General features: G+C 39.8%; 1 protein-coding gene across 3 annotated transcripts; it reads left to right on the forward strand.

Annotated features, from left to right (window-relative positions):
- The first annotated feature begins 11,942 nt into the window (after positions 1–11,942).
- On the forward strand, positions 11,943–95,840 carry TTC39B (tetratricopeptide repeat domain 39B). 3 transcript variants are annotated; one of them, XM_074931578.1, is made up of 20 exons: positions 22,049–22,092; positions 22,412–22,521; positions 39,208–39,242; positions 67,703–67,807; positions 70,373–70,504; positions 72,419–72,495; positions 76,839–76,906; positions 78,862–78,926; positions 79,095–79,200; positions 80,603–80,668; positions 82,319–82,427; positions 83,315–83,382; positions 83,470–83,529; positions 83,846–84,007; positions 85,078–85,169; positions 85,503–85,623; positions 87,713–87,824; positions 90,727–90,844; positions 94,081–94,197; positions 95,236–95,840. In XM_074931578.1, the coding sequence occupies exons 4-20, from the start codon at positions 67,713–67,715 to the stop codon at positions 95,330–95,332; spliced, it is 1,665 nt and encodes a 554-aa protein (XP_074787679.1). In that variant the 5' UTR covers positions 22,049–22,092; positions 22,412–22,521; positions 39,208–39,242; positions 67,703–67,712; the 3' UTR covers positions 95,333–95,840. The 3 variants fall into 3 exon arrangements, with proteins under 3 accessions (XP_074787677.1, XP_074787679.1, XP_074787678.1); XM_074931576.1 differs by lacking the exons at positions 22,049–22,092; positions 22,412–22,521 and adding an exon at positions 11,943–12,034; XM_074931577.1 differs by lacking the exons at positions 22,049–22,092; positions 22,412–22,521; positions 39,208–39,242 and adding an exon at positions 55,317–55,582.
- Positions 95,841–144,179: the final 48,339 nt, after the last annotated feature.

Raw genomic sequence — 144,179 nt, forward strand, 5'->3', positions numbered from 1 at the left:
TATATGTATATTCTAGATAATTATATGGTCTCACAGGGTTATTCAAATACCTATGAGACTACCAATCCTAATGACACCCTGCTGATGCAAGCCAGACTTGTTATCCCATATTATAGGACTGTGGCATGGAAGGACTAGGTAGGCAGCACAGGGTCATCCAATCAGTATGTACCAGGGCAGGCAGTAGAACTAGTTACTCAAGCTTCAGACTAGTTTTCTAACTTCTGTTTTGTCCTTCCTATACATCTATATCTTTGTATGTGGCTGTACCCCAGCACTCTATCTTATTTTCCATGATTGGTTACCTTGCACACTAGCTCAATCAGGCATAAAATCTTGTGAACACATGTGCCATGACATTTAATTTTTTATTCCATCTTTGTAAGAAAATTTTGAAACCTAAATCTGCAGCCCTTATTTGCACTCAGTAATGAAAACATGATCAGATACACCATTCTTAAGCCTCAACTTGATGCATCTACAACTTAATTTTATTCAGAACTGTCTAATCCAACAGATTTTATTTTAAGGACTACAAGTATATGCCTTTCTGCTGAGTAATCGTTGCTTCAGTGGGAAATAGGAAGTCCGCAAATATATGCTTGGCTTTTCAGCATGACCTACTGTGGCTCACAGCCATCTGTGTTTACAGTAAGAGATCGCCCACATGCATTAGTCTGTAAACAGTATCAAAACCCAAGGCTTTTCTTTTTTCTTTTTCACTCTCCATCTATTGCAGTCTCAGAGTGTCTTCATCTAGGTGTAAGTGTCTGCACAGATTTTTTTTTTTTTGAGGTCTAAGCAATCTAGCACTTCTCTGAGCTAGTGCTTGGAAGATGCCTTGCCTTACTTGTAGTTGAAAATATTACTATATTATTGTTTTCAGTAGTAAGGGAGTATTTATTAGCTGCCTCAAACCCTTCCTTGTCCCCTAACAGTGACTGCGTATTCAGATAACCAGTGCATGTTCAATAACCAGTCAAAATGTAAATTAGAAAAAAGGCAAACCCATGAATTTCCCCAATGTGTCGGGGGTGTTGGGGGCACCTCAGTTTGGCATTTTGGAGTTCTCCATTTCTCCATGTTAGCTGACTCTGTAATTGGCACTGGTGAGGCCGCACCTTGAACTGTGTTCAGTTTTGGGCCCCTCACTACAAGACAGACATTGAGGCACTGGAGTGTTACTAAAGCAGAACAACAAAGCTTGGTGCAGGGTCTAGAGCACAAGTCCCGTGAGGAGCAGCTGAGGGAACTGGAGTTGTTTAGTCTGGAGAAAAGGAGGCTCAGGGGAGACCTTATTTCTCTCTACAACTACCTGGAAGGAGGCTGTAGTGAGGTGGGTGTCAGTCTCTTCTCCCAAGTAACAAGAGATAGGACAAGAAGAAGTGGCCTCAAGTTGTGTCAGGGAGGTTTAGACTGGATATTAGGAAAAATTTCTTCACCAAAAGGGTTGTCAAGCATTGGAACAGGCTGCGCAGGAAAGTGGTTGAGTGACCATCCTGGAGGTATTTAAAAGACGTGTAGGTGTGGCACTTAGGGACATGGCTTAGTTGTGGACTTTGCAGTGTTAGGTTAATGGTTGGACTTGATTTTAAAGGTCTTTTCCAACCTATGTGATTCTATGACTTCAGACTGTGAGCAAACTGTCTTTCTGACCAGTGCTGGAGCCAGGAATAGCCACAAAATTTATTTTGCAACACAATTATGTTTCTGCTAGACTACATATGTATTTGTGAATGTGATTATGCAAAAATACTTGAAATCCAAGGTTTCCCACAGATGTCATCAGTCAGATCAAATTAGGACTTGATATTTTTAACAATATGTTATTAAAGAGCGCACTCACATTTCAGGTAACAAACAGGAACACATTTGTGGAACACGTAAAGCACAGCTGTTCTTACCACTTTATGATTTCCAGAACAACGAAATCCTCATGTGCATATCTCTGTTCATAAAATACATGGTGCCCGCATCTAACAAATGTAAACTGGCTCAGTGTGGAAGGAAGTTCCATGGTTGTTGCAAAGATGAAAAAATCCCATCATATCCTTGCACCATAGAATTGAAGGCTGCTTGAAGCTTGAAGCAGTCTTGGGGTTTTCCTGCACTGCTAGTCACTGCACAACCACTCCCACTGCCAGAAGGGTGAGAATGTGAATTGCTGCTGCCATAGAAGAAGCCAAGCCATTTTGTGCTGAGGAGCCTGAGTGAAACAAGCTCTGTAACCAGTGTTTGGAAAGGTTTGTTATGCATGCTAGCATGGACAGCACCACCAATTGCAGTCAACCTGTCTTTTTTTGAGATGTCTTTCATGACCTCCAAGCACTGACTGATCTGGTTCGCAAGATCAAGGATATGGACAGCAGTTGTAGTCTGTTGCTTGCTTTGCCATATGCTTCCTTGTGTGGCTTCCTTAAACTGATACATACAGTGTAATTACTCTGCTTAAAGCTTAACTGTTTTTTGTCCCCTACATGTATTGAAAATAAATATTTATGAACCTTATGAAATATGAGAAATGCTTAGAAAATGCCTGAAGTGCTTGGTTAAATAAAGCAAATATACCATAAATTTTGGCCGAATACAAGGACTCAGGATAGATAGATGGATAGACAGACAGACAGACAGGATAGATAGAGGGACATGTCAGACACACTCATGTAAGCAAAATTACAGTAAAGAAACCTATGACAATTTACAATATTTTAGGTAACAATAACTTGTGTAATAAAGAAAGAGAAGTTGCTTATCTTACTGGCCTTCACAAGAAAACTGTCTTGCAGCTTTCACAAGTGAGAGTATTCAGATCAGTAGTCCTGTATTGGTTGCTAACTCACTGTGCAATCACCTCTCATAGTATCTTGTTCATGCACCCACATTCTGAGAATGGAGTCAACACTTCACATGCTGGAGCTGAAAAGGCCCAACCTGGTTTAGTTTCATGATGCTGAAGTGTTTTTCTGAGTAAGCACACTGGCAATGTACTGATTTTTAAAAATCCTAAAGAAAAATTGGGTCTTTTAAAAGTGGGAAATAAGATAGCTCATACAAAACTGGAAAATATTCTAAACTTGACCTTCTTAAAATTTTTGAGAGCAGAAAGGGAAATAAAAAGTGAAATTGTTTTTTTTTATTAATGGTTATTATGTTCTTCAGTAAAAAATAATTTTGGAAGCATTTTTAGCTCATCGATACAGAAGCTAGAAACAGACAAAATATTACTGTCTATTCACTAGTAACACTGCTGCATCACAGAAAAACAAATGTAATCTGTTCTCTTAGAAAACTTCATTGTTCGATTAAAATAGTTCTGTCTATTTTTATGGAAATTGTAAATATTATGAAAATTCTGAGCTGCCTCTTGAACAATACGAGCCTTAATGTTCTTACAAAGGACATATTCACTGCATAACTGATAGGAATACCAAATCACTTGGTCCCCCAAAGGATCTTATATCCTGTATGACTTGGACAAAGACATAGTCATCAGTTTTTTTGTCAGAATACCTGTGTGCTTCAGCCTGTCTATTTCTCAGATGAAAGCTTCTCCTTGGATCTTTCTGCAGATCAAAGAGCATTCAGAAAACATTTTCTTCATAGCTTGTATACAGTCTAGTAGTCCCTGACTACATGCTCTTCAACTTGTTTGGTATTTTGCTTGTTCACGAACAGAAATTCTCTTTTGGTTCTATGTGGCCAGTAAGAGAAATGATTACTTGGGAAATATCTACCCTTTATTTCATGTTTTAACATCTCCTGAACTTGCACCACACAGTGCTGAGAATATTGATCAAGTCAGAATTACTTAAGAGAATTTATCTTCATTGCAAATAGAAACATCCATCTGAATTCCTTCCACCCAGGAGAATTTTTACTGGTTTTATGACTGGATCAAATTAAAGCAAATGCACACCCTGAGTACACTCAGCATAGCTACAGGGTACGCAGAGCATAGCTACAGGAGAGATTTCTACAGGATGTATTAGCTCATTTCTGTAGGAAGCCCAAAATTAATTACAAAAAGACTAAATTCACCAGATGCCTTTTCTGCAAAGTCCCCCACAAATCCACTCATCCTCAGATCCCTTTTTGAAGTAGTTATTTTTGTTTCTCAGTTCTTTCATGTAGTCTGCCAAATCATTGACCAAGTGAGCTGCCACAAAGTACTACGTGAAAATTTTGATAAAGAACGCATACTTTCAACTCGAATCGAGGAACATTTGAAAACTGCTGCACACTAATCTGGCATGGAAGGATACTGGTTTGGGCACAGCATCATACTAGCATGCCTACTGGGCTTTTGATTAAGAGCTAGATCAGATAAAACCAGAGTAAAGTGTGGACAAGGCAAGCTTGGGTTTATCTGTAACTGTCCATGCTCTGTTTATTAAATTTTAGCTGATAAAGGAAATAAAAGCATTTTAAAGAAACTGGTTATCTAAAAGTCATGCAGTTTTAGGGCTTCTTAAATAACAAGTGGCTTGAATTAAACCAATTAAATCACCAATACAGTTAAAATTCAAAGTAAACTCTAGAAATAGAGTATTTGAAACCCACAGTACTTAAGTTATTAATGAATACTATTCACTCTAATAAATATTAGTAGGAGAGTAAACATCTTATATTATTCTTAACACTTGTCATTCTCTCCATTGGCTAATGTGGAATTTTGGAGCCAGAAGAGTTATACTCAAACTTCAAGAGCCCTTATTAATATACTGGCCAAATGCCATGATGCACTGAACAAGGTTTATATCCTCAGATAAGACATCTTAGCCTTTTCTCAGCTAAATGTATATGCATTTATCTGCAAAGCACAGAGACAGTCCTTACCCAATCTGCAGCAGAATCTTTTCACTGGGTCAAGGGGGACCTAGTCTTGACATTACAGTAGGAGCTTCTGAATATGGCAGCCTACATGACAAGAGGAAAGAAGCATGTGTCTGTTTTGCAGTTCTTTGCTTTTTAGAAAAAGTACCTGTAATGTGGATATTACATCAGTTAAGAGGAGTTAAAATACAAGTAAATAAAATAAATAAATATATCTGTTTTCCTGCAGTGTGAAGGGAAGGCCTTTGGGTACAATTTAGCAATTATAAATTGCTGTCCAATCATTAAGTCATAGGATCCTCACTCAGATACAATTCCTCTTTCCTGTGAGAACAAGAACATTGTTATGTATATGTGACATTTTGGGTTTGGTTTGGGGGATTTTTTTTATGGGGAGGAGTAAGGGGTTGCATTCAGGCATTTTCATTCCCTGATGACTTGGATACATAACAACCATCTGTTCAGATGGTTCAATCCAGAACATGTTGTTTTCAGAGCAATAAAAGAATAACAAATGAATAGACAAAAGATGTAACATATTTTTCTGGCAAATTTAACTTTTAAAACTTTTGTTAGTGAGGCAAAGAACATTTCTGTAAGGTGAAGTTAGACATTTTTCCTTTGCTTTTTCTGGTACAAATAGTACAGTATGTGAAAAAAAGACATGGAAAGAATTCAGCTACATAAATAATATAATTTCAAAGGTGCCATTGGCTCTAGCTGTTAGAGGATTTACAGGTAAACTGCTCCATTTCTTGAAGCTAATAAAAGTACAACATGACAAAACACAGTTTAGACTGTTAGTAAGACCAAAGGTTTCACAGGGAAAAAAAGAGTCAGTTAAAAATTAACCCTATTAAATGGCAGCAATGAACCAACATCCTTAAGGGTTTATTTAACAAGACATTCTGCAAGAAGAGGTGATCATTCACAATATACCATGCAAACATCAAGCATCATGCTAGTATCAGGGGGAGCGATGACACATTAATGTATTTTCTAAACAAATACCGTAATTTAGTGTGGCATTTTATATCTTTAAAAAAATGGACAGTTGGATGAGAACAGTTGCAGAGGTTATTTCTGATCTTTAATACTCTATAATTCTCTGAAACATGCACTTTCACAAGAGGCTGGGAGAAGGAAAATTGAAATACTTCCAGTGAAAATAAATAAGATGAAATGTAACGATAAACAGGAAGAAGCTTAGAGATAGGGCTGGGAGAAGGACAGAGAATATCTTGCTGAAAGAGCAGGAAACTGCTTAGCTGTAAAGGAGAGGCGAGAAGGGAAGAAAACCGCAAAGAGATGAGACATATCATACCAAGATAAATGTACCATCTGCTGTAGAGCAGGAAAGGGTTAATCGTCTGGCCTAAAGGAAGGAGTTATAGCTGGGGCCCCTTAAGCACCTGCTAGAAAATGTTCTTCCTTGGATGAATGAGCAGAGAAGGGAACAAACAGGAAAAAGCTAAGATAACTTTTCCCTTTTTTTTTTTTTTTTTTTTTTTTTTAGGGGGAAATGGAATGGAATGTCAGAGAGTGGGATGGGATGGGATGGGATATCTATGTTGAGAAGAGACAATGCTGATCAGTAAATATATCTTGAAGAGAAGTTGTATAGGTGATAGGATGCTTATCTGTGCTTCCAAATGTAGAGAAGTATCAGGTCTCTGTTGTCTAGAATCATAGAAAATGGGGTGACTTTAAACCTCCCAAGAGATACTAAAAGCTGTAGTGTTTTGTGGTTGGGTTTTTTTGTTTGCTTTGTTTATTGCTATTTATTACTCTGCATGGCTTACCAATTTCCTGATGTATCATCCTACTAAGTCTGACTAAATACTCTGATATTTTGCTTGGAGGTCCATATTTATGTGCTGTATTAGGTGTTCTCTGTTAAGGCACTTGTATAATGCAGTATAAGCAACCTGCTCTGACCTTGAGCCTGGCTGTACTTTCAGCAGTGGGTGGATCAGGTGACTACCTGAGGTCACTTCAAACCTGAAGCATTCCCTGACTTACCTTATTACACCGCTGTGAAAGTTGTTCACTGGCTGTGGATAGATCCAATTTAAATCGTGTCAGCCTAAGAATATCTTGACTTCACCTGAATGACATTTTTTAGGGTTCTTCTTTAAGAAGGTGACAAAAGGAGGCACAAAATAATCCAAATATAGCCTACAAATTAGAGGTGGCACCTGCAGAAGTGATCCTAGAAACCAGTATGCAAATGAACTCTGTGTAGATACACTGGTAAAAGCACTAGAGGCTGAATGAAAAGGCTATTTTATTGCATTATGCTTTCACTAGGGATCACTAATACAACCTGTCTTAGATACACAGAGCTAAGTCACATGGTAACTGAGGAAAACCACTGTCCAAAGATCATTACTGTTCTTTCCCTGGCTTTGGGAAAGAGGCAGGGCTTCCCTAAGTAAAGGAAGCTTACTTGTGGACATCATTCAGGATCCTGTTTATGTGGAAATGTCTGACAACTGCTTGATCAACCCTCTTCTGGTTTTGGGCACATAAACTAGCAGTTTTGTATGTCTTTTCACCACTACAATATTTGCTACATGCTAGTATGGTGAGGGAAAGGAAATATGGCTGACTGACCGAAGGAAATGGTGGCTCTACTTCAAGATGGCTACAACTTTTAAGTATGGAAACATGGTCTAGGAGTTTGAAACCACTGTGGCTCTCTAAAAGTGTCTAATAGAAGGTGAAAGTCTAAGTAATTAAATAAAAATACTGCATCAATATATTTGTCAAAGAAACAATCCCTAGGTTCTTCACTTCCAAATAAAGTTCTTGAGAGGTCTAACAAGCAGAGTTTAGATCAAGCAGCTTATGGAGGGTAGAAAAGATTCACTCCTAACAGCAACAGCCCAGTACTTTAAATTTTACTTCATGTCTGTATCTGTAGTCTCTGCAGTACATGAATACTCTGCATCATAGTACTACTTCCATGCATGCCAAGAGGTGTCTTGGAGAAACTGCTTTCTGTTATGTCTTTCATAAAAAGTGTATGTTGCTGTGCTTGGTTCAGTTCCTTATAAACTTTTGTTGGGGCCTGAGACTGGAGAACCTATTTTGAGGACACTGACTTTCCTTTTTTTTAGTAACTTTAACTGTTACATTTACTGAAAAGGTGAGCGGCTCTGTGGTTTGCTAACCTCTCCTTACAGTTGGGTGCGGGAAAACAGGTGCTGGGACGCAGAGTTAATACACCTTCTACAGACTAAGGTAAAACTTAAGACTGGCTGTTGCAGGGCTGGATAGTGGCAAAGAACCGTGTGTGTGTGCAGGAAGGGGCCAGTTGTCAAGAAAATAATCTTGAAATCAACTTAGCCTTCTCATACAGCTACATGTACGCATCAATGCACTCTCATGTGTTTTGACTCTAAAGGCGTTACTGCAGTTGCTATAGTAATCTCTGAAATACTATTTGCGAGCCACAGACTGGCTCAGCTTGTGTGAAGAAACAATATTTTGATACCGGTCCCTGTCAAGAAGAGGCATTGCTTCATCTTAATTGGCAAAATTAGTGCTGGCTAAAAAAAAAAATAATTGCCTAGAGGTTACGACATGGCTGTTATAATCCATAAGGAAATACGCCCTCATGATTTTTTCTCTCTTGGCTGTTATGTCTTGCTTTTTTAATAGGGTTTTTGTGAATTAGTTATCTCTGCTAAGTTATTGCATTTTAAATTTTTTTTTTTTTTTTTTTTTTTGCTTAGCGGGCGTCTAACTCAGTGCAGCAGTAAGAAATTTCAGTCTCTTGCTCTTGAAAGGTATTCCTCAACTGTAGGTGATTCTTACTCTCTCAGCAAATCTTTCACAGCATATTTATGTGGGTAGTTTCACACACAGCTTGTACTGGTCAGGGTACTCATTGTTCTAATAGGTACTTTTGTGAAACAATACTTCTGGAACTAGGTGGGACTTGGTTTCTGTCTTGCTCATTTGCCCTACCTCCATCAGGGAATCTGCTAATTGTTTAATGATTGTTATCTAGTGTTCTTCTGTTTGGGTGAGTCTGAGACAGTGTAACTCTACTTGAAAGTATCTGCAGGAGTGCCAAGGCAACTTCCTCAGCTTCTTTTACAGTGAGCCTGTTCTCAAAGACTATTTTCTAGTCCTCAAGAAACTAGATCCATACCAAGTGTTTATACTGAAGTTGATTGTATTCTTCTATATTATCTGATCATGAGGGGCAGAATAGGACTTTCATCCTTGTTAGGTCTGTATTTGATTACAGAAGCTGAAAAAAGTCTATCTTTGTCCCCACTGTCCCATAAACTCTTATGAGGCAAATTCCCAGCGAATAGCTGTACTGCAGAAGGAAACACTAGCAGAGCTATCAAATATCCGGGTAGTGTTAACACAGCAGCATGCAGATGATGTCTCTGCAGACAGGGGAAAATGTAGGTGAGCTTTTACTAGGTGGGATATCTATAGAGCTGTGCCAGCCAGAGGGGAATGGACTCTCAAGGTCTTGCCTCCCCTGCCAGATCTCAGCAAAATCCTTTCAACATGTCCACTGGAATGCTCTCTGAATGCTCTCTGAAAGATTAGTAATCAGCTCATAGTCTTCCTAATTCTTGCAGCAAAGATACCTACAGTCAAATGGACAGAAACTAGAGCTGGCTGGGAACTGCAGCAGGCTTCTCTTCCCAGAGGGTTAAGACCTATTAATTCTTATCCGTATTCCTTCAGAAGTTGTGGTTTTAAATTTTTTTACAAATGGAAAACTGTAAGAAGAAGAGGAATTTGCAAGGCTTTTCTTTAATACTTACATTCTAAGGGAGAAGGGGAAGAATTATTAAACTGATTAAAGCCATCAGGGGAGGGGCGTTAAGACGCTCTTTTGACTATTGTTACAATGACTTAAATGGGAGCATGCCCTGGCAGCCTGTCAAAGACCAAGCAGAACTCAGTAGTGACTCTGCCATTCACAGAGCTTGTACTCAGACATCAGCAGCAATTTTCATGTCTTAGCTACCTGGGTCAGGAATGATATGATGTTTTTATCTCTACTATGATTATTTCAGTACGCATCTTTGTTCTGACCAGAGAAAGGTCACTGATAGATATAGCCTTAAATCTGCCAAAGGAGAATAAATGAGCTAAATGACTTGGTGAGGAGGGAAGAATACAACAATATAAATGAAACCTATCAAGGGCTAATCACGACAAAGCAGTGTTGAATTAGACCTTGGTCTTTAACTTGCTGAGTATATTAACTGAACCTCTGACTCATGCAGTTATGTCTCCCATGCATAGAATAACTACTCATGACTGCAAACTCTGCACATTGGTGTGATTTTCCCAGCCTAACTCTAAAAGCACTGGTGCTATAGTCCATTAACAGTTTCTACAAGAATGTAAGAGATCAGACTAAGTTTTTATTCTCTGTAGCTAGAACTGGCAGTGCATAACCGCCTAGGTGTGTGGGATGATATAACTGGTTTTCATCTTTAAAGACTGTGTTTCTAGAACTTGGAGACCTTATGTGTTAGCTATCCTACTCATATACTATGTATCGCATAGTATTCTGTGGTAGAATAACACTGGTTAAACATTGTTTTTGAAATCGAGGTAGTCTGCCATTCTAAGGAAAAGGACATCTCAAAGGGGTTGCCTTTGGAACAGAAAAATAGAAAGGGACTCATGCCTTCAACATAGAGTGATAACTTGTATAATTCTTGTGAACAGTATAAAGTTCTGATGCAAATGTAACATAAGTTTCAGGTGGAGCTGTGTGGGCAGACATGACTGTTGGTGTGAGTCAAATCCAAAGCATGCAGGGGCCTGTCTACTGCATTTGCACTACTGGTATGTTTCATGTGCTCCAGATCAGTCCTGGAGGAGTATGTTAATATAACTAGAGTATCTTCCAACAGGTTGCCAGTGAAGAAATATAAGCAAGTGCAATAGGATTATGGGAGAACAGTGTCTCTGTGACACCTTAAATGAAAAGAGTGCAACCTTGCAAGACAGATGAACAAATTCAAGTCAGGTTCCCCTCCCCCTTTTACTTAGCTTGGCTGGGTGAAGATAGTAGAGTGGGTACAGCAGTACAGTCTGCCTAAGACTAATGGGGACACTTAAGCTACTACCCTACATTGAAAGCCTGTACTTCTGCCTCTTCTTAATCTGAAGGACCTTGCTCACCTCTAGACTTTAATCTCAAAACTTGCAAAAAGCCCTTAGACTCCATCTACCTCCTGGGTAGCCAAACCTCTTTTCCTTCTCTCTTCATCTTTCTCTGGTTCTAATCAAAGCTAGTGGATCAAAATTACGTGTGTGTTTTAGCAGGTGCTGCGACAGCACAGTGACCTGTAGGAAGTGGAGACGGGCATCATACCACCTACTTTTTAGAAGAACTTGACCTCAGCTCGCAGGAGAGGGAAAAGTGGAAACCGGTAGAGTTTTAGCAAAGAGCATTATGATAATGAGAACTAACAACAGGATAAGGCAGGCTGGGGGAAGCTAACAGTCCTTCTCAGGGAGCCAGCGGCTTTGCGAACTTCCTTCCCAAGTAAGCAGTCAGCATGGTGGGGCAGCTCTTCTACAGGGCCCGAGGGCAAGAGAGGCTGCAGTCCGGCACGGCGGGTCGGGGGTAGCGGGCACCGCTCAGGTGACGGAGGGGACTGCAGGCCCGCCTGAAGGGGCCGCAAGCCGCGGGGCGGCCGGGCAGGAAGGAGCGCGGCCTCACCGGGGGAGACGGCCGCGGCGTGACTTCGGGACGACGCTCCAAAGGCCGAGCCGGCCAGCCGCGTCCTCTGCCCGACCCAAGGGCTCGGGACGGCGCCGCGGGGACCCCCGCCGCCGCGGTCGGGAGGCGGCTCCGGAGCCCGGCCAGGGCGGGCGGCGCAGGGCCGAGGGGCAGCCGGGGCGCCGCGCGAGCGACGGGGCACGACCGGCGCGGGCGGGGCCTGCGATGCAAATGAGGGGGCGCGGCCACCGGAGTTGTGGGGCGGCGGCGAGCGCGGTCCCGCGCGGACGGCCGGGGCTGGGGGCCGGGCCGAGGCGAGCGGGGGCGGCCGGGAAGCGCGGCGGGGCGGGGACCGGGGACCGCCGCCGGGTGGTGGGGAGCGGGACGGGGCGCGGCGGGCGCAGTCATCGCGGCGGGCAGCGGAGCGGGAACATGGCGAGCGTAGGAAACGGCCCGGAGGAGAGCGGCGGCGGCGAGGAGGTAACAGGAGGGACGCGGCGAGAGCGCTTCGGCGTGCGGGCAGCGGCCGGTCGTCCCTGCCGGCGTGGCGGCGGGGGAGGCGCGGGCGGGGGCCCGGCGCCGCCGGCATCCCGAGCGCCCACCTGCGCGGCGCGGGGGCCGGGCGGGCGGCAAGGGGGGCAGCCGCCCTCTCGCGGGGCGGGCCAGGGCAGGGCAGGCTAGGCCCGGCCCGGCCGCCGGCAGTTGGGGGAAGTTATACCGGCGGCGGGGCCACGGGCGGTCCTCTCCCCCGCCACCCGCCTTTGGTTTTGTTTTCCTTCTTCTTCGTCTTTTTCTTTTTTTTCCTTCCTTGTCTTCTAGTTTTTTGGTTTGTTTTTTTTTTTTTTTTTCTTTAACCGCAGGTCCGCGTCGGCGCCGCGCTCCTCCGCCGCTCCGGGCGAGTTGGCCGCGCCGCCTCTCTGACGCGGGCGCTTGCCGGTGGCGGGCGGCGCGGCCCCCGCGCATCTCCCGCGCATCGCGCTGCCGGCGGGGCGAGTGTGCGGGCAGCAGCGCTGCCTGCGGCGCGCCCGAAAGTTTGGCGTAGCTGCGCCGCCGGGTTCTCTTGGGCGGCAGAGACGGGCCCCACGGAAAACGTTACTGCCCTGTGTGCGTGGGGTCTGCCACGGGCGGTTTGGGCGGGTTTTGTGTCCGGGAAGTGAAATCGGGCAGAACGGTAGTTGAGAAAAGATGCTTTATAGGCTGGAGTTTATAATTTTCCGGTTGCTTTTGTTAAAGGTCCTTTAAACAGCCCAAACACAAATACCGTCAAACGATCACCTGAACTTTCAGATTTTCTTTGTATCCTCTCAGTCCAAAAAACGCCACTAGCAGCATTCGTTTGACAGCACGTCTCAGAAAGCTGGTGATAGTAAGGGATCTCCTAGACTAGCTTTTGAGAAGGGTACTGCAAAACCGAGGCAGTTTTAACTGGAGGGTGCTCTTAAACAGAGCAGATCGCAGTCCTGGCATGCATGTGTGGGTACATTGACTTGATTTCTGACTGTACAGTCTAAAATGAGCGATTTTAGCGTTGTGTGCATTCAGAACCTTCTTCAAAAAGATTTGTAAGGCATGCCTCCGGCCAAACTTTGCTGAAGAAAACTTACGAATTCTATGATTACATAATAGTTTTGTGGGTTTTTTGTTTGTTTGGGGTTTGTATTAAAAAAACCCCCTTGTTAGGATGAATTTTGAAAACAGGCATGTAACCAGCGCCTGGTTTCTGAGGTGAGACAGTGTTCCATACAACAGGGCAACTGACAAACACGTATGTAGGATTTAGTGTGCTGTGTGGTTCCCTTGCATCATGTTTTGTATTTGGCAGTTGCAGAAGCTGCTCTTGGAAGAGATGATAAAAACCCACTTATTCTTTTTCTCAGTTGAAAGGTGGGGTGTATGCTAGTCTGTATTTCAGAGCATGCTATAAAAGTTAATACTTCCTAAGGTTATAGTGCGGAGGCATAATGTGAAGAGGATGTGAAATACTTAAATCTCATTGTATGCTGGGGTGAGTGAATCACAGCAGAATCATAGAGTGATTTTTACGGAGCTGAGATCTGTTTCTGATATAAGGAGTAGTACCAGTGAGAAGAAGACATTAACAAACTCATGCTGCTCCTCAGGAAGCAAGTAGTTGGACATCACAATTGTTAAAACAGGTATTTAGCAACTTAGTTGTAGCCCAGCTACACTGTACAAACAATAGGGAAGAATATTCTTCACGGAGTTCGCTGTTAAGTATCAATGATTTGTTTGAAGAAAATAAACTGCCATGCAAACAGATGGAAAGGTAGGCATAAAAGCACCTGGAAGAGGTTTTATTTGAGCAGTAGTCTGCAAAAAGTGCAAAGCTTTCTCCAGATGGGCTTGAAAGACCTCAAGGTCTTTGCAGAGACTTGAGCTTGATTCTCTGGAGTCTGAAACAGACCAGAGTTGATAATGGAGCGAGTGCTTGGATTTTTCCTGGCAAGATCCCAGAGTTCAGAAAGGGAGGATAGATGTAGGCTTGATCTTGGGGAAGGTCACTGCTTCTGTAACAGAAGTTGACTAGACCAGGGGTTCTCAAACCTTCCTTCACCATTGACCCCCTTTAAATACCTTTTGTGGCCATGGACCACCAAGACTTAATTAAAGATTTGAAGCACTAGACTGCATCAAGTATTTACTTCAGTTTTCTCATGAAGGGTCTTCAAAATTGGAGAGAAGGGGAAATAAGTTAATCTGTTAATGCACACACTCCTTTTATCTTTATTGCAGTGATTCCATATAAATTTAAAATAATAGCATCAGCACTCTTCCACCCCTGCTTTAAGCCTTCGCAGACCACCTGTGACAGTATTGTGGCACCACAGGTTGAGAACCACTGGTCTAGTAGACCACTGTAGGGCTGCCTTTGCCTACAGGTTCACAACAATCTCTTTGCTAATAAGTGCTATTTCAGCGCTTCATGCAAGCGAGAGTTGGTTTTAAGTGTGTGTTTTTTTTTTAAAGTGTTTGCAATGGTTATGATGTTGGGGAATGTTACTGTTAGCTTTGTTCTGAAGAGCTGCATGCATCTAAATAATGTTGTTTACATGGAACATGGCAGATGGGAGCTCTGCTTCCTGATTTAAGTATACATGCTTAGCATTATATGGACATAGTTTTTAGCATAGAATTTTGCTTTGCAGGGACTTGTGAATATTTCTTCATGCCTGAAATTTTGAAGAAGGATATGTTAAGCTAAACCTTGAAGTTGTTTCCTACTGAACAGGATGCTAACCATCAAGAACTGTGCTTCTAAAGTCCAAGCTTAAGGTAGCAGATAGCTGCCCCCTGCTGTAGTCACTGATGAATAAAATTTGTAGTTTCCCTTATGCTTCCTGCAGTTCAAGGAAACACCAGCTATCGTGTTTATCCTAATTTAATTTTTTTGCTGATTTATACCTCGTGGTTCTGCAGCTGTGGCTTTCTACTGGGCATGGAGAGGAAGTGGTATGAAGTGTAAACAAGTCTTGTGGGTTATTTTTTCCCAGCTAATGCAAATACAGTAGCCCAGTGTTGGGTTTTTTGTTTTTTTTTTTTTTACAAAAAAAATACCAACAGAAATTTGAGACCTAAGCCTAAGAGGCTGTATTAATGACATAGTGTTATGCATATGCTGATCTGGGAAAACAGATGGTTATTAAATTCAGGATTTTCCTGTGTTTCCCAGTGTTGTTTCCCATGTGGTCACCCTCTACTCTGAAGCAGTTTCCTGGATGCTGCATGATCAGAGTGAAAGTGCCTGCCTGTGGTGTGCCCAGTTGTGAACTCAGATTGTGATATACCATCAGCACTTAAACCACTATATGACCCTAAATTCACCAACCAGAAGTACTCATACTAGTATTTTTTTAGAACAGGTTGCAAATCTAGGACAGATACGCTTAACTTTAAGAGCAAAATAGCTCTCCCAGCCACTACAGAGTCTTTAAGCAAAACGTTAAGCCTTCTTCCTGCCCCCCCCCTCCCCCCCCACTGTCTAAAGATTACTTAAAATAGTGGGTCAGATCTTCTTCCCATTAAGTTCAGTTTATGCTGCCTTGATTTTTCAAAGTCTTAAAGCCAGCTTAATTGGTTACTTGGGGATTCCCCATCCATTAATAAAAAAAAAAAAACAAAACACCAAAAACCAAAAACTAAGCCCAGCCTTGGCCTTTGTGCGTCTAAGTAAGGGTTGTGGCCAGACAGAAAGGATCATGATCAAGAAGTATCTAGTTGCTAAAAAAATGCCTTGTTTGGCTACAGTCAGCCAGACTAAGGATTATACAGAGACTGAAAGTGATTTGGTGCCCTTGCTGTGGTTAACTCTAAGGCTTGTATTAAGGATAGCTTGGCCAATTCAGCTCTAAACTAAACTATTAAGGACAACTTAGGTAATGAAGGTCTGATGATGCATGCTGTACTTTATTGAACTGCTCAAGCAGGGACAGACACTATATAGGCTGACTTTATCAGCCTGGACAGTTTATCTTCAGAGCTAATTTCAAAATGAAACCAGCATTATCATTAACTCAAAAGCTGGATAGTACTGGTTAATACTCTGTTTAAGTACTCAAGCTTTTCATCCAGTAGCTGCTGCACTTACGATCAAAGAACTTGATAGTGCTGTGCTACTTTCCACCAGTGGCTTAATATTATAATGTACTTAAGAATAAATCGTAGAACTATGCAGCACTGGCTGTTGTCTCATGTTTACCTTGAGGATTCTTTACCCGTTTTGTTTGGTAATTTCAGCCTGAGAGGTGAGAAATGGTGGTAGCTGTACTCTGCTGGAGACTGAGAAGCTGGTAACAGGCCACTATGGTGCCTTTTTCATCTTAAAAAGTGAATGTGTTTGGAATATGGAGTTAGGAAGGGGTCATGAGGGCAGTTCCTCTCATGAAAGATGATTGTTTTTGAAACATGCTAATCTGATTTGTGTGAGTTTGTCTCTTTGATAAGTAGATGTTGTGCAACTGAGGAATGTGAAATTTGAACTCCTTTTGTCAGCTTATTGCAAAAGGCATGTGCTTGGCACATAGCTCATCTGTTTCTCCTGTTCTTGTTTTGGGCTCTCCTACTGTCAGAGCACACTTATATCTAAGATGAGGGACAAGCTCTTCCAGCAGCACAGATGAGAACAGGACGAGGGGAAAACTAAGCATGACTAGTAATTTCTTCTTTACTAAATAAAATTAGTTTATTGTCTCCATTCTGAGGTTCCTTATTTCAAATAAATCTGTTTTACCTGTGGGCATACCTCTTGAGAGGTATTATTCTTCTGTGTGACCACCCATTCAATTTAAGGATGTGTACTCCAATGTTGTATTACCAGTGTTGTTCTGAGATGGCTACTTTTTTTTTTTTTTTCACATTTTTCCATTTATTTGGCTTCCTAGTGCTCGCTTCAGTTCATCAATTTGAGCCCTGTCATTGACTGTGACCAGTTTTGAAAGTCGGGCAGATTAAAAAGAAGTGTGGCTTAAGTCTTTATTGGTTTCCTAGAGGAGAAAAGGAAGTGTATGTAACATGTTCCAATTAAACTTCCTTGTTTAATGTTCACTTTGGATTATCAGTGTGCTGTTCTCCTCAGTAAGGGATAAAAGATACACGGGATATGGGAAAAGGTGGGGTTACTGTGAAAAGAACCAGATGCTTCTTAGGGAGGCAGAACTGACAGATAAAACTTCTGGGAGACTTAAGTATTTATGAAGTGAATTTGTCTGTTACAATTTGCCTTCTGTGTGTTTTTGGGGGTGGGTGAGAGGTGGTGATACTTGTTTTGTATATAGATGGAAAAAAGTAGAGCAAAAAGGAAGAGTCAGGTTTTTTTTCTTAAAGTTTTGGGGTTTCTTTGGCTATTTAACTGCTGCTATTCTGTTGTGGAAAGCAATATCTAATATCTTTTAATGAAGCCTTTACTCTGAGCAGTGGAAGTTACTGTCCCTAGGGGTACAGCCGTCTTGGTAATTGTAGCTAAAAGGTTGCCATCCACTGTATGGAAAGGTAAGTTCTTTTACTTAAAGGGGGATAGATTGCTTCTTGTAGTTCCAGTAAATCTGTGTTGTGATTTAAGACTTTGTGGAAGCATGTTTGTTTCTGCAAATGTGTGTTCTTCTATTTTGCTGGTGTTTTGGAGCCAATATGCTTGGAAAAACCTCTAGACCTGATGGGCTTGTTCAGATTGCTAGAGGTCAGTGACACAGCTTGGGTAGATTCTTGTTGAGCCCCTCTCTTGGCAAAGAGGTTGAATGTTGAAAGAGAAAAGGAACTTAATTGCTTCTTGGCAGATGCATTTTACATAGCAGCATGGGTTAGGATGATTCAACGTATGAGTAGGTGATAAGCATGTATGATTTTATGCCTCCTGTCTTGTTAAGTAAGTCTCTGATAATTTACCTAACATAAAGGACTTGCAATAGCAAAGAAGGTTTCAGATAACTAATAGGGCTTTTTCTTCTTGTGTGGCACCAGCACAGAAGGTGGAGATAAGAACATAGCTGCTGGTGACAGGCTGGCAAGAATACAGCCTGACAGATCACGTCCATCTGGTGGGCAGTGATTTTCAAACATGCTGTTTCTTCTGGGTTAATAGAAATAATATTATACTTGATGGAGCAGAAATAGTGGATCATTTTGAAAAGAGAGCAAAACTGTGCAACTGAAGACCTGAGAATTGGCTTTCAGAGGTTGTTGTGTGCTGCTGTTGATGTGTGTTCTGTCTTGAGCCTGGACCCTGGAGTCCAGGGCCTTTGTGGTATTGGTGGTCAGGTGTGACTGCTTAGATAGTCAGAAATATGTGAATTTGTATGAGTGCTGAAAATTTCTTCTTCTGCTTTTCTAAGCCCTCTGAGGTTCAAAAAACATTTCAGCTAAGTCAATAGTAAGTATCACGGGCCTGTGGATTTATGCCCAAACACCAGGTGCTAAACGAAAGATTTTCTTATCGAGAAGATTTAACTGTCATCTTATTCTGGAGTAAGGAACCAGTGCTGTTACTATATAGTAAGGCAAGATATTCTAATACTTGAGACCTTAGTAGCAGTGATATTTTTTGTTATAATGCAGTGAGTGTATCATGTTTTTATTCCACTTCTCTTATGCATTCACTGTGCAACAGAATAGTAAATAAACTTTGCAAGCCAGTGTCTGAGTGTGCAGGACTGAGTTGATACCTTCTCATCCCCCGGAGCCAGCATCACATGCACTCTTGCTTTTCAGAAATCCTCTTATGGAGGATGTACAAGGACAGTCTGTCATCAAAACAGAGAGGAGGTTTGGAGGAAACCTGTTTCTGAAGACAGTAATTTCTGTGTCTGGCACCTATTTGCAGTACTATTTTTTCTAAGAAGCACAGTGTTTAGTAGGTGGCTGTAAATAGTAGTAGATGGGCAGATTAAACGAGAAATACTCCTATTAGCTTTAGTTGAGGGAAGTGTGATTATAAAGGTAGAAAATGTCACACTGGCTTTTATTTTTACCAAGAAATAATGGACTAGGAAGATGTTTAATCTGGGTTCTCTCAGGACTGTTGATAGCAAATCTAGTGGGGCAGCTAGCTAAACTTGCACTCTATGTCATGGTTTGGTTGGTTTTGGTGTTTTTTTTTTTCTTTTCTGCAAACTTAGTAAGCTTCCAGGGCTGGAGAAAGTTACTTTTTTCCTTTAATCTTTTAATTTTTAAAAGAAGTATGAGTAGTAATTCAGTATTAAAGGGCTACTCTAAGATCCTGTGACAAAATCTGAGCTTGCTGCTGAAAATTCTGTGAAGATGTAGAATTACCAGTTCTGGCTTTGTAAAGAGTCTTTTTAGATGAGGCAAGTTTACACAGATCTTTAGCGTTCTTGTAGCTTGCCTGGCTAGAAGGTGCTGAAGAAACATATCAAAAACTGAAGTATTCCACATTCTCTATAAAACTTTACCACTGTAATTTGGGGAGACAATAATTTGTCATGAAAAGAGTTTACAAATAATGACTTTGAAAATAGTCATAGTGCATGATGTGAAGCCTCAGTGCTTTTTGACTTATTTTTTTAATAAAATGTAGTATGATCAATACTTCATAAAGTATAGTTTGCTAGGGCCTTCCCAGCAAGAAAAATATTTTGAAAAGTAATCCTATTAACTTCATGAAGGGAGAACATGAGGGGAGGAATGTTTCAGCCTCTTTAATTTAATTATTATATCTGTACAGCTTTATCATGTATTGATCACTGTTAGTTATTATGTTCTTCATCAAGGGAAGTGTGAAAAGCATAGGAACTACACTGTGAGTACAAAGCAGTTTAGTTAAATTCAAGTGTGTGACTTAGACCAGAGGAAGAACTTTAAGGTAAGACTCTTTAAATGCAGTGTTAAAGAATATCTAAATCTGTGCCGTGTCCAGATGGAGAATCTTAGCATGCAATATATGTGCGACTCTGGAAAATCCAGTTAAACAGATCTGCCTGTGTACTGTTACTTGACACCACTGAACGGGCTGGCTCTGTTAAGCTGCGTTCTACTGAGCTTAAGCAAAACCTCTCTAAAACCTCGGGAAAGAGAGGTTCAGCAGCAGCTCAGTGTCTGTGTCTTTTAATGTAATTTGGATTAAAGAGCTATATATGGCTATAGCTCCCTCTATCAGTGGAAAATACAGGGCAGCTTGTGGCCAGTCAATTCTAGAAGGTGGAATGGTTTGTTTCACTCTTTGCTGGAGTGCTGCAGCTTCTGGTAAATGTGAACTATGTAAATTCAAGTCATGCTGAGTATAAGGGATGGCACAGGTTGTGTTGATAAGTTTCAGAGTGAACATATATCTTAGTAAGTGAACACAAAAGGAGCATTATCCAAGTTTAAAAAAAATATGGTGGGCTGTTTGGAAGTTCATTTCGTTTATTACAATGGTAGGATTTTTATCTTCTCTTTAAGTCAGTTAAGTGGTATGTTTGTAGTGGAAGTGCAAAGTAAATGCAAGTTGTCCCAACTTTGTACTTTTTTGTGAACTGGAAACAGAAGTATGGAGGCAGTCAGTGTCACAAATCAGGTCCCAGGTAGGAGGATCCTCCTGGAAGTCATGCTCTGTATTTATTCTCTTCTTTTGTAGGTCAGAGTTCTGCCATGGAGGTCACTCCTCACTGCTTTCTGAATTGGCTCTTGTGAGTTTGTACATTGGAGTAGTTAAAAAGTGAGCTTGCAGCTTTAAGTAGTGATGTGCCTGAGTGAAGAGGATGATGTTTGTGTCACTAAGCGAAAGTAGGCAAGTAGTTTTGGGAGACACAGCTCTGTGTCCATGGTGCCTTGCTTTTGGGGTTTCATGCTAAGTGGTTCAGCTTGTGTCATCAAAGGTAACTGCACTAGCACAACTGAAAAAGTAGTAAAAAGAGAGTGTGGGATAAGGACTAGAGATTGGGTAAGTAGGAAGGGGCTTTCCCTGAATAGTTTAAGTGTTGCAACAGTGTGATGTATTTTATGGTCCACTTCATGTAGTTTGTCTACAAAAAAAAGCCCCCCCTTGGCCAGTGGGGTTTGTGCAGTTGACTTGAACTGCTGTCAGTGTTTGTGTGTGCGTATCCCTCCTGTGAAGCAGAGAAGGGAACTCACTTGACACCCCTGAAAGAGCTGACTCTTTCACTGTTGTTAATGTTTTTGCTTTTTTTTTGCTTTTTTTTTTTTTTTAATGCACATAACTTTCCTTCTGTGTGTTGCTTTGTGTTTGTAGAAGTCCTCTGCTGTTACAAGGGCAGATGGAGTGCAAGAAGGAGAAGCTGCGGTTAAATCTTTTGATGGCAACCCAGGATACAGGCTTGCCTTCTCAGTTTTCTCTGGAGCATGTGCTCCTCTTGTCCTTGACTGAAGTCAAACACAAGTTTTGTGCTTGGTCTTTCATGTTTGTTGTAGCTTTGTTCTGTGCTGTAGGGGCAATAGAGCATGTGGTTTTATGCAGGGAAGGTAAACTTAATACACATTTTGTGGTTTGTATCTGTGTAGATCATACCTTACAGTAACAGTTGGTCTCTTTAGAATATGTAGATGAGTTCTGGAAACTACTGAATTTACATTTTAATTGTTGCAGAAATTGGCCTAAATTGTATCTTTCCTACTTTGAAATCTCACCCTTTTGTGTTTTTTGCAATGTCTTAAGAAGTAATTAAAAAGTCATATGAGATTTCAAAAAAACTTTGCAACAGCCTCCACAAGTTAATAAAAAACTTTCTAGTATATACTGACCGTGGGCTATAGTGAAAATGGATATGGATACCAGCAACGGGCAGAGATCAGCTGTCAAGCAAGGCAGCCTGGAATAATTGTGTGGCTGATACTTCCGCTTCCATCGTTAAGAGAAGCACGCTGTGCCTTGTGTAACAGGTTCGGCTTCTCTGGTTTTGTGTCTCTGGGTGCTGACAGGAGGAAGTGGTGTGTGGAGATTCAGTGCTTTAGATTGGGTCGTGTGGTCATGTGGGATTTCCTTTTTCAGAGCGTCAGTCATGACAGCCAGTTCACCTTCACTGGACACTTGACTTGGGCTTGATGTGAAGGAACTAATTCTCTGATTGCCCGTGAGTACTCGATGCAAAGTGCCAGAAGGTGACTACAGCCCTGTCAGGAGAAGGAGGGAGGGTGTGTGCATGAGCAATTGCCTAGGGGCGTTGACATACTGTGACCTTACATTTGTGGTAAAGTGACCCTTTGGGCAGAAGTGAGGCATCTGGTAATAACTGTGTATGTACTCTGTCGTTACTGCACTTGAACTAGAAATTCTAAAGGCTATAAAGTCCTCATGACATCAGTAAGCTGTATGGGGAATGAACTACACTTTTCTGATAAGCTTAAATAAACGTTACAGCTTCTTTAAGGGGAAATGCATGCTGCTTTCAGTGCACCTGTGCAAGTCTATTTGGGGTGTCTCTTGCGGATCCTGCCGCTGTCCTGAGGAAATAAATACCATGCTCCACTTGGGGATAGACTGGATGAAGAATTAGAGAAAGGTGAGTCTTGCCTTGACACCTTAACAAAACCTAAGGGGAACATTAATAGATTAACTCTTACTTCATGTTAATTAAATTTGAAGGCACATGTTACTTAGGAATTATTTTTTTTTAGTAAGGGTTATCCTCATAACTTCAGGTGACAGTGTGTTCTGTTTGTGCTTGCCTGTGTAGCCTAGGAAGAAGTAACCCTTTAGCTTACTGCCTAGTTAAGTCAAGATCTGATTCTGCTTAGTGTAATTTAATGTAACACTTGGTCTGGATGTTAGGTGCTTGTCTTTCTTTCTGGTGGAAAGACAACAAACTCCATGGAACACATGTATAAATCAGCTAATAATTAGTTAATTTTAAACTAGTAATTAAGTTAAATTGCTGTGTCCTTAAGAGGATGCTTTTCTGTTAATGAAAAAGATCTGATTGTTTCTAGGAGAGGTGGAAGGTGGTCTGTGTCTGTCTTGCACTGGGGGAACAGGCTGTGCTCTGGACAAAAGACATTGCTTTAATCCTGTATTACAGACACTTCTAACTGTGTAATGCTGGCTTCTAAAGCTCTGCTGTTTCATTTTACAGTTAGTACTGCTGGTGGATCAGAAGATATCCACAGAGACTTTCAGGTTCTATAACGGGAACAACCTTATTGTAAATAGGCTTGTTGGTATTACAGTTATTGCAGCAACACCTTCTTTTAAAGGAAATGAATCAGGAAAAAATCACTTAAATTGCTTTTCACTGTAAAATAGAACTTTGTGGTGCTAAATATGCAGCAAGTGCTGTTGCATTCTGTACGAATGAGTAACCACCTTTGTAGTCAAGAGGATATTTAACCTGAGGGAGACAGAGAGAAGTTAATACCCAAGATGCTCGTATTAATGTCCCTTTCATACCTTTTTTTTTTATTAGTTATACGCAAAGCTGGCACGGAATCATCTCTTTAATATGAGGTAAACATGTTTGGCTCCCCAGCTTGGGGTCATCTCTGAAAAGGATTAGTATCAGCAGTTCCAAGGTGGTATGTCTGTAATGAGACTTATTTAGGATTGTTGATTACATTGTAATTAGTAAGCATTCTCAAACGCTGTCACAGTATCCCGCTAGGGGAATTGTAATTTATAAGAGGTGATGCTTTTGTCTGGATAAGTTTAGTTAAGTGCATGGTGAAGCTGTTGCCTAACTAGGATTTTTCTTCGTAGATGTAGAAAGCTATGGAGGCAGTGAGCATTGAGCATCTTTATTTGAAATTGCCTAGTAAAGTTCAGAACAAAACAATGTGCTCTTCATTTTATTCTACCCTTTTTCCTTTACTGGGAAGTGGTCTCCACTGTGTCTGCTTCTTCCTTATGCTGAGTCATGACTGACTCTCAGTTTGTAATTGCAGCTTGATTTACACTATGTCTTTCTGTTCAATCCATTCATATATGTGTGAGATTCTTTTTTTGAAAAATACCAAATTATGTGAATTTGTTTTGCTTGGTGCTTTTTTTTTTTTTTTAAATTTTGTCTTCAACATACTGCATGACAAAGCTACGTTGTGTGGTGAGGATAGAGTGCTGGAGCTGGAGTTTTGCTGCTTCCTGCTGAAAGCTACACATGCTTGACATTAACTTGATTGTGGAATTAGAGACCTCATCAGAGCTTGGAAACTGTTGTATGCTAACAAGAGATCTTTGCTGGAGTAGGGCTTGAAAATTTAGTAAATACATTTAAATTTTTAAAAACCCCTCTTCTTAGAATAGTTTTTCTCTAAAAAAACCCCACCAAAACAGTGACAAATTTCTTATGCCCAGGGCTAACAGAACTTGATGCTAACTCTTGTATTATTAGCTGTATAATGATATTGGTAATATTAACTGTAATATTATTGGTAATTCTGATACATTTTAAAAATTTTATCTAATGACTGATGGAAAGCACTGATACTCCTCTTGCTTGCACTTTCCTAAGATGACTTTCCTCTTCATGGAAAACTACAGTTGATGTTATACTTCAGAGACTTCACATTCTGTTCAGATGTGCTGTTGGTGTGTCATTACACAAGATAAAACTGGAAGTTTATTATTATTATTATTATTATTTAAAAATAAATTGAGTCCTGTTTTTAAACTGCTTCCAGTTGTATGAAATACCAAGCAACAATAATAGAACCTGTCTCTGAAGTATGTGAATGCTTTAACAGCACTCTTATGCTGATGATGCAGTCCTTTTTTATAGTGGATTGCAGTATAGCTATGACAGAAGCAGTTCTTATTTTCCTAGTTGGCCTGATCTGTGCTTTTTTTTTTTTTTTTTTTAAACCTATGAAGCACATTGTTGTGTGAATGAGATGAGGAAGTGAGGAAGTCAGTGGAAGTGTGACAAATGCTATGAAAAAGCTATGAAATTCTTTGTGGTAGGTAAGACACCAGTTGTCCTTTAAAAAAAATTATACTAGAAGAGTTCCAAAGCCTACAGCTATGGCATCAAGCTTTATGCCATCAAAGCACAGCTGATACCCTTACATCTAGTGAAAGTGATGGCATTTGTTTCTCTTTTGAGCTTTTTTTTTTTTGGACACAGTTTGTAGTGTCTTTTTGACTTTCCATACTCTTTTTATTATGAGATTCAACCTTATCTGTCAAGTAATACGCACATTTTCACATTGCTTGAAGGGTAGAGCTATTCTTACTTCTAACACATGTTTTGACTGGTGGCTTAAGACCTTTGAAATTGTCTTGATTTATACTTCATTTCAGCATTAGATATTTGTGTTTAGTACTTTCTCCATGCTTTTTGTTTTAACCCCTAGTTCTTTAGCCCTCTGTTCTTGAGTACTGGTTGATTGAGGTTTTTTGCTGTCTCTAATGTCGGTCAGCTGGGTCAACAGCTCAGTTCACTTGCAGCTAACAGGACTCCCACTGAAAAGAATGCATTTGATTGGAGAAGGTGTAATTGGTTATGAATAAACCTGTTATTGATATCTAAGGATTTCAGGTTTTTGAAATGTTGGTTTAGTAACAAATGCTTACATTTATAAACAAAGAAGTTTAGCAGAGCAAAAATAGAAGTTGTAGCATTCAAATAATGAAAGAAACAGCAATGGAAAATATTTTTACTTGCTGTACAGTAATAGCTTTTGCCAGATGATTCAATCAGTAGTCATGATGGCAACATATCTAATGCGGAAGCAGGAAGTGGGTAAAGTTAACTGTATACTGTTCTTTCCTATCAAAGGCTGTTTGTATTGAACAAGTGATTTGAGGAACTTGTTTTCTTTCTTATTCACTCCTTGCCTCTCTTCCAGCTGATGGAGAAACATTTTCAGTTGGCAAACTGAAAATCTTTCAATACTGAATTAGAGATCTTCCTACACTGGCTGTCCACTTTCAATTCTACTAAGTTGGGGGGTTTTATTTTATTTTGAGTGTCCCACTGTGACATAGTGCGTAAGGCAGCCTAGATGAAAACTGTCAGTTTACCTCATCATCCACATCAGGAACAGTGAAATGTGAGGATGAAGGTGGCAACATTAGGTGAGGCTGCTGAACAGATCTACCCTCATGAGGGGAAGAATCAGGATTCTTCAGCTCCAAAAAGAGCACAGATATACTGTCTGGCATTTGTCAAATCGATCTTCCAACTGTGTTTTTCTTTCTTCTTCATGGTAACTTTTATGTGGTAGGTTGTGTTGACTCAAATCAGTGCAAGCTGGCATCTTACCTCCTTATGCACTAGAATTGTATCTTTTGAAGTTATACTGTTTTCTTAGCGGCAAACTGTCTAGTGGTCCTTTGTCTAGACTGAATTGAAGTTTCTGTGAAGGTTAGCCAGTTATGGAAAGTTAAACTTGAGATGTGGCCATTAGAATGGGTGAAATGTCACTAGCTGTGAAATACTAACTTTGCCAGAATTTGTTAAGACCAAGCTTTTTGATTTGAGTCGCAGGGAGACTAGTGACTTTCCAGTTGCTCATGCCTTAGCAGTATACAAGACAGTTAAGAGAGTAAACACTTGTCTGTTTCTGATGCTCTAGCTAATGTCTTACTTTCAGTTAGTGTCCGTACCCTCTATCTCTGAAACCTCTCACTGTGTCTTTACCTCTTCTACTGAATGGGGGGGAAAAAAATGAACTGAATAGTCTTTGGAAGCTGGTAGAAGTTTGCTAAATGTTTATTGCTAATCCAGACTGGAAGTAGCAAAGTCTTTACCAGCTTTGACTTTCATCAGTGGTATCTCATCCATGCTGTGTCCAGTGTCCTGGAAAATAACAGACATACCTCGTACTTGTTATGGTTAAGAAGAATTAGGTCTAGAAACATGTAACAAGGGTCTTAGCACTTCTTAGACATAATAAACAATACATTAAAGTTCCTTTTGATTTTAATGGGGTTTTATGTAATTTCTGTGAAATGTTTGAATGATGACACCAAAGTTGTTGTTAATGAGCTTGACAAGTTCTTACAAGATTCAGAGGCATGTCTGCTACAAGAAGAATTAATTTGAAAAAATCTTATGGCTAGAGAGGACAAGCTTACATTGTCTCCCTTCTGTAAAGTCTGTTTTGAGAAGAATGGTTGTGTGTTATCTCTACCTTCTCAGTCTCCTTAGTTGCCTTCACATTCTTCTCAAATCACTTTTCCTACAGTATGGAAAGGAAGATGTATCCAGCCAAGGTGCATGTTTATATTTGCCTTTCAGTTTAGAATTGCTTGGCAATCAGTTTTGTCCAATGAATTTAAGAACAGTGACATACACAATCTCTGCAGAGATTTTTTTCAGTGAGGAGTGTACTTTGATGCATTTGTACTGGACTTGGAATTTCTGATTGAATGTGTGGTTTTCTTGTTTTATTGTGTGTTTTGGTGGTTTTTGTGTGGTGTGTTTTTGTTTTTTTTTTCTTCTCTGGTGCCACTCACAAACAAATACAAAACTCCATGACACTCCTTTGGACTCAGGGCTGTCCAAGGGTGTGTGTGTGCAATGAGCAGGGAAGACGGTCAACTAATTTAAAAATGGAGAAAAAAGCTTTTTATTGCAGCAATGAAGTTCTCTTTAGCTACCCTGTTCCTCTGCCTCTTAGAAGTGCTCTTTGTGCAAAAACAACTGCAGGTCAAATAGCAGGAAGGTGCCAGTGTAAACAGTAAGGGAAGCCAACTTGGTATTTAGCCAACTTTAACTGAAACTGTACTCTTGCTTTTATGTGCAAAATGTTGGATATGAATCTGAACATGAATAACTGTTGACAGCAGCCATTTGCATGTCAATTAAAGTGAAGTATATTATGATCCTTTACTTGCTGAGTGTGTAACTGAATCTGCTTATTTCCAGTTTTCAGTCAGGAGGGAGAGGTGTCATTTAAAACAGCACAAGCTCAGCCAATTATGTTCAGAACAAGCAAGACTGATGTCAGTTCACTAAAGTGTGACTGCTTTGTGCCCTGCCTTTGGGAGTAGGTTCAGAAAAACCTTAATCTTGTTGCTCCCTTTGGTATGTATCCAGTCCAACCCACAGCAGCTGACATTGCTGCATATAATCCCCTCAGTTGATGTTCATTCTCAGTCCTGCCCTGGTTTATACAGGGTGGCTGGTATGCTGTTTAAGAATTTTCTGGACTGCATGCAGCTGAAGGCAAAGTAGGAATTGTCCACTTCTAAAAACATGTTGGTTAGTTGCATTTAATTATGGCAGGTACGTCAATGACAAACATCTGTTCTCAGTAAAAAACAGAAGGTGGATTTTTTAAGACTAGATTTTCATATGTCTCCTGGAAATTTTGGGGTGACCAGCTGCATTAAAAGGCCACTGCTTTCCAGACTAACGGAGAAACCTTAGTTCTTGTGGGTACTGGCATCTAATTTCTGAGCTAAATGACACTGAGTTTGGATTGCTAACTGTTCAGCAACTCTTTAGTCAACCAAATTTCCAGTAAAGCTGGGTTCTACATTACCAACTCCTGTTTTGTTTTTTGGAGTGTGCTTGTTTTGATGTTTTTTTTTTTTTTGTTAAAGCATGGCCCCAGACCAAGTCACCCACATTAGTAAAGGTCTTGCATGTGGCATACTGTTCTACATAGATTAAATTTGAATAAGTCGGTCAAACTTCTGGGCTTGATCTTTGGCATCTGACAGCTGAGATTCTTTATCTGCAGTGAAAAACATCTAGCAAAACACAGGTCCTCCCAAACAGCCACCAATCAGTTTACTCAGCTCTTTAGAAAAACACTGATATTTTATGCAACTATCCTTGAGAAGCATTTTTATAAAACAGATGGGTTATATTTATAGTTCAAAGCGGTAAGTTTGAAATAATATGTAAGCACGAAAATACGTGCTTTTTTTTTTCCTTTAGATAAGTTAATTTCGTTTTTTAGTTTTCATGTAAAAATTGGTTGTACTGAGTAGGACAGAACTTGTGCATTTCAATGCAGTTCTTGCTGCCTGAAGGCTATTTCTGTCTCTGGGAAGGGGAAATAGTTTTCCTCTTTTGTAACAGCTACATCGTCTCCTTCCCCTTTGAACTGAGTGTTTTTCATGTGTTTCTGTTCCTTGGCTACGAGTCGTTAATACCAGGATCCGGTGTCACAGTGGCAAATAAAGCATGTGTAGATGGGAATATCTTCTGTTGTCCCAAAAAACCAGGGTTATCTGGCATGCATGGAGTCGAGATACTTGTAATTCCGTGTCTGCGTAGGGATGGGTATTAGTTGGTAACTCTACAAATCTAGCCCTCGGCACACAGGCAAGGGACGTATTTATACACTCCAAACTACAACATGTTTTCTGTTAGTGACCATTGGTTAGTTTCTTACCACGTTGTTCCTCATTGGTTAACATGCCTCGTCTTGATTTAAAGTCACAGTATCCTCTTTTTTTAACTGCGCAGGTTCAATGAGGAAGGGGCTTTTCTTGTCGGGGGCTTTTTCCTACTCGAGGGGGGGGGGTTTACTGTGTTAATGAGGAGCGCTCACTCGTAGTTCGGGTAGTTCTCTCGTTGCTTCAATTAGCAGCTTTTGTTCCTGTGCACTTATCTTTGTATTTCCATGCTTGATGGTTTTATGGTGTTATACCTCGCTTTTATCTCAGTTTCTCCTGTTTAATTGCAGTGTTGCTTCTTCAGGGTCACTGTCAGCTTTACCAGTTCCTTCATCAATTCCTCCCATTCTTTCGCAACCCTCCTTCCGTTGTTTTATTAAGATGTAACACTCCCTTTGCTCCCCTGATTTGTTTCTCTGCCAGGGCAGCATCGAAACACCTTTTCTCTCATATGTTTGGGGTTTTTTTGACAGTAAACATTAAGATGTAGTTTAATTACCAGGTTACTTTTCTGCTAGTTTGTGGACTGCCTTTTTCTGTAAGAAATTACTATGTCAAGTCATATGAAGTGTAGCTAAAAAGTTGAAATTTTAAAGATCTTTATAGTCCAAAGTATTCTCAGTTCTGAATAAGTATTAGGATGTGAAAAGTATATTTTTGAAATGAAATCTCAATGTTACTTGGCTCATAAAAATGCTAATTATTTACATCAATGCTTTATGAATTATCTCAAGATAACTGTCACATTAGTTTCTGAATCCTGCTGTAGTGCTGGGATTACTTTCTCTTAACATCTGGAAGAATATGTAGCCCTAGGTAATGTTTTATCATGCATTGCCTATTTAAGCAACAGTTACATTTTGACCTTATGTGACACAATCATCCAATTGTTAGCACACAGGAAAGGGGTCCTTAACAGATTATGTTTCATAGATCAAGTTCTCTGAATTACTTTTTCTTTTTTTAGTTTGTACATGTTCTATCTGAAGTCTGTAGGTGTGTGTAGATATATTACCACACTTCTCTTGCTGCAGATGAATCAAAAAAACATTTTCCTTACTGAAAGTACTTATTTCTAACTAAGCAGTATTACAAGCTGAGCTTTCACAACTTTAGACCAGTGAGCTTGCAGTGTTGTTCATCTCTATCATTCTTTTTGTGAAGTAGTCATTTCTGATACTTGATGCTTCAGTGGAATGGTTTGGGGAGAGGGCAGGTGTGTGTTAAAGAAACAAGAACAAATCCATGTAACCTCTGGAAAAGAGACCTTATAGGGAGAATGAGCATGCTTCTGAATACTGCTTTGGGAAAGAACAGTATTCAGAAACTACTTGAAAAGGAGTCTATGCCTGCATTATTGTTTTGATTCTGTGAAAGGAATTCTGACAGTAGGTTTGGTAGTGTAAAAGCATCTTTGATTCAAGTCATAGCCTGTAAGTTGATTCAAACACATTCTTAACTACAGGTAATTGCTCCTTGTGTAACAAAAGCTGTCAGTTTCTTGAAACTTGGCTGGTGTCAAACCCCTAGTCCTTTGTGTTTAGCTGAACTGTAATGTGTGCTTTTCAGACTCTTAATTTGGTCCCATGAAGGACAGTGTCTGTGGTTTTTCTCTCTGGTGTGCTCTAGTAGTTAGCAGTCTGTCTGCAAAATGTGAATTTGACACAGCAGAAAAAAAGGCATGATAAAAGCTAATGTTAACAAGAAACCGAAGAGGTTTTGCCTGGTACTGATTTTGTTTCTGTGAGTTGTTTATATGAGCCAGAGGTAGTAAGTACTTTGCTGTCCTTCATTTGGTGAATTAAAAAGATTCATTTTTTAAGTAGCTATTACAGTGTCATGTGTTCTACTTATTGAACTCTTTTCATGGGATTTTTTTTATATCTTACATATTTATCAACATTCAAGATGGCTGAACTCTAGGAAAGTACAAAATCTTGCAGTTTTTATTGTCTGGGTGTTGGATGCTAAAACTTTCTGTCTTCTACTGTTGCTGATTGAGGATCACATTAACAACAGGAATTCATACAGAATTTCTTGTCAGAATGACCTTTCAGTCTTTCTTAGGATTGTTGCTTTCCATTATACAACCTCAAACTAGATGTATGATTTCTTTCATTTTTTTTACATCATTTTGTGCATCTCCACATTTGAGACTGACTTACTCACTGATCCCAGTCACTTAAAGGGAGTGTATTTTTGTTATTCTTGATTTGTATTCCACTAATTCTTTATGGCTGAATATTTCATTAGCATTATGTTATTTTCGAGAGTATTGATTAAAATTTGTATTGAACAGAAAGAAGCCTTGGAGAAATTCTGTTAGAAACAATTTAATTACAATCTTCCACCAGCAACTGTTTTTCCTCCTGTTTACTCAGCTAATTCTCAATAAAATGCATGTTTTATCAGATACCTTTTAAAAACTAGATCAGGGTAGCATGTAAAAGAAGGGCTTGTGAAGTCCAAAGTATTTGTTGTTACAGCCCCTTCAACCAAACCAACCAAACCAGGCTTTTAATTTTCTCAAACCATCCCTTTTTTCAAACCATGTCAACTCTGCTCTAATTCTTTTATTAGTTAAATATAATTTTTGCAGGTTGTTTTTGTTTTAGCCTTTTTATTTTTTTTTTTCTGTGATGGTTGGTGAGGGTTTTTTGTTTGTTGTTGTTTGTTGGTTTTTTGGGGTTTTTTCCCCCCTAGGATTGATGTCACGTTAACCAGTTTACAATAACCAAAATCTTTCAGTTGTTTGTTGCTTGCTGTGGTGGTAGCTCTGGGCTCTTCTAGAAATTCTTTGGCTAAAGTTTCAGGGTTGACTTGAAAGACTAAGAAAATCTCAGTATTTCTGTAATGCAGATGCAAAATGCTTGAGTAGAGAACTGACAGTGGACCTAGCATCAGCCATGCTCCCATGTAGCTACGCATTTGAGAGTTTTGCTAATTTCATTGCTGTTTGCTCAGGAGACTTTCCAGCCTGTGTTAGCAGTTCCCAGTTCAGTCAAGTCAACTAAGGGGGGAGATGGTATGCTGTCCTTCCATATCTTTGGGTAATATTCTTAGGAGCTTGCTTGTTGCTGTAATGTGCAGTAAGTTTTAAACGCACAGTGATTTTAACTTGTCACTGCCCTGGTCCTGGAGTTTAAAATTTTTACCTACCAGTTTCTCTGAATTATTTTTAGTGTAGTCTTGGCTAAGGCTAAGGAGAAATGCATATTTACGAAGTTGAATAATAGAAAAGGAAAACAAAAAAGTGTATGTACTTAGATTTTGTTCATATTTTTATTTTTTAAAATATTCTGACCCATTTGATAATAAAACTGTGTGGTGACTACTGATTTACAGAAACTATCTGGAAACTGGTTCTGTTGTAGAAACAAAAATTGTATGGAAATCCTCTTTCATATTCTTAGTTCATACTATGTGTGTTGAAGGTCAGTTTCTTCTTATACCTCACCCATTCTTTTTCCATAGTCATGGGTTTTTTTCTGTATTCAGCATTAACAAGGAAAAAGAGATTTAGTCCATACCCCAACATGCAATGGATATGCCATTGCCCTTTCAACTGGCTCTGGACAGTTTTAGCCAGAGGGAATAGGATGCATCTCCCCTGACTTTAGAAAGTTGCTTCTGACCTTGTCAGTAACTAAGTTTTGTTTAAACTCTCTGAACTCCTGTGAGATGAATCCTTATACAGAATAATTTTCATGTGAATGTAGTGCAAGATGTGTTATTGTTCCCATTGGGTTGAGAAATTTAGACCTCTTAGTGAAGCCTCTTTTCTCTACGTAGAATCTAGCCACTGACTTCCATACTGATGACAGGGCTTCCCACAGGCAGATGCAGGGCAGCATGGCTGTTGACAGAGACTGGGTTTGCTGTGTTTTGTTTTCACCTAGCATTGTTTTTTGTTGCGTGGTTTGGGTTTTTTGTTTTTTGTTTTTTTTTTTTAGGATAGGGATGTTATGGGGCTGAATTACAGAAGACAAGAGGATAAAAATAGATGTACCCATACTAGAATAGAAAATTGGACAAAAACATCAGGACTAAAAGCATCTCAATGTATGTGCTTGTGAAATATATAACTGTCTTCATAGATTCCCATGCTTTGTAGTATCTTAATATGTGGGCTTTCCAGGGAGGGAAGGTACTGTTAAGTTCATATTCTTTAAATCTTCCCTTAAAACTGTGCTTTATTTAGTACCTACAAAATAAAGCTGTGACTAGACAGGTAAATGTATTGTAGCAACAGTATTTAATTCTGACTAGTATTATTGGACCATTATTTTCTGTGGTCTCACTTGTCTGTGGAATTGGTGTGCAGCCTTATTGATGTTATGTTGATATTTTTGAGATAAGGTTCCCCACCCCCATATAGAATGGATTCCAGATCATGGCTAGTGTTCCTAGATACTATTGGACTTGGTTTTCTAAAGCTATGTTGCTGTCAGAGGACAGAATCTAGATGGTTAATACCTTATATGGTAATCATATCTTGTCATAAATCTGTATTTTAAAGAAATAGTTTAGATTGGCCAAGTTTGTTTACTTCACTTTGGAAAAAAAGCAAATGTTTAAACGTTTAGTGTGACCAAAAAAATTAGCAAACTTAAGACAATTTACAGAGAGTCACAGGATGCTGTCTAAAAAATTGCTTGAAGTTAAATGACTTCCGACAGAAGGGAGAGTTCACTTTTGATGCTAGGATTTCTGTAATAATCAAGGCAAGCAGTTACTTCCACTTGTTACCAGTGTACTAGAACAACAGTACAGTCACTGGTAAACATTCTATAGTAAGTGTCTTGCACACTGTTTTTGATGAGGCTTTGAAGGTGAATTGTGGTCTGCTGTGTATGGTTTCTCCTCTCATTGCTAAATAGTACAGGAAGTCTGGTCAGTTTTTCTGCAGTAATACACTGTATCCTTCCATGTCTCTGATGTTGACTTCCTTGGATTTGCAAAACCTGAGTATCTCTAAGTTGTGTAAAATTAATTCTTTTCAAACATGCTCACATCTTGAAACTGATGCATCAAAAAGATGTGAAATAGTACAATAATCAACCAGGAAAAAAATGAAGATCATAAAATTCAAGAAAAATAATTTTGAGACAGCTTTATTTTGTCAAATCTTGTGCCAAACTTTTTCTCACATTTGTAGAAAAGTCTGAATCCGTTTTTGTCACGCCATCTAGTGGCGGTTTTACTTGCATTCGTGTGTTTAAATTCTTGGATTGTCGTGTTCTCTGAAGAAGGTGCAATAAAAATCAGTGGATTGTAGCATTAGCCAGCATCATGCACTGAGAAACATGGTTGTTAAGCTGTTTCTCTGCGTACCGACTTAAATGTTAATATATTTATTTTTCTGAGTAGAATATCTGGAAAAAAAAAAAAAAGCTATTATTGCCCTTTTTGTGGGGATTTAACTGCAGTTTGTATTTCCTGAATGTTTCTGCTGAATGTGTGTGTGTGGCTGTTACAACAAGGACATCCTGGAGCAGTGCCTTTGGGATTTGCTGCAGGATGGACCCGGGTCAGGTGAAGGAAATGAATAAAGGACTGCATTAACCTCAGTCTCTGTCAAGTCTGTCCAGCCATGTAAATAAAGGAAATTGTATTCCTATGCTAACACCATTAATGTGTAGAGCTCACAAATATGTCTGATTTAGTTGCAGACAACTTTAGGCTTGAAGGAACTTGTACACAGCATGTCATCAGTGCTAAGTAAAACTGTTTAGCTTGAATTAAGTAATCTGTTTTGCTGTAGATGAAAATGAACAGGTACCTCTGGAAATTGATTATGGCATTTCAGCTGTGTCAGCTGGACATTACAGTGTTGGCATGAAGCAGTTGAAGATGGGAACCTTACTTAGGCTTTAACCAAATGTGTAAAAACGTGTCTGTCCATGTTTTTGGGCTGCTTCTGTACTCTGAGGTATGGATAAACTTCTATCAGTCGCCTGATTATTCTTTTCTTAATTGACATAATATATATTATATGCATACCTATATGTGTGTATTGTGTATATTATATACAGTCTGAAGTTGACAAGATGCTCTGTATTTTATGCAATACTTCAGTCTTAATTTTTTTCTTTTCTTGAAGAGACTTCAAGAAAAAGTAAAGTAAAATTTAACAGACTACTGGAGAAAAGTGAATATGCTCTGAGTACTTCTGAAACCTTTTATATCTTGTGAGGGACATGATGAATACCAGAAACTAATCCGGGAGGAGCTGTTCTGGGTACTTCAATTGCAGTCTTTTCCCTTAGACTGTAGGATGATTTTTTGCTGTAATAGGTATGGAATGGAGTAGAAGAGTCTCTTTTAGTGCATCTAACTTTCTTCTATACGTAGGGAATCCAAGAGAGTGTGTAGAGCCAACTACAAACATGTGTGAGATAATTAAGGAAACAAGAACAAGATGTCAAATTCAATACCTGTTTTACATGCAGGAGGAATGAGAAGGCATGGAGAACTTCAGAAAAACTATGTTTTTTTTTTTTTAAAAAAATCAGCATAGAAGTAGCCACCTTCAGCAATGTTTGTTTTTAGCTCCCTTGAGGAGTCTCTTGAGAGTCTGTGATTACTCCCTATGCTTTGGTATACAGGAAAAAATGCCAGGGTTGTACTTAATCTTCTAAATGTTTAGACATGTATTTGAGCAGTGTGAATAACAGGGAGAAAAATTCAGTGGGAGCCAGATAGAGCAGGCCCATACTTAGACAGAGTGTGAATTATCTCCTCCCTTTCTTGTATGTAGCTACTGCTCTCAGGTTTGAAAGAGCAGGCAAGAGGTTGATGTCACAGGTGTTCTTACTTGGTGTAAACGTTTGATTGTTACTGTTCTTTATAAATACCTGACAGTTGAAAGTACCTTGGCTTTTGCTTGTCAAGTTTGTTCTCTTAGGAAAAGTGGAGATGTACTTAAAAAGATAATCAGTGCGTTTTGTTATTTATTTTGCTGAATTTCCCCTCTTGTGTCTAGAAGTCATTCAGGGAAGCAAACAGTGTTAAGAGATGTGCTTCATTAGATTGATGGCTTCTATCAGTGTCTGGGGTAATACATGGGTAACAGAAAGGGGTTCTGTTCAAGATGTTTGGTTTCTATTATCTTCTGTTCAGCTTTTCAAAACCAGCTCTCTTCAGATCAGGCTTCATTTTACTGGTGCCTTCTAAGTTGATTCCTGTATTCTTCACAGTAGGTCTTGTTCTGACTGCTATAGTATTGTTAGCTGGTAAATTTAGCTTGAAAGAGAGCATTTGGGCAGTCTGTTAATAATATTTCTTTGAATACATTCATGTTAGTCCTTGGCAGTGGCAGCTGCAGGCAATAAAGAACCATGTGATTGCAGTAGTTCAAAGCTGATGCAGTAGTGCAGTCTATCTGTGAAGGATGATAAAAGTCCTGTCCTTTTGCAGCAGTTTGTTTTTTCTTCTGAAGAGAAATTTTTCCTCAGTATGCAAGTGAAGTAACATTTTCTGGGGGGTGGATCACATAGTGTATTGCTGAATTTATCCTGTGGCAGAGGAACAGTATCTAATGCATCATTAAAATGTTTGATTACTTACCAGTTGCATTTTCTGGTGAGTTTGCGGAGAAGTGTAAAATTCATGAAGTGTAGGTCTGTCTTCTGAAGTATTATTGCATATTAGTTTCAATCTTACATTTTTATCATGCTTAAGGTAGGTACCACTCGGACACTGATCCTCTACCTCATTGCCTGTGAGTATAACAGTATTCTGAGTGTGTGCATTATCTCCACTGAGTGGACCTTGATGCAAGCTGCAGTTGGGTTTCAGCAAGGCACTTAAGTTGTTTCTTTTATTAGTGTGGTTTTGGTTTGAAAACTTTTTTGGAAGGTTTGATGCAAACACTGTAGTGCTTGTGTCATCGGTGGTTACATACCCTGAGAATGCTGTGTGAGATTTGTATTTGTAGTCCTTTGCACACCAAGTCAGTGTTATTCCTGGGTTATGTTAAAAAATAGAACAATTTGTTCTGCTATGCTTCCAGTTTTTCTGATGGAAAGAGCAGAAAGGGCAGTCAGTCAGGGCAGTAGGAAATAGTTTCTGTTTGAGGAGTGACCAGGTAAGGTAGCAGTCTTTGGCTTGGAAAAGAGATGATTTGGATGATATAACAAAGGTTTTCAAAATCATGACTGTCAAGGAAAGAGCAAGTAGGAATTCATTCTTCAGTGTCTTTCAGTTCAAAAGCTAGGGACTGTTAAACGAAGGTAGTAGATGCCAGGTTCAAGTAGAAATTATTATTTTGCACAAAATGGGTGGCAGACCTGTGAAATTCCTTACTAAGGTTATGACCTCATGAATAAAAAGAAGTCTACATGAGATCAAGGGGAGACTGGGCCAGTACTTGGAACAGAGATCTACCGAAAATCACCAGAAGGACAAACCATATCAAGGCCTGGAATTTCTTTAGTTGCCAAAGGCTAGTGGAAAGTGTAGGGTGGAGAGAAATGTGTAGGAGGGAGGGCTCTTTGCCCTGTTGCTTCTCCTACACAATTCTACAGACCAATTTTAGAACTCGATACAGAAACATATGACCCTTGAGCTGAACCATTCTGACCTTTTTAATGTTTGTGCATCTCTTCCTTAATTTCAAATTAAAATATGAATCTAGATGGAAGGAGACATCCTCTGGATGTCTGAACCAAGCTATTCACATATCTGCATGATCAGGCTGTATATACATGCTATCTGTAATGCATCCTAGTATATATACCCTGGTCAACCTGCATATCAGCTATATTCTCAGAACACTTCATTTTTATTTTTTTTTTAAATGTGTAGATATGTCACTGATTTGCCACCAATCAGAATTAATAACGTTTGATTCCAGTATGAATACAGAAATATTTTAGTAGGGTTACATGTTTACATTTATCTTGCATTTGCACATCTAACCAGAAACCAATGCTACTATGAATTCCTCTGTATAGCCCTGTACCAAGGCCGAAGAATTGGTCAGTAATCATTTACTAGGTACACCTAGATACTGCTTAGGTAATTAGATTTATACTTGAAAATAATTCTGTTTGAAGTTGTTAGAGATGTCTAGACACAGAAGTAATTTGTTACCTAGAATACATTGGATAAGGTCTTAGATGTGCCACAACCTGAGATTAATGAGAACTGAGGAGAATGAACTGTAATAGTTTACAGATCTCTGCCAAGGAACAGTGAAACTAAGTAATAGGTAATTCCGGCAGGGGGAGATCGCGACCACCGACTCATGGACCACTGACCCAAATTACACCCCACACTCATTTCTAGAGATTTCTAAGCTTTGATGTGCAGAATCGGAAGTAGGAGGGAAGTATGATAATGATTTCCAGGAATTCTCGTGTTTATGTATGCATACCTAATGAATATGTATGGTTGAATAATATATAAACTGCATGATTCTTGTGACTGGTGTGCATTGTTAGTGAGAGCACTCACCCGCGCACCCGGCTGTCAATAAAGAACTGTCTGCTTATCTGCATCAAATTGGTGTCGATAAGTTAATATCCCGGCTCTTCGGTGACAGATATACTGGTCAGGTAGTGTATCCTGGATACATCAGATGTGCTGCACAAGCTCCTGAGGCATAAGTCTGTATTGCCTCCTGTCATATATGTGGTGGAAGTTTGGGAGTCTGAAAAGGAAGAGGTCTTTGGTTCAACTGTAGTCTGATATAGTAGACCCGTAGGAAATTTATCTGTTTGGGTAACAATTTGTGCTGAAAGCATGACAGTAAGACAGGAGGCTGTGAATATGCTAATTTTTACTGTATATTGCAAAATTAAGTGCTATCTGGTAATGATAACTTTCTGCTTTGTTATGGAAGGAGTTCCAAAACATATGCCCATTTGACTGAAATAGTATATTTTTTGTTTTGCAGGAAAATTTTGAAGATGCCTTTGAAAACATCCCTGTGTAAGTAGAATTTTTTTTAGAAACATGCATTTACACAGCAATGAAATACTTCATGCACACCATTCCAGGTGTTGTGGTTTGAACTCGACTGGTAGCCAGTCACCAGGTGGACAGTTCTTTACTTCTTCTTCCCGCCACCCCCCCACCCCCACCCCCCCCCCCCCCCGGTGAAATAAGGGAGGAACAAAAAATAGAAAAAGAAATTCATAGGTTGATTAAAAAAAATAATTTAGTAATAATAACAAAACCACAGTAACAATAGTAAGTCCAAATACAGCAGTGCCTCACTGACTAGCAACCAGTACACAGCCCGTCCCCATAGCAGCAATCTCAACCCCACCAGAAATCCCGCTGCGCCAACTGGGAAACCCAAACCAAAACGGGGCGTGAACAAGCACTGTCCGCCTATATACTGAACATGATGTCACACGATACGGAATGCTCCAGTGACCAATCCAGACCCGGCCCTCTAGCTGGGCTCCCTCTCAGCCCAAAGGAAGTTAATTCTGTCCTGACCAAAACCAGGACACCAGAGAAGCATCATTTTATATGCACTGACTACATTCACATTTTCCAGGCCGCTTAAGGTCACCAAGAGTTGGGAAATGGACGTTTCATTAGGTGATAGATGTGATGCAGTATTTGTCAGCAAATGTGAAAGCTGTAAAGAATTAGAAATAGAAAATCTAATAACTTTTAGTTACATGCTGACAGCTCTAGACATTTCTGCATGGTGAAAAAATGATAGCATTAGTCAAAACACTTTGGATCACACATTGTGCAAGACCATCTAAGCAAAATTTTCAAATTGAAATTGCTATACGTCATAATACATTATGATGCACAGATGTTTTTCACTAATAAAGTGAGATACAGTCACTTCTTTGGCATTATATTTAATGCTTAAAGCAACACCTTACTTAAACTGTGATGGAAACAGATGATGCTGTTCATAAGTGGTGTTCGTTTTTCTGTAGCATTTTATTGCATTCTTGTGCCACAAAGCATGCAAGGAGAATTCTAGTGATATCTTCAGATTGCTAAAACACTTCTAGACCCAGGAGCAGTAACTTTGAGTTGAATTTAATTGCCAAAATTTCCATGGCCTTGGCAAATTATACTTCACAGATTTGCCAGACCGTCTGTTTGTATCTTACCTAGAGCAGTGAGGTCTGCTCTCTGTGTAAAACTGTAGTTGAAAAAGTAAACACACTTATTCCTGAGACTCAGAAGGAAGGAAGGAAGAATCTGAAGTACTTGTTGAGAACATTTTGAGAACTTTTCATGTTGATGATTACTTTTTCTTCCGTTGACACCCTAGCAGTTGCTGTATGATTAGATACCTTTTCTCTCTGGCCCTTGCTTTTCTTGGGAGAGGGAAGAAAGTCAGTCTGTAATATTTATTTTATGAGAATGTTTATCCAACACTCATTCCTTTTAGGAGAAAGTTGTTTTGTTGTTTTTATTGATATCTGAGCTGGGCGTGGATGTTTGTTATTGGCATGCAGAGACTTGATTTGTTCTTTCTGAGTGTCATAGCTGCCATACAGAGACACTTTTTATAGTGGTGTAGAAGTTAGACTCATGTTTATTCTGGCTGGTACTGCTTCTGTCTGCAGTAACCACTATGTAGAAGAGTAAACGCGGGATGATGTAGAGAATATTAGTGGGACAGAAATGGTGTTGTTACTTAATGTCTGTAGTCGAACAGTTGTCGCTGTGGTTGTTGTGCTCATCCACTGGCCAAAAATACTATGCCTGTGCTGGTTTTTTGTTGACTAATTCTGGTATCTCTGTATTCTAAAACCAACTTTATATTTGTTCAGGTTTCACAGACTTTAGTTCAGCCTGTTTCAGTAATGTAGGACCACTCACAGTTCTTGTTCAGATGATCCTGCACAAGCCTTAGTAAAAGCACAGTGTGAGTAACCACATTCCCTGAGATATTACTAATGTCCTCTTGACCTACTTACCTCTCCTTTCACCCAGCTGCACCTGGGTGCCCCTCACTCCCAGGTACTCCACAAGTAGCTTGATTTTTTTTTTTTTTTTTTCAGCAGGCCAACAAACAGAAAATTAAGTATTATAGTGTAGCCTTTCCGTTAGTAGGTACCTTCAGGTATTTCTTCACTACCTAGATATTTATTTTATCTCTTGAGTCCACTGCTTCTCTGTCAAATTTGACTAGATGAAACTAGCCAATAGATTAAAATATTAAGAGCGTAAGGACGTAAAAGTGGACAGCCAGCATGATTTTGTATGTTGTTTCCTTTGAAAGTGAGGTTCACAGGCAGTTCAGTTTGTGAATATTTGAGCTATAAGAGTAGGACGATCTCAGCTAGAATACTTGCTGCTGATGACTTGCTCTGTGTTTAGACAATTAGCTACTCTGCAGTTACGGACAAGATACAGAAATGTGTGTGTTCTTTTGCATCTGGGCAGGATTCTTCACTTGATTAGTCTCTCTCTTAAATGTTTTAGAAGGTGCAGCTATTATTTAAAAAGTGCCTAAGGAACTAAAAAAAACCTTGGGACTTTTTGTGAAATTCTTCAATCTTACATTCCTTGAAACTCTTTGGTTGTAGTTTTCAAACTACTCTGGTAGTTTGCCTGCGGGGAAGCCTTTCCCAAATCTAGTGCCACAGAGGTTATTATTAAACTTTCCCTGTCTACAATTAATGGTAGTTTTTTTTCTGTTAAAAGTACAGTAGTAGAAATTTGGAAGCAGTATTATATTGAAGCAATTAATTACCAGAGGTTCGATTTTTTTCTTTTTTCTTTTTTTTTTTTTTTTTTGGGGGGAAAGCTGTATCTGGTTTTTTTTATTTTGCTTTTGATAACATTCATCTTAAAATTGGCCTATGTATACATGTTTAAATCTATCTTATTTTGGATAAGAAAGTGGCATTGTGACAGATCTGATATGCCTGACATTGGTTTGAGTGGTTTATTGTAGTTTGGTTACACCCAACTGAATGTAACTAAAATGTACCTTTTTTATAGAGAGTTTTGTCTACAAAGACTGTTAATGTTCACTGATGAGATCAGAGCTGGTTCAAATTATGTCAGGTTGTGGTGGTTTAAGCCCTACTGGGACTGGAGACCACATTGCCGTTGCCCCTCCCCCACCCTCAGCCGGTCGGGCTGGAAGTGAGGCACAAACCCTGGGTTAAAATAAGAAATTTAATACAACAGTGTGATAAACAATCTGAACAACAACAGTAGCAATGATAACAATAAACAGCAATAACAGTAAACAAGACAAAAGATATACAGAGAAATACCGCAATGGTTACAGACAGCCCCCTGCTCCCCATAACCAAAGCCACAAAGGAAAAAATTCCCGCGCTGCCGCGCCGGGACCTGACATCAGCATGGTATGAATAACCCGGCTGGAGATCCCTTCTCCCTCCCTGCTGGGGAAACTTAACCCTATCCTAGCTGAACCAGGACATAATCCACCCCTTTATTCTATACCATCTGCGTCATGTCCAGCTGCCATTTAGCAGTTAAGAATAACAAAATAACAATTTACAAAGGCACAGCATAATTCACGGCATGTTCTCACCCAGAATCAAGTCCCCCTGTGGTACGCATCGAACCTCTCCATTGTCCTGCATCACCCACCAGGTACACCCAGGTCCTTGAGCAAAAGCAATCCCGTGGATGGGTTTGCCTTTGCCTTTGCCTGGCGCAGGACTAAACCAGACCATTTTTCCCAGTATATTCCTCATGCGCACCACAGGGACTTTATCCCCATCTACAGCACGTGGAGGTTTTGACTGAGCCAGGGCAGCTCGACTGGCAGATGCTCTTGTGTTGACTAGCCAGGTGGCCTTTGCTAGATGCATGTCCCAGTCTTTGAAGGTCCCACCTCCCAGTGCTTTCAGTGTGGTTTTTAACAGTCCATTGTAGCACTCGATCTTCCCAGAGGCTGGTGCGTGGTAGGGGATATGGTAGACCCCCTCGATGCCGTGTTCTTCTGCCCAGGCATTTATGAGGTTGTTTTGGAAGTGGGTCCCGTTGTCTGACTCAATTCTCTCTGGGGTGCCGTGTCGCCACAGGACTTGGGTTTCAAGGCCCAGGATGGTGTTCCAGGCGGTGGCGTGGGGCGCTGGGTGAGTTTCCAGCCATCCAGTGGTTACTTCCACCATTGCGAGCACGTGGCGCTTCCTGTGGCGGGTCTGTGGCAGTGTGATGTAGTCGATCTGCCAGGCCTCTCCATATCTCTATTTCAGCCATCGCTCTCCATTTCGCTGGGGCTTCACCCGCTTGGCATGTTTGATTGCAGCACACATCTCACATCCGTGGATGATCTCTGCCATGGTGTCAATGGTGAGGTCCACCCCTCGATCTCGAGCCAACCTGTATGTTACATCTCTACCTCGGTGGCCTGAGGTCTCATGGGCCCACCGGGCTATGAACAGTTCACATTTGCGCTGCCAGTCCAAGTCCACCTGAGCCACTCTGATCTTAGCAGCTTGGTCTGCCTGCTGGTTGTGTCAATGTTCATCAGTGGCCCAACTCTTGGGTACATGGGCATCCACATGGCGCACCTTCACAACGAGGTTTTCCACACGGGCTGCAATGTCCTGCCATACTTCAGCAGCCCAGACGGTTTTACCCTTACGTTGCCAGTTATTCTGCTTCCATTGCTGCAGCCATTTCCACAGGGTATTTGCCACTGCCCACGAGTCGGTGTAGAGGTAGAGCCTTGGCCACTTTTCCCGCTCAGCAATATCCAAAGCAAGGTGGATGGCTTTCACCTCTGGGAACTGGCTCGATTCACCCTGTCCCTCAGCAGCTGCAGTGACCCGTCGTGTGGGACTCCATACAGCAGCCTTCCACCGTCGATGTTTTCCCACAATGCGACAAGACCCATCAGTGAACAGGGCATATCGCTTCTCCTCATCCGGCAGCTCATTATATGGTGGGGCCTCCTTAGCACGTGTCACCTCCTGTTCTGGTGACATCCCGGAATCTTTGTTCTCTGGCCAGTTCGTGATCACCTCTAGTATCCCTGGGCAGCTGGGGTTCCCTATTTGAGCCCGTTGTGTTATCAACGCAACCCATTTACTCCATGTGGCATCTGTTGCATGATGTGTGGAGGAGGCCTTTCCTTTGAACATCGACCCCAGCACCGGCAGTCGGGGTGCCAGGAGGAGCTGTGTTTCAGTGCAGACCACTTCTGAGGCAGCCCGAACTACTTCATACGCTGCCAGTATCTCCTTCTCAGTTCGTGTATAATTAGCTTCAGAGCCTTTGTATCCCTGGCTCCAAAAGCCTAGAGGTCGGCCTCGGGTCTCCCCAGGTGCTCTCTGCCAGAGGCTCCAGGTAGGGCCATTCTCCTCGGCTGCGGTGTAGAGCATGTTCTTAACCTCCTGCCCTTCCCGGACTGGCCCGAGGGCTACTGCTTTGGCAATGTCCCGCTTAATTTGTTCAAAGGATTGTTGTTGCTGAGGGCCCCATTCAAAATCGTTCTTACGGGTTACGTGGTAGAGAGGGCTCACAATCAGGCTGTAGTTTGGGATGTGCATCCTCCAGAACCCCACAGCACCCAGGAAAGTCTGAGTCTCCTTTTTAGAGGTTGGTGGGGCCATGGCTGTTATCTTGTTTATCACCTCCATTGGGATGTGGTGATGCCCATCTTGCCATTTTATTCCTAGGAATTGAATTTCCCTTGCAGGCCCCTTAACTTTCTTTTGCTTAATGGCAAAGCCGGCCTTCAGGAGGATTTCAGTTATCTTACTCCCTTTCTCAAAGAGTTCCTCGGCTGTGTTCCCCCATACAATGATGTCATCAATGTACTGCAGGTGTTCTGGAGCCCCACCTTTCTCCAGTGCAGTATGGACCAGTCCATGGCAAATGGTGGAGCTGTGGTTCCACCCCTGGGGCAATCGATTCCAGAGTACTGGATGCCTCTCCAAGTGAACGCAAACTGTGGCCTGCACTCTGGCGCTATCGGAATGGAGAAGAACGCGTTAGCAATGTCAGTCGTGGCGTACCACTTGGCTGCCTTCGACTCCAGTTCATACTGGAGCTCTAGCATGTCCGGCACTGCAGCACTCATTGCTGGCATAACTCCATTCAGGCCACGGTAGTCCACAGTTAGCCTCCATTCGCCATCAGGCTTTCTCACTGGCCATATAGGGCTGTTGAAGGGTGAGTGAGTTTTGCTGGTAACCTTCTGGCTTTCTAGTTCACGGATCAGCTGACGGATGGGGACCAGGGAATCTCGGTTGGTGCGGTACTGCCGCCGGTGCGCCGTCCTGGTAGCAGTCGGCACTCGCTGCTCCTCAACCTTAAGCCGCCCCACCACTGAGGGATCCTCTGAGAGGCCGGGTAAGGTGGACAACTGTTCAACCTCCTCCAGGGCAGCTGCACCAAAAGCCCACCGGTACCTTTTGGGTCTGTGAAGTACCTCTCCTGAGATAGTCTGTGCCCAGGATGCACAGGGCATCTGGGCCAGTCACAATGGGGTGCTTATGCCAGTCCTTCCCAGTCAGGCTCACTTCAGCTTCCAATAGGGTCAGCTGTTGGGATCCCCCTGTCACTCTGGAGATGCAAATAGATTCAACCCCACTGCAGCTCGATGGCATCAGTGTGCACTGTGCGCCAGTGTCCACCAAAGCCTTATACTCTTGTGGGTCTGACGTGCCAGGCCATCGGATCCACACTGTCCAGTAAATCCGATTATCCCTTTCCTCCACCTGGCTGGAGGCAGGGCCCCTCTAATCCTGCTCAGCATCACTCACTTCTTGCAAGAATGATTTACTGGTCCCCTCAAGAGGGTCAGACATAACGTTGGCCATTCTGTTCTGTTGAAGGATTTCTGACTGGACACTGGAGCTGCGCTTTTCTTGGAGGACTTCCCTTTTGTGATGGTCTTCCCTTTCAGCTGCTCTACTCGTGCAGCTAGGGCGGCAGTGGGCTGTCCATCCCACCTCCTCATGTTTTCTCCATGGTCACGGAGGAAAAACCACAGGGTGCCTTGTGGTGTGTGCCTTCTGCTGCCTTTCTCTTTGGTGGGGAAACGTTTACTTTAATGGCTGAGACATCAGCCCGTGCAGGTGGAATGTAGAACACGTCCTCTTCCATTTTCTGGACCCTCTGAGACAGTTCCTCCACAGCTGAGACCCAGGAATGTTGAGATGAAGGGAGATTTCCCTCATATTGCCGGAGCTTGCCAACCACTCCATCCACTGTTAGTGTGGGTGTCTGTCCACCAGGACACTATTGCCAATGCTTTCGAGTGTGCTTCTGGTGCGCTCTTCAGGAACTTTCGCCACATCAGGTGTGTGCAAGGGGCCTGACCTGGGTCCATGGGTGACTGCTCATCATTCAGATCACCATAGATCATCTCAAACACAGCCATTTCCCTGAGGTTCTGGATGCCTTTCTCAATGCTGGTCCATTGGCTTAGCTGACATAGGATATCATCCTTGTAGGGGTGCCTCTCCCTTACACTGAGCAGGAGTCGCCTCCAAAGGCTGAGGGTTTGAGTCTGTTTCCCTATTTCCCTATCAATGCCAGCATCCTTGGCCAAAGATCCCAGCTGCTTGGCCTCTCTCCCCTCCATTTCAAAAGCACTGGCTCCATTGTCCCAGCATCGGAGCAGCCAGGTGCAAATCTGCTCGCCTCCCAGGAGGCCGAAATCTCTCTGCATATCTTGCAGCTCAGTCGGGGATAGAGATCGGATGATCACGTCTGGCCCTTCCTCCTGTTCCCGTGCTGGGCCTGGCTCATCCCCATCCGCTACTTTGCCAACTGACTTTCTGGTATATTTTGTTTTCTGTATCGGGGCGACTGATACCGTCACTGGCTGGCTCTCTGGCTCAGCTGCTGTGCTGGTGGAGGCAACTGATACTGGCTCTGCCTGTTCCCCCGGCCCAGATACTGTACCAGGAACTTCACTCTCAGATCCTGCAGCCCTTTCTCCCTGATGAGGGCAGCGGGTGGTATTAAAGAGGACATGGTATGCATGGGCAAGTCCCCAACACATTGCAGCGAGTTGTGTCTCCTGGGTTTTGCCAGCTTGGTAACACACCCTTTCTAAGCACTCCATCAGTTTATCAGGGCTCTGCATTTGTTCAGGAGTGAAATTCCAAAGCATTGGAGGTGCCCACCGACTCAGGCCTTTGCCCATCTTTCCCACACCCCTTGCCACTCACTATTATCTGACCTCGGGGCAGGTTTCCGGGCACTGCTATTGTTAGAGAAGTGCCGCATGGCCAAAACCGAAATCAGGCAGACATTCAGAAGGCATTGTGCCACAATCAGGCTGGCCTGCAGGCTCCAAGGATATTTGAAACTCCCAAAAACCGAGAGGATCTCTTCCCCTGGCTCACCCACAGAGGGGGTGAGACCCCTAACAAAAGCCCAGGCAGCAAACAGGTACTGGCCCGCCCCCCCCCCAGATACAAACACATTATAAGCAGTCAGGAGCTAGTACATCAACATAAGACCCTTTATACATTTTCCACTGATAACAAACGCCAGCACTGGGATCATACACTGGATATCAGGATTAATCCAGCCCCACCACGCAAGCAAGTGGGCCAGCATTGCAAACATTTTCTTATCAAACAGTACAAATACAAACAGAAATATTATACCCAACACATTGCTCTTATCACACTCTGGTCAGGATCTGTCCCTTTTTGATTCTTTTTTTAACCCTTTCGTGCCCCATGTTGGTGGCCAAAAAGGCTGTGGTGGTTTAAGCCCTGCCAGGACCAGAGACCACGTTGCCATTGTCCCTCCCATATCCTCGGACACAAGTAGGGCACAAACCCTGGGTTAAAATAAGAAGACATTTAATACAACGGTGTGATAAACAATCTGAACAACAGCAGTAGCAATGATAACAACAATAAACAGCAATAACAGTAAACAAGACAAAAGATAAACAGAGAAATACCGCAATGTTTATGGATAGTTCGCTCGCGATGATCACCGTGACCAAAGCCACAAAGGAAAAAAAAGTTCCCGTGCTCCCGGATCTCACTTCAGCATGGTATGAATAACCCAGCTGGAGATCCCTTCCCCCTCTCTTCTGGGGAAATCTTAACCTTATCCTAGCTGAACCAGAACACAGGTTAACTTGTTGGTTTAGAGAATTTGAAAAGAATGTGTGAGAACCATGTCTTCATAGTATTTCATAAACCATTCTAATACTTCCTATAAAATATATATAGAGAACACTGCTCTGTATATTTCTCCAGTAAATGCTAGCAAATGGTTTTGCTAATTTAATTTGGTTTTATTGTGCTTTATTCCCTGAATACTATTGCTTAACTGTAGATTCCAGGTTCTTCAGGTTATATGTTAAAAGGGCAATGAATTCTCTTAATAGCATAAAATCCTTCCCTAAGTCTCAAGTACTTGCTGTTATAGCTGAGGACAGATCCAGGAGGAAATCCGTCTTTGCTCTACGTGTCTAAATGCATTAGATTCTTTATCTGGACTTATTTTGTGATTTTTTTTTTTTTTTTTTTTTGTACTCGTGGTGGCTACTGTAGGTATACACAGCAACTCCAAAACAGTTTTTGTAATGAGCCCACAATACTTGTTTTGTAAAAATGTGGAGGGAGCATTAAATGGAGTTTTACTTGTAAATGCAGTTCTTTACTCACTGGTGCTGAAGCGAAGAAGAGGCTATTACAAGTAGGTTAGTCTGCCATTTTGCTTAAAGCAACCAGTAGCACTTCACCTTGTATCTTCTCTGCCAGAGAGAGTTACTAAGTTTTCAAAGCACTGGCTTGGTGATAAACTTTGATACAGCATTTTCAACCTTATGAAGAGGATAGCTGGGATATATATGAAAGTAAATTTGCCATTACATGATTGTGTTAACTCAGGATGGGTTTCAGATAAGCATATTCTGTTGTAAAAATTGCAGAGTAGCTGGAGAGAAGTGGTTCTTTCTGTTTCAGAAATTCAAGCCTCTGCCAAGAAGTGTTGTGCTGGTAAGCTACTTCTTACCAAATATTTCCCCATGTTTCCACTGAAGTGTCTGCTTACTTTAAGTTTTGGGCAAATCTGTTTCACGAGGTAACCTAATACTGTTACTTGCCAAGCATCTACAGGTTCAAAACCATACATGAATAGAAGGAATATGTATGTTTTGTTCTTGTATTTAATTTTTGCTAAAAATGCTTTATTAGTACCTGAATCAATCCCACTGTCTATGTCACCAACATAGATGTTGAACAGTGCCAGTTGCAGTACTGACCCCTGAGGAACACCACTCTTCACTGCTCTCCACTTGGACATTGTGCCATTGACTGCATCTATTTGAGTGTGACCATCCAGGCAATTCCTTATCCACAGAGTGGTCCATCTGTCAAATCCATGTTGTGTGGGACAGTGTCAAACTCTTTACATGGTTCAAGTGAGTATAGATAAATGGCTATCCAAAACTAAGCCCTTTTGAACTTAATCCTGTTGAAGGAAAAAGGCATATGCAGAAAGTTGAATCTATCAATATGTGATTGTTGTGTCCACATCTCAGACGTTTTGGTGCCTCTACAAAAATAAATCTACAAAAATGATGAAGGCGGCCAGAGATACCAGAGAAACTGCTGCTGCACTAGGGACTAATTGGCTAGGGAAAGTTTTCAACACATTTGGGTTTTCTTTGTTGGGGTGGCTGACTAGCCACCTTCAGTCTTTGATAATGGTTGTAATCATAATTGTGTAATTTGTATTATTATAAGCTGCATTGAGAGCACTGTAATGAAATCCATGTTCACTCTCTTAAACCTGCCCCTGAAACTAATGTTCCTCTAATCCCACCTGTAACATTGATGTGCCCCTAAAATTGCCCATGCAATTGATATTCCCCACACCCTGTCTGAATGTTAGATGTCCCAATACAACTATAGGATGGTGCCCACCTGTTTGTCCATTGTTATTTTAAGTTATTACTATAATCTCGATTATTGTTACATGATTTTTGGTTTCTGTTGTTGATTGACTATTGATTGCTAATGATATATTTTAATAGCTGAAGGACACTTGAAGAATGATGATCTAAAGTGTCATTGTGCCCCTTTTAACTTTGGAGGTGAGAGGTGTCTGCACCACCACTCCAAAAGAACTGATCAGATGACTGGTCACAGAATGGAGTGTGGCAGGAGCACCCCTGCCCCAGCTCTCCAGTGCTAGGGCATTTAACATGGTGGCTGCTGGCTCAATCCTCTGTTCGAAGTAATGGATCTGCTCTCTCTCTCACTGTAACTCTTCTTCCAAACAAACTGTTTTCAGCTGCCTCTCAGAACTATCCCGTTCCAACTGGTGGTGATACTTAGACTGGTCCTGCACTTGTAGCAGGCAGGCACCCAGGATGGCACAAATAGTTACTTTCTCCTTGCCATCTCGCTTATCTCCATGGTGTTTCTCCACCCTCTCCACAGCTACTTCAGGCTCACACCACTACTCCTCTGCCCACTTCATTCCCAAGGGGGAAGGATCACAACCATGTCTCTGTAATAATCCCTCCATTGGTACACCGTGCTCACTGTGACAATTAAAATGTTAGAGGTGTACCAAAGAGACTTCACACAGATAATAAACTTGAATAAACTTTAATTTGTAACCACATCCAAACACCCAAAACCAGTGAGATGACTGGGGTAACCAAAACAATGCTTCAAGACCGTTTAACGGTGTACCAGTTGGGGAAGTTGTTACTGCACAATGACCCAGAAGCATGATGACCTGGAAGAATGACTACTCCAGCGTGTGCACAGTCACTCACTAAGGGGGAAGCCTCCCACTCAAGGGTACCCAGAAGATGTAATTGCTCATCCAGAGGGGGTGAGGATGACTCACTCAAGGATATCCAGAAGTATTCACTTACCAAGGCAGGGTGAGGGCATTCAGTCCTGGGAAGGCTCCTTGGGTGGTGTCCCCGTACCAAGAGGAGGGCTTCTGATCACAGACTTACGGCTCCAAGGAGAACCACTTAAAGGGGATCTTTGCAGGGGCCCCATTTTATAGTCTGGTTGGATCTGAACTGTATTCATCTATGGTCAGTGTTCTAGAAAATTCTGTTGACTGAGGTTTCGTAGGCTGAGGGCCTTGTCTGTTGACCAGGGGTTTCCTCCTCCCGTTTCTTGCCATGGAGCAGGTGTGGGGTATGCAGGTCTGCACCTGGACAGGGTGCGCATGTGACAGCAATGATGTGTCGCCAGAGGCATGAAAACAAGGGTATGAAGGAGCCGGCAGCCACCATGTTAAAAGCCCTAGCTCCTGTGGCGGGTGTGCTCCTGCCACAGTAATTTTTTAAATTATCTCTTCTTTGCTTTTACAAGAAGAAAATTAAGAGTTTTGAGTTCTCAATAATTTTTAACCATCACCTTATTACACCTAGCATGTACAGACCTTGTCACTTCTATATGTATTTTATGCTCTAAAGTCAATTTGTTAGGAACTTGTGTGAAATTTTAATTGTATTTGGATTTCCTTCCATCTCATTTTACTTACTCTTTCTTAAGATGTCATCTGTATGTGACAGGAATAAGTTCCCATCAAGTTGTTATGCCTTTTCCATGGTACTGGTTAGCATGCTATCTTCTTCTTTGAGGTAAAGGCAAGATGGTGTTTTCAGTTACCACCCCATTATTGGAGGATTATGCAAATGAATAACCACCTTTAGAGTAACTATATTATGGTAGCTGCCTGCATATATTTAGAGTAGATGCTGTATACTTGTTTTAGGGAAGAAACAGTCTGCCTGAATGCTCCAAACAGTTCATATGTAGAGGAAGTCTTCCTGTTACGCTATTTGTGTAGGAATTGCAGACACCAGACCCTGAGTTGTGGTACCAGTGGAAGGATATTGAGATCTCATTATAACACATTTAAAAAATGAAATAGTGAAAAGGTGGAAGCTAGAATTCTGTAGTAAACCAGACAGGTAATCTTTGATGAATAGTGGAATTCTTGGGATTTTCTGTCTCTATCAGTTTCAGTAGGAAGAGGCATATTTGATTGCTATATTATCATTCCACTTTTGCGTTTTGTTTTCTTACCCAGAGCTGGATACTGTTAATCCTTGATCCTACCAAAGCAGCTCTGTGGTATTACTGGGGTGATAGATTAAAGGCCAGAAGTGTTTAAGGAAGTTAGAGCAGGTTATCCTTGTAATCTCAGAAGTGTAGTTAAGATTTCAGTTATACATATGTGTCTGTTTTGTCAGTGAATGAAATTGAATAGTTGAGCAAATGGCCCTAAATTCAAATTTGAATTCAGGGAGCTGAAAACTTTTAACAGTGTTTGTCTCCAGAATTTTGAACTCAAATTCTGACGCTGTCTTAAAATGCTGAGAAACAGCTGTGACAATTTAATTGATCATTTATTTTCTTATGTTTGGTCTTCAAGGGGGAAAAAAGTCCAGTAAAGGTGGTTCTTGTATCCAGTAAATAATAATAGCTACATAAATATAACATAGTAGCTACTTTGTATTGTCAGTCTCAAGAATTGGAACTGCAGTAGTGAGACACCAGCCCCATCTCATTAATCCTTCTCTACCCTAAACAGTTCTTGGGTTATAAATGGTTCACATTTGAGGGGTTCTGAGTGGGCAGTAATTATATCATTCCTAATTCTTCCATATTTATTGCAGCTACATCTTTTGCCTCTGATGTAAGATTTCTCTGTATGTTTGTATGTAAGTAGAAGTGTTCAGGCCACATTGTGGAAATGTTTATGTTGGTGTCTTCTGCTGACTTTGAAATGTGCATTTCCACCTGTGTCCATAGCTTCTTGAGAAACAAGGAGGGGAAAAAACAACCAAACATCTCAGAGACATTCTACACAGAACTTGCCGAAACTCTGCATTTCTTCCACACCATGCTACTCTATTCCAAGCCTTCACTGAAAGGCTGGTGCACAGAAAGATACCACAGCCGGTTTTCTGATCCAGTGTTTGCCAAAACAAGTTTGTCTTAATTGACCCTAAATTTTGGGATTGTTGCTTGTGGCTTGCTCTTCCATGAAAAGTAAATTAACAGTGTGGCATTTAGTAAAGTCACATTATATTTTTGGGGTGCAGGTTCCTGGAGCCTTCTGGAGTCTAATCATGTTGGAATCTTGATGTGCTGGAATACATGATTTACTGATCACATCTGTGTTTTCTTTCTTTAAATTTCTGTCAGGGAATTGGTGTTTATCCTGTGATTTAATAAAGACGTTATAATGCTATTTGCAGTCATGTAACTCAAGAATTGCCTTCTCTGAATAACTTCAGAAACTTTGAAAGGGATGTGAACTCAATGCTTTGGATTGGTGGTACAATCTTTTAAGTCATTAGTACTTCAGATAAGAAAATGAAAAGATGAGCTCTAACTCCTAGATGAAAAAGATAAAAACTTGTAGGTTATGACTTGCTCAGATATTGAGAAGGAGGATTTTTTTGGGGGGAAAAGGATTGAAAACCGATTTTCCACATTCTTTATTTTAAACTGTCAAGTAAACAAAAACCTCTCTGGTCTTTAACAATGTTCTCTTTGGATGGTTGTTTTTTCCCTCTTCCCCCAGATGTTGAAAACTGTTTCAGAGCATTTTGGGAAACAATCTGAGTGGAAGGTGGCTTGAGTGTGTATTAGCGGGTTTTTCATTAAGACAATCCAGGGAAAGTTTGGAACATGTGTTGCTATTTGCAGACAGAGAGCTAGCTTTTGTCAGTTTTGTGGAAACATGCTCCTGACTTTTTCTCAGCTTTTACTGGGAAGTGCTTTCTGAGGCCTCAACTGTGGACTGACTGCAACTTATGCTGAGTTAAAGACAGAAAATTGTATGTTTTGTTGTGAGCAGAGTCAGTTTTTATATGACTGTTCAACCTTGATTCAAAACTGTTTTACCTTTCACATGCATTCAAGATGAGCGAAATTCTGGCATTTTGACTCTCCCTGCCCCAAGTAATGTTAATATAGTAAGTGACAATACCCATAAACACTGCTTCGAAGTCATGTAGTGGAGAACTCGGATATCTCTGAACTCCTTGGTCTTTAACACTGTCAGGCACAATTTCAGGGAAAAGGTAGAAACATCCTGAGGTGCTGTTGTCCCTAAGTTTCAGCTGTCAGTGACATCTTTCACCTGCAAAGCCTGTGTTACCTGATCATAGCCCTTGGTTTCCTTAGGCATTTTAGGAAAAACTCTGCAAATCTTTCCAAGTATGTTGCATTCTTGTATTTTCAAAAGTAGATTGTTTAAATAGACTGGTTTGGTGTATTACTGCTTGTATTACTTAGCACCCATCTGAAATGAGTAAATGCAAATCTATAGTTTCCTGCATTAATTTTTAAAGGCTTTCTCTGAGGCATTTTTGAGAGTAAATCTCAGTTCATGATTGTAAACGTATCTAGGAATAAGTACTATTAGCCCAGGTGGTATGGATTTAAGAAACTTTTTGAAGGTAACAGTGGAGGACACAGTTTAATTTTCTGCTGCTTACTTCCCCTGTGCTGAGCTTTCCCCTATCTCATCTGGAGAGATTAGACCAAGGGGATGAAAGTATCTCTGTTGCTTCTGACTCTTACTTTCTCCTATTGCTGCTGATATTCATGAGATAACTGTTTATAGCTGCTTCTCCATGCTTTTGATTTATTTTGGTCATGGGACTCTAGCTAAAAATTTGGATTTCTGGGGAAAAAAATGTCAAAGGGTTAATTTAAAAAAATATGTTAATTTATTTGAGTACTGTCACATAATGAAAATCAAATGTGAGATAGTTCTCTTCAGTGCTGCTTGCTACCAACTCTTGTATGTTTTTGATCTATTTTTCCTGCAGTTGCATTCGTATACTTGTCCCTTTTTTATCTGACTTTAATTGTAACATTTTTTAAAATTTTTGTTCAGAAAATAGTGAGGTAACTGCCTTTTTGCCTTTAAATATAAATCACTTTGTGTTCCTCATGTCTCCATTTTCTCTTTTCAGTTAGGAGTGATGGATTAGAACTAGGCTGCAGCACAGATTGGGAAAATCTCCCAGCATCCTCTTCCCGCAGAGGCATCAGCTTCCAGCATTGACTGTAGCTGCTGCCACTCTAACTGACATTTCTTTTGAATTCGGCTATGGAGAGTGCCTGTGATGCCCGCTGCTGGCTTGTGAACTTTTATCCTTTTATTATTTTCGCTTGATAACTCATTAATGAAACCTCATGGATATTGAGACATAAAATAGAATCAGTTTTCTCTTTATGCATTTCTTCTGTATTGGGGTTTTTTTTTGTGTGTGTGTGCACGGTGGAAAAAGAACAGAGTGAGAGAAGCAGCACTTGTATTTGCATGAGGACTATATTTACATACCTGAAGTTAGCTGAATTAATCCTGTAAGTATATTATCTCTGCCTACTAGTCCCTGAAATTATGAATGTGGTAGTCAGATTTATGGGCTTTTATCTGTGATAAATTTACTTTGGTGTAGGTATGTTAAACACTTAAACTACCAAAAAAAAAATTATATGGATTTCCTCGAAGAGAAGAGGAAAATGATATATTCTCAGTGGGTTTATGAAATAATTGTTTTTCCTCTGCACTTTGCATTGGTGAACAATTCTCCTAGGGAGCAGAAGCTTCTCTGCTGATGTCAGTGCTTAATCAGCTCGGATGCTGTAGGTTGTAGAACACCACAAGGTGTGTATTTTGGGATGCCATTCTTTAAAATCTGGTAATTAAGGACAGTATCAGACTTGTAGTTATTTTCTCAGTTTATAGAGTATGTCTTCTACTCTTGGTAGCTGTGCTGATTTAACCATTTGAGGTTATACAATTTTTGAGTTAAATATAAATAATTTTTTTCATGGGATGCAGTTCTTTGCTGTCTAGGTACTAAATGTTAAGTATAATACAGGGTGCTTTTACAGACCTTAGTAATTTAATGTCTCCAACATTACACATAAATTCACTGTGTAATAAATTCCAGTAAATTGGTCTGAAGTTTAGGAAGAGTGTCTTACGAGGATCACACTGTCCTAATTGTCTCTTTGGATCTGAGCCAGTATTTGTGTGACGCAGTGTTAGTCCCATAAACATCTGGCCTGATCTGGTGTCCTACTTGCTGCTTGATTTACTTCTTTTTTTTTTTCCGTAGCAAGATAAGTGAAATTTTTATTTGTTTTGTGTAAAACTACCAGTGACCTGTCATTAGTATTTGTATATGCTAGCTCTTTCAGGAGGATCTTTTTCAACCCATTTTCTTGTCAGCATGTCTGTTCAACAGGGAAACGTTGAACAGATTTTTTTTTTTTTTTTTTTTTTTTGAACCTCTATTTATCTTTATCTACATACTGTATATTAAGTTTTGGCAGTATTGGTCTCTGGCATATTCAGGTGCTTATTTTTCTATACAGTATTGCCTGTATTGACCTCAGCTGGATTATTTAATATAAACTATTAGTCTGATAAGGGGTATTCAAACATAGTAAATTCTCTGTTTAGTTGCAAAGATCTCATGTTAAAACATACATCTAAAAATACTGTTGAACCACTGAGTTCTATTAATAAATCTGGTAACAACCTTTTATAGTGGTGTGCATTTCCCTTAGTGTCCAGCAGAACAGCGTAAAGCAGATTTTTCTCCTACCTGCAAACCAGCACTGACATTTCTTTGCTTTGTTTTTTCTTTCCCCTCTGTCAAACTGCGGTCACATCTAAATACCATGATCTGATTTTTTTGCTGTCTGTTTTTAGGATTACATGTATTTTGCAGCGCTGTGTCAAATTCATGCTTGAATAGCCTGATATGCTTGATTATATCACAGTCACTTTAGTGATCAGATAAACTGTATGTGCATATTTGGGTGGGTGAACAATAACCCAGGTAGTTGTCATGTGTCTTTCTTCTACAATATGGCTGATTCATTATGGAAAATTTGTGTCTAGCTTACTGTGCATGTGCAGTGCAATTTACTGTTGAACTTAAAACTTGGTGTCAGATGAAGCTGCTGATGTTTCTTCTTCCCTTAGGGCTGTGTAAACCTGACTTGCAATAAATTGATTTTTGGCGTATGGAATCCAATCAATGGTCAGTCCAAAAGTGAAACATTTGTGAATTCTTAAAAAAAATAGTGGCTAGAAATGTAGCCCGTCTTTTTGTGTTGTTCAGAGGGGCTGACTCATGTTGGCAATGATGGGTGCTGGTCAGCCAGCACAATGAGTTTAGTCTTGACACTATTTCCTGTGGCACCTCAGATTCAAGCAGATGATCAACTTTGCCTTCGTTTTCTTCTTTTGCACTTATTCAGTTGGTTTGTTGCATCTGTAGAGTAATAATAGGCGAGGATAGAGACACAGTGTTTTCTTGTGGTGTTCAGATACTGCACTGATAGTAAATATACAGAAAAGCAAATTCCCTGTTTTCAGTAAGACAGACCATCAGGAAAGTCCCTTTATCTCATCACCCCTCCCTGCCCCCTCAGTTATGGACATAAAGTATATGTTTGAAAGCAAAACATTTTGATCACTTTCTCATGAAGGAGCACCATAGGTGCTGGGGTCCTTTCTAACTAGAACAAAGACAGTTCTGTGCATGCCCCCAGAGTTTGAGATCGCAAACAAGACTTACATGCAGAATGTAAAGCAAAGCAACGTTACCGGTTTCCTGACAGCTGGTGGTCAGATATTTAAAGGTTAAGGTCAGATGAACACTTAAGAAGGAATTTTTATTTGTATATTAAGTTTTTGGTGCGTTTGAGGGTTGTTTTAATGCATTTTGTTCATAAGACAGTATTACAATTATTTCTACTGCTCTGAGCAGCAATAATTCTAACCTTTGAACAGTTGTCTCCTGTAGCTAAGTAGCTAAAATTAAAACTCACTTTTCTAAAAAGGAAGAAAGGGCAAACACCCCTCCCAAAACACCAGAGCTTTATCTACCTTCTGTCTGCCTCATCATTAGATTGCATGTGCCTGGTAAGCTATAATGATTGATCAGTTAAAATGCTCTCATAGTGAAATTCCAGTGGTCTATGAAAAGCTGTCAGTTTGAACTTTTTTTGACAGTGGTAAGGTAGAGACAAAAACTGTAAAGTCATTCTCAGCTCATTTGCATGCATATAATTTAAATAATTGTTTTTCAACACAGCAGCTGCTTTTATTTTTCTCACTTGGTTACCTCACTTCTTACTGTCTCTGTTTTTCTGAGAGCTCAGTCTCCTTTTCTATAGCTGTTCCTTTTAAAAAATACAGGGTTTGATGCTTTCCCTTTATTATGTATACAAATGTATAATATTAGCTAACTACTGTTTTTTTCTTTTTGCTTTGCATCAGCATTTGCCACAGCTGTAAGATGAGGGAGGAGAGAGAATCTGATGTGAAAGAACCCCACAACCCAAAATCAACAATAAACAAAATCCCAGACACAACCAACCAACCAAAAGCCCCAACGCAATTAAAAAAAAAAAAAAAAGGAAAATGCCCTCACGATGAGATTTCTTGATCATGCAAAGGATAGCATAAGCACAACCCTTGGTAATGTGACAACAATCCAGCAATTCACTGATACAAATTTACTGGCTAAACGCTACTATCTCATAGTCAGGTAGCATTGAGGAGGAAGGTGCAACCTCACTGAAGTAAATTGCTTTGTAGCATGGTGTTTGTATGTGGATAGGTGTCTTCAAAATTCAGGTGAAAGCTAGTACCCAGGATGGGCTTGGGTAAGGCCCATGCTGTTTGCCTCTGTCCTATAGAAGGTGATTTTTAAATACAGCATGCAAGAAGGTCCTGAGAGAGTAAAAAGTGAAAATAAGCATGTTGCCCTAACGGTTTTGCCACAATATTAGATTGTATAAACTAATATCATTTAAACTAAATGACCACTGTAGGGGATGTGTGTCTGTTTTGTGGCTTTGTGTGGTGTTTTTGATTGGTTTTGTTTGTTTTTAAAAAAACCTGCCTGTTGTTGAATGGATCGTAACATGGTAAGCTTTTAAAGTAATTTCTGCCTGTTTGCAAATTTGGCTAGCACAGCACTGGATAGTTTTGCTGCCAGTTGGGTTTCCTTAAATGAATGTTTAGCACACAGACTACAGCATGCGTTGGTGAAGTTCTGAAACAGAGAAGACACTACGCCTTCAAAGGAATAAAGTCTGTCTTGCATCAGCATGAAGCTTTTTTCAATGCTTCCCATAAGCTGATAACATTTCCGTTGAATATATGGACTACACAGTTTTATTTATCTAAAATTCATGCTTCTCATAAAAAGAGATGTGTTCATAATGAATGCAGAATCTGCTGTGGAGATAAACTGTAACTAGTGGATTTACTGTATAGGTAAAAAAAGTTAGCATTTGCTATACTGATCAGATGGTTGTAGTTTGGAGACTTTCTATATGAATGATGATACTAACCTAGGATAGGAAGTGTTTTATGTAAGTTGGAAATAAATTTTAAACTTCTAGGCTTACAGTTTAAGATTCTTCTTTTATGCAGTAATAAGTGGCATTGAAGTCTAGGGTTTAGATGACATGCAAAAATTTTTCTGTTTACAGTAGAAAAACTGTTGATCACATGGCCTTATATCTTTTCCCGATTATTTTTAAACTAACCCGTCAGGTTAAGAATCCCTTTTGTTCATAAACTGCAAGTGGTTGGCAATGTAAAAATACTCTGATCCCTTTAATGTGAAGGATTTAACATGCTTTAATTTGTTAGCTGCAAGAAACATGTAAATGTGAGAAGCGATACTCAATTTGATTCCACCTTTCTAAATTGTTCTCCAGATGGGAGAAATGCATAGAATATATGCAGGTAAAAGAAGAAAATCCAGAAAATCCAGCCTCGTGGAGGCTTGCCTGATGCACCTTGCTTTTTCAGAGCCTGAGACCTGTACCTAGCCAGCAAGATAGTGAAGGACATGTGCTAGCACTAGCATAGTGTGGGGCTGACGGGTGCGTGCAGTTTCTTACTCAGGTCAGTAGTCGTCACAGAGAATGATACATGCTCTGCTTTCATGAGGGTTCCTTAGATTCAAACTTGATACAGAAATTGTTCCTGAAAACGGTGCATCTCTGCTTGTATTTATTTTAAAACCAAACCAAACACAAGTCTCATGCTTGTGAGTTTTAGGAGTAGTCTCTTGTAATAGGCAAAGAATCCAACATATCTTGAAAACTACTCTCTGCTTTTATGAACATTTCCTAATGTTCACTGTATCTGTCTGGATTGTACTACCAAGGACCATGTAAGCCTTCAGCCACCCTTCACTGACCTACCCTGAATGTAGACCTAACAGAGTATCTCAGTAGAATTTCGCAATAAGCTTATTTTGTTAGCCTTTGCTTCAAGTCACAGAACTGTTGATAGGTATTTTTAATGAGGTCTGGTGCCACTTGCTGCTTAGAGGTAGGTAGGTAGTACTCCTACAGTGTCTTACTGTTTGTCTGATGAGATTTATACTTGTGTTGCAACTTTGTGCAAAGGATTAATAAAAGTGATAGCAAATAACATTGTCCCTTAGAAAATGATCCAAACTAGATTTTGGCACATCATTAAGTGGAAGAGTGAAATATATGTTGATTCATCTATGAGTAATGGATGAGAGGGGTAAGATGAAGTAGATGGCTGACTTAATGGTGAGGTTTACTGTGCTTTCAAAATATGAAGAAAATTATTTGAAGAGATATTTCCAGATAGCAGAACTAATAGCTGAGTTTTCTGTATGCTTGCTTAGATACAATGGATACACATGGATTTGTGTTACTGTTAATGTGAAAGCAATTCCTACAGGAAATTGCAAATCTTTGCAGTTGCTAGTTGTGCATATGCAAAGAAGGCCAAATGCAGTCCTATAATAGGTTTTTCAAGGACATAAACATTCAAAAATGTTCATAAGGAGATGAGCAATCCTGGAAACATTTCACAGAGACAGGAGACCACCATCTGTTTGGAGGAACATTAAATAGGTACTGAGAGTCATAGTTCAGTGATCTTTCCTTAAAGAGACAAAGCAGAGATGTATCTTACCTGTTTCCCATGGATGGAGACACTAGTTGGACTTTTCTGCTTAAAGTTTACCAGAAGAATCTGAGAGCATACAGAGGCAAGGTGTTGAATCACAAGAGGAAGTGGAATGCATTGGTGAAGGGTAAAACGATTGAAGAAAATAAGAATCTGTTGTTGGGGGTTTTTTTTGTTATTTTACCAGGCTAGGCAGAAAGAAAGTGTGTTTCTCATAGCAAAGGATGACTGTGTTTTCCCTTCACTGAAACTGAAGAGAGAGGAGTAGTAGTAGACTACTACAGAACTTCCTGTGCTTGAATAGAAAATGACTGGCAGGGATCGAGAGTTAAGAACTTGTTCATTAGCAGTTTCCTTGTTCTTAAAGCATGATTGTTGAGTATTGCAGAATTAAGAATGGAAGTATCCTTGTTCTAGTTACACACTGCTAATCTGAGGCATAGTTTAAAAACACAGCAAAAATAAGGACGCCAGGGACAGAAAGTGCTGCAGTAATACAAAGCCTCTGGGTTAGTTAACAGGTGATTAGTGATGGTGGTGGTGGCAGTTTCTAAATTTTGGATCTTTGCTAAATAGTAAGATCAACTAAGAGGACATCAAATACATTTTGGCATGTAAAGGTATGCAAGATTTGAATATGAAGCAATGATTTAATGATATCTCTGTGAGCTGTAAACTGTGACCTTTGATACTGTAGTTTTGAGTACAGCTTTGGATCTTGGCTGGGAGAAAGGTCTTCCAAGGAGACAGTGGGTTCCAGCTTCCCCTGCAGGACTCTGTTAAGACTTGAGTTTAATTTATGCTAAGCTTGCACAGCAGGATACGTCAGCACAGAGCTCAGTACCACATATGTGGAAGAAGAACGGTGTGCCTGCATAGTAGTTGCCCCAATAAGAGAAGGAGGGAAGGAGAGATCCCATCAGCTAAAAAGCATCAGAGTCACTGCTGTTCTTGGTCTTTGCAAAGAATCAATACACATAAAGTAGAGCAGCATTCAAAAATACACTGAGCCTCCTAGTCAGGAAAATGGAGCTATTGCGTGATTCTGGTGAGGATCAGCTGCTATTTACTGTTAATAAATCATGTCCTGGCTATTTAAGACACATGACAAGATAGTTACCCTTTTTGATATGGTAGAACATAAAGCATTAATTATTGAGTTTTCTAATTTAAGATACTCATTAGTACAAGGGGAAAGATCTATTTCAGAAGGTATAGAAACATCCTGAACAGTGACAGTGAGTATCAGATTTTTGACAGTGTATTAGGACTATTTGACACAGCATCTTCCTGCAGAGGACAAGAACTGCCTGAGAGCGGTATATTTGAATGCTGGTTTGTCAGTAACTTTTTGTGGTGAGGGTCACTTGTTTGCTAAAGTATTTATTTCCTGATAAAGTGTTCTCTTATATGTCATCATAATGCACCTAGTTTTCTTGACCCGTATCATCAAAATAGCAACCTCTCTGTATGCACCTCAGTTTTTAGAAGGCCTTATTTTCACTCCTTTTGTTCATGTCAGATGTGCATCTTAATGTGGGTATCTTAAAGCCTAAATTGTTATTGCTAGTTTCACATTTTTTTCCCTTTAGAAGTTTTGCTTTGCTCCCACTCATAACTTCAGATATTTTCAGTAACTGTAGCCCAGTGAGACTTTTGTCAGTGAGAACAGTAGCTGTACAAAACCAAGTCATTGGCAATTAAATTTTGGGTGTGTTGTCAAAGAGCCAACAAATGGTTCTAGAAGTTCAGAAACGGAATTCTGTGATCCCTATTCATGCAAAGTACTTCTTGCACATTTAAGTCCAGCTAATGTTAATAAAATGTGGAACTTAGTTCTAAATACATGATTTAAAATATGGAAAATACAGTTAGATTAAAGGTAAATTTTCTGCAATTCTTCTGTTTCTAGCTCTTGAATCCCGTTTCAAGAGAAGAGTTGGTACATTATTGCACCAGGGGTGTTTATATTAAAAGCTGACTAAGTCTCCTGCAGATACAAAAACAGCAGCATGTACCGAGTTAGGTATTAACTGAGCTATATAACTGCCTTCCAGAAATGCTCTTACGCTGCTAGTGTGGACAGATAGGTGTTATTGCCTAACACATTACATGTTTAAGTAACTTTCTTTTAAATACTAGAGCAATTACTTTTTTCATTTGTTTTAGGTTAGTAGTTATTCACCCTTTTTTAATTAATCTGTAGGGAAAGAAAGTAGCTTAATAAGCTATAAACTGTTTTGACATTTTAAATTACTAATGCTCTTGCTTTGTGTACATCCTGAGGACTGTCATCCTAACAGTGACTATCTCAATACATTTCAGGGTTTTCAAGTCAGTATTCTTTGTTTCTATTGCGCTCCAAGTAGTTGATTAGAAGAACCTACTTAAAGCTGCTAATCCCTGCTGTATTAGAACAGTTTCATGAGTAGCTCAGCACCAAGCTCAAGATACATAAGGTATTGCTGGAATTCAACGTTTGTTCTTTTTTTCATAAAAGAAGTTTGGAATAGTAGTGAGAAGATAATGTTAAAAAAATGCTGCTTGGGAAGAGTATTCTTAAAGCATCTAAACAGTAACACAGTGGTGTTTTATTCTGCTTGTAATGCCACATTGTTGTCTTTGTGTTAACACCCAATATAGCACGTTTTTATTTCCCTTTTTTAATTTAGAAGTGAATTGTATTCATTGGGTGTAAAATCCGTAGTAATTTCACTGAAGTAGTGTTAATTTAGTCTACACCAGAATAAATTAAAGCATATGCTCATCTGAGGTGATAAAATGTGTTAAGTTTCTGTCAATTCTAGTATGTGGAGGTAGGGAAAAAAATTAGATTGCCAAAATAAGACTGAGTCAGAAGGAGAAGAGCGTTAGTCAGCATCGCTCGCTGAACTGTTCATCAGTCTGCTAACTTGCTGTAGAAATGGGTTTGTGATGTTTTGGGAGGAGAGGAGGAAATGTGCTTTTTCTGAGCCTCTGTATAGAAATACTCTTGTCTGCCAGTGAAGATAGCCAAGCTGCTTCTGAGTCGGTATGCTCCGTTCTTCTCACTGTTCTGGTATCAAGTTGTGAATCTGGGTTGGAGTGATTCCTTCTGGTTATGTTCCTCTGCCGCAGGATGTAGGAAAACAGTAGAAAATACGTGTGAAGAGTAATTAAACAGGAGTGAGACTCTTTGGGAGAGGATATGATTCACTTATCAGAAATAAGAGTCTGAGAAAACTGGCTTCCCAAATTCTATATCTGAAGTGGCAGAATAATTTCATAAGCTTGCTTGAGGTAAGGAACAGTAAATGTATTGACATAAGGAATACTGTTTGCGTTGTCTGCAAGCATTGGTCACCCATAAAGGCAGCAGTGCGGGAACTACTCTGCAACACAGGAAAAGAGCCTGATAGCAACATGCTGGAGAGATCTGCTGCTTACCCATTTAGTAGGAAACGAAGTTTTGACAGGATGCCTGGGCTTTGTTGTTTTAAGGAACTTTGTTTATGGAATCGTTTTACAAATACTGATATGTTCTGTAGTGATTCTAGAGTTAGTGGCATGGTAGCATTTGGGAGCCTGATGGCCGATGGTCCTCTCTGAAAGCGGCTAAAAAGATGGCACGTTCGTGGCTATGTTATACAAAATAAAGATTAGATTTTCCTTACAGAGGAAGTTCAGCAGGTGCTAATGGCAGGGTATAGGAAGGGTGCAGATGTACAGCATACAAATACAAAAAATGTGTTTCTTTTCACTAAGATGAGGCTTAGTGAGGTAGTGGAAACAAGGCATTGCCCTTGCATTTTGATCCTTATATTCAGAAAAATGGTATAGAGATGGGGTGCTACAATCTATTTATTTGCTGTTACTTTTCACATGAACTGGTAGGAAACCTTAGTCTTTCTAGGCTGAACACAAATACTTTACAACTAAGTGAACAAAGTAGTAACCAGTTGTTAAATTACCTGGTATGAATGATCCACCTTCCCTCAGATTCTTTTATGAACTGTGTAATTGTACATCTTTCACTTGTGGGTCTCTTTTTTTCTCTTTTCTTCAGATCACCGTTCATAGTTTCTCCATACTGTGAGTAGCAGATCATTGTCTTGTGTTGGGTTTTTCTGTTCCAGTATTTCACAGAGTTCTTGGGCCACCATAAAGTTAGCAGCAAACATGTAGTGGGGGGAGGGGACCAGAAGGTCCATCTGTCCTATAGGATTTTGAAGATTTCTTCCACTCCTACCCCCCCGTCCCCCAATATGGCCACTGGGATTTGTATTGGAAGACCCCTGAACACGGAACTGTTTCAGTGCTAGTCAGTAAATAGCTGTGGTGCACAAGTATGAGAGTAAAAACGTCAATCTTGCCATCTAGTAGATCTCAGCTTTGATTACTGGATTTTTTTAAGACAATCACTGTAAATTTTGTATTTAAAAAAAGAAAATGCCCCCCGTTTTTTTCCCTTCTTGAGAAGTTATTTGAAAGTAACTAGCCATTTTTCGTAGTGGAAAAGGCAGAACAAATGAAATGTGTAATCTAACCAGTCATGGACAGAGTGAAACATAGTTTCCTAAAAATAAAATGTGAAATGAGGATATAGAAACACAGGAACAAACAGTGGTGGTGATGGCATGTTATTGAGATGCTAAACTCAGGTCCTTGCTCATGTACCAGTAAAAAAACAGTCTCTAAATCTAGCTAAAAATTAGTTCTTTGAAAGTGATTTGTTAGCAGATGGTATTCATGGAATTAGCTAATAAAATTAAGTGTTTTACAGAACATCCAGTCATTATGAGTGAGTCTTTTTTATTTCTTAACACTGTTCTTTGGAGGGCATACTATTTAAGACATTTGAAGAGGACACGTAAACACATATATTTACTGCTATAGAAATATTTTAATTTGAACAGATTTGTTTACATATTGAGAGTCTGAATGCACTAAAATACAATTGCTTTCTCCATATTTCTTTTGATAAACATTTTAATTCTGCTTTACTGAGTAGGAAGTGTAGGATCTTGAGCACACTTCTGATGATTCTTGTTAATGTGAAACCTTAACCAGTTGAGAAGATTTAGTGTGAAGTGCTAAATCCATTCTTTGCAAAATAGGCAGGATGCTTTGTAACCTAGAGTCTGTGGTTCACTTGCTCCAGGCTCTGGAAAGAACTTTACTTTGCAAGTATGAGGAGGTGTTACAGGCTGAGGCTTTGGCAGGTACCCAAACTAAATTGCTCAGCTAGGTTATTTTGTTTTATGGATTTAGAAGCTAGAATATGCAAAATACAAAATGAGTTTGCAGCTGGCCTTGATTGTTGGGATTTTTTTTCCTAAACTGTAGAAGGTGTGAATTTGCCATGTGAGGAGATGAAGATACTCTGTGTGTCTCCTACCTGGCTTTCTTGGCCTATAGGTTCATTTTTCAGGAGGGAATGGAGGAAGGTGTCTCGGTGTTAGAACTGTAAGGCAATTTGCATTTTGGCCTGTAAATCCATGCAAGATATGAACATGAAGTGATGGTTTGCATTTACAGTTTAATGTCTGATGTTTTAATTTTAAAAATATTGTTCAAGTTGAATCTGAGAAATGCAAAGTCATATTTCCAAAGTCTTCCTTTTTCTCTGTTTTGTGTGTGTGTGTGTTACCATCAGGTTTAGAACAGCTGTACTCCTCTGTCATTTCTCTTCTTAAATTTCTCCTTCAGGCTTCTTCTCTTCTGATCAGCACTTAAATATTCATCTAATTGACGTGATCTCTTGCTTACCACTGCTTGGATAAAACCCGTTATAGAGCCTAAACCTTTTGTTTTAAAGCTGCAGACAGATTATTTTTTTCAGACCCAGCTGTGCACATTGAAGGCTGTGTAGTTTCTAGCCATTAGTCACTACCACAAATACCCAGTTTGTCACCAGTTCTGCCAATGGAGCAATTTGTTAGTGCTTTTGTGTCCTTCAGACAAAACTGACCAAGGTAGCACTTGTGTTAGATGGTTCCCTCTTAAGCAACTGCAAGTGATTTTACTTGAAATGAATTAGGAAGAACAGAAGCTTTTGGCGTAGCTGCAGACTTCTGACAGGACTATTTTTGGCATAGCTGTTTGTAGTGTGAGTGTCTGTTTACTGCTTGCTTAGATTAAAATATTATTTTGTCATCTCTCTCTTGAGATGTGAATACAGAATCTGTACCGATACAGAGAATTGAGAGCTTGGACACAGTGTTAAATTTTGAGTATTTGTGTTATATAAGAAGCAGCAAATATGACCCCATTGCATATTGACTGGTAAAAAAAGGAGGACAAAGCCATAAATGTCACCTAAAAAAGGAAATAGGCACACCCCTGTAGCATGGATAAAGTGTTAAACATATGACATGTTTGTGTAAAGCTAGATTTTAAAAAATGAGTGATAAGATCGCCACAGAATACGTTCTATGTTAAATAAGAGGGGAAAAAGAAATTACTTTCGTGTTTAAATTTACAGTTTGATTAAATTAAGAATCTTTTTTTAGGGCAACCAAGATGGATCTCAAGTGTGCTCTGGAAGAATGTTCAATGGCATTGAACTTATTTCTAAATAATAAGTTCTCTGAAGCCCTGGAGCTACTTCGTCCTTGGTACGGTCCTGTTATTTGCTGAAGTTACTGTAAACAGGTAGTATAAAGTATGCTCTCTGGTAGCTGAAGATTAATTTAAGGCCTGTGAAGGTAGTATTTTTCATTTATTCCCTTTTGTCCAAAAGCATTTCTCAGTGTCTTGGGGTTTTAGCAGTGCAACTTGTTTCTACTGAAGACCATCACAAACTGTTAATGAAGCACTGAATTGTTCTGTTAGAGTTTATCATTCAAGCTGTCTTTCCTCGTGCAGAGGGGAAAAGCAGGGGAGCAGGACCTTATCCAGTGTGTCTTTGATCAGAGAATTTGTACAACAGAACTGTTTTTGAGAAGACAGCAAAGCTGGAACAAAACTTCAGAATACTCTTTTTCTTGCTTTTTATATTACATTTGAGTCACAGTAGTGTTTACCATTAAAGTTGACCTTTTGATCTTCTAACTCTGCCTGTTCCCCTATTGCCTTTGCTCCACTGAGAAGACAAGCATGGCAGTGCAGATGTAGGGAACTAAAGAATACTGACAGGTTTGTAGGATAAGCCTATCTTACCTGTGACTGCATGGGAAGGCAGTTGGGGTGGCAGTTCTTCAGGACTGGGATCTGAATCCCATTCATTGTTCTTCTCCTGTCAGTCTCAAGGATGTCTATGATGTTGAGGGATGTGACAGTGAAAGGCATCTGTAGGTTGTGTTAGGAGAGCAAGGTAAAGATTGTTCTGCAGTTCAGTGATATTATGGGTGGATTAAGAATCATGGATTGCTGGTGTTAGGTGAGTAGTATGGACAGGTAGAAGAACACCATTAAATGAAACCCTGGGAGGATGACACAGCTATCAAGTACTCACTTTTAGTGGTATGGAGAGCTCAAGTGTAGAGGAGGTAGGCAGGAATAACACCTTCCCAGATTAGCTCTACTTACACTCAAGCTCTCTTACCTGAACATTATGCAGTGTTTGCAACAGAGGAATGCTTTAGAGGGCCCACCTGCACTTTTATATGCTAAAACTATTTTTGGGTATTATTGTGAAATACTAAGTTCTACAGGCAAGGATTGTGCATGTGTGTATTTAGTAATACACATACATGCACACACACACACAGAGGTATTACCCAAATGTGTTTTGTACGTTTCATATATATAGATATATATATAGTTCATTTTACATTGTAAAACAAGACAAAAAAAATTGTTCATACAAGACTATTTTTATGTACAGTGAGGTATTTGTTTCAGCTGAAATTTGCTGCAAAGAAAAAAAAAATATTCTAAACTCCATGGTTTTGATGCTTTGAGTCCCTGGCAGCAAATAGACTTTGATCTTATTATATAGCATATTCAGCTAATCTGCAAAGGATGACCTAGCCTAGTGAGGAAAAAAAAGCCACCTTTAAAAAAGAAAAATCCCAACTGTTTAACTGAAAAATAGCCTTGTAATGGAAGTTAAACTTAAGTCCTTAAGTAATGTAAACATGTTATGGAAAGTGTGAATGTACTGGACATCAACATGAAGTCCATGTTGTGTGGAAGTGACCCTTGGGTTCTTTATCTTCCTTGACTCTGCTAAAGGTTCCTGTCTTCAAAACTATATTTGGAGGGTGGCCCCTTGATTTAGGGGGAAGGAAAAATTTGAGGAAACTGGAGAGTATCCAACAGAGCGCTAGCAGCACTGCTAGAAGACTACAACATATTACTTACTCATTAAGATTGTGAGAGCTGGGCTTGTTTTAGTTTGGCAAAAATCTAATTAGTTGGGCATTAGTCTAATAGTGGTCTGGAGCTAGTGAGGGGAAGTTGCAAGGACAGAGACATCCTTCCCCATAGTGGCAGATGGTAAAAGAAGAGGCAGTCACCACAAATTGAGGTTTAGGAGTTTCAAACTGGACATTAGGAAAAGGTACATTGATAGTACAGTACCAGAGAGGCGATCGGAGGGGTATGCAATCCTCATTTTCTTGAACGTCTCGAAACTTCGTTAAAAAAACTCTGAGGTTGCCTGACATAATGTTGGCAGTAGTGCTGCTGCAACTGGTAGGTTTGAGTATATGACCTCCTGCAGCTACTTTCCAACAACTTTTTTAAAAAAAAAACCCCTGTGTAATTAACTTGTGAAGGTTAGACTGGTTCAGCGTAGTCTTTTATGCAAGACTGAGCATGTGTGTACTGACTTCTGTGACAGAAATGCAGGCTTTTGTGTCTTTGATCAAGTAGTAATATTAGAAGGATGTCCTTCTTATGTTGAGTGAAATCAGATGAATGTCTATTTATGTCAAGGTTTAATTAGCTAAATTAAATAGATATACCAGCAGACTATAAATGGGATATAATTAAGTGTAAATGTTTGTGTAACCCAGTTTGGATATTTTCTGGAACTTGCTGCGACAGTGTCCTGTGGAGGCAGAGATGTAGCACCCAGTGTAAGATGATACTTGCTAGGTTATGTTCCAATGTCCACTACTTTCCTGCTTTATTATTCTGTCTTTTCACAAATGAATGGAAGTGTCACAGCATTTACTTTTGTATTGTAATTAAAAGTTTTGCTGAAATGCACAAGACTTATATGTTTGCCCTAGGTCTAAAGATAGTATGTACCATGCCCTTGGGTACAGCACTATTTTAGTTATGCAAGCTGCTATGACCTTTGAACAGCAGGATATACAAGTGGGAATTTCTACAATGAAAGAAGCTTTGCAAACTTGCCAAAGGTAAGTGAACGTTTATGAGGTATTTAATCTACTGTTCTTTGTAAGATATCCCAGCTGTCTCTCCACTTTCAAAACAGGCTATTTTGTGTATGGTGGTGATCTAAATTTGGAAAGGTGGAATAAGTCCCACTATCCAATTATTATTGGTAAGGGTGTGTTTCCTGGTATTTCAGAAACAACAGATGTGTCAGGCACGTATAGCCTCTATAGTTAGTTAAATAGTTGGCTGACTACACAGACCTACACATAAGCTGACACTACATGGTTGAACTGCCTGAACTATTTCAGCCTGTGACTTTTTGTTTTTCATGGGGATCAACAATTTAAAAACCCATATTTTGAATTTTCCATTATGAAAATGTTTTGGTTTTTTTAAAGTTATTTTCAAAAGTGGACACAATAGTCTAATAGGATTAAACTTGTTCTAAGGTTTCTTCTAAAACCAAATTAATTTTTAAAAATTCTTCTTACAAATGTGTTCAGCTTACTTTTAAAATAAAGGTCTGTAATTCCCATCAAGAATGGTTGGAACGTTTTGCTTCTGGTCTTGCTTGGAATAATGAAATAGAGTAGAAAATAGACATTATTAGTGACTTTTATTTTTTTAATTAAAAAACTTAGATAATGCATGGTCAAAGCTAAAGCGCTTAACAAGCTCTGACAAAACCAGAAATGAGTGCTTTATTCTAATGTAGTGGTTCTTCATCATATTGATGAGGCCATAATTTATCATGAATCGTCTCCAAAGAAAATAACCCCAAATGTTATATGTTTAGAGATTTAACATCACCTCTTTAGCAATGAGAAACAAAAGAAAAGGAAATGGGGCAAAATTATCACATACTACCCAAAGAAAATAAAGGGTCAGCAATTTCTGCCTCTTTCAGGTCTGCTACTGATTCAGTTTCATCTCAACTATATTGTTTAGTATATCTGAAAATTAAGTGCCTCTGTGTACTTCAGATAGTACCAATAAGGACATCCATCTCTGCAGAATGCAAACTTTTCTCTGTAAGTGCTGTGGTCTAGTCTGTCACAAAACTCACAAAAATGCAAGATAAAGGCAATCAAACACTCAAGTGTAAAGAATTGCTGAAACTACAGGTGCTGTAATTGACCTTTTATTTGGTGTGCATTATGTTAATTAAGCTGTATTGTCCTAATCTCTTGTCGGGATCCTGCATTTTTCAATGTGCAGGATAGTGTAAACAAACTAGCTAATGCTGTGTGTTTGTAATTAATTACTTCCTGGCTTACAAAGTACATGGCTTACAAAGTACATGCCTTTTTTAAACGTAGAATTGTTTCTTTAGCTTCAGAAAGCCAAGTGGTTTTTAAATAGTAATAAATTCAGTTTTGGAATGCTGTACTAAAATAAACTAACATTTTAACATAGACAGTTGAGATCTGTTGAAAGTAAAATTTGTGACTGTTCTGGTGTCTCATCTGGCATAAAACTCCATAAAATACCGAGTATTTATTTTTTCACTTATGTTGAAAATTGAGCTCGTTTTGATTTTTTTTTTCATTCTAATTCTGAGTGTGAGTTTTAAGAAATGGATAAAAGTAATTAATAACTCTTTGAAGTCTTGCTCATGTGGCTTTGCCCAGTGTCAGAGAGACCTCTGCAGCTGGTAGGTGGAAGTGGAGTGGAAGCTATTGTACACTTAAAGTAAATTAAATGCACGCTTGGAACATCAGTTAAGGTTGGATAGGCTTCTGAGTCTAGGTGCATACCAGTGGCCGTTATTAGACTACTCAAAGAACTGCAGTTGTTAAATCATCATTTTATGAAGAATGTCTATAAATTGTTGTTGGAAATGGTTAATAATTATAAATAACTAAGTTCAAGTTTGTGTTGAAATGTCACTCATGCTGTGTGGGTTTCTTTTGTTCCATATACAACTGATTTAGATTCAGGAAAAGAAGCACAGTGGTGGAATCCTTGTCCAATTTAGTTTCTAAACAGTCAGTGGATCAGCTGAGTGAGGGTAAGTAGTTTATAATATAACTAAAATAACAAGGTGAAAAAAGCTCAAAACTACCCTGCCAATGTGTATGAGTATGCTTAATTGTATAACTTGACTAGTGTCTTACAGTAAAAACCAAACAACTTATATAGTGTTTTTTTTAATCTGATTGCAGAGCTTCTCAAAATGGGGCACTCAGCCTAATATTTTGGGGGAGGGGCTTTGAGTATGCATGAATTAAGAAGGGAATGCCTTTCCCAATGTTGCCCCTCTTGCAAAAGCCAATCTCACACACAGAGCCGAGGTACCAGTTTATTCCATAGTTGCTCAAAGATGGTTGCTAAGGGGTAGTTCTGCAAAGCTAGCACACCACACAAAGGAACTGCAGCCTATTTATCTCATTACACGATTGGCAAAAAACCTATCCCAAGTTTATGCTCATTGGTCTGTAATTACCATTCCACTTGCTGCTGTTGGTTAGTTATATTTAAACTGGCCCCACTGGCTGTGTAAATTAGCATGCATGCTCCTTGCATGGGGCAGGGGCAAATTTTTTTGGCCTTGAATTGAGTCGATGGTCACGATCTCCCCCTGCCACAGAATCACAGAATTGTCTAGGTTGGAAAAGAAATTGAAGATCATCCAATCCAACCATCAACCCAACATCAACAGTTTCCAACTACACCATATCCCTCAGCATTATGTTGACCCTACTCTTAAATACCTCCAGGGATGGAGACTCCACCACTGCCCTGGGCAGCCCATTCCAATGCCCAACAACCCCTTCTGGAAAGAAATGCTTCCTAATATCCAGTCTAAACCTTCCCTGGTGCAACTAGAGGCCATTACCTTTTGTCCTATCACTTACTACTTGGTTAAAGAGGCTCATCCCCAGCTCTCTGCACCCTCCTTTCAGGGAGCTGTAGAGGGCGATGAGGTCTCCCCTCAGCCTCCTCTTCTCCAGACTAAACACCCCCAGTTCCCTCAGCCGCTCCTCCTATGACCTGTGCTCCAGACCCTGCACCAGCTCCGCTGCCCTTCTCTGGACACGCTCGAGTCATTCAATGTCCTTTCTGGAGTGAGGGGCCCAAAACTGAACACAGGAATCGAGGTGCGGCCTCCCCAGTGCCAGTACAGGGGTCAGATCCCTTCCCTGTCCCTGCTGGCCACGCTATTGCTGACACAAGCCAGGATGCCATTGGCCTTCTTGGCCCCCTGGGCACACTGCTGGCTCCTGTTCAGCCGGCTGTCAATCAACCCCCCCAGGTCCCTCTCTGACTGGCAGCTCTCCAGCCACTCCTCCCCAAGCCTGTAGCGCTGCTGGGGGTTGTTGTGGCCCAAGGGCAGCCCCCGGCATTTGCCCTTATTGACACTCACACAGTTGGCCTCAGCCCATGGCTCCAGCCTGTCCAGGTCTCTCTGCAGAGCCTCCCTACCCTCGAGCAGATCAACACTGCCACCCAACTTGGGGTCATCTGCAAACTCACTGAGGGTGCACTCGATCCCCTCGTCTAGATCATCAATAAAGGTGTTAAACAGGAGTAGTCCCAAAACTGAGCCCTGCAGGACACTACTCGTGACCGGCCGCCAACTGGAATTAAATCCACTCACCACAACTCTTTGGGCCTGGCCATCCAGACAGTTTTTTACCCAGCAAAGCGTGTGCCCATCCAAGCCATGAGCAGCCAGTTTTGCCAGGAATGAGAATGCTGTGGGAAACGGTGTCAAAGGCCTCACTAAAGTCAAGGTAGACAACATCTACAGCCTTTCCCTCATGCCATAAGCAGGTTGCTCTGTCATAGAAGGAGATGAGGTTTGTCAAGCAGGACCTGCCTTTCACAAACCCATGCTGACTGGGCCTGACCGTCTGGTTGTCCCACGTGTTGTGTGATGGTACCCAGGATGAGCTGCTCCATCAGCTTCCCAGGCACCGAAGCCAAGCTGACAGGCCTGTAATTTCCTGAATTTCCAAATATATATTGGGATAAAAATATATATATTTTTAATATATATAAATAAATTATAATAAATTATAAATAAAAAATATATATAATTTCCAAAATATATATGGGCGTCACATTGGCCAATTTCCAATCTGTCAGGACCTCCCCGGTCAGCCAGGACTGCTGGTAAATGATGGAAAGCAGCTTGGCGAGCACCCCAGCCAGCTCCTTCAACACCCTCAGGTGTATCCCGTCTGGTCCCATAGACTGGTGTGTGTCTCTGTGATGCAGCAGGTCACTGTCTGTCTCCTCCTGGATTGTGGGGGGTCGTTCTCCTAGTCTCTGTCTTCTGGCTGAGGAGGCTGGATTCCCTCAGTATAACTAGTCTTGTTATCAAAGACTGAGGCAAAGAAGGCATTAAGCACCTCAGCCTTTTGCTCATCATTTGTTACCATGTTTCCTCTTGCGTCTAGCAGGGGATGGAGACTCTCCCTGGTCTTTCTTTTCCTGTTGACATACTTACAGAAACATATCTTGTTATCTTCAACTGCTGAAGCCAGATTAATTTCCAGATGGGCTTTAGACCTTCTAATTTCCACCCTGCATAGCCACACAGCATCTTTGTAATCAATAATGCCACCTTTACTGCTTCCCCACTTATCACAGGTTTTTGCTGACTTCATGCTTCTTGGGGAATCATTCAGCCTTTGGTGTCTTCTGGAGCAGGATGCTCACTTCTCATTGGTCTTTATCTCCTCTTTAATGGTGAAGTCGTTAGCAAGGCCCGAATCCTGTCAGGTTTACACGGTAGAGCCACAAAGGTTCAGGGTTAGTTACACAATGGAGCCAGCGATTAATGGTCCTTGTGCTTGATGAGAAACGTTTGTAGGGGCTACAACAACACATTATAGGGCTGAAGGGGGATTTCCTTTTTTTGCTTAAGACAGGTCCCAAAAGTTTGGGTATCATTGATGTTTTGGAATACATCATTATCAGTAGTTGAATTTAAATCTGAATAGATTAACAAGTTTTGCGCTTGTCTGTTTTGTCTTAAGGTGTTTTGGGGAACGGTATCAGTATATTGTTCATGGCTCTGAAAATGCTGGTCTCCTATTTCTGATTTGGAAAGAATCAAGTATGCATTTTCTTCTAACCTGACACCAAAGAATACTCCTTAATACTGGACACATCAAACTCACATGTGCACTGCACATACAGCAGCCTTGTGCATGTGGCTGGTCTTGCAGCATGGGTGCAGAGTATTTTGTGTCATGTGTGTTAATTCACATGTACTTTAGTCCTGCATGAGACCATAAAGTCTGCCTAGGGCTTTTGCTTTGTTGAGCATGCCTTGGTGAAAACCTCTTCATAATGTCTTACTGGGCTTAGAAAAAGCCTGAGCCACAGTGAGTGTTACTGTCACCAAAATGGGATAAAAGAACTTATCGACACCAATTTGATGTAGATAAGCAGACACTTCTTTATTAACGGTGCGCAGGGGAGTCGTCTCATTGATAATGCACACCTAATTCATGTAGCATGCTGTTTATATTGGATACATTAATACGTATTAATCAAGTTCTCATGCGTAAATATGCTTATTCCTGTAACTCATTTTCATATTCCCACCTCTTTTTGGTCATGTGCACCTGAGCCCTGAAATGAGTCAGGGGGCTGCTTTTGCAACCACCACAGACTACTGACTCAAAAGAAAAACACCCCCAATGTCCTTGACTCAAGGACTTTGGCTCACATTGCAATGTTAACATGCTTCGAGGTCCTTTCACAACACAGATATAAAACACGTAGTCTCCAGGACTATAAATCATCCTTACCAAACAATCTAACAATGGTGCCTCATCTAGCAGAGTAACTGGTGTATGGTTACTTTAAACTAAACACATCTCTAGGACTACTTAAAACATTACGCCACTATCTTATATAAAAAGCTATATTTCTATGGTATTCCATTTAATTGATTAGTCCTAATTATTCCTTATCGAAATCTCCAGAAATCATCAACTCAAATTAATAACAAATCAGTGACAATCAGTAACATTACCATTCATCTCTTGAAGTTTTTTCTAAGACATAGAAGAAGGGTTGAAATACCTAGTTGTTTTGATAGTTGAATTTAGGATTGATGGAAAGTACAGGAGATCATCCACCAGAATGACAAGTAGCTTTTGCCCTAGGCTGAGGTCAGCTCTGACAAGATCAAAGTTTTTGTCTGAGGAGAAGTGAAATAGAAGAATTCTACTGAGATTTGTGTGTTACAGCTATTATTCAGCAGTTATCAAAACAGCAACAGCAGAATATTGCTTTTTTTTTCTTAGTAACATTTTATTTGCTCCACTGACCTTAAGAAGATAGTATTGATAATACTTTGCTGACAGTAAATAAATTTTATTTCTTATATAGAGGAAATGCATGCTGAAATCTGCTATGCTGAATGCTTATTACAGAAAGCAGCTCTCACCTTCGTACAGGTAAAGTCACTTGTTTATTTTGTATCTTTGTGTAGCAGTTTAATGGGAGGATGTTAGTACTTGTAAAACGTTGTTCCCACAATCGATATGGTAATTAAAACCCCAACTTTTTCCTAGTGAATTAATGTTATTTCATAGCAGTGATTGAAAGTACCATAAATGCCATGCTACCCAGCAAAATCCTCTCTTTGTTTTTATGAATAACCAAAGATGTTACTGATACCTAAAAACCAAAAACATAAGGTATATTGCAGTCTTATACAGATGGTGTATTTAAATCACTTGCATCAAATCTGACAATGTCCATTGCTTGTTTAAAAAGATGCTCAAATATGAGGAAAAGTTGTGTTTGAAAGTACAAGTCTTTTTTTTTCACGAAAAGGATAGAATGTTTCCCAACTAAGGGAACTTTAGCTGATGCGTAGTTGTCTCCAGTTCAGTATCACTCTCCATGTACTTTTAACATGGTGTCTGGAACAGTATAGTAATGGATGATGATAAAATGAACATGCCTTACCTTTGCTGAAGTAGTAAGTCAGTTCACAGAAAGATCTGATATTTAACACTGTCTGGTGCTTCTTGTTTGGATTATGGTTCAAGGACTTCATACCACAGTGCTTTCAAATTCAGTTTGATATTTCATTCCTAGAAACAGGAGTTGTTAGTCATACTTCTTTTCACATATGTGTTTTACAAATGTTTAATGACTGTATTTTAGATAATCCCTTCAGATATAAATTACGACGAAGAAGCAAGCCACAAAGATATTAAGATCAGATGACCTTACTTTGGCCAGAATTGTCAGGAAGTATTAATGGAATGCCAGTCTTTCTTTATAACTGACTTTCTCTCTTACTAGTCAACTGAAAGCAATCATCTTTTCTTTTGGGGGTGGGGTATTTTTTTAAGCATGAAGAGAGTTTTTAAACAGCTGTTGAAGGAGTTGAGTTCAGGACTGTATAAAATGACTAAAACCTTAGGGATATACTTTCTCTAAAGCAGCACCTCGCTATTCATCATGTCAGAGATCCATTGCTGTTGACTTTAATACCCTGCTCTTCTGACTGCTGTCATGTCCCATATTTTTCATCCTTGACTGACCTTGATTCATCTGAAGGAATGATGATAATAAAAATGTAACCATTCAGAAACAGGTAGTAAGAATGCTTGTACTAAAACACTGCCCTATGGGTGTTAAGTCTTGAGACAAAACGGGTTGAGGTCTTCTGACCCTTTTATGGAAGCCAGAATTTCATTTGATTCTGAGGGGGTTTTTTGTGATTTTTCGTTTTCCACATCATGTATGCTGTTCCAGAGTATTTAAATGTTCATTTCTGATATGTCTGCACACACTCCCCTTCTGTGTGAATTTTAAGAGGAAAATTTCTGCCCCGTTCAACTGTTAACCATATTGCTTTCCAGGAATTTATTCTTGATGGCTAAGACATTGTGGCTTTACTTTGATTTTTCTGGAGGTTAAGAAGCACATTTGTTGGGTAGTATGTGTGGTTAGCATTGATCATCAGTGGGAATTCATCTGTTCAGGGGATTCTTTGGTTTGTCTTCTGCCAGGTTCTGGACTTGCTTGTGTGTGACAGAATAGATGTTGCAACACTTTTTAAAAAGTTCCTACAGCACCATCTGGTGGAGAGCTTTCTTGTTTCATTTATAGGCATTAGAAATTCTTTTGAAAGTAATTACAATTTTTTTTTTTTCACCTCCCTCCTAAGTTTTAAAATTTGTAACATGCACCAGGGAAATATTTCCCTGAAAACTTAAAGCAAGTGTTAACTTCAGTCTTAGAGATAAATCTAATAACTGAAAAACATTTCTAATATTTCCAGTGACAATGTTAAGTTATAAATTAATTTAAATGTACCTGGAAGATTTTTATGTATGTGTTATACATAATAGCTGAATACACATTTTTGTACAATGAAATTTTTTTCTTTCAGGATGAAAATATGATCAACTTTATAAAAGGTGGCCTCAAAATTAGGACGAGTTACCAAATATACAAGTAAGTTATTAGAAAACAGATTCAGTGTTTGTATAAGCAGGTGCAGTTGCATTAATGATTCCAAAATAAAAAGAAATATTTTATAGCAATCATTAGGATTACACTTCATATAATTTCTAAATCATGTTTCCCCTTCCCTCCTTTTTTTTTTTTTTCATGCATCAAAAGAGAATGTCATCAGGTGCTACAGATGACTCAGGGGAACAAAAGCAAAAATGAAACTTACTACCAGTTTGAAGGAGGAGTAAAACTTGGAATTGGAGCATTCAACTTGGTACGACTTTTCCAGACTACAGAAAGGCCATTGTGATAATCCTGTGGGATTCTTTCTTTGCAGATACAGTACTGTGATCCTCATTTAAAAATTACAAATTTTTTAAATGGAGATACAGGCTTTGAAGGTTTTATGCAACATGAAAACAGCAGTGGCTTTTTGCATGCATGTCTTATAGGATCTTTCTACTAATTTATTCTGTGTGTTTAATTCTCTTGGACTAATTTATGTATGTGTTTCTTAAGAGGAAAAGCAGCTACATCTACCTGTACGTACCAGGAATTTTTAAGATGCTTATGCTGTTGGTTACAGGATACCTGGAGTGACTGCTTTTATTCTAACACCCTCATGTATACCATTGTTTTGCTTCAGTGGTATACTGTAGATTGACATAGATAATTACAAATTCAGAAGAATGGGCAGCAGTTTACTGAGTTTGTGCAAAAGAAAACTGGGTACATCCACTAGCATTTTACTTTACAATTTGCTACAGTTGCCTTTTTACATTTGTCATGGCAACAATGAGAGTTGATTTCTGCTTCTCTGTTGATTTCTGTATCATTCCAGACTGGAGCTGACCAGTTTTGAATATGGTCAGAAGAACTCACATCTATCTGCACCTGTCAGTCTTTAAAACTCAAACAGCTGGTCTTTGTTCATAAGTGCTCTGACCTTTCCTATTCTTCATCAAGTCTCCTCAGTAGGAAGCTTAACAGAAAAAGCCTCTGTGGGGCAGAATGTATTAGGATGAACGGAGCTTTCAAAAACTGAATTGCAAATAGACCTTCTTTTAATGCTTATTGAAAAAGTGGCTGTGATCTTTATAAGTTTACTGTTGTGTAGGATGTGAAGAATGCAGTTACAAGGAGAACAAAAAGTGCATGTAGTAGAGGGCTAAAGGATGATAACAATGGCTAGTATTTCTAAAACAGGTACGCTTGCTGGTCTGCTAATTCAGTGCTCCACAGTAGGAACAAGTAGAACTTTTGTGATACCATTGTGTCATTTGATTGGCAGTAAAGGAAGATGAAAATTGTAGATTGTAACTACTACCAAAATAGATAATACTTTCATTCCAAATGACTCACAATTTTCAAACAATTCTGATCAGCTAAAGAGAGAAAAATCTGTTATCTGAAGAAGCACAGCTGGATTCTGTCTTGCTGTTTCCATACTGGATGATCATCAAAAGTCTTGAGTTTCCGTGAATCTGCAGACTGATTGTATATTGTCGATTATGCACGTCTATTTTCAAGTTCTTTTGTGTTTTTCTTTTTCACCAATGTGTAATGTCATTTAACATAGTAGCTGGCGTTTTTGGCTCAAGTTTATAGTGGTTTTCCTTTTTAAAATCAGTATATAAATTTCTGTTGATCTTACTTTTGTTTGAAATGTATTTCAGATGCTGTCACTTTTACCAGGAAGGATCCTCCGACTTTTAGAATTTATTGGATTTTCTGGCAATAGGGTATTGAATCTGTTATTTGTTTTTTATAAAGTAGTCTTTTATCAGATAAAAACTGGATGGATGTAATGTCATATATTTCCCACTAAAACTATAATGATCTGTATTTTTTATCAGTATTTTAGTATTGTCAAAAAGATGAGAAGTGGGCTAGGTGATGCAGGCATAGAAGCATATATAGTGATGTCCTGATCTTGAATAACCACAGATGACCAGTCTGCTTCAGAGGTTGTTTTCAAATTGCAATTTCCTTTACTTTTGCTTATCCTTAAGGAGAGGATATTAGCTTTCTTTTCTGGCCTATACAGTCAGAAATTAATGTTCCTCATACCAGTAACTGAGGGGAAAGCAGCAGTTCTACATTTTTGCCCCCACAAAACCAACCTACTTTGGGAGAAGAAATTTCTGAATATTGTGTGTCACTGTGGAATCTCAGTACGTCTTTTTCTCATGGTTGAGGAAAGTATTTGTAATCATGGCCTTGTTTTTGTAAACCTAGCTGTGTTTTATAAGTACCTTATGGCCCTTTAAAACTCTTTTTAGCACCCATAGGAAATAAAAAACCCCAACTAACCAAAGCAACCTACAGAATTATACATAACTAAACTTCAAGTTGTTAATGAGACAGTGAGTCACCATATGGTCTTATTGCTGTTAGTTTGTCCACAGATACAGTTCTGCTTACGTAAAATTTGACTTCAGTAGAGATATGTTAATTCTGTTTCTTCCTGTGAAAGACCTGGTTCATGCTGAAGCTCTTCCATAATACACATTTTTGCCCTGACTGAAAAGGCAATGAAAGCTGAAGGGAAGAGAACAAACAATTTTGTGCTATTAGCACATTGTTTTGTATGGTACTTGAATGCTTTTGTAACTCATCAAGTTGCTATGCAATAAAACTCCTTTTAAAGTAATATTTGATTTGTGGCAAAACTGTTAAAATCTGGTATGTTTCTGAAAAGCCACTTCTCTTGAGTGTGGAAGCTCTGAGCTCATCTTAACAATCCGCCAAACAGTCAAGCTGTCATGTAATGGGCATAAACTGGAAAGGCTAGGAAGAAGGTTCATGTGTTAAGAACTGAATATGTCTCCATGAATCTGGGTTCCTTTCCTTAGCGCACACACAAATTCCATTGTAGCTTCTGAAAATGGTATCCAGAAGTTAGTATGTCAGCAGAGCTAATATTTGATCAGAACCTCAAAACAGTAGCCAACTTGATGGAAGAGAATTGAGAATAACCTGGAATTTCTGTAGAGGAAGACTCTTGCCAACAAGTAGTACTGGAACAGTTGAGAGAGGTTCTCACTGAACATAGATTTAAAGATGTTATTCTGAAAGGCTCATAGCCAGAGTATAGTGAGGAAGGTATGTAGACCTGTGTGTCTGCATGATTTATGTGGCATTCCCATTTCATCAGAGCACTGAAATGTGTGGGTAATTTTATTCACTGTTAGCTTAATCTTTTCTTTGCTGAGTGCTATCAGCTGCGGTAGAACTGTTTTGGTAGAAGGTTGTGTTGGATCTGAGATAACAAAGTGCTGAATTAAGAAATACATCTAAAAAGGAAAACTCGATTTGGGGGAGCCAGAAATTATTAATAGTAACTCTGTATACTGATAGTTAATTCTGCATGTGTTTGTGATGTTTCTTAGGAGTTGGGCCTCTGTCAACTACGGGAAGGCGCATCTGGCAGCAGTTTGAGGGCCATTCTGTGTACTTTCACCCTGTTGGTTTATCATACTTACGTCTCCTTAATCCTTGGTGAGACCCACTGTGTAGCTCTTCAGTCATGCTACACATTATAATAGAAACTGTAATGTTTTTGAACCACATTTCTAAGCTGTGGCCAGTTAGCTTTGTAACGGGAGATTGCTGTATCCTTAATTATGATCTGAAATTAGTATCTCTGACAAAGCTATGTCAGTGGAAACAGGGAGGGTAGATAACATTATACCAACATCTTGTTCCATTTACAGGGCTGTGCCAACATGCAACAGCAAAATATCACAAAACACTTCAGTTCAGACAAGTCCTTATCCATAAATTAACATCAGATATTGTGAAAACTATCTCCAGAAAAGAAGCCTGTATTCCCAAGTAATTTACTTGGAAGTTCAAAAATGTAGAGAATTACTTTCTTTTGCCACATGGAGCTAAAATTCACCATTACTTCTGCATGCATCTTTGACATATATTTTCATGTTCTTTAGTTTGGAAGTATTTTAGTCCTTGTCCCTCAGGCTCATCAGGAAATTAAGGAGAACTTCATTTCTTTCAGTATCACCTGTACTTCGTTAGTGAGCTCAAAATTAGGAAAGGAGCAAGCTGAGGAATGGTTTCCTAACTTGCTAAAGCAATTAAAGGGATTAAAAAATGTAACTAGGATCTATAATGGAACAGTTTAAAAAATATTCATATATACTATTCTGTTTCTACTTACAGACATTTACTATCTTAAAAGCACTTTGTACCTTCAGGACAAGAATTCATTTTTATAGAAACACAATATGGTGAAATAATTTTGCTTTTGCATAAAAGCAGTCATTCATTAATCTATTCAAGCCATAATACGATTTGGAAACTGAAATCTTAATCTATGAAACTAACTTTTCTTAAGTACATTGATGTTGCTTTGTTGTGTTTTCTAGGTACAGGGGAAGCCAACCTTCAGGAAGCAGACAGTCTCCTTGAACCCTACCTCCAGAAATTTCCAAATGTGTGTATTCTCAATAAACTTTATAACAGCTATGTATTTCCCTAAGCTTAAAATAGTAACTGGGTATTTTTCTCATTTCCTTTCAAGGGTTCCATTATTCTATTCTATGCTGCCAGAATAGATATACTAAAAGGAAATTTTGAAAAGGTAAATCCATTTTTTCTTTTTAATGTTTTTATCTGTTCAGTGTTCAACTTGGGGAAAAAGTATCTAATTCATTTAAGTAAGTAACTTATTTTAGTTGAACTGACAATTATGCTCTTGTACCTGTCCATGTTCAGAATCAGTATTCATTCCAGCACACTCTCTGTAAGTGAGACTGAAAGTGAAGTTTATCTTATTTTACTAGTCAGGTGTTCTCCATTTTGGTGCTAGGAAAGAAATTGCTCTGTAATTAGACATGGTTCTCATGTGGAGCTGTAATTAAGCCAATTTTCGTCATTCTTACTTAACTACATTGTAGGCACAGATGAGGTTCCAAGACTGCATAGCAGCCCAGCAGGAGTGGAAACAGATTCATCATCTCTGTTACTGGGAACTGATGTGGTGCTACACCTTCCAGCAGAACTGGCTTCAAGCATATCGGTATGCAGACCTGCTCAGCAAAGAGAGCAGGTGGTCTAAGGTAAATGGGCAGGTGGACATTGTTATGATATACCAGTAGCCTCTCCACAATTAAATTTGCATTCCAATTTGCACAATAAGTGTAATTTTTTGCTTTCTTCTGAAACCTGTAAGCAAAGGCACAATGGCACCAAAATGGTAAGTTTAACTGCGTGGCTAAGGAGGAATTTTTATTTCACATTCTGAAGCACCAGAGCCATAACTAACACTTCAGCTCCTCTAGAAACAGTCAGTACTTACCACAGTTGTGAGAAAAAAAAGATGGAGAAGAAACCTGTTAACTTGCATCTCAAGTCAGGTTCTAACACTTGCTAATAAAACTTGGCTGAAGAACCTGTGTTTGTTAATTATAAACAGATGAGAGCACATCTGCTATCAGATGCTTTGTGACATGAAGTGAAAAGGCTGCTGGGGGCATGGTCTCATTAGAAAAGTTGGGTTATCTACCTTTTCATTGTAAAAATGTTTCTCAAAGTATGAACCAAGCACAACGTGCAAATAATTTTTGATACATCATTTTTGTCTGTTCCTTTCTTGATTACTCTTTTATTTATTATGCTTAGTGAAAAAAGAGATTTATCCAATTCTGACAGAAGAGGAAGAGAATAATGTATTCAACATGAAGTGCAAATATCTTGAATAGAATTTTCTTTTTTCTGTGCAAAGTCCAGTTACTGAACTTGTCCTGAATCAGTACTCAGATATTTTCTTGTGTTTTTTCAGGCCTGTCTCTACACATCACAGATCACATAATAACAGTAATAGACTTTAGAATAGTTGTGTCATTTAACCTCATCTCTTTAACTGTGCTCTGCATAATAAATTGTCCTGTTCTTTGCAGGAGACATCTTTAGTATTCTAACTTACTTAGAATATCAATAAATATTTTGAAAATAAAATCATAGCATAAATTATGTGACAAAGGAAATACTAAACTTCTGTAGTTCCACCTGTCTGAGAATCAGTGGAAACACTTTGCAGCAAGTGGGGTGAGAGATTTGAGTCATCATTGTACTGGATGAACACAGCAAATTAGATGTGGTAATATGTTGCTCTTTGTTTCTGAAATAGGCAATATATGTATTCCAGAAGGCAGCAATTCTATGTATGCTTCCGGAAGATGATTTGAAAAGGACTGGTGAGGACATTGTATCTTTATTCAGGTAAACATTTATGAAGTGACTAGATGTGCAGTCTTTTTTATCCAATATAAAAGGTTTTTACTTATCTTTGTCTTTTGTGACACGCTTCCTACTATAACCATTAACTTTGACTTACAAACTTAAGAAAAACTTAACAGTTTTTCTCTTTGCTTTTAGCATCAGAATATATAAAATGCTTCTTTTATCAGCAAATACACGTCCTACAAGTGTGGTGTAAGTGCTGTGAAACAATTTAAGATGTTATACTTAGAGGCAAACAGCAATTCTTACTAAATGAAGTAAGATGAAATAAAAATTACATCAACTTCTGTTTTACACTTCTCCTCCTTGCAGACAAGTGGATGGTCTAAAACAGAGAATTGCAGGAAAATCTATCCCTACTGAGAAGTTTGCAGTAAGGAAAGCTCGACGCTATGCAAGTTCTCAACCGGTGAAGCTGATACTACCTGCCTTGGTATTTATGCTTGTTTTCTTTTCATCCTTTTCAAATAGGAAAGAAATAAGTTTAATTCGTTGTACAGGGAAACAATATTATTATCAGGTAGTATGTGTCTGCATTTTTACTTTTTTTTAAAAGAATTATTGCATTCATATAATGGGATTTTTGTGAAATGTACTAGAGGCTGGACCATACTACCAACTACTAGCAGTCCAAAACCGGAGCCAGATTTTTTCATGAGGAAGTTCAAATACACAGAGAATGATTGTTGATGCCACATGAGGCTGAAAGTCACGTTTCAACTAGAAACCTGCATGGGTTTTTAGCATATGTGTTCGTGTTCTTTATTTGTCAGGATTTCAGTCCTTGACCTCCATACTCATTAGGAAGTTAAGGAGTACATACACTTTGTATTCTGGTGAAAAAGTGGTGGTTCATTTTGGTTTCTGTTGTTGGGGTTTTTTTATTATATAGTCTGAGTAGAATGTGCAGAAGTTAGTAATACTTTGCTAATGCTATTCTAATCTACCATGCTTTTAACTGCAGAGGCATGGGTAGTGTACAGTCTGTTTATGTGTGCACAGCAATGATAGTTCACATGTGTATGCTAAAATTTATGTACATGGATAATATAGTGACAACTGAAGATGAAAAACATAATTTGAGAAGAAATTTCTTACAGTAAAACTCACTGATATGGAAAGAGGAGTCCAAAGAAAATTAATCTGTTTTAAAATTCACTGTATACTCAATTACATATACAGACCTAAGTATATATCATTGGCTTGTACAGCACAGTGCTGTTCAACTGTGAGTCTGTATCTTTGGTCTTGCTGTCAAATCCAGTATCTTTTAATTTAAGATTTTTTCCACCATGGGTTAAGCAAAAATAAAGATAGTGTACGGTGTTACAGCAGTAAGCGTAAATTAGACAGGACTACAGAATTGAAATGAATCTAGCATATATGATAATAGTGTCAATAACACTATTACAGATTTGAGGGAACTAGGGTTTTTTTCTTCCCTCTGAAAACCCACATAGTTACAGCACAAATACAAGCGGAAATATTTCAAGAATGCATTGTATCAGCTTCAGAATGACATCAGGCTTCATATTTCAGAGGTGTAATTACAATTAAAGTACAGCAGAACAAATGATACTCATGTTTGCAATGATTGAGTAAAGAGCTCAGCAAAGTTTCATATTGGTTAGCATTAACTGTATGTGTATTCTCTCATTCTCTTTGTGTTACAGTGTGATAATATTTAATGCATTGAAACAATTACGTTGCTTACTATTGTGCTGAAGCATCTGAGAAGCTTTGTGTCAAGATGTGCTTTGATTTTTATTTTTTTTTTTTAAATCTTGTAGAATTATATTGGAAGTGTGTGGATGCGTGTATTGGAACCACATTTTTATCCAGAAAGTTTTATCTACTTGTTGCTCCATATGGAAAGTAACAGTCTATACCTTATAGCATCTATATATAAACACATGCATGAGTGTGTGTTTGGGTGCACTCATCTATATGTATATTGTATATACATGCACACACCCACAAACACTCACAAATTTATCTATAATCCTGTAGAAAGTAACTACTTTCAGCTGCTTCTTCAGTTCATATGGCAGAGGCCGTAAGTCGAACCTAAAATGCCTAGTTTTGCTGATGTGTTATGTGGGTGATGGTAACATCTGTTCAGTTTTTGATTTTTGAAGATCTATGAAAATAGATGAGAGAATCCACAAAAAAGGTGTCAAAACATTTATAACTTAGAAACCTAGGTTAACTTTGCCACACGTTTGATGTAATTTTGCCTTTCCTACACACAGATACTGTTACGCAACTTACTAATGCAAATGTAATTGTCTGTAAACTTCATGTAACTGACAGAATGCCTTGTAATCATACAGATACTTTTATTCATGGACTTCTCAGCAGTGAGAGTTTTGGCTTTGAAACCTTTCATATTGTTTGAAAGAACTTTTTGTAGGTAGTATTTTTATGCACTCAAAATGTTCCATTACAGCCTTCCAACAGGTACTCTTTAGTTAAATATTTACGCAGTTCCGTGAGTTTGTCTTGTTTGGGTTTTTTGTCAGGAAATGATGTATGTCTGGAATGGCTTTGCAATTGTGGGCAAAAGAGCAGACCTCACTGAAAATTTACTGGTAACAATTGAAAAAGAAGAAACTATTCTACAAAATGAAACTAGTAAGTGACCAGTAAGATGGAGTTAATAAACTGTTAAGAAACACTGATATTTTTCTTTGTTTCTGTCTACTAATGTTCTGTGAGGTAAGTGTTGACTCAAGCAATGTGCTATTAAATCTGAAGTTTTGAAGCCGCATGAAAGTTAGCAGTGGTTCTTCAATATGTTATCTGTTCTGATTGCTGTGGCAGAAGAATACTGAAAACTCAAGGATATGAGGTTATTGGTTACAGAACTTACATTATTACAGCAAGTTTACTGCAAAAGTACCTGGCTCTGTCGGGTTCTGTAAGGTGCATGCTGTCATCTATCATATGAACTTCTTGGTAGACTTCTCTTTTAAGTTCTAGAATGGTAAATACTACCTTTTGGCACATGAAACTTTTCTTTAGTGGTAGTTCACTAAAAATAATTTCTATTGAACCCAGTTTTTAATCACACTTAGAAAAAAAATAGCAAAAGTTAGTTTGCCACATGATTAAAACATTAATGATGAAATGTGAAAGTACACCTAATTATGATATACATGTAAACTGAGGTGCCTCGAAAGTTAAGTGGTAAAATCTGGATGGTATGATAAACCAAATGAGAGTCATTTTCAAGTCCAAGACTGTATTTGGTCCCTTAATATTTTTATGCTGTTCTTTACCTTTCTGCAAAATCGGTAGTGTGGCTTTAAAATCTCAAACGCTTACCCTTTTTTATTGTTTGTGTTAAAAACAAAATGTTGCAATATGCAAGACATCTGAAAATAATGTTCCCATGAGCTCTGCACAGAGGGTTCTGGCAGAAGCTATTGGGGGTCTGGTGCTGTATCATCCAGAGGCTTGTACTGTCAGTGCTAATCAGTTGTAACAGTAAAGTAAATTTCATATCACGTTCTGAAGCAGAGATGCACAAGGTACCAAAATAAAAGGAGCAGAAATAAGTATGTTCTTCTTACAGAAATACACAGTTAACAAATAAGATGTAATCTGGAAGCATATTTGGTTTTCATTCTTTCTGTATCTTTTTGGTAATAACTTCAGTGAAATGTAGTTTTGTTCTGGAATTTGCATCTGTAAACCTGGTATGCTTTTAAAGATGTGGATTCAGACAAGATTAAGGCTCTGATTACCAGAATTGCTGCTAAACTGAGACACAAAGAAAGTGATTAACTCTATTACCATAGTGTGGCAAGGTTACAGTATTATTTTAAGACAGCTGTCCGTATGAGGTAGCTTTAAAGGAATGCTAAGGTGCTGTAAAAAAGTGTGTTAATTATACACGAAGGTCATTAAGGGATTGAGACTTCTTAGAGCTGTTGAGATTTCATTCACTTTAAGTGAACAGGCACAGCAAGGAATCTGTCAAGGATTGAAAGTGGTCTTGTGTTGTATAGAGATGATAGAATGAACAGATGAAAGACATTAGAAATTTTCAATTTTTTTCCCCTCAGGATTTCTAGAAATCTTGTTTTTCCACAGTCATATCATCTCCAAGATGTAACTTCAAGAAAAATTCATTTCTTGGGTGTTTTATAATCCTGATAATGATATTTCCTCTGGTATAGAGGACTGCAAGAAGATGGTTTTCCCACATGTATTGCAAAGTTGTCTGTATTAAATTGGCTTATACATTTACTGTCATTTACTGTCAGTGTTTTGGCATAATAGCTTTTCTGCCTCTGGGAAATACCAGGGAGGTACTTGTTGAAGTTGTTAAAGACTGGCAAGCTTTTACTGACATCAGTGCTTGACCTCAGTAATTTTAATGAATGAGTCCTTTAGGAGACAGTCACATGAATCCAATACCTTAGCCTAGCAACCCAGGCAAGAGGGAATGCAGAATGCTCACCCACTGTGCTTCTACCTGTCACTAAAAGCGCAGTCTGACAGTTACTATCTGTCGAGACTTTCTGGGTTTAAACACAGACAGGATTAAGCCTGAATGTACTGGCAAAGCACTTTGCTGAATCCTAAGATACTTTCAGTCTTGCATGTTTCAGAACTGTTTACGTAGGATTTTTTTGGCAGACTATTAAGAAAAAAATTAACGTGACCTTAGAGAGCTGGTAATTAGTTGTAAACAACATGATCTGAAGGGAGAGTGTTTTGCTTCCTGAGTTGCTAATGTATGTGCTGCCATCTGTCTATCCATATGTGTTTTCTTTCCTTTCTTTTCCTTTCCTGCACCCAGCAAATGCTATAAACCAAGGCAACAAAAAAGGCCTGTGCTTGTTAAGGTTATATTTCTGAATCGTTTTACAAATGCTCTTTCATGTGATATTTTTAGGCCCATTGAACATAAAACTTCCTTGAATTTTCCAAATGTTACACACTATCAGTGAAGCTTTCTAATCATTAGAGATTATGGAAATACTAATAAACATGGTTTCTTGAATTTGTACTGCCAGATAATGCATCTGAAAAGTTCTGCAGGACATAGTCCTAGCGTGTTCTTGTGCTTTTCATGTTACTGGTGCTACTGAAGGTCTGCCAGTGCTCTGCAACGGGGGAAGCTATTAAGATAATGTAGTGCCAAGGAGGTTTCAGTCTCCTGTAGGTCTTGCTTCCTGTTTTAGATATTACAAGTACAGAAATCTTTAACTGATGCCAGTTTATGCTTTTGTACTGAATTACAGATATAGAAGACTGGGAATATCTGGATGTTTCAGTTTCTTCTTGTTTCTTTTTAGCCTGCATCTTTAAAGAGAAAGATACAGATGTTTATGTACATATCTTCTTTAGTAGACAGTATTTAAAATTGTGTCTGAAGGTTATGTGTGTGTTGAGGTATAAAATCTGAGAAGCAAGGTATAAAATCTGAGAAGCAAGGTCTTGAGTCTGAATACGTACTCCCTACTGAAAATCTGATTTTTCTTTTCATTATGTCTTCAAATTATTTGATGTATCTCACTTTTAGATCACAATGAGTACTATATGGATGATGTGTGCATGTTGCAGTTACTGAAGGGCCTCTGCCTGAAACACTTGGGAAGACTCATGCAAGCTGAACTGTGTTTCAGTAAAGTAACTCAAAGGTAAAAATAGCATAAACAGACTTCTAACCTTTATATTTTGTAGCTTTGCGTGAAATTTCTGATACTCCTATAGAAGCTGTCATGTTAGAATTTTGAATAATTAAACTTCAGCATCCTCTTAAGGAGCTGTAATTAAAATACCTCTGAAAGTAGTTGGAGAACCACAGAACTTTGCTTGTATTTTTCTGTAGCAGTTTAACATTATATAGCTTTATATAAATGTGATGGTTTACGCCAAATAAATCAAAGTGATGGTAACGCAATCATCTAAATACACTTCAAATTGTTATTTTTGTATTTGCAGAACTATTAATATAAGTAAAGTTAATTCTTCTTTATGTGGATGAGAAATTGTTGTTACTTCTTTCAGCTGAAAACTTAAGTGTCCTGTGTTATGGATTTATCAAATACTTTACGTGTCAGATCCATATCTACTGTAATAACTTTTCTTCATATAACATTGAGTCATGTACTGGTTGTGGTTATAAACTTTTTAAAATTTTTAGACTGAAAAATTTTTTACATAGGCAATTTTTCTAATAAATAATTTAGAAAAATTATTTAAGGATAATTTGTTACACATAATTCTATTGCTTGTTATAATTTTTTTGCCATCTTGCTTTCTCTTGCCATTTCTAAGATCCCAAGTGAGTTTAGTCAGCACTTTGGAAGTTACTGGGCAGTGGGTTTCAGCTGGTAACAAGTTAAATGAATGCTTCTGAAAATATTGCTCCAAAGGTAGTTGACATGGTGAAGTCTTTTAGAGCTGAGACATCTCAAAAATCTTCAGACAAGTTTTCAGGTAGTTTTGCATGGGGAGGAGGAGAAGGCTTCTGGGAGATTAAACATCTACATTCTGGTCAGCTCTAGTCTTCACATTTCTTGCGCTGCTACAGCACATTAAGACTGTTTATCACATAAGGAGTGTCCCTATTTTAAGTCACACGTTCTGTGCATCAAGGCCTGTCTTGGTGGATGAGGTGCCTCTTTAGAAGTGTTGCTTTCAAAATGTTGAGTGCTTTTCCATTGTTTGTTGCAGATTTTTGCATTCTGCAATATTGGCTGATGTTATTCTATCCAGATAAGAATCAGAATTGATTGTAAAAGAAACAGGGAAGTCCAAGATATGTGATTCCTTCTTCACCTTGTTCTGTAGTGGCAGATCCATGAAACCTGAGAGAATATCTGGAACATGCAGAATTACCATAGATGGGGGAGGGTCAGGTTAGGAAAAAGTATGAACTGACTTAGACAAACATATGAACATATGTATACATACATAAGTACATAGGGCATTGGTATATATCCATGAGTGCTGAGGGAGCTGGCCAATGTCATTGTGACACTCCATTATCTTTGAAAGGTCATGGCAGTTGGGGAAGTTCCTGAGGATCAGAAGAAAGCAAATGTCACCCCTGTCTTCAAGAAGGGCAAGGAGGAGGGCTCTGATGCAGGCCATCAGTCCTGGGAGGGTGGAGTAAATAATTCTGGAAACCATTTCCAAAAGTGTGGGGATGATCAGGAGTAGTCAGCATGGATTTATGAAGGGGGAATTGTGCTTGACAATTGTTGTAGTCTTCTACAGTGAGATGGCTGGCTCAGCAGGTAAGGGGACAACAGTGAATGTTCTTGATCTTGAGTTTAGAAAGGTTTTTGACACTGTCTCTCACAATATCATCACAGACAAACTGATGAAGTCTCAACTAGGTAAGTGGGTAGTGAGATGGATTGAAAATTGGCTGAACTGCTGGGTTCAGAAGGTTGTGATCAGCAGCATGAAGTCAGCTGGAGGCCAGTCACCAGTACTATAATGCAGAGTTCAGTGCTGGGCCCAGTAGCTTTTAACATCTTCATTAAGGACCTGGATGATGGGACAGAATGCAACCTCAGCAAATGTGCAGATGATACAAAGTGGGAGGAGTGGTTGATAAGCCAGGAGGGTGTGCTGCCTTTCAGAGCAACCTGGACAGGGTAGAGAAATGGGCTGAAAGCAACCTCATGAAGTTCAACAAAGGCAAGTGCTAATCCCTACCCCTGGGGATGAGTAACCCCATGCACCAGCATAGGCTGGGGACTGACTGACTGGAGAACAGTTTCTCAGAAAATACCCTGGGGATCCTGGGCATAACAGTCAACCCCAAGCTGACTATGAGCCAGCAATGTGCCTTTGCAACAAAGGTGGCCAACAGTGTCCTGAGTTACGAATAGTGTCATCAGCAAGTTGAGGATTGTGATCCTTCCTCCTCTCTGAGCACTGGTCAGGCCACATCTGGAGCACTGTGTCTAGTCCTGGGCTCACTGGTATGAGAGAGATATGGGCATATCAGAACAAGTCTAACAAAGGGCCGCAAAGATGACTAAAGGATTGAAGCATCTGTCATACAGGAAGAAATGGAGAGAGCGGGGACTGTTCAGCCTGGAGAAGAGAAGACCTGAAAGGGATACCTGAAGGGAGTGTGTTTTAAAAATAAAGAGACAGAAACAAGCTCTTCTCAGTAGTGACCATTGACAGGATGAGAGATAACGGGCACAAACTGAAGTACAGGAAATACTGTTTAAACATAAGGAGAACTTCTTTTTATTGTCAAGTTCGTCAAACACTGGCACAAGTTACACAGAGATTGTGGAGTCTCTGTCTTTGGAGATATTTGAAACCTAGGTGGACACGGTCCTGGACAGGTTGCTGCCACTGACCTTGCTTTGAGCAGGGAGTTGGACTAGATGATCTCCAGAGGTGCCTTCCAGCCACAGTGATTCTGAGAATTTCTTGTATTGAGGAAAAGTTGAATTTTCTTACCTCTCTGCTGATTTGTTCAGGCAAACTAGGGTAAGGGGGTTTCAATTCTGTGTGTGGGAAAGAAGTATTTGTATTATACGGCCTAACCTAACGAACACTATTTTTATCTCAAGTTACCATTTTGGATGGTTGGGGTTTTTTTAACTCTGAAGTCACACAATAGGGTCCCAGTCCTGGAATTATGTTCATGGTAGCTTGGGTAACATGCCACAATACAAATCGGAAGTAGGAAAGGATAAATTTTTGCTCCTAGAAGGTCACATTGGCAGTATTTTACATCCACTTTTTACAGGTATAATTAGTGTGCATAGTTAACCAATAAGGAAGGTTCTAGAGTGTTTTCTCTGGCCATGTGCAAGCAGTGATTGCATTTAAAAGATAATTGGTCACCTGAGGAAAGGTTGTAATTAACCACTTACGTATTTTTCTGGTTTTCTAGTGAGAAACAAATAAAATACGATAGTTACTTGGTGCCATTCACCCTGTATGAGTTGGGTCTTCTGTACAAGCAACAGGATGAGAGAGAAAAAGCAATAAGATACATAGAAGCTGCAAAGTAAGTGGATTTTTTTTTTTTATCAGCCTGTAGATTAAGAATGACTGAGTAACTTTACCAGTGAAGGCATGTGGTTTTTATTCCTCCCGGCCCCTTTGCAAAATAAAAATAAAATAATTATAAATCTGTATTCTTGGCTTGGAAGAATTGTCCAATAAAGTTGAATTTTACAATTTCAAGAAACTCTGTCCTTCAGACACAGTGGAGTGGACAATATCAAACAAGATACAGTATGAAGGGAAAATGTCTCCTTTTCCTTTAGAAAGTTTCAGAGATGCTGAGACTCCACTGCATGCATGGGATGGAGCTGGAGAGTCCAGAAAAAGGATCTATACTACCTCTGTCCCAGAGAACAGCTGTGGGGCTTACATCTGCAGCACTAAAGTTGTTAGTGGGAGTAGGTTAAAAGCCGGTACACTTTTGACCACCTCCCTTTTCCTTTCACATCCTGCCACAGAAGAGCAGTAGAGAGCTAAACTAGCTGTAGAGAAGCATGTTCACTTCATCTGTAGATTGTGGTATGGGCTAGAATTTGCCCCTTGTATACCAATCGTGCAATAGTTTTGTAAATGTGAGTTAGAAACACTCTCCTAAAACCCTTTTTAGAAACAAAGTAGTTTTTTGCTTTTGTTTGTTTGTATTACATGATGCGATTTCCATGTGTTTTATTACTCTGGCTGAGATGTGTTTTGAAGCTGAACATACACTTTCCGTTAAGAGCCTTTCTTTTCTGTAATCTTCTAGCTTGTCTTTTCACAGCAAATTTCAGTAATTGAGAGGGCTGTTGAAAGGATCTAAATAAGTGAGAGATGCTAAGACATGGATTCAGTTTATCAGGACATTTAATTGTTAGTACTGGTATAAGTCCCTGCTCAGTTTGTGGATGTAGGTTTAAATGTCTTATAGCTCATCTGTGTATCAGACTCTGTTTCCTGTTGAAGGATTGAAGGCTGTTAACTTTGGTACTTCAGTGCATGTATGAAGTAGAAACAGTCCAGGTCAAAAACATTTTTCTTAAAATAACTTTATTGTTTGCAGAAACAACTACAAAGAATACTCTATAGAGTCCAGATTGCACTTCAGAATTCATGCAGCACTTGACAGCTTGAAGGTGTCGCCTGCTTCAACACCTTGAATGACATGGGATGCTTTCCATACTTACAATAGCCTACACAGTCTTTTTTCCATCTTTTCTTAATTATGGAAGAGAAACAACCCAATGATTGTTTTTTGTCATCTCTGATTTGAAGTATGTTGTTAATTTATCAGGGAGTATAGTGATAGGATGAGGAGTAATGGTTTTAAACTGGAAGAGGGTAGATTTAGATTAGATATCTTCTATCTGTGTTGTGGCTGCTCCCTCCCTGGGGCCAGGTTGGACAGGGCTCTGAGCAACCTTGTCTAGTGGAAGGTGTCCCTGCCTATGGCAGGGGGTTGGAGCTAGATGATCTTGAAGATCCCTTCCAACCCAAACCATTCTATAATTACTTTAGATTGTTCTTTTTCTGTATAGCATATATACTATATCTACTTGATACTTTGAAGATGACCTTATATTTTGTTTGTACAAATAATTTAATATTTGACTTGAATGGGGGATATTTTAAAAAAAGTTGATGGTGCAATAAAGTTTAATGCAAACATTTTATTTTTTTTATATGAAAAACAGATGCAGTGGAACTGGTGATAATTTCTGCGTTTTTTGAGGGTTTGATTTTCTGCAGTACATTTGAGACCTTTTTGCCTCTGGAACAAAAATGCAATATCTGCAGATAACCTTACCCACATTTGGCATACCATATACTGAAATTTGTGTTCCAGAGGAAAAAAATAATAATCTTTGACTTAATTTTCATTTTGGGAACAAAATGAACCTGTCTGAAGTGCAGTATTTTTACACTGTCAGATAAAGTTAAGCAGGGCTACAGATATAATGTCTTTGCAGGTCTACTTCACTCAAAATAAGTGGTTACAGGGGATATTTTTCAGGTCTAGAAAAGCAGGGCTAGTAAAGATATTAAGAGATTGTGTATTCTTCATTCTTGCCCTAAAGCAGAATCAACAGTCTTATGTTATTCCTGACAGACTTGTTTAACCTGTTTGTTTTGGTTTTTTTTTTTAAAAAAAAACAGCCTCCACTGAGAGAGATTTTGTAATTTAAACAGGATGTCTTTCCCAGTGGGAAAACACTGAGAAATTTTTCCTCATGTCTACCCCAAACAATTCTTGGCACAGCTGAAAGTGATCACTTCCCATCTTCTCTTGTCATGGATCTGGAGAAAGGATTGTTCTTGTCATTTTTAGAAGCAGTCCTTTAATACTTGAAGGCTAACCCCCATGTTGGTGTTCTCTGTTCCTGGATTCCAACCAAAATAAATAAAAATTTGTAGAGTTTATTTATTTTTCTAATAATGGGAACAACTCCTATTAATGCAAGTTGATTGTGCATCAAAAAGTGAATCCTCTTTTAAACTTGGAGTTAAGAAAATGTGCATATTCTAATCACAACTTTCTACCAGAAACATATCGTAAAACTGAGATACATTAATAAGTGCATGTATTTTTCTTTTCACGCTAATATGTGTGCAGCAGTATTAAATTGAGTTTCCCAATAAATTATATATGCATATTCTGCTTCTATTCTTATAAATAAGAATATAGTTGATTTTTATCTAACTGTACACCGAATAACTGTTCTTTCACTGATTATTGCAAAACTTGCCCATTTCCATATCTTATTAATGATAGTATATTTAATTCTATTCAGTAAATTCATAGTAACTATTCTCCTATATGTGACTCTCTGTCCCTAATGCCCACCCAAGAAAAAACAACAAAAGAAATAGGTGAAAAATGTGTCTTAAGTAAATGAGTAACTGAAAGATTCTAATTGAACAGTCAATATAATGTACATGCTATAGTTATTCTCAGGTGACTGAGAGCATAGCTTTCTCCTATGACTTTGTAAACAACTGAATCATTTAATTGCATATAAATCTGTAATACGGCAGCATACTTACAGGTGAAGTAGGAGTTAAAAAATGCGAGCTAAATAAACATAACTGGTCTTTCAAAGTGGAAATCTTATCCGAAGTCTGTTGTCTTTACTGGTTTGGATTTGTGCCTATTGTAAATGCGTAACTAAATTATTGTGCGAAATTATACACATGTAGATTTGAAGCTTACATACCTGAGACACTGAATCATTGGTAAAATACAACATGCTTATTTTAAAATATATTCTATTGACTGTAGCTGCAGTACAAAAGATACTTGTCTTTTTGTCAACAGAGATTAGCATATGCTACCAACTGACTTCTCTAACTACTTGCCCATTTATACGTATCTGATTATAAGCTGTCGGCAGCAAAAATAAAATTCTGCACATTTTGTTTTCAGACGACACTTTTGATATCTCTTTAGGTATTTACATGCTTAGTTTAGGATTGTTTTTGTTTAATCCTCTTATTGTATTTTAGCTATCAAATGGGACCACTTCATTTTCTTGCGAAAGATTGTGAAAAAAATTGTTGGTAAAACTTTTAAAATTTGTGTTTCAAACAGTAATTCACTCTACAGAAGAGTTAGGACTAGGACTACAGACTCTCAGGATGGAGCATGACGTAGTCTCTGATCTTTTGGTTCTTGTGGGGAGTGTCTTGCAGTTAGTATTTTATGTGTGATTTGGGATAGAAATCAAAATTAACAAAAAGTAAACAATGAGCTTCCTTATAAGCTGATTTTTTTAAAGTTTAGTAGAAAGTATCATGTAACAGTGTACATTTTTCACAGATAATGATATGGACTGCAAAGAGAGTAAAAGAGATCTTTCTTTTCTTCAGTTCAGCCTTACAAAGTCAATATGAACGCCCTGTGTATGTTATACTGTCTCTTTTGGGATCAGCCTTTCTGCACCCATGCAGTGAACAGCCATATCAAAACAAATTTGCAATACCCTCTGTAGTGTTTTGGTGTCCTGAGGTCCCCAGCATAAGTACAAGTACAGCTTGTTTCCTTTTCTGTGCTGCTGTTCCAAACTTGTTTATTAGAAAGCCCAATTGATCAAGATTCTTAGCTTTATTCTGGATTTTTTTTTCCAGTTTATTAACAGTGGAAATATAAATGTGTGAGAATGATTTGTAACCCTTCACTTAAGATAGGTCTCAGTAGAGCTGTAGAGATGCATTGTCTTCCAAATGCTGCAGAAGAAGCACATATTTCCCTGACACAATGCATCATTAATGAAATATGTCTAAGTTAAGTGATTTATGGCTAAGTGTTCAGATGAAAAATCTAAGGCTTTTTTTTTAACTCTGTATGCTGTACTGGGCCTTAAATACAACTCTGATTTAGTCTTACTGCTTTTTATAATCTTCTCCTCACTTGCTCATGTCCCATGGGAATTTTGAATAATGTGCTGAAACTCTGAAACTGAGCAAAGGTGAGCATTTACCTATGATTCTATAACCTCCATTGATAATAGTAGGAATTATAATATATACAAGAGCAAAGCTAAATCCTTAGTTTAAGCAAGCGAGGCTAAACTCTACAAAGATATGTTATGACAAAAGGTCCTTCTGATCTTTCTGATAATAGATGTTGTTTGGTGGGTTTTATTTTTTTAAGGTGAGGAATAATAAAGTAACTTGGCTACAAGACAAGCTTCTCTTTGGTTAAGAATTGTCTGCTTAGAAAATATTACAGAAAACTTCTTGTCTGTGCGTATCATTCAAATGTTTAATCTGTTGGTGAAATATTGTTTTATTATGTTTTTTAAGTCCTAGCTCACCACTTTTTAACAAAAATTGAAAGAAAATACATGTTAAAAGAAAGTGATTAAAGGTTGTTTTCTGTATGTTCTAATACACATGAGTAGCAGCTGTATTTAGCACCTTTCAGCCAGAAAAAAGTATGATGATCAGATCCTGTTGTTTCTAATATACCTTGCTAAGTAATTTCTTGTAACAAATCCAACTTAGACTTTACAATTATTTTTTTACTAATCCCAATGTTTAATCTCCTTTTGTTTCTGTATGTCCTTATACTGCATAGTTCAGCAAGGAGTGTTTATATGCACTTATGGTGAAGTTTATTTGCTTCTGAACTATTGAGGTTTGCACATATTCATATCTGGGACTTGAGTAAAACCAAGATCAGAATAGTGGATGATGAAGGATAAAGTACATTCTGGTTTTAAGAGCATGTAGAAATGTTCATTGTGATGCATTGGAACAAATTCTCACTTATAAAACACGTTTTATACTTGTGCTACAGAGTGATGAATTTGGCACTGTATTCTAGTTGTGCATAAAGAACCTTCAGCTGAGATTTAGCAAAACAATATAAACAAAAAAGGCCTGATCTTGTTTAAATATGCTATCTTGGGCATATTACTCTTTTTATACAACTGATCTAGGCTGAATGGTTGTACAAAGCTGTCAAGGTCTAGGAGAGAATAAAGGGTCTTTTGAAACGTAGATAGCAAATATATAAAAAACAAAACAAAACACTTCAGTCTTAATTTTTCACCAGAGATCAAAGTACCTTTAAATAGTATAAAATACAGGAGTGGTTAATGATTAACTAATTCTGTAATGAGTTATGTCATTAAATTCAGTGAGTACTAGACATAGTCTCATACAGTGAGACGAGACTCCTAGGATTCTTTTAAAATCCCAACATTAAAACCAGGGAGAAAACAGTCTTCTTACATGTGTGCAGGGCTTGGTTTTATTAACATGTAGAAAAGTAAATGTTCAAAGTTCTTTTTTAATGTGGCATGTTCAAACATTTCCATAGTTGCATGTAATTTTGCCTGATGCTTCCTAGCAAATAGGTCCACTTAATTACCATGGTTTGAATGATAAGAATGGTGATTATGGTTATCATAAGAACAGAGATAGTAGAAAACTTAGCTTACAGAAAGGCAAAAGAATGGAGATGCTTCTGTATACTTGCTGCTGTCTGCAAGATGCTAATTTACTATCAATTATACACATACGGTAGTCCAGAATAAAACCTTTGTAGCTAGAGTGCTTGCAGAGTATTGAATAAAGTACTCTGAATAGAAGAAAAAAGACACAGTGAATGAAGATACAAGCACAAAAAAAAGGAATTACATCTGCATTAATGCAAGCATCTCACAAGTTATGTTACATTTATTATAAGTCTAAGCTACAGTCATCTGATCAGCTCAACACTTCCTGTTTTCCAGCCAGGGGAACAATATCAGTGGTGTTGGGGCCTTAGCTTAGTTTGGATTTTTGTGGGGGTTTTTTACTGTTCGGGCTTTGGGGTTTTTAAAAATCTGGTCTCGTCACTTACTAATTTTTGAATAAACCCTGTAGGACAGCATTGTAAAGAAATTTAAGCATTGTGGCTCTGAACTTTGTAGTCTGTAGAAGAGTAGCCTCTGGAAGAAAATTAAGAGTCTATGGTTAACATAGCAAATTCAATGTTTAATGAATGCAAAAAAATTATTTTTGTAGAAGTCTAAGCATGCAGTTACAGTTTATGGGGAAGCACATGTAGCTAGTAATCACAGCTAGAAATACCTTCCCAAATTCTGACACTCTACATAACTTCCTCAAATGCTTTAGCAGTAGGAGGTGTCTGTTGTCTTTGCCATGCTTTTGTACCAGAAAAATTGTAGTTAGACCCTCCAAGCTGAGCGGGCCAGATTTAATACCTACCTCATCTGAAGCCACAGGATGAAGAATACTCAGTGATGAAAACATGCCACTGTGTGGGAAAAATGTTTTACTGAAATCCCAGTTGAGACGTCAATATCTTTATATACTTGAGCATGTAAATGTGGATCTCGAACCATAATTTACTTATTATAAAATGGGTGTAAGACTATATTAAGATAACATTTTTTGAGATGCTTAAATGACCTGCCCTTACTTCAGTGTCTAAAATCAGGGTGGAGGGAGATACGTAAAATTAGGTTAATGATACTTGTATAGCTTATGTTAGGCTAAACTTCTTTCAGAGGATTAGGAGATGTTCAGAATTAAAGTTGATGTAGAAAAGAGGGCAGTATAAGTTTAAGTATGGTTTTATTTTTAATACAGTTTTACTTAAGGGGTTAGAGCTTATGTCCAGGCAAAACGCAATGTCTAAATATGCTGAAGTGCAGGTATAAAACTTCTCCAAAACAGCCAACCCACCTTGATTAGATTACTTATCATTGTTTTAGTAGAGGTTCTGGATTGAATGCATTGACGAACCTATTTAACATTTTACAAAGGAATCCATCTGTAGTTTAAAATTTTATTGGTTTAGAATGTGCATGCTCATGCTTTACTAATATATTTGCTTCGAATCAATTTGCATTAGTTTTTACATAGGAACATTCAAAACTTCCCATCATTGTTGGCAGAAAATGTTAGGTGTTTTTTCACTTACTATTCATTGTTTTATACACTTGGATAGAAGATGAATTGAAAGAAAAGTTTAGACTTGTTTTGTGTATAATATAAATGCAGTTCAAGATCTGTTTCTTTTCACAACGCAAAATGGAAAGTGCTCCTGTATTTTACATGAACTTTACTACACTGTCCATATTCTGTCAAAGCAGTTTATTTAATTTATTCCAGTCAGTAATGCAAATAATACAATAATCATTGTTTCTATTGCATAATGAATCTTTGAAGCGTTAGCAGATTTAAATCAGATTCCTGTGAGCTGAAAGAAAAGGAAGAGGGCTGAAAGCGGAATGCATTGTGGGGAGTTCAAGGTCTCTATAAAAGATGAAAAGTTAAACAGGATGCTACTTAAAATGCAGTATACTCTGACAGTCTATCACAGAATCATTCAGGTTGGATCATCGAGTCCAACCATCAGCCCAACTCTACAAAGTTCTCCCCTACAACATATACCCCCAACATCTCATCTAAACGACCCTTAAACACATCCAGGGATGGTGACTCCACCACCTCCCTGGGCAGCCTATTCCGCTGCCTGACCACTCTTCCTGTGAAAAATTTTTCCAAATGTCCAGTCTAAGCCTCCCCTGTTGCAGTTTAAAGCCATTCCCTCTTGTTCTGTCACTAATCACCTGTGAGAAGAGACCAGCACCAGCCTCTCTACAATGTCCTTTCAGGTAGTTGCAGAGAGTGATGAGGTCTCCCCTCAGCCTTCTCCTCCTCAAACTGAACAGTCCCAGCTCCTTCAATCGCTCCTCACAGGATTTGTTCTCCAGGCCCTTCACCAGCTTCGTTGCCCTCCTCTGCACTCGCTCCAGCACCTCGAGATCTCTCTCGTATTGAGGTGCCCAAACCTGGACACAACACTCCAGGTGTGGCCTCACCAGTGCAGAGTACAGGGGGACTGTCACCTCCCTGCTTCTGCTGGTCACACTATTTCTGATACCAGCCAGGATGCCGTTGGCTTTCTTGGCCACCCGGGCACACTGCTGGCTCATGTTCAGCTGCTTGTCAGTGAGAACCCCCAGATCCTTCTCTCCCAGACAGCTCCAGCCACACCTCCCCAAGCCTGTAGCCATGCAGGGGGTTGTTGTGGCCCAAGTGCAGGACCTGGCACTTGGCCTTGTTGAAGCTCACCCTGTTGACATTGGCCCACTGATCCAATCTATCCAAGTCTCTCTGTAGAGCCTCCCTGTCCTCATGCAGATCGACACTCCCACTTAACTTGGTGTCATCTGCGAACTCACTGATGATACACTCTATGTCCTTACCAAGATCATCAATAAGGATGTTGAACAGAAATGGTCCCAACACCGAGCCCTGAGGAACACCACTTGTGACCGGCCGCCAGCTGGATTTAGCTCCACTGACCACCACTCTCTGGGACCGTCCATCCAGCCAGTGCTTGACCCAGCAGACCGTTTGCTCATCCAGGCCATGGGCAGCCAGTTTTTCTATGAGAATTCTATGGGGAACTGTGTCGAATGCTTTTCAAAAATCCAGGTAGACAATATCCACAGCTTTTCCCTCGTGCAATAGTCATGTCATCTTGTCATAGAAGGAGATCAGGTTTGTCGGGCAGGACCTGCCTTTCATAAACCCATGTTGACAGGGCCTGGTCCCCTGCTTGTCCATTATATGACTTGTAACGGTGCTCAGGATGACCTGCTCCATGACCTTCCCTGGCACCGAGGTCAGACTGACAGGTCTATCGTTTCCTGGATCCTCCTTTCTGCCTCTCCTGTAGATGGGTGTCACATTTGCCACCCTCCAGTCCAACGGGACCTCCCCGGTCAGCCATGACTTCAGGTAAATCATGGGAAGTGGCATATGTTTTAGCATCTAGTGAATATGAAACAGCTTACAGAATATGATGTGGCTGTTTTTTCTTCAGACTAAGATTTTAATAGTTTAAGCAGAAGAAAATAAACAAACCTTGCCTGAAAGCTAGAATCTGCAACTGGAATACTGCATGCTGTTGAGTAGTAACAGTTTTGCTTGTTGAACATGTTGTCCTCATTTAGGGAAGTCTGAAGAGCCAAATAAGCTAGCTTCATGTTCTGGTTTTGTGTTGTAAGTGAAAAATTATTGCATTGATACCTCTGGGATTTCTGGAGTCATGTAATCTAATTAAAATAAAACAATATCTTTCCTTGTTTAAACAGTTCCAGTGGGTAGTCTTTAGTGCCACTTGGTAAATTGGTGGACCTTGTATTGTGAATGTTCCATTTTCTGTTTTTTTCAGATAACTTATATTAAAACAGCTCTGTTTTTTATTCGATATGCTACTCAAATAGTATGTTGTAATAGACACACTATGCAATAGACATAGTTGGGTTTGAGTCCACTGCAAAACTGAATTTAAATTTTACTGACTGACGTTGTCAGGTCAAAAATGGAAAGTTAACTCCTGCTTTCTGATACAAGCAAGTTTCCTTCAGGAATCTTACCTGTGCACTTATATGAGATTAAGTCTACAGGTCTGAATGTCCTCCAGTGTGTTGTCTGGAGATTTTCTTTGGGTGTACTTTGAAAACTGTTACATGCCCAGTGTTTCTGGTGTGTGAAACCCAGTTGGAACAGTGAGAAGTTTGTCAGCAGCTGTTTCCCTTCTGTACACTTCTGAAGCTAAAAAGGAATAACAGAGCCATTGGTTTGCTTTTATTTATCTTCCTTGAATTTTTCGTATCTTGCATAGGACAGTTGAGATGGGATTATATTCTCACCTGTCTGCCTGACTGTCTGAAACTGGTAGCACAGCCTTCAAAGAAAAATCTCTGTCATTAGTATCTGTGCTCTGTGCTCCCCTGGAATAACGCAGAACCTGCTCGCCGTTGCTAGTTGTACCAGTTGCCCTCATTAAGATGGGACGAAGGATGATAGCCCTTAGGAAAGTGTCAGGGGAGAAAATGTGGAAGAAGTTTGGGTGTGAAGGATAAGAGTGGGGTAGAGGTAGGGCTATATTGGATAGGGTTTTCCAAAGCACCTGAACCACTAATATCACATTAGACTGTGCAACCAAACAGAATAATGTGGAAGGATAAAGCAAATGTGACTGTAATAGAAGGGTGTCAAGTAAGAAAAATTACAGTGCATAGTAATCGCTTGCTGGCTAAAAGGAAGCAGTGTGATCCAGAGGTAATGCAGAATAAAACAGTTTTTTCTGCTTAAGAGCTGATGTGGATAGACCTCCCATGACGCAAAATTAGGGAGAAGGAGCTGGGCTCCTGAGGGGTTATGGAGAGTGAACTCTGCTAGTACAGGGACTATATTTAAAGAAACAATGTACAGATTGCAAACCAAAACTGATACTAAGTAGTTATTTTGAAGTCCTTAAATCCTTCCAGCTCCAGAAATCTAGACAGTTACTGTTTCATTGTAGTTGGAGTTCCCATTGACAATTGTAGAGAAAGGAGTGGTTTGAGTTACCAGATGAAGGCTTTCTCTCTCTCTTCAGTACAGCCCGAAGAGGACTCTGTGGCTGTGTGAAAAAAGTTACAGAACTATGACTGGTGGCCATTTCTTAGGATGACGTCTAAAAAAAATTCTAAGTTGTGGAAAAAACATGGAAGTTTCATTTGGAATAGAAAAACATAATGGTTATATTACATGTCCAACTACTACATAAAGTTAACTCAATTCTTCAGCATTCAGATTTCCCAAATACCTTATGCTGCTGTGTCAAGACAGCACCTGGCAGGGATGAGTACATCCATAGGATGGACCTACTTACTTTCTCTAGATGGGACGTAAGGGGATGGAGAGGAAGGCAGACCACAAATTTTTCTTTCTACTTTGTGTTTGACCAGCATGTGTGTGCTGGGGAAGTTGAGGGTCTTCCTCTCCAGTTCTATTTGTTCATTAAGTAATTTGTTCTTTGCAGGGGATAATACCGTTATGATGGGTGGAAAGGTATAGTATGTTTTACCTGTTTTAGTTGTACTTTAAATAGAAACCAAACAAGTCAAAACAAAAAAAAAAACCCAGTGGTAACTTTGCACCAGGGACCCTAGAATGAGCAGGAATATTACACAATTTCAGAAATAACTGGAAGAACTCCATTCTTCATTGCTATTCATTTAATGAAAGCTCATATATCTTCAGTCAATTTGTGATATGGAATAATTTAACTGAATTTCAACTTCTCAGATATATTTTCCAATCCAGTAAATAATAAATTGTGCTATAAAGTACATACTTTTAAGAAAGAGAGCCTCTTGAATCAATTCAATGGATCAATTTATGCAACCATAGACACTATAAAAATGAGAAGTACAGTTGTGCGGTGGCCATGTGAAAGTCTTATACTGCAATATCTCTTCACACAAAACCATAAACATTGATAAGGAGCAGAGTAAAAAATGCTAGTGGAAGTACTTGCCACTTGATAGGCAACATGAAAAATCATATTCTTATTAAAAATTTTTTCTGTGCAATTCATTGAGTTGTTTGGAGCATAATCCCTACCCCCTCCGAGAAGTAATTTAAAATGCAATGCATTTGTAAAGAAGTATCCCCAAAGAGGTACCCCTGGAGGGTGGCACAGTATTGACTAATAATCCGAGCAAGAGGAAATGTGGATGTGTTGCTATAACATGCTGCCTTGTGAATTTGAAGGTTTTAATGAAGGATATGTTGTATCCAAATTCATCTCATTCTTTTCTAAGTTTTAATGGTAGCTTGTGGTATTTTCATAAGAAGTCTAGCACTTTCATCTGAAAGTTCTTAAATTACATGATTATTTTTGTAGTGTGGATCTGACAGCTCTGCCAGTAGGTGAAAATTTTTAGCAATGATTAAACCCATTAGGTTTTTATGAAAGCCTATCTGTTTACTTGCACAGTTTTTAACACTCAGTCACAGGATCCGAATAAGTACATTACATTAATAGAGGATTATTTCTGGGGGGAGACAGTAGGACCTTCAAGCAAACTTGAAATTGGATTTCATTTGGAATAGTAAAACATTGTTTTGCCCAATTTAAAGCACGCAGTTAAATCATAACACTGATGTAACAGATTGGGGGCAAATTTTTAGCTGGCATGTGTTGCTGTAACACTGTCAAAGGAGCTGATGATTTCCATTAGAAGAAATAGTTGGACTATTCTATTTCTAGCCCAGTACTCTTTCTGCCAGAACGAGTCTGCTGTGTTGTATCTGTGCTGAACCAGAAGCAATGCTGAGACAGGTGAAAGACCTAATTTATTACATGAAGAGTGAAGTATGTTCATCCATAAAGTGAGCATGTTTCCAACATCCTATTCTGTCATATTGTTTCCCCAGCACACACACATTCTGCATTTGATAACTTGCACACTGGCCTAAGTTTGTCATAAATATGCAGTTGAGGCATCTTGGATGAATGGAATACTTAAACAGCGTTTTGGCTGGGGAGAGGTCAAGTAACACATCTTTCTATGTTCATATGTACAAGTATTGTTGCATTTAAGGTTATGAATTAATCTGGTAAGAGATGAACCCCCTTGCGTTCTACCCAGTCCTCAGAGATTAGAGGGGCTGTGGGTGGCCGGACTTATCTCTCAATAGGTATCCCAGTTACGGCCATGACTATAGGCTGACACCAGGTGCACGAACAGCCCGTATGCTGTAGGTCTGGTTGCATTCAAGAGAAGCAGTCAGGTTCATGAATAGTACGGTTTATTCTTATGCAACATCTACAGATTCTCTGAGATTGCCTGCAATAAATGCAGAAACTGCAGGTTGTATCTATGGCATGACACACAAAAACCGATTGCAGTCACACACACTTAATTCCTGGGTAATCACTCGGTGTAGCCGAGGGCCCAAATCTTACCCAAAGGCATCCCTTGGGGGTGGGGAGGGAACAAACCCGTTGATCTGTCCCTCTGATTTCATATTGGATTATCATCCCTCCGAGTTAGATACAAACTCGAGGTAGTATTTATCTCAGTATGTACGTGAGATGTGTTAGTGGGTGAGACTGTGGTCAAGCCATTGTTTCTTGAGTAATGACACAGGACATTCCTTGGCACAGGGTGGTTTTGTGGGAAAAGAGGAAGAATGAGAGATAAGGTCCACAGGGTTCTGCAAAACAGTCCTTGAGAGAAGGGGAAGAGAAGGAGTTGGATCTGCACAGTCATGCTAATGTTCCTTGAGAAAAGTTAAAGAATGGGACTGCACGGCCTCCACCTCACTTTCCCTTCCTCCTTGTGTGGCAACACAAATCACTGGATCTCCATCCCGTCCTGTGTTTGTTCTGGGCATCACGTGTTAAGGAAATGTGTGGTTTGCATGTTTTTTTCTGGTTTGCTTTTCCCACACTTCCAGCAAGTATGTTCAATGAGTTTTCACAAATACCAAAAAAAAAAAAAAAAATTATGTTGCAATACGCTTTTGTGTGTTGGTATTAGTAGGATTAGTATTAGCCTATGTTAATCCTGTTTACTGCACTAGTACAGCTAGACAAGGTAAAAGTTGTAACAGTCTGACTGCAAAAGTGCAAGGACTCAGCTGGTACATCTAGGTAGTTTACAGTAGGTATATGCGGGAGTTTCCTGGACATGAATCCATTGTGTTGTTAATTATTATAATTAAAAACACCGTTTCTCAGAAAAATTGCTTAGGTAACTGTAGCCGTAGGCTCTGTCTCTCAGATATTTCTGAGTGAACACTCAAGTAACATTTAAACTGTCATGTTCTACCTAAATGTTACAGCTGCTATCCAAATTGCATGGCAGCAGCCTGAGGCAGTAGCCCTCCTGGATCTCACCAGAAAGACTTTGCACTGTAACTCCTGCTTTAAATGCCAAATAATCCACTGTTATCCACCCAGTGTGTCTATATAGATTCTAGTGTGTTTGGTGTGACCTGGCTGTCTGATCGTACTAACTCCCGTAGCCAGCCACTACTGCACCACTGTAAAACACTTGTGTGGTTTACATTACTGAGGAGGATTTAGAAGTGTCTTGACACACTGTGTGAAGAAATTAGGAGTCTCCAGTGCCGCAGTGGCACCATCTGAAGTTTCACACCATGATGCTGTGCCATTTAGCAGGGTTTCTTGGGGTAGTTTTTTCTTCCCCCTCTTAGCACCGTGCTGACATTTTTGAGGGACCTCATGTTGGCTAACACCATGTATCTCGAGCTCTGGAAAATAATACACCATCAGCAAAAGCTTGTTTAGATCAGTTTAGCTCAAACAGTATTGTCTTTAAAAACAAAACCAGAAACAACCCCAACTCTCAAACCTTTCTGGGAACTGGACTTCTGATGGCACTGGCAACTGGTGACATTGGAGTTAGTTTCATCCAGAAAAAGCTGAAATTTTTAAGGCATGAAAAGCTAGTGGTGTTTCAAGAATTTGAAGTATTTTCAAATGGTTTCAAGTATTTTCTCATCAGTCTTCCCTTCTTGTAATGTTTCTGTGAGCCATGAAGGAGCTGTGAACATTTCTGTTACAGAGCCTGGATGAAACTGCCTTCTCAAAAGAAGTTCAGGAAGCCTTGTGGGACAATTCCAGTTAAGAAACATGGAGCCACAGCCAGCCTGAATTACCAGTTTCTGGATGTTGGAGAATAAAACATTTTATGGTACAAAACCAGCTGACAATCAAACAGAAACTGATTATCTGAGCTCAAGTTTGTTTATACTTTAGGATTTTTAAAAGGTCTGTTCAATCTTTTAACTCAGTAAGTGGCTGATTTGTCAAAGGACAGGCTTTTGAAGAGAGCTGGATGGAAGGACAGAACCCCTTATTTTGTTTGAAAAACAATCAATTGTTGCATGAGATTTTTTTGTAACTAATGTTCTGGAAATTCAGTTTAAGCTGCATTACTTCTTTTGGGTTCACGTTGTTAGTATCTTGCACAAGCTACATTTTATTATCCTTCAGTGTCATTAGAGAGTGTTAGATGAGGAGAGCATGCTTATAAAACCTAGAGGCTAGACACCTGAGAGCAGGCTGTGCCCTGTTCTCATGACAAAAGCTGACATGCGCTTGGCTTGTGTGAGGCTCCTTGCTGCTTTGTCCCATCACAGCAGTTCAAAGCAGCAGCATGAACTACTAGGAGTATGAGCAGCATATCAGTGAATCTGCAAAATTAAAAGAAAGGTAACACAAAATTCAGCTTTAACTAAGAAATGTTTTTCAAAGTTAGGAAAAATAAAATCCTTCCCCTTCCCCCTCCCCTCCCTTTTCCTGTGGATATTCATAAGATTTTGATTCAAGAAAATTTATTGAAATGCATTTCTGTCTGGACTTACCTCACATCTGCAACAGACTTGCTTAGGGAATTATTTGTCTTTTAAGCATCTAAGATATTCTGCATATAATTTTAGTCTGTAATGATCCTAGCATTGCTATAAAAAGCATTTCTTGTTAATGATCTCACTGGTCCAATCTTCTACTGAATGAGCCTTACAGTGCAGCTTTTCACATCACCTCAGATTTGGCTTTTAGTTTTTTAACCAAGATTTCTGACTCTATTAGCCTGTGTTTAATTTCTGTTTTGTTTAAGATGGCACCTGTTTATCAGCCAGGGTTTTGGGATTCCAGAGTTTCACTTTTTCTTGCTTTTACCACCTCCTTTGTTCTTTAATACTTTTTTTTTTTTCTCTATTTTACATCATGTGATTTGTTGAAGAGCAGATATGAGAACAGCTCTTTGCTAAGAATCACAATACTGTGTCTGAGTCTTTTAAGGGCCAAATTCCAGTCTCAGATATATGCATTTAAGTTCCTTCAAAACCAATGAAATTGGCCTCATAGACTCAGGAAAGGGCTTAGTTCTATACAAAGTAAGATAAAACACCCAGCAGTAGGGAAGTGTGTTCACTTCTTATTTAGTTACAAAGTGAAGATACCTTAGTGACAGCTGACCATAGACACGTGCCACTTAAAATAATTTCTTTTGAGGCTTGGAGGCAGGGGTGTGAGGGCTATGCAATTCAATCTGAGCAGAAGGCACAGGGGTCAGGAGTATCTGTTAGGAAAATAATAGTTAAAGAATGAAGTTTTGTTTCCCCAGTCTTATTGTGTAGGCACCTTGTTCAACCTCTGTAGTGAATAAGAGGCCCTTCATCACTAGTAGACTAGTGACCTCCTTTTTGGACTAATGCCTTCTGTGGGTCTGGACCATCCCAGTGTTAGTATCTGGAAGAGAGAAGCTGGAGCTGGTGGGTGGGATGTGGTGGTCTTGCTCAATAGAAATTTTCTGACACCCTCCTTACATCCTTTGCCTACCCTTGGAAAGATCTTCTCCCAACTCCATGAAGACTCAAGCCTAAATCAGCTGCTTTCTATGCAGCTTCCTCTGCTAGTTAAATGGAGGGAGCAGATGGTATAAGTACAGCCCAGAAACTCACAATGCAGGGAGAGAACTCTGAGCTGAAGACAGAAGCACCAGGGGTACTGTGTACAGTGAGGGAAGCAACCCATGTCCTGAGCACCCAGCTTTGCCTGCTGTGGGTTCACATTCCATCCAGGGTGGCTGTGTGTTGAAGTAGCCCTGGATAATGGCAGAGATACACTGTCGACATGATCAGGGACGGGTGAGAAAACAAAGATGCCAAACTCTGTAAGATGTCCCTATTAAAGAAAAAAACCCCTCAAGAATGCTATGTTCTGTCACAGACCTGCTTTTGGCAGCAATATATTTGCAAGAGGCCTCAGGCCCACCAGACCTTGACCTTAGTCTATCTGGTAGGTTGCTGCACATAGGTATTATGGAGTGAGCCTTCTCGCAACTGGGCAGTCAGGATCATGTCTACTGTCTGGGGAGCTCACACTGGGGACTGGAGAAGTGGAAGAATACCCAAGCAGTATCTCTGGGAAGGCCTTCCTCTAAGAAGAGCAGCCCAGGCTTGCAGTCTTTGCAGGCTTTTGCTGCAGCATTGGCACCCGGCTGGACGTGAAGCGTTCTGCCAGCAGGCATCGCCTTAGCCATCTCTCTTGAACTCAGAACATTTAAGCTGGAACAGCAGTAGCAAAAATGACATTATGAAATTGCTCAGCTGCGGAACAAGAGATAAAGGATGGCCAGAACCAGCCAGAGGACCAGCAGAGAAAACCAGCTTTTCTATTGAATGTGGGGCATACCACCACCAGTAAGAATAAGCTAGCCATGGTCCTCTACCTCTGTGTCCAGGGCAGGGAAACCGAGTAGCAAAGCCTGGGGATGTCCCAGTCCCAAGGAGTGGCCAGAACCAGCAAGGACGCAGAGTTCCTTCCCACTGTTCCCTGCTCAAGCTTTGCAGGTGGGGCTGGTCATGATCAGGATGTTTACTGCTGTTTCATGTGAAATTCATAAGCACCCTTATTGTGTGTGCAGAAACAGGGCCTTGACCCTCTTCCATAAATTTCCAGACCTCTTAGCATGCTGCGGGCATTCTTCACACAGATGGTATGGATGCCACCCTACACTTATTGAACAGGGAAATTAAACAGGGTAGATGATTTAAAGAAAATTACAGCTTTAAACTTTCCTACTTAAAAAACCTGCACAGTGAGTGTTTTTAATATCTGAGAGGGCATTCATGTTAGGGTTTGTGGATGATGTGGCATTTTTTCAGTGACAGATGCAGGTGTTGAAATTGGGCTTGTTGGTCTTTAAAGTGCTCTGTCTTCCAGCCGGTCACCAGAAGGAAATCAGGGGTGAGAAAGGTTGATTTTTCTCCTACCATGGGGGTGTGGATGTTTGCACCTTTACCAAAGGCCTTGCATAGGAAGGCAACTTCAAAAAGCAATTTTTTATCAAAGTGGTGTATCATTACCAGTCAGAGAGAAGAAAAGACATGAATTATATATAATAAAAGGAAGGAAGGAAACATTTTTATACAGAGAGGCTTTAGGACAGTTTTATGACCAGTCAGACAAAATCTGAAAAGCTCCTAGAAGAGCTGCCAGCAGTGCTCCTGCCACAGGATGCTGGGGAGAGTTGCTGTCAGGTGATGTCCATCAACTGGTCCTTGCCAGGTCTGTGAGGTGCTGCCCAGGCTCCCTCACCAATGCCAGGGGGAACACCCCAATCTCCCTGACCATGGCAGAGGCAAGATTGACATGAGTACACAGAAAGTGCAGGCTTATTGCACTGCCCTGAACTGCAGTGGCTGGGCAGCAACTCCTGGGCAGGGACCCAGGAACAACATCAATCATGTGATCTGCAACCTCTCACATTTGCTTTTTAAGTTCATTCCCTCTACTATCTTTATCTCATCCCAAGAAAATAACCTAAATGCACTTCCTAGAAGGGAAAGACTCTGCTCTGCAGGAAAAGTGATGGCTAACAGCAGCTGTCCTCACCCTTATGATCACAAAAAACAAAGAAGGACAAATTGGAGAGAAAAAAAGGGGTTGCTCTTTACAGGAGCTCATTGAAATTGGGAATACAAGATACTGTGGGAGTTACTTCTCAGGATATGAAAGAAGTGTCTGTAGCCCTAACAAGATTAACAGAAGTTGGGAAATGTGTGCAGTGGTATTGAGAACAGTGTTCTGATTGTTGGAGAAGCAGTTGGAGGACTGAATGCAGACAGCTGCAGGTTATAGAGTAACACTATTCACAGAGGAAACAGCAGTCTCAAAAGCAGAAAGCAAGATCTGGAGACTAAAGGCATAATCAAAATCCTATTGGTATCACCAAGATAAAACATCTTTAAAAACTGCTGTCATGAGTTTGTGGTTCCCCAGTGGTAAACTGGTCATTGTCTCGTTGGCTGTGTTGACCGCAGATACATGAGGACATGCACGGGGGAGGGGCACAGCTAAAATACTGGCTGAGAGGACACTTTGATGTGGAGGTCTGTCGCTCTGTGGACACAGTATGAGGCACATTCAAAGCACAGAGTTTGGGGCTGGACAGACTTCTTCAGACGTTTAGAGTGTGAAGGATAACAATATATCTGAAATTACATCAGAGGGGATAGTTGAGAGATTGTTTTCAAACTTCTCAGACAGTCTTGTGTATCGCTTGTTTGGATCTCCTGCAATTCACCCTTGGGGTCTGTGCCCATTTTGGAGCAGAACCAGGAGACGGGTATATATACACTAAAACTGATGCTGGGACTGGCTTTAGCGTCCTGATGTATTGACATCCCACTCACCCCACAGGAGAGAAAGCAAATGTTACAAAACTTTGAAAATCTGTCTTTTTCCTACCAGGGTATTCCATATAGGTGCCCAAAACGAGAAAGAAATGTAAAACAGGGCCTACTGGGAAAACAGCTGTGCATGCCGTGACCATGGAGGGCAACATATCAGAAACCAGAGAAGCTACATCCCTGACTGCCAGCGCCTTGCTGTGCTTGCTACCTTGCACAAGAGCCAAGAGAGTTAACAGAACTGTGTGATGTCAGAGAAATAAAGAAGACCTGAAAGAAATATTAGATAATAAAGCACCAGGACCAGATGGGTATACAGCTGATTTTATGGGGCATTCTGAGACAAATTACTTACAATTCTAAATGAAGTTTGCTAATGCACTTAAGAAACAAAATATTTTCCCCTAAATTAATTTAACCCACCAGGAAGAAAGCCAAAGAAGCATAGAGTGTACAAATCTATTTCATTATCTTTCATTGACTATGATAATTTTTAAAATCATTGCTATTAGATTAGGGGCCAACGTTATAAGATTTTCTCAGGACAAGTTTGCCAGAAGCCACTGCTCTCTTAATCACAGAATATAGTGAGTATATCAGCATTGCGGTAGCATTACAATTCTATTGACCAGGGGTGTCTCAGCAGGGGATTCAGTTTACCTCCTGAAAAAAGAAGCCGCTCACTCAGCCAGTCATTCTTTCAACCTATATATTGGAAAAGCAGAGATTGCCCTTTTCCCCTGCTGCTCTGGGAAACAGAGCACACAGTGGGAGCTGCGTGGCACATTGCACTGCTGACCCTATGGGCTCTGCACAGCTCCTGTGTGAGCAGGTGTGGGGCTCTGAAAGTGCTGACACAGCAGTGGACAGCAGCTCAGTGAGTAGAGAATTATGCCTTTGTGCAGAGCTGGAAGTACACTGTGCATGCAGTAATTTGGGTAGAGTAGCATATGCCATTCTCTGTGCCTTGCAATAATAACCATGATTTATTGACAAGAAGTATTTATGGGTTTTAAGTTGTGCCAGGTTTTCTGTCTGTGTAAGATGCAATATATTTGCATATATCTCCATGTGAATGATAGTCTGAAGACTGTCAGAGGTGGTTTTGAATGACATTACCGAGTTCCCAAAATTTGGGTCATTGTTTAGCATCTTTGTTGTACACGTATTTCATGTACATCTCTGTATTAACATGTATTTAGATCATGATCTGTTGCTTGGTGTATATATATACATCCCTACAGATACATCATACATATAAATATGTATGCATATATATGTGTGTATGTATATATGCTGTTTAAACATCTATTTAAAATAAATGAATAATTATTCCACTTAGGCATTCATATAGCAATGTCAACCTTAGAATTATTAACTTCTGGCTGCTTGGAGAACACTTCTTCTCCCCTGTTAGTGCTTTCTCCATAGTCGCAGAGCAGGCACTATCAGGGAGAGGTTTACTGCAGAGGAGTACAGCTGACTCTGGAGCCTGAGCATTCCTCCCTTAAGACGGCCACGGGGTCACTGCCATATGCACAGGTAGAGGTACTCATCTGCCACAGATGTAGTGTGATTGCTTTTGGTCCAAGATGTCCCTGGTGGCTGTGATGGTCCTTAGGCTTTCCAAATTCAGATGGGAGCCCACCTGGAAGCAGCCACGGCCGGTGATTTCTGCTCCAAAGGGAGGGGAGATGAGCTCCACTGTGGAGCTCTTGCTCTCTGCTGTGCCAGGCAGCAATCTCATCTGCAGATGGTGAGTATTATTTTGATGAAGCTTGATTTATGCACCTTATGGTGAAGGAACACCAGGCTGGGCTCTAAGTCTTCTGAAGCTTTTATATTCTTTTTTTTTTTTTTTTTTTTTTTTTTTTTTGTGTGTGTGTGTGTGGTTCTACTAAAGGTTTTAATAGTATTTCCAGTTTTATACTTATTTTACCTACGTGAATTTGCAATCAGAGCAACTCTCTCATGATCAGTGATGTCTCCATGACCTGTGTCAGGACTCTGTGCCTTGCTCTGAGGCTATGTAGATGCCATGTGTTTCACACAAAAGCATGCTGAGAGGTTTTCTAAACCGTAATGGATATTTCTAACTTGAAGAGTTAGTATTTCTCATATACCTCCTGTTGTAAAGACAGACTCTTGGTTTCTTAACAGTACTTGAAGGCCTTGGAGGTGAATAAAAATTTCCAATATAATTTTAGAAATGTCTATAGTGTGACTTTTTATTACCTAGAAGTTTGTGACTTAGGACATCTCAACACCTTGCCTCTCTAGGAAATCATATATTCCCTGCAGTCATATCTAGTTTTGTAAGACAAAATCTGGAACTGATTCAGGATAAAACACTGTCTCTGAGGCTTTATGTATGAAGGAGAGGGAGGAGAAGTATTTCTATTGTTTAATCAGTCCATAGTCAGCGTTGCCCAGACGCCTTTATGGCCATAGTCACAAATATGTCTATATCATGTAGCAGCTTCAGTGCTTTTTTTTTTTTTTTTCTGGAGTTGCTGTGCTGTGATTTCCTCAGTAGGTGGCAAACTTCACAAGCTGTAGCTGGCTGGATTTTTTCTGCAGGCCTTTATACCTCAAATGAAATACAGTGTGTTGGGAAAGCTTTGCTTGAACCTCATCCAAATAATATTTGCTATCTTTCACTTGCAAAACAGGAGCCATTATTGTTCCTAATTCAATCGTTTTCTTTTCTGGGCTGATCTGTTGAAAGCTTAGAGCTGCTGCAATGGAGTATTTACTTTCTGTGTGCTGTATTCTTTGAGATTGTCGAGAAAACAACAAGGAAAATGCCCCCTTTTTGCTATTTAAAAAAGAAACATCTCACATCAATTCCATCCTTGAAACACAGGCCAGGTTTGTTGATACCATGGAACAATCTGTAGTTAAAAGAAGAAAAATAAGAAAATTAAGAAAAAATGAAGAGAATTAAGAAAAAGCACTTCGATTTATTTTTGTATAATAAATATCCTCTGGCGTTACCATTTGTTCAGTATAATTATTAAGTGCAAGGGAGCATCTGGCATTCTTCATACTATGGAAACAAGGGTGACCTTCAAGAAACTTCAGAGGTCTCTCCAGCATATAACTGAGTCCTGTGTTTTAGCAACTGTGTAATCTAATTTCAAGTAGTGATACAGTGTAAGTAGCTGAGTGGTACAGAGACCAGGGTCTGGCTCAGGATCCCAGCAGGTTTTCTTTTCACCATGGACTGGTGACATTTCTACTAAGCATCAGTGGGCTTTGCTGAGGAAATGATGTCTCAGGAGGCATTTGGAAAGAAACAAAATGGATGTCTGATGCACAAGACCATTAAGAAAAGAGTTTAAAGCATAAGGGGCTGTTGCAGGTTGGCCTGACTCTTATCAGAATCTTTAGAAGTATTTGTTACCACATTTACGGTGTAAGACATTGTGCACTTAATTTGCATATTTTTTTGTATTTCTGCAGTGTTTCTCACAGTAGAAAGAGAGTGAAGAAAATGGAGAAACAAACATAATGACCAACAGAGAGATTTTAGTATAAGATTCGAAACGAACTGGAGTAGCTGTGAGGACAGTTCAGCTGAAACTGTTGTTGCAGCTGTTAGGCTTACTTCTAACAATACCAAATTTAGACAAAGAACAAAGCCCCTCTATTCCGCAGCAAGTAAGACCTCTGTGGGAATGCTTCTGGGTCTGTGAAAGAGAGATTGCTTGCTCATTAGCAAGAATGAAGTGTGTTGGGGGGAGGATTGAAACCAGTTGGACTGGCAAGGTATGTGGTCTGAACTGGAATTTGCTCTTCTGAGTGGTCATGATGTCGAGCTGTGCATCCAGGGGCAGGTCATTTCATTATTTTGTGCCTCTGTTTATTTGTACTGCCAACCACAAGGTTCTGAAACAATAATAAGGGTTGTTTTAAAATCTGGCATCTTTTTTGAGCTGGAGGGCCCAGTCCTGCCGGGTTCATATAAACCGAGGAAAGCATAATGGTTTTCTGTGGGAGAACTCTGTTAATCTTCTCCTCATCTTTGGCTCAACTTCTCTGGGCAATCTGTTCCAGTGTCTCATCTCCCTCACAGTAAAGAATTTCTTCCTTATATCTAATGAAAATGTACCTTCTGCCAGTTTACAGCTGTTACCCCTCATCCTATCACTACACTCCCATATAAAGAGCCCCTCCCCATCTTTCCTGTAGGCCCCCTTTAATTCCTGGAAGGCTGCCATAAGGTCTCCCCAGAGCCTTCTCTTCTCCAGGCTGAACAACCCCAACTCTCTCAGCCTGTCCTCATAAGGGAGGCGCTCCAGCCCCCTGATCATCTTTGTGGCCTCCTCTGGATCTGCTCGAGCAGATCCATGTCCTTCTTATGTTGGTGCCCCAGAGCTGGACACAGCACTGCGGTGGGGTCTCACAAGAGCAGAATAGAGGGGGAGAATCACCTCCCTCAACCTGCTGGCCACACTTCTCTTGATGCAGCCCAGGATACAATTGGCTTTCTGGGCTGTGAGTGCCCATTGATGGCTGATAGATTTCCATCCACTAGTACCCTCAGGTCTTTCTCCGCAGGGCTCTTCTCAATCCACTCATTGCCCAGCCTGTATTTGTGCATGGGATTGCCTCAGCCAAACTGCAGGACCTTGCACTTGGCCTTGTTGAACTTCATGAGGTTTGCATGGGCCCACCTCTCAAGCCTGTCCAGGTCCCTCTGGATGGCACATCCCTTCCCTCCAGCATGTTGACCACACCACAGCTTGGTGTAGTCAGTGAACTTGCAGAGGGTGCACTCAGTCCCACTGTCCATGAAACCAACAAAGATATAAACATCACTGTTCCCAACACCAGTCCCTGAGGAATGCCACTTGTCACTGCTCTCCACTTGGACACTGAGCTGTTGACCACAACTCTTACAGTGCGGCCATCCAGCCAATTCCTTATCCACTGAGTGGTCCATCCATCAGACCCATGTCTCTCCAATTTATAGACAAGGATGTCGTGTGGGACAGTGTCAAATGCTTTGCACAGATCCAGGTAGATGATGTCAGTCCATGAACACTGCCATGTGTTACCTGGTGTGATTATTTTCACAATACAATACCCTGTTTCCTATCTCATTTCTACTATCCCACTACTCTTGCTCTGTATGTTCCCCATATAATCTACTGAGCCTGTCTGAATTTGTATTCCTCTTAATCTTGTGGTCCTCCTATGTTCAAGGTGAGATTTCCTCTCCATGCTCTGGCTGTTGTTTTCTTTTCTCGATGTGGTCTCTGCATACACCCACCTCCTCATTTTTTCATCTATACCCCCAGTTTGTGATGTGGCAGCCATCTGTCCTGGGGGAAAACTGGCTCCTAACACAGCAAAGCAAAATAGTAAAAGGTTTTAGCCTTCCTGAGTAGACATAGGCATATTTATCTTAGCCCCATTGGGGCTAAAATGGGAGACTAAGACTCATTTCAGTAAGGAAAAACATTACTGTATGTGAGAAGATAAGTCCAGTGTAATACTGGGAGGAAAATGTGCCTCTCCCAGTCAGTAAGAGTGTCAAAGCACAGCAACGGAGAAAGGTTTTGAAATGGTGGTCCTGAAGGTCTGCCTCTGACTGCTGTTATAAGAAGAAAGAAAATGGTTGAACCTTATAACTCACTAGCTTGTGGAAATGTGGAGAGCAAAGATGGTGCCTGGATATCATGGTTTGTCATGTCTGCAAGCATCTCAGACACAAAGCCAAAATGGAGACTGTATTCTTCCTGGGTGATACCTTTCAGCCAGCTGTGGAAGAAGCAACTTCTTTCTTCTTGGAAAGAAGCTGGGAGCTGTCTTGCTAATGCAGTCAGATTGTCAGGCAAGATTAAGCAGATACTTAAAGGCATGGGGAAAACGGACATCAAATCCAGAGAGCTGCAAAAATGTTTGGGATGAAATTCAGGGAAAGGTGGAAGCAGACTGAGGTGCATGTGCTGAGATGAGTGCAGAGAAAGAAGCTCCTAAGCAGACACGTCCATTGTGGACCTCATGCTGAGGAAAACCATGTCCCTTGTGAAGCCAAGTGGTGAGCGTTTTGGGAAATATGGTATGATTCATAGGATGGAAGGAGGTGGTGGGGATGGTGGAAGAGAGAGAGTCTGAACATAGCTTAAAATATTTTCCTGGGGGTTTAGCTGGCATATAATTACCTGGCCATTGATGACCAATAAAAAATGCTTGGTTTCTTTTCCTCTCCACTCCTTGCTGGCACAACCCAAGGCCTGGCCCAGGGTCCCTCTGTGATTGTTGAGCTGAGGACTGTGCTGGCCAGCAGCACATAGGGCCACCCGAGCTCAGCCACCACCACTGTGTGTGCCTACACTGGGCTGCGCGTGGTACTCACTGCTCGGCAGCAGGCGGGAGTGAGGGGAGGCTGCAGCCTCGGCTCCACACAGCATAGCACCCCACCTGTGGCAGGCATCAGCCCAACCGGGCTGTGCCCACTGGAGTCCACTGTCCCCTTCTGTAAGGGAGTATCAGGCTTCAAGGGTTTAGGTCTGCATCCTCTCACATTAAAGCTGCTTGAAGAACCTTAAAAGTCTACAAATGGGGAGAGAAAGTAAAAATCCTTTTGGAAGATATTTTTTGTTAAAAGTGTTGTAGTTTCTTCTCGCCTTTGTTATAGAGAATATATATATTCATTTTTCTCCATTTGGTACCCCAAAACAGGCAAATGGCTCGTCTGAGTCCAGCTCAGATGTCTTTACATGCTTACACAGCCTGGACACCTGTGATCTCTAGCAGCACACATACCCTGTGTTTTTAAAAAGGAGCTGATTAATGAGTACTTCTGCAGAAAAAGGGATTTTAAATATTCTTGAAGGGGCAACATGCTGTCAAAAACATCCCAGAGGTAAAGAATTACTTTTTCCTGTGTAACTACACAACAAAAAGATTTAAAAAACCCCACATGGGTAAATATTTAAGGAAAGTGCAAAGTCCCATTGCCCTCAGTGGGACTTTCACAGGGATGTATGGTACCAATGAAAATGAAAAGAAGAAAGACCGTGATCTGCTCTACTGGCCAGGACAACCAGTACTTCACAAAGGGCTGACTCAGCTGGAACTCCCATCCCCTGTTATAGAGGCTTTGGGTCGACTTTTACAGCTAACATCAATTGCGTGGTTCCTGCACCTCCCCAGCCTGTGCCCCTCTGTGGAACAAACTGAGCAATCTGCACTGCCCTCATAGGTCAGGATCGGCTTCCTTTGCATCCCACCCTGGCTAAGCCACCTTGTTTACCAAATGCAAGAAATTTTGAGAAACAGATGACTGTTTACCTATGTCCTGTGCAATCTGGCAGGCTTCCCGGTGAAGAAGGAAAAAGCTTAGCCTGGAGTCAACAGGAGCTGAAGACAAAAATTGCAAGTAGCAGTGCAGTGGAGATTTTCTCTGCCTCTTTGTGGCCTTGTGGATTGCAGTATATAATGTCACACACAGTTGAAAAATAGTCTAATCCGCACTGAGGCTCTGTGATCTTTCTGGATTTTGGCACACACGTTTTTCCAGAACAGGTGGTCAGGTTAAAAGTACATGTTGTGTTTGATACGTGTGGCTCAGCCTGTGTGCGGAAAGTGCAAGTCCACCAAAACCTGCCCTGTTTTGTGCCTTTCCTGAGACTGCATACCAGATTTTCATTTGTAATTTTCATTAACTGTAGCCATTTACAGTCTTACTGTGACACATTTTCTGGCCCGTATGATTGGAAATGTTAGAAACAAAACCTATTAAAATAAATTACTGTTCTTTTTAGTGGAATTAGGAAAAAATGTTTACAAATTCATGTTTTGGCACAAAAAGGGAAAGTGTTTGTAAAGTTTGTAACACTTCTCCCCTCATTTCATTACCTGCTTGGCCTCGTGCTTGTATCTGCCACACTGTTTTATCAGCATAGCTCTGCAGAAGAAAAAGAACCTTAAACAGATGCAATATGAAATCAGGCTTTTCCTTTTCACTGTCATTTTCTCTAATCATTTATTTACTTATCCGGTCACTTGGGCTTCAAACTGTTCAAAAATCTGTAGGATTTGCAGTTCTTCTTGAGGATCAGTGATCTATATGCATTAAAAGGACTTCTGGAGAAAGACCCTGCTTTGCTGCCGCAATGGCCACATAGATTCCTTACTGACTGGGATCTTTGCAGGACACAACAGTTAAGCAAGGTTGACAAGAATTTCTTCTGATACATATGTGCAAATTCCCCCTGGCCTCTAGGCCTTACTTTTAGCTACTGCTTTTTCTTGGGATGGCCTGAGGGTAGTGGTTGCTCTGCTGCAGGGGACATTACCTGTAAGTTGAAGTTGAGCGCTGGTGGGAGGAAAGGTAGCAGTTACCATACCAGGATTATTCATTGTTAATTGTGGCAATGTAAAAACAAACATTAAGGTCTAATATCAACTGTAATTTTGGAGCAATTAAGGTGTCACAACGCAAGCAAACTAGATAAAATAAATAAGAAGAGAGTCAAGTTAGGAACAGAAATAATGAAGGTAGCTTAGCCAAGGGAAGTGCATTTCAGATTTCTAGCTTTCTGTCAGAAAAACTTGATTGTTGGCTTTTTAAAGCCAAAAATCTGTTTTGGAGGCAATGGATAGCCTAGTAGTCCAGCTATCACCTCACCTTCTTCCTGATGTGCATCATGAGAGGAATGAAATGGAAAAGATGAAAACAAAAGGCAAAACATTATTTCCTCCTGCAGTCTTAGAAGGTAATAAGGGAGAAAACTCAGCTTGCTAAGGCTTCTTTTTGCAAAAGCAACCTGCCCTGCTAGGTAGATAGATAAGGTCCCTGCAGTTCTTTTGCACAGCACAGCTGAGATTGAAATTTAGCTGAAGCTGAAGCATTTTGTTGCTTTTCTATGCAAGATTGTGAATTTTCCATGAGCTGCATTTGAGGAATGTGTTTGAAGACTGAACAAATTCCGAGTTTTCAGTGCCCATGAGGAGGCACTTCTCACACTGCTGTGCAAAGTGTGATGGAAATTGCATAACGTTTTGTTCTGAAAGAGTCTGAAATTTCAGTGTCAGGCAGGGAATTTTACTGCTAGTGAAAGCTCATCTGTGAGATGAAGGCAAACTGTTGATAACATCTTGTGATGTTTAGCTCATCAGTTCCACCAGTCAGCAGTGGCAGGCAAGGCAGGAACAGGAAATCCTGCATGAAAATAAGTGAACAGACAGAAAAAGAGATTTGTCCTGATTTTTCTGAAATGCAGAGAAGATTGAAACGGAAGGTACACAGCCCAGTTTGGCTTATTCCATCACTAAGGTATTCCCACAAGGGCTATTTTCATAATTGCACCTTCTTGCCCCCTCATGGAGCTATGCCTTGGGTGGATTCAGCCTGTCATGACTATTTTTGGATTATTTCCCTTGGTTTATCTGGTGCATCAGTAGAACAGCAGCTGTGGCAGCTCACTCCCTGGATAATCTGCAGTTTTATGTTAGTCCTCAGAAAGTGTGGCAGAGGACAATGGAACATAAAATCTCATTTCTACAATGAAAGACAGCTTCTGGCAAGAGCCACAGAAGCTTTTTTCCAGGGATAGAAGAGGTGCACCAATGTTTTTAGATACTGACCATACCATATATTGGTCTTGACTACTGTTTTTTTCCATCTTGTTGTTCTACAAGTGCAAAGGTTCAGTAAAGTGCAGAGATTCTAGGGACTGGAATAAAACCCCTAGATATAAAAGAATCTGGAAGTTAGAAAACACATGATTTGAGACAAAAGTCTTGCACCTCTCTACAGGTATTGTTTGAATTTGGACAAGTCGGTGCTCACCTTCCTATTTCTGTGTGTCTCTAAATGGCGATAAATGTTCAGATGTTTTACATGAACTGAAGAGATCTTTTCCTGGTTTAGGTCAACCATACCCACATCCAGAGATCTACTCCTGTGTAAACTTCCATCGCTAAAGTTAGAGTGAACTTATTATATTATTCAAAGCCACTGTTTCTTCAGAGAAACATAACCTGTTCCTGCTTTTCACGGCATAAATCCTTCATAAAAAGTTGCCCAATATAGAATGCAGAAAAGCCCTTGTGCAGTGGTAATTGTCTTAGGATGGACCAGTTTGGTTGAATATGAATATGGAATAATAAGAACTAACTCCTTAAGAAGATCCTTACAGGAAATCGAGCTCCTACCCTTTAACTCATCACCTTTTCCCCTGTTGTACCTCCAGAATTAATCTTTTTTCTATTTATTTTTTCCCTCACTTCAATGAGCTAGAAAGGGAATCTGTAAAAAATGACCTGGATTGTTTACATACATAGATGCCTCCTCAGGTTCCTGAAATTATTCCTGATTCTACCAGTCTTTTGTCCACATAAATCTTCTGTCCTTGTGGCAACAAGGGTTGGGTGTTTTACCCCTTCTGATCACATCTCTGGCTCTCAGCATTGGTGAGGCAGAAAGCACATGCACACTCCACTTTGCTGAGATGTCCCCTCTAAACTGTTGAATTGTGCTTCAGAAAAACTGCTCACTCTTTCCATCTAATTGCTCCTTTTGACAATTTAGCTTGCAGCCATTGTCTGCTCTGTTTGATCTTCTGATATCTATTTCTGACCCTAAAATTGAACTAGTGCATACAAATCATAGCTCTGTCTTGGTCCCCCTGAAGCTGGTAGCTATGTAAAACAGCCAGTGGCTCAAAACCAGGAAGAGCAGCCACTGCTTCTGTCCTTTCTGATGCCATGCTCCTCCGCATGCCTGTGGCTTGTTGGTCAGTGAAGTGAGACATGTAAACATGCCATCGTATCATGAGCTCTACTTGTTCTGTCAGATCAGTTTTGTTCCCAGAAATGTAACATCTAACATCTTTTGTCTTGCTAGACTAGGGAGAGCTTCTGTATCATTGCATTCGTCAGTTAACAAAGAAATTGAAATGTGGTAAAAAATGTTAAGGGAACCCCCATTGTCTTTCTCTGCTTTGACTACTGAATCGCTAGTGCTTTTTCAGCTTTTGCTTGGCCCTTTTCTAATCCTTGCCCCCTGACCATTCTGTTTCAGCTTTTGGGGACAGTAAAATACCTGATAACAGAAGTGATGTGTCTGGTCTGTAAGAGGATCCTAGTCTCAGGAGTAGAAAAATGCTCAAATATCTGTTTTGCGAGTTCATAAAAAACTGTCTGATGCCTTTTTGCAGTGCATTTTGTCTGGAATGTCTGAGCAACACTCCCCGGCTCCAGACATTTTTTAATCTTTTGCTGTATTCTTTGGTTCATCACTGTGATTTTAACTTTGTATAATTCCTTGGGCCTCAGTCCCACAAGGTACTGATTATTCTGACTCCTTTTCAAAATGTATTTTCATGTTGCTAGAGTATGGCTTTTTTTTTCCATTACTAATGAGTTACATCACTACATTCCTCTTTAAACCATTCTCCTTTGGTATATATGTGAAATTAATGGCTTTTTATTAATAAAACCAGATTACATTCCTTCATTTTTGTATTATGTGAATTTATATGCAATATCTTATTTCCTGACTTTTAATGTGTCTAAAATTCTTGATGTTAGGGCAATAGAAAAAAGACCTCTGCACGCATCAAACCCTTGCAGTGGAATTAACCGTGTGGACTAGATGTTCTAATGTATCCAGAGAGCGTTTAAGGTTTTGGTCCTGAAAAAACTTTCCTTTGTCTTCACTTCAGGGAGAGTCATGGGCATGGAGCAGCTTTCAGGTTCGTGTATCCATTTCATGGGCTTTTAACCCTCAGTTTCACATTCTTGTGGTTTTGACACTTGCTTCTGTGTGGTTATCCTAGATGTGCATCACCCACTCTCAGACCTGGATATTTCCCTTTAATCTAGGAAATCTTTCTTAACACCTTCTCATCTTCAGACCTTCCAAGGAAATATATAAGAGTCTTCAAAAATGAACCCAAATGCTGGTGTATTGAAACACAGTTTCACTCACTTCTTTTACGGGACTGATTCAGCTGCCATTCCTGAGTGCTAAAAACCTGGAAACTTTGCCTTTGGTGTCCTGGGGTATGATAACACAGCTGTTCAAAGCTTGGCGTGGGAGTCCAAAGCAAGCTATCTTTACCTCTTTATTTCCCCAATAAATATTTTCGACTAAAAGGGAAGCAAATGGGAGTAAGAATGTGCCATTATTAAAAGATACATGAAATGAGCTACAACCTTATTTTCTAAAAAGTGACCTCCTTAATAGTTAACTGTGGCTCACTAACTTGCAGAAACTATTTGCAAGGCACCTGGCCAGTTGTTTGTAAAGTGAAATCGAAATCGGCAAAGAACTGCTTTAGCTTTGTAAACAAATGTACATGCTTACAAAGTAAGAATGAACTGCTGACTCATCTAGGGTCTTTTCTCCTATGTCTTCAGTTTCAATAAATATTTTCTGGTTAGTGTTGAATGAAAATACACAACAATTGACAAAGATAACTACTGAACTTGACATGAATCTCTGCTGATACAAAGGTCTTAGTTTTCATGGCTTGCTCTTTCTTCTGTAGACGGTAAAGCACTGCAGTGAAAAATAATGGTTTTCCCATTTCATAGGTGGAAAAACTGAGGTACAAAAAGGAATGAGGTGAGTTGGTTAGGACTGACCAGTGAGCTTGATGTGATTACTTTCTAGTCATGCCTGCACCACACACAGAGTACAATGCAGTCACAAAGAAAGAAGGTTCAGCAAAGCTAGGCTGCCCTTGGGCTTTTTAGCTTCTTCATGCAGTATATTATTTACATGCTCTGTAATCTTTCAGGTTCATACCCAAGAAACAACACATCTTTCCAGCTTCAGCCAGAGCTCAGCCACTGCTGTAATCTCTTACAGCTGTGGTGAGGGGAATAGAGTACCTACTGTAAACTAGAAAGACAGCCTATATATTTATTGAATTCCTTAGTCAAGCTTCTCCACTGCCTGCAAATTGTTTTGTTTCAGTGTGATATAAATGCAAAGTCATTAAAAAATATCAAAATATCTGGCCTTTATCACTTTAAACCTTACAGAAAAAGTTGCAAAGTCTTATTCTATATCTTCCATAGCTTTCATGAACCAAAAACCATTTTACAAAGGCACCTTCTTTAACAGCTAATTCTGGCCATGTTTTTTTCACCATCTAGCAGAAGACCACACAGGGAGCTGAGCAGTGCAATTTAAAGGGCAAGCCCTTAATGACTGGGGCCCCCTAAAAGCCAGTGAGACATCAGAAATGAAAGCTGGCTGGAAAAATGTCTTGATAACCCTTAATTGGCAGAGACCTCAGCTCGGACCTGATTCCCCATCTGTTTGCAGATGTAAAATTTGAAACTAGGTGAGGTCATCTTGATGCTATGCTGTGATCTTTTTGGACCATCAACCCAAAAAGGGTCTCTCAGCATCAAGGATAGGCCTGGGGCAGCAACAGCATTAGAAACCCACAGTCAGGGTGGAGGGAGTGCACAGTGGTCAGTTGCAAATAACCTATTCTGGTGTGGCCCCATCTGTTATCTGAACATTGACTGCGATGCAAATACTGAGTATTTTCATGTATGTCTTAGTGATATCCCAGGTATTTGAGTCTCCTCTTCTGCAATATGTGTTTCTGTGAGAAAGAATTAATTGAGGTTAGTACTCTCATAAGCCTTCACCTGTGACTGCCTTTCACAAGCTGTGCTGTTGGATTGAATAATGCCAAAGTAACATGTTTATTTTAGACATCTTTCATCAGCCCAGGTACATTTTGTTTGGATTATTGTGCTTTTTTTTTTTCATGGAGAAACCTCATCCTTCGGTTGGTCTATTAGCTGTGCAATCTCTGCAAATTCAGAGTAGCAACCAACTGATTGCCAGTTTTCCTTGTGAAAATTTAGTGTGCCTCCTGTCCTTTGCTGTGGCATTCCTGGGATTTCATCTGTTTCCTCTCTCACTCACATCTGATGTGGCTATGTTGGAATTTAAAGCATGAACGCACAATTGCAAGCAACTTATTGCTAGTCTGGTTGTGATTGCTCTTGTGCTTTGTAGTTATTATTCATGGCTCAGTTGGCTGCTCTTCATCCATTAGTAATAGAGATGCATCTTTCAGGTAATGAAACTATTCACAAGGCACCTGGCCAGTCATTTATAAGCTGGAAGGCTGGCAAACAACATTTTTAGCTGGTGAGGGATTTGTTTATTGAATTCTGTCCTCCAAAGACGATAAAAAGTCATTTTGCAGAAAATCTGTAGAGGAAATCAGGAAGCTTATATGGGTTTAGAAGGAATCTCACTAGGTAGGTTTATATTCCCATGAATTCCAGTAATTTCTCCATCAGGAAGAGGTGTTCTAACAACTGTTTTTAATTTATCTGGAATGGCTTTTTTCAACATACATGCTGTAAAAAAACCCTCAGTTTTTCTCTGCTGAGTTGCATTCTTTGGTATTTGTCTTTGTGGGACTTCTCTCCATCAGTTCTTGTGTCACTTCTTAGGATTATTTAAACCATTTGAAATGATTTTTTTATAATCTGTAATTCTTCAGAATATATACAGTTATTCATAGAAACACCGAAGGAACAGAGTCAATTTTACACTTATAATGAGAGGTATTTAGGGGTCACTACTTAAAAGGCAGAGTTGTACAGATCCTTTTCTGGGAGAAATTGCAAAAGTTGTGTTGGTACATGATGGTATTCGTTTGATTGACCTTCACAGCTTCACATATTAATACTTAATATATGAGGTCTTTGTTGGAGGTTTTAACCTGCACACCTTGGTAAGATAAAATGTTTCAATATTATTCATCTTCCTGATTTTGGCCAGTATATTTTACTCTAAATTTGCCATGGAGAAAAGACACACACCTAGTTGCCACAGTTAAAATGCAGGAAAATTACTTTGTAAGATTCGACTGCTTATGGTTTTCTGACCTCCTGCCATTGTGTTGCTTCGATGCTTCCTGGGATCTGATATGAAAGACAAAATTTACAGCCTACAAGCCCTGTATTTATCCAGGGTTTGTCCTGTTCACCCATCAGTCTTCAGTTTCTTCTTGTCAGAATTGCATTTTCTGTCAAGCAGTCACAGCTCAGTCATCCAGGAAGACTAGCAACATCATCTTGTAGCTTTCACTCCCTCAGCTCCCACCATCTGTAGGTCTTGCTGATTAGCTAATAAAATGCCTTTTGGTCTGTAGAGCGGAGGAGGAGGTCTCATTGGTATTGTTCTTTCATTAGAGCGTGTAGATGTTATTCTCTCACGCATTTTCCCAGTGTTAGGTGGAAATTGCTGCCCTCTCTGTGGGAGTTCTAGCTTTGTTCATCGCATGCCTCTAGCAATCACTGCAATTGCACTGTAATCTTGTTTGGATTTACTCCTCAGCTGATGAAGTCCATGCTGTACAGCGCAGTTTAACCTTCCAACAGAGATACTTTTGCAGAAATTGTTATTTGGCCTATCAAGATTCATAGTACGTATAAACCAAGTAAAAAAAAAAAAAGTCTATCACAAACTCGTGGTAGATGCACTGTGTGCTAATGACTTAAGAAGATAACGTGACAACTGGAGTTTTCACACAGAAATTTTCAGGAGAATTAAGTTTTCCAGTAGTAATTTCTTGGTTGTGCTTTTGGAGGTATTTCCAAATTTCAGGGTTGGGCTTTTGGAGGTATTTCCACGCTACCTGTTATTCACAGCCTGGCTTGTGATACCCATCTGGAAAAGTTCAGAAATTCAAACTCACAAAATCAGAGTTTTTTGAATCTATTGTGGGAAAAATATCACCTTTAACTTGTACTCAACTCTATTTACAGCCAAGTCTGGACCTGCCCACAAAACACAGAACAAGAGTGGGGTGGGGTGGGATTGACATTCCAGAAATCTCTTGCAGTTGTTTTCTGCATCCTCCATGTTTCGGAAAAGCCTTGGCCCAATGTCCATGGCTCTGGTAGACGTGCATGTCCTCCAAGAGGTCACATGATGGTCAAAGAAAAGACATGATACTCTGGTTGGTATGCAAAATTGTAACTTTCTATAGTTATTTTTTTTAGCTGTGGTTTTTGTCTATCACTTATGTTTTCACTTGTGATTACCTTTAATGGATATCTTTTGAAACTAAATAGGACCTGGAGAATGAAGGCAAGCAGATTAAAAACAAATGGAGAAAGAAACTGTTGTTCCTTTCTAAAAGTAGCTTAAAAATGGGAGTGATAAGATGAGCACTGCCAAGAGCAGATATATTTTCTGGTTTAAGTAATCCAGCTACAATTTATTTGAGTTGATGTTGGGGGTTTTTTGTGTGTGGTTTTGTTTTGTTTTGTTTGTATTTTTTATTTAAATATTTTAATTTCAGAGAGTAAAGGAGGTTCCTAAGAGTTTTGATGGAAATTTACTGCAACTGGACAATAGTATATTTATATGACTTTGATTTTTTTGGTGCTTTTTCTTTCCTGCCTCCAGATGTAAATTGTCCACATAAAAATGAAAAGATTTATTCAGAAAAGGTACTGGCTAAAGCTGCTCTTTCTACAAAAGAGTAAACACTAGCACTAGTAAAAAAAAAAAGTAACTAAACCCCTGTTATTAGTGACTTTACAGGGAAATACTTTTTCTTCTCATTTTTGTCTTAAAACCATATTTTTCAAAAGACTACAAAAATAGAATGAATCTGCATTGGATCTGTGCAGGGTCTCCGTCTCAGGTTCCACCTCCCACAGTGCCAAAAGTGGATGCTGAGGAAAGAGGGTAGAAACAGAGAGATGACTACGTGACATTACAGCCTTTTTGTTTCCTTTCCTGTCCACCATGCTGTCCAAGCCTTTGGATTTTCCCCATTCACATCTTGTTGAGCCAGAAGTGTGTACTTTGTAGTTCAATGGATTTTTTTTCCATTAACCTGCATGGACACCCCTTCAATGTATATAAAACATTATGGTCCATATTGCCCTGTGGTGAGAAGTTCCACAGCGTAACTACCTGGACTTGCTGCAAACCCCCCACCTGCCAGCTTTGCTTGCTGATCCCTGGTTCTTTCTGAAGGTGATAGGGGCTGACTTCTCTTCTCAGATGTATGTCTAGAACAAACTGGTTTTATTAGGATCTGCATTGGCATGTGAATTGTTACTTCACCATGTAAAACATTATTGATCAAACTAAGTTTTGTGGTTTTGTGAAGGGGTATATCTGTATGATAGACATGTCTGCTAGCAATATTTAATGAAGGGAAAGCTCAAAAGAGGATCTTGTTATCTTTTACTGAACACTTTGATAAGATTTTAGCCACTGAGTTTGAAATTTTTGATAAATGTTACCTAAGTTGGAATAAAGTTTTGTTAGGGTGGTAAGCTCCATCTGCTGTGTCTTATCCATTTCTTGTTATGAATTTGTTATATGAGTTACGGTTATGAGTCAAGTGCATTGTTTTAGAATACTTCTTGCTTTGAGAAGCTCTGGCTGATCTGTTTCTCTGAGAAAAAAACACTGAGACTGCAATTGTCAGTAAGCTCAAACACTGGTTATGGAGTTATATTGCAGTGGTGTGTTTTGTTAGGGTTGATGTTTGCATTTGAACTAAAACTCTCTTATTGCCTATGCTGCTTCTCTCTTATTGCATAGGAGTTGGAGACTGGCTCCTACTCAAGACTGTTTGCATGCTGTATGTGGATGATTGTCAACTGCAAATTGAAGTTTACGCCTAGCAGCTCCCAAAGGCAATATGGCCATGTACTGCTTCTAAACAGACAAACACTGTACGCGCTGGAGTCCTTTTTTCCCAAATTCAACAGGTTGGGGAGGTGTGAAAACCCACCAAAGGGTATTCCGGGCAGGGTTGTTCTTTTTTCCTTTCTATCAGCTGTATGACTCTGGAAGAATTTCTCCATGGATGGGAGTGTATGGGCCACTACATCACATTTTTTTCCATTAGCTGTGATTTTCAGTTTCCAGATCCAGTAAGAACTTTTGGGGTTGTTTTAGCTCTTGCCAGGTAAGATACTGCATTTGCCTCCCTTTGCCCTTCACTACATGAAGCTGAATGAGATTTAATGTTCCATTATTGATATACTTTTTCAAGAACTTTCTTAACTGTGAAAGCCATATGTTTCTTGTCACACAGAAGACCATGAGCCAAGCCTAGCTAACTGCCAAGTGCCCTGAAGCCTGTGGGGTGCAGTGTCTCTGGAGATGTTTTCCTTTTTCATATTTTCAATATCTCTCTGCCTTTTGCAAGGATCTGGCTGCAATTTACAGCTGGTTTAACTAAGAGAATGTAACACAGCTGGAGTTTCATCTTCAGCTGCTCTAGGAATAAATCACATCCTAGGCCCTCTTATCAGCACAACACCATGCATGCTGTCACTGACACAGAACAAACTGCTTTACCACTGCACCAAACAAGCTGTGAGCAGTGATGTGAACCTGATATGCCCTTGCACAGTCCATGCTTGGATAAATCTCTTGATACTTCCCCATCTGAATTGAGAAGACAAGACAACTCTTTAAGACAATTTACTGCTACTAGGTTGCGTTTGCTCTGTGGTGTTCTTCATGTTTTGTTTATTCTAAGTTTGGGAAAAAAAGAAACTCGATGTATCAGTTCAGAGGATTTATTTAATGACCTTCAGAATCATTAAACATAGAATGTAGTAGGGTGCTTACTGAGGATTTTTTATTCATGAAAAGCCTGTGTCAATTTTTGTTATCAGTGATGAAATTTAGTATTAGAATGGACAGTATTTGTTATTGTCCATTTTAGAAGGTAATTCTGGATCGGAATGAATCAGACTATTAGAACTCCCTGGCAACATCCCAACTATTTTGTTTCAAGAAAAGTTGCATTTCTGTACAAGCAGAAATTTTCTCTAAACATTTGAGAAAAATTATCTGTACTACTGCATAAAACCCTTGGACAGAAGACCTCCTGAAGGCAATGAGACCCCACATAAGCAAAGTAGCTTAGCAGCTTTGGATGGCAGAACATGGCCTTTGTGTTTGTTCCTGAATTGCAGTCTCCTCAGGGCAGGAACATATCAGTTAATTAAAAACACATCTTTGGTATTCTCTGCTTTTACAAATTTTGAAGTGTCTTCAATATATTTCCCAGTGATGAGTGAGAATCTTCGGTTGCATTTATATTCTCCAGCTTTTAAGATTTAGTGGACTAAAAATGTGATGCATAGAGGTAGAAAGCAAATCTTTGGATGTGAGTGTATTTCTCTATTCATATGGAAAGCAGTTGTTACCTCTGGAATTGATATAAAGCTCCCAAGGAGAGAAAAGCAGAAATTAATTCCCTGTTCTGCCGCCTTTCTGAAGCTGTGCCTTGTAATCCAGAGACCGCTGCGGGGAGCAACCCAGGAATTTTGTGTTTCTGCAGAAACTTTGCATTTCTCCAAGCCCAGACCCAGATCCAGACTCCATGACTTGGATCTGTCATTGCTAGGAGCCTCTGCTATTTTCGTGTAAGCAAAGTCCTAAGACTAAAAATAATAATCCTTATATCTGCATGCTAAAAATATTAATGTTTCAGAAGTTAGACAGCAGTGCATTTAGTAGAAAACACACTAGCCCTTATACCAGTTTAACTGTGTGAGAGGTTTGAGAAGAGACACAAATGTCCATGTAGGCTGATGGAGTCTAAGGATCCTCTTGCTGAGCGTGTTTAAGCACTGATATGATCGCACCATGTATTGAATAGCATGTGTATTGGTCTTCAGTACCTATTGAATAGCAGATTCTGGCAATGATAAGGTTGCAGCTTTGTCTCTCCGTTACTTGTGGTTTACTTTTAAAAATAACAGTTTACACAGGTATGTGTTCTATATTAACATACATGTGTCCCCAGTTGTATTCTGTAAGTCTGCCAAATATTTACTTCTAGTTACTTTAATCACTGTTGGCTTGTCCTTCCTTTCAGTATTTCATTAACGCAGGATTAAAAATCAAGCTAATGCTGCCTGCTTAATGTCTAGCTGGGAGCACAGAATGTGGCTTACTTTAGTATCTGTTGGGCCTTATTTTAACTTAATCCTGTGCATAAAGCTCAGAATACATATTGTTAAGTCTTACAGAACATGGAATTTTTTGTAGCACTTAAATGTTTGTCCAGGGCAAAACTTTAATTAGTAAAGAGCAGTGCACTGGAAATGATTAATGGACCCTTTACTTGGTATATTTTCTGGCTATCTTGAGGGCTTAAGCATCTGTCAGAAGAAACACAGTAATTTTATTTTTCTTACTCTCCTAGGCCTCTGTATGCTGAGAGTTACAGCAGAGGTCCTCACACTGTTTCATTATCACTGTTACCAAGTGCGTTCCTTTGCATCTATCTCTGGAGAAAAAGAGGAATGAGCAGAGGGGTAAAATTGATGGAGGGAAGTCAGGCTCTAGATGGTTTGAGAACTTGCACGTTGTCTGGTCACCCTGAGAAAACTGCCGGTTTTCACTGAAACAAAGTATATTAAGATATGATCTAAAGGAGACACGCCTGAGATTTCACAGTTATCTGTGATTTCAGAATAGTCTGTGGCACACTGTAATTAGCTGTCTGTGGTGAGAGGAGGTCTCATGCAGTTTGTGTAAATTCAGCTGTCTTCGGCTATGCTAATCACACAGTAGTTTTAGCTCAGGCTAGGTAGTGTGACTCTTCATAGTTTGATCTTCTAGCAAGGCAAGTCATGCAACAATTTAGATTTCATTTCTAAGAAGATATGTCACAAAAGGTGGATATTGCAACTAGTACAATATGGAGAGACCACAGTCCTGGAGAGGACTAGCTACAGCCATCACACCAACTGGGTGTAATTTGAAAAAATGGGAGGACTTTTTTTGTGCAACAGGAGCCTAATGTTCCAGTCACAGGAAACTGATTCAGAAAAAGCGAAGTTTCATAGCACAGCTACGAGAGAAATGTATGTGCTTTTCTGCTCACATTTAGATTTGTCCCACTGCTTATTTTGCTCTAACTTCCAGGGATACTGTAGAAATAATTAACTGAATCTGGTGACTCTTTCAACTCTGGAGAAAAAAAATCTGTAAGTTATTTTGAAAAGAGAGACAAAAGCATGCAGGTACTCTTCTGAATGTTTTTGAAAGACAGAATATGGTTGTGATGATTAGTCCGTGTGAAACATGACTAATCATCTGATAAACTGATGATAAACAGACTGATAAACTGGATATCCTGCTAACAAGTGCTTTTTCTTCAAGAGGATCCTATGTACCTGTGTTGAATTAACAGAACTATCCTTTCTATTCTGTGGGAGAAGACACCCATCCACTGCTCCAGAATACAAAGGAGAACTATAAAAATGTTTACTTTATCATGCCATGTTACCAACATGTCACTTTATCAACCTACATTCTTGCTCCAAAACAAACGTCTTCCAGTCTAGTGAGTTTTGTGTGTTCCTGAGTAGCCATGCACTGAGTTTATGAAGTGAAATCTCTGTAGTAAACATTTAACTGTTTTGCACAGGAAACAAAAGCTTTGATGGTATCATTATTGTATTATTTTGTATTGGACTGAATTATAACCCATAAAAGAGCTTTCAAATCATCTGTTTAATCTATTTTTCAGCTTTCCTGGCTTTTAAAAATAGCTGACCTCTTCTTCTCAACCTACTTCTCTGTTTTTAAGAAGAGCCTCTTTAGTTGTTTTCTTTCCTAAGAAGCATCAGGAGTAGTTGGTCCGATCTGTGCTTGCTTTGGTGAAGGATTTCCTGGTCCAGGGAGAAGGCTTGTATATATGTTGTCAGCATGTATTCTTTGATTGACAGGAATAGATTTCAAAGTGTTAGCCAAACCATTATTACAAACCAGGATAAAAAACTGTTAACAAAAACTTTAAAGTAAGCTGAAAAGTTCCCAAAAGTCTGTTTTAATGGCTTTTTTGCCTAGGTATTTAGTTTCTTGACTCTAGTGAAAAAATAATTTTGCCAGTTCCCTATATACCTTAAAGCAATTTGTAGTAGCCAAGATCTGATGTTCTGACCAGCAGAAAAGAGTTTCTCCTTCAGTGGACCTTTTTCACCCCCAGTTTCTTGCTCTTTTGTACATTTGTATATATGCAGAATTCTTTAAAGGAAATAATAGAAAAATTTGAACCTTGTATTCTTTTTTCTTTTTTTCACATCCCCCCTAAAGGAAATGGGAATGGAAGGATGAGAACAAAGAAGGGGGGAAAATAAGGCTGCAAGCTAACAAACAAAATACTACTTTGGCATTTCTACAAAAAATATTCTGGGCTGACCCCTGACCACCTCCTGCTCATGGCAAAAATTATGGGAGACACTTTTCTTATGGGAAAGGGGTAAATTTCTTCCAAAGTAAGCAAATGCTTCAGCAGTGTAACTAGCAAAGGGATATAAAGCAGCATTAGCAAAAGAAATGTGTTTCTTTTCAGTAAGTAGTGTTAAGTTTAATTTCCTAAACAATTTTTTTTTTTTTTTCTGTTGAAGAGTATATGATGCACCAGGTGGCAACAATGACACCCACAGTTTGTTTTTTAGGGAACTTTCCTGTTCTGCTCCTCCCACCTTCCATCTTTCAGAAACACGCTTTTCAGTGTACTGGTATCTTGTCTTAACAAGGCTGAGAATGGCATTGGTCATATGGATGGTAACACAGGCCTCCTAATCTCATCAATATATTTGTTACAGGGAGTGAAGAGAGATTGTTCTTGTTATAGAACCAAAATACATTGTGCAAAGCCAGCATAAATAATTACTCTGGCAGTTGCTTTGTTTATGGAGGGTGATACACATGCTCCATATCCTGTCATCTCCAGTATTTGGCAGTGCTCTTAGCAAGAACTGGTTTGGTTAATCCAGCAGGATGCAAACTTGGGGCCCCTCAAACTGTGGATATTCAAGAAGTCATGGTCTCAGTTTCAGAGGCGAATGATGAAATAGAGGTGGTCCCTTTAAGTACATTTAAAGACATTTCTTATATGCAATTCACTTCTGTTTACATGAGATGTTATCTAGAGGATGCTAAGAATTTAAACATGACTGTTCATTTGTGCTTACCTAAAAGCTGATTGTAACCATCTGCTGTAAAACAGGCTCAAAAGGAATGACCTTTCTGGTTGCTAGTTCTTGTCTGCTCAAGCTCAGCCTAGCAAAATGAGAGACCAGTGTGTTGTGTTGCCAGGTCCTGGCTAATGCTAGATGGTGTAGAGGGAATCCCTCAACATGCAGGGCAAAATAAAAGTAAGCATTTCTGTTTGACAGTACTGTGCGGTTGAACCTAATTTTTAAATGCAGGTAATGGGTTTGTAGCACTGGTAGGATTTCTGCTTTGCTTGCAAAACAAGGCACTGCTAATAATGACATTTATTATAATATATAATAATTTCTATTGAATTATTGCTAAATGATGGTGCTTGGATCCCCCAATAAACTCTGAATGGGCAGAACTATATTTATTACAGTGAGGCTCCATGCAAGTGCAAAGATCCACCTAGACAATGATAATTCATTGCAGGACTACAGATTGGACACTTAGTCTGCAAGACAGGCAGCTGTTTGACTAGTCTTAAAATGAAGATAAATGAAGCTTTGTAAAGAGAAATATTTTATTTTAATGCACATGGCCAGTAAATGGTTTGGAATGTACAGACTGTTAAAGTACTGACTCCGAATCTTGTCAAATCTCTGTTGGTGTGACATTGTCACCTGAAACCCTAAACACCCCGTGGCAGCATTCTGGAGATGCCAGATGCTCAGCACCTCTGCAAATCAGAGTATTTCATGATGACATCCAGATGCAGGACTGCAAATTCCCATATACATGGGAGCTTCATGGCCCTCTCTGGTACTGACAAGGCTGAGGGATATTCAGTGTGTGAGACTCCTGCAAAGAGGAAGGTGCTAAAAATTGTCAGGAAATGGGTTCAGAGTTGGTAGAAATGAGACTCCAGAGGATTACATCTGTGGTCTGTATGAAGACTGGGAATGAGAAAATGTGGGCTGAACACAATAATACAGAAAAGACAGGACATCAGTTCGGGGTTAAAAATTTTTTTATTATAACTTCAGTGAGACCTTTCCCCTCTTGTTTTTGCTTGAAACACAGCAACTTTCTGATATTGGTACAACCTATTTGGGCTACCCAGAATAAAAACTGTGGAAATAGAAGTCTAAAATGTGTTTGGCTGAGGCTGTTTATACATAAATTTAAAAAAAAAAAAAACAACCAACAGTGGTTAAGCTAAAGGGTCTTTCATGTATTTGATATGATTGCCTCCTCTGTATTCGATTAAAATCTGTGAATCCTAAGGGGTAAAGCCTGGTCCTAAAGGGCAAATTCACTCACATCATTGTCACAGCTCTCACTAGCTTTAGTGGAGATGGTCTTCTGCCCCAAACCTGACCAGAACTCTCCAGTTTTGTAGCTTGTTTGCATCCCTGTTTATAAACTCCTGTTCTCAGCTGTCCTTCATGTAACCCAGGTCAGCTTTGGAAATGAAGGTACAATATTAGAGACAAAAAAAAATAGCATTTTCATGCAGACAGAAAATTACTTTTGCCTGGTGTCTTGTTGATCAGTACCCCACATAGTCTGGAGATAAAACAGAAAGGGGGGGGGGGAAATGAGGGTGATTTTCTCTCCAACTCTACCTTATACTGAATACTACAGTTGATATTTATACTGAACGCTGAGGTCTGGTTAAGAACTTGCCCTTAAACTTTAGATAAGGCCTAAAAACTTAATTGGCTGTACTTTGCTGAAGGCTAGAAAAGTTTGACTAAGCAGTTCTCTGCTTCTGCAAACCCCCTTTTGGGGAGGAAGTCAGCTATGTTGGGGAGATAGAGAGAGATCAAGGATGTAAAGGATACATTTTTGCCAAAGATACTGAAACCCTCCAAAATTTGCTAATGTACAGTGATTGCCAGGTTATTATTGCTTCCCTCACGTGTACTAATGACCCTCTTAGCCTTCCAACAAGGTTTTTTTTGTTCCATATGCCACACAGTTTTAAATTTTTTTTCAGACCAGACGCACAAATTTTTTTTCAGACAGATGCACAAAGTCATTGCCTTCTTCAGCCACAAGGATAATGCCATATGCTTATTTGTACATGTGAGCTAAGTGTTTGAAGAATGACGTTTAGCTGACATTCTCTGTAAAAGTACTATGGCAGGGTTGTGAATGAAGGGAGCAGGTTTAGTAAAAGGAAAGAAACATACACTGTCAGCTGTTTCTCCAACCTCCACGCTCTCCCCAGTCAGACCTATCAGTTCACAGGAGACTGGTTTCCTCTCATACTGGGAAGCCAGACCAGCCCAAGTCATGCCTAAGGAAGGAGTTATGTTTGCAGACGTTCACAGGGGCCAGGTCTGCTAAGGCTGGGATTCCTGTTGGGAGCCTGCTTCTCAGTCTTGAGCTCCTGAGGTCCCACCCAGCTCCCTCCATGTTTGTATTACCACCAGGCTTCAGCTCCTTATGCACCCAAGCTGGTGCACACAAGCTGAGGTCCAGACTCTCCCCCTGTGGTGTTGTATGGCTACATGGTCTGGGGCCAACGCAGTACATGATGAGAAGAGTAGGTCTGCACAATGCTGGTTTTCATGAAAAGAGTGTGCCCTAGCAGCGTTTCCCAGAATATATGAAGTGCACAAAGTGTCTTCCAACAGTGCTACTTCTTTCTGAATTCGATGTTAGGAGGATGCATGCTATGGTGCATGCATTTTGTCTAAACAGCCGGTAAAAGAAGGATGCTTGCACAATGTTTGGATGGCTTTTCCCATAAACTTGGTTCCCATTTGAATAGCTCCAGCCTGGGGCTCCAAATGGCTCCAATGGCTCCAGTCTCCTCACTTTTGAACATAAGTCGCCCCTCCCCAATATAGTAGCTAGGCTCAAATCTCTCATGTTGCAAAAAAGAAAAAAAGGGCAAACTTCTCTTGGGTTATGCTTTCAATCTCCTTTTCTTCAATTACTTTTTTAGAAACCATTCTTTTACATTTTCTTAAGATGAAAGAGCAATTAGCAGAATACAAGAGCCTCGAAGTAGTGAAATTCAGTACATTATAAAGACCATGAGCCAAGATCACATCCGTCACCACAGGTAAGAAGCCTTTGATACTGCCTGTGTAATTCCCTTCCATGTAATTACATACGTGACCTGAGTTTGTGATTTAAAAGGATCAAACTACAGTTTTTGGCTAGGCTCTTAATAGGGTTTTTGTTGTTGCTTGCATAGTTTGGTTTTAATAAAGCTACTGGCTGCAAGACTGAATAGTTTAGTAAATTCCACTGGTAAGGCTTTTGGCTTGTATCGATTTAAATTTTGAACATTAGTGAAGAGGAGTTTGGTACACTTTATAATGGTGATCCTATTATGCACATTTAAATTTCTGCTCTTTCTGAACAATTCCAAGTGCACCTACAACTTTGTGATATCAAAACTATTTAAAAAAAAATAATCAAAAGGGTATTTAACAAAATGTCTTTTTCAGGTTTTGAAGTCTCCTTAAATATCCAGTGATGTTGCTATGGGTGATGACAGGCTAATCTGTTATGAAGTAAGAGTTGTCAATTCTGATGACTGCAGAGGAAAGGATTTTCTCTCCTCAAAACCTATAAAAAAATCAGTTTTGTAGAACTTCCATCTCACTGGGCACTGTCTTTGGTCTGGATGGCTAAAGAGAAAATCTTTCTGAAAATGAACCAACAATCAGTCATTGGAAAACTCTGAATATGCTCACAACACAACTTTTTTATTTTCTTTCTTTTTTTTTTTTTTTTTTTGGTAAAGATTTTAATCATGTCAGACCCAGACCAAAGCCCCATTTTTTTGTAGATTAAAGTAGAGCTGCCTACGTTGAATAAAAGTTCAATTCATGCTCGTTTTCAGTTCTAAACACTCAGCTGTTTTGGCTGCATCCTGAAAATAGCCTGGTGGCTATCTCAGTTCTTGTACTGAAGTTGCTGAGGAGCACTGAAGCCATCTCCTCCCATAATCCTGGTTCAGGGCCGGTGACCTGAAGTGACACTTGTGAAGTCACTCTTGTGACAAGGGAAGTCACAATCTACCCAGACATGAGGAGAGATGGATGTTACTACAGCTCTCAATGAGTATTAATGTAATGCCTCAGCTCATTATTTCTGCTTAAAGCAGGGTATATCCTCCAGGGCAAAGCTCCATGTTGACATGTCTGCACATTAGAGGGTGTCAAGTAAATTCATTCAACGCTGGCCAGAGAGGGTTTGCTCGGAATGGTGGTGCCCTGCAGGGAAAGCTTCCTTTGGACTTGTGGACAAAGATGCCTCCAAATAACTGAGCAGCCTTGACCTTGGATTTTTTTAAGATCATTCAGTTTGACTCTGAACTCAGTTTGGAAAGTATCATTTGCAAAAGCTGTGAGGGACTGAGACAGGCATTTCAAATTTGGGTGCATACACACTTTACTTTCATAGCTGTGTTTCACTATACTGGAATATTGTTAAAGCTGAAATCAATCTGCCCAGACTCTGAGGGAGATGCTTCCTCTTCTCTCTGTCTGTATGGATGGATGAATAAAGTAGTCGGATATTTCAGCCTAACACTGACACTTGAGATGTGCTCCAACATGTCCTGTGAAATCCATACCAAGATGAGGTTAGATGAGACTTCGAACAACCTGATCTAGTAAAAGATGTCCCTGCCCGTGGCAAGGGGGTTAGGCTAGATGATCTTTAAAGGTCTCTTCCAAACCATTCTGTGGTTCTATGACTCCATGAGGTTTGTTGGTGGCCTAGATATTTCGCAGCTGGCCCAGTTTCTGTGATCCAGTGTTCTTGTTATTTGAATCTAACCTTGACCTTCGGGAGGGGAAGGTCAGAAAATGTGGCAGTTTTCTTTGTCACGTATTCACATTTCTGTTCTTCCACAACACCCAGCTGTCTCTGGAAACATCAGTGTTTCTGGTGAACACACTGCAGTCCTCAAGAGACTTCCTTTGTGCTTTTTTCCTCAGATCTAGTCTGGCTAATTTCAAATTTTGTTTGGATAAACTTCCAAGTGACAAGACAGCTCACATTATCATTCACTGGTACTCTGTAAAGAACCTTAGCTGGAAAGAGATTTTAAATGAAGTAGATTTTTTTTTTTTTTTTTTTACTGGGCTCACCCCCTGAACAGTGCAGGGAGGAAGCTGAATGACTTCTGACGCCTTGTCTAGTTGAAATTTTGAAAAAGAGGAACTAAAAAAGAAACCATAACTAGCAGTAGATGTTGATCCAGCTCAAGGAGAAAGCATCTGAGTGTTGAGAAAGCATCTGAGTGTTCAAGTTTTAGCACAGAGGTTTAGGAAACCAAGATACTAGCTAACCAGTTTACAAAGTAAAAATCCAGGAATGGCTCAAATCAGAGCAGACACTGAGAATAAGAGGAGAAACTGGAATGGAGCTACATCTGGTCATTTACAGAGTTGGAAAAACAAAGACTTGAAAAAAAAAAGAGGAAGAAAAGGAATAATTTACTTTTAAAACAATGCTATGAGCTACAGATGTAACTACATGTTGAATTTTTAGAAAAGTCTCTGCTCTTGGTAACTTGTCTGGGTGTTTCATGGTGTGTGTTTTACAATTTCCCTTTCTAGAGATAGAAGATCATGAAGTTAACATAACTCAAAAGACTTATTCAAGACCTTTTCTCAGGCATTCGGAAGTTCTTGCTTAAGAACTTTCTCCTTCTATCCTTTGAGCTACTCTAAGAATAAAAAAAAGAGGAAAAAATTATTAATTGCTTCCAATGACTGCACTCAGTTGCATTACTTGCATAATTTCTTTACAGATTCTTGCTGGGTTTTATCTGTCTGTACATCTCTGTCAGGCTGGGGAAGTGTTTCTTTGGCCTCAGTAGATTATAGCTTAGCACAGAATCACAGAATCATCTAGGTGGGAAAGGACCCTGGAGATCATCTAGTCCAACCGTTTGCCTGGCACAGTTCCCACCTACAGCATATCCTTAAACTCTAAATCGACCCGACTCTTGACCACCTCCAGGGATGGGGACTCCACCACTGCACTGGGCAGCCCATTCCAACGCCTAACAACCCCTTCTGGAAAGAAATACTCCCTAATATCCAGTCTAAACCTTCCCTGGCAGAACTTGAGGCCATTCCCTCTTGTCCTATCACTTAGTACTTGGTTAAAGAGGCTCATCCCCAGCTCTCTGCAGCCTCCTTTCAGGGAGCTGTAGAGGGCGATGAGGTCTCCCCTCAGCCTCCTCTTCTCCAGACTAAACACCCCCAGTTCCCTCAGCCGCTCCTCCTACGACCTGTGCTCCAGACCCTGCACCAGCTCCGCTGCCCTTCTCTGGACACGCTCGAGTCATTCAATGTCCTTTTTGGAGTGAGGGGCCCAAAACTGAACACAGGAATCGAGGTGCGGCCTCCCCAGTGCCAGTACAGGGGTCAGATCCCTTCCCTGTCCCTGCTGGCCACGCTATTGCTGACACAAGCCAGGATGCCATTGGCCTTCTTGGCCCCCTGGGCACACTGCTGGCTCCTGTTCAGCTGACTGTCAGTCAACCCCCCCCCCCCCCCCCCCCCCCCCCCCCGGGTCCCTCTCTGACTGGCAGCTCTCCAGCCACTCCTCCCCAAGCCTGTAGCGCTGCTGGGGGTTGTTGTGGCCCAAGGGCAGCCCCCGGCATTTGCCCTTATTGACACTCACACAGTTGGCCTCAGCCCATGGCTCCAGCCTGTCCAGGTCTCTCTGCAGAGCCTCCCTACCCTCGAGCACATCAACACTCCCATGTTATTCAGTAAGAATGCCAAGAAAAGGTGTTCCTTGGGCTGTATGAGGTGGAGCTGTAGGCCATACCTCATACCTGGTTTCAGGCTCTTCTTTCCTAATGTAGTCTTCATCCTATACTCCTTTTCCTTTTGGCTTTATCTTTCATATGTCCCAGGTTGCCATTCTCTCCTACCTTCCTGTGTAATTCTCATTTGTTCTCTCAACAATTCTCACTGTTGTCTGTATCTGTCCAGACAACAGCAGATACTGTTTGGGCCACAGCTGAGCTTTGGTGTTAGAGCAGACAGATCACAGGAATACCCACGTGTGCAGTGGGGTTTTTCTCCAGAAGTCTGAATTTTACTTTTCGAGTTCATAATTCCATTAATTGCAAGAACGGATCAAACCTGGTACTGTTATAATTAAAATAACACACCTTCCTAGATATTCCTAAACCCTATCCAGGTGCATACAAGTGGGGTTTCTTTTCTTCCTGTATCTCAGAATGCTCCTTTAATTTTCTCTAATTGGAGGATAATAAATAAATCTTAAATAAGTAAATCTTAATAAAACCTTAGCTGAATGCCAAGGTATGAAAATTCTTCAGAAAATAATCTTTTTAGAGGATTATAGCAGATTAAAGCACCATCCTGTGCTTAATGACTTCAGCAAAACTTTTGAACAGTTAGGGACTGCAGTGGTTTCAGAATATGTTGTCACACTTACTAAAGCATTGCTGTAAGTAAAAATGTAGACTTCAGAGGGAAGGGAAATCCTTTATGAAGATTAGC

The sequence above is a fragment of the Athene noctua genome, chromosome Z (genome assembly GCF_965140245.1).
Source record: "Athene noctua chromosome Z, bAthNoc1.hap1.1, whole genome shotgun sequence".
Lineage (NCBI taxonomy): Eukaryota > Metazoa > Chordata > Aves > Strigiformes > Strigidae > Athene > Athene noctua.

Coding starts and splice junctions, on each gene's coding strand:
- TTC39B (XM_074931576.1), top strand. CDS start 11,987: ATGGCGAGCGTAGGAAACGGCCCGGAGGAGAGCGGCGGCGGCGAGGAG. Junction 83,383..83,469: donor ACCTCCAGAAATTTCCAAAT/GTGTGTATTCTC, acceptor TTTCCTTTCAAG/GGTTCCATTATTCTATTCTA. Junction 85,170..85,502: donor GACATTGTATCTTTATTCAG/GTAAACATTTAT, acceptor TCCTCCTTGCAG/ACAAGTGGATGGTCTAAAAC.